Genomic DNA, 144,179 nt, shown 5'->3' with positions numbered 1-144,179 from the left:
GTGGGTGGGCAGCCTGTCCGGGCACCAGCACCAAGCCTTACTGCCGGCCAGGCAGCACCACAGGTGGCCTTCACCATGCATGCACCGCCGCTCGCTAACTCTCCTAGTGCTCCAGCTCCACGTCCCCCGCTCAACCCACCAGGACAAGCCGCACTTCCCCCCTGCCCACCAGCCGCTGCCCCAGTTCCCATACGCCCGAATGACATCCTCAAAACAGCCATGATCCAGAGCTCCATCCCCACGGCCTCCGCTGCTCCTGCTGTTCCCAACCACAGTGGCTCGTCTACCCAGCAGCCTCTGCTCCATCACGCCCCCGTTGCACTGATCCAGCAGGGGCCACCCCCACAGGGACACGTATTTACTGGTCAAGTGCATGGGGTCTGTACATCGGTGGGCCAGCAGCGCCCTCAAGCCCCTTCCCAGGAGGCCATGGTGCTGGCGCAGCCTCAGTATGTGACCACACCATGCACTCCACTGATGGCAGGAGGGCAGGTTGTAACTGTTGCAGGCGTGACAGGCTCTCGTGTTGCATTTCAGAACATTGCCCCCAAACCTACACATCAAGTACAGTCGCCACAACCTCCGCCAACACAACCACAGAGCCTAGTCATCGTCAGCCCAAATCAACAACCCAACACTGCATTTGCCCCTGCCATCCATCAGATCGTTCTCACCAACCCCAATCCACAGCAAACACCGGCTCCCACTTCTCCGAATGCGGCGGTCCCGAACCCAGCGCCGGTGCAGCCGCACACTGTCAGCCAGATGCTGTCAGTAAAGCGTCAGTTCCAGCCCACCCCGCCACCCGCTGCTTCCCCAGTCCAGCCTACCTCCACTGAATCCAGTCTGATCAAACAGCTACTGCTTCCCAAACGCGGTCCTTCCACCCCTGGTGGAAAACTCATCCTCCCTGCTCCACAAGTCCCCGCTCCTGTTAGCACCAGGGCGCCCAGTCCGCAAGTCGTATACCAGGTGACGAACAGCGCTCCAGTGCCACCTCAACCACAGTTAAACGTTCAGCTTATGCAGAGTCCCGGTGCCGTTCCCATCTCCATCCTCCCCGGACAGATCATCTCCACCTCCACCTCTGGCACCATCCTCCAAGCCACCCCCAGCAACCAAGTTACCTTCACAGTAGTGCCAAACTCTGGCTTTCCAGGCCAGGGAGTGCAGACCCCACCCACAATCGGCCTGCAGCTGACTCAGACTCCGCCTCTGCCAGTAGCAGGAGCCACGCCCATCCCGCCTTTCAGAGGCGACAAAATCATCTGCCAAAAGGAAGAGGAAGCCAAGGACGCCACAGGACTGCACGTCCACGAGCGCAAGATCGAGGTCATGGAGAACAACTCCATCGCCGACGCTTCGGCCAAAGCCAGCAACGGGGAAACGGCAGAAGCGGAGGCACCCAAGCTGCTTAACGGGAGGAAATTCGACTCTAGTCTACCTCCATACCACTCAGGGAACAGCCCATCAGAGGCGCCCAATGGTCCTGTAGCGCAGAGCGGATGCGACGGGAAGCAGACACCTGCGGACCCTAAAAAGCTAATGGTGAACGGAGTGTGCGACTTTGAGCGATCGGACGCCGCTTCCCATCCAAGCAAAAACATTCCAAATCACAAGGCTTCCAAACACATGGGGAACGGGGAGGTGCTGTCGCCGAAAGCTCACGGTGCACTGGGCCTTGCGGAGGACACTGCCAGAGCAGAGCCACCTGAACGCCTGGCCAACGGGCCCTGCCACGGCGCAGACCTCTCCAATGGGCCCAGCTCAGAGACTTTAAGCTTGAGGCCACAGCACGCTCCTCATAACCACTCGCCGCCTCCAGCCGCTCCCAACCCGCCGTCAGCTAACGGCACCGCGGAGAGCCGGACGCTGAAGAGACCGCTGGAGGACGCGGACCGAGGTACCTCCGCTATCCCTGCTAAAATGGGTGTACGGATAGTGACCATCAGCGACCCCAACAATGCCGGTAACAGCGCCACCATGGTGGCTGTGCCGGCGGGCGCAGACCCAAGCACAGTAGCAAAAGTAGCAATAGAGAACGCAGCGCAGCAGAGACCAAGTGTGCCCTCGCCGCTGCCTGAAACCAATGCTCAGGTAATCTTTGTCTTATTTAGTTCATCTTTATTTCTATAGCGATTTGACAATGTAAATTGTGTCAGCAGCTTAACAGAGATAAAGTTCTAGTGAATTGGAACTACTTCAGTCGAGTTTTCAGTTTAGTTCAGTGTAATGTAAGTCTTGCTGCTGACACTGCAAAACAAATCCAATGATCATTTGATTTTTCTAATAAAAAATAAATAAATATATATATATATATAAATTAGAAAAATCAAATGATCATTGGATTTGCTTTGCAGTGTTTTAAGCATTTGTATTTAATGTTGTATTGTTTGTACAATAGAATTATTATTTTGCTGTCCACACTAAATGCCAATTACATATTACGATATATTAAATGTATAATAATTTAACAAAATAGGCAATTGGAAGCGTATGCAAAGTAAGCAAACATAAATTATAATTGAAGAAGTGAAATGCTTTCAATATACATAAATGTGTAAGTGTTAAACTGTTTTGCAAAAATAGTAACAGCATGGTACGTGTGCTGGAATTTAATATGGATGATTTGCTTTCAATGCATGTCAGGCAAGGAGAAATAAAACACCTCCAAATACACATTTTAGTATTTATTTTATTCTATTTAATTTTATGACGTCTGGATTTTAATTGATTCATTTCTAAAAGTTTGGGTTTTGTACTTTTTTACACTAAGTCAATCTTCAGCAGCAATTAACAGTTTACTTAATATGCATATAATGTATAATACTGTGTATTGCAGTTTTTCATGGTCGACTCCAAATGTTTACTAAACATAATTTTATGACAAAATATTAAATACAGTACCATAATGCTGCGTTCACACCAGACGCGGATTGCGCGTCAAGCGCGAGTGATTTACATGTTAAGTCAATGCAAACGCGCGAATAGACATCCTGTGGCGCGATACGCTCGAATGACGCAAATTGCACGAATGGCGCGGGGCGAATTGAGCATTTTGCGTGTTTGATGCGCTTAACATTGCGTGTTTGACGCGCTTGCGTTCGTGCTGCGTCCATGTTACCCATTTAGCTATGAAGCTAGAGTCTTTGGGCAGACAGAAGCCCTGCCCATCACGCGAATCCGCGTCTGTTCTAAAGTGAATTTGACGCGCGAATGAAGCGAGTAAACTCAAATGTTCATGCGGCTATTTATGCGCGAATAGCGCAATTTATCCGTGCGTTCCGCATTTGGTGTGAACACAGCATAAGGGTTCTGACAGCTGACAAATGCAACACTTGCAACTATGTTTGACTTGACCAGTGCACCTACAAATTAATTTGTGCAAGGGATAATGTTTTCTTTCTTGTGTACATTTATATTGTGCTTTCCATTTAATATCATTATCATGTAGGACCCATTGATTTTATTTAGATTGAATGAAGTTTTCCCTTAAGCCTTCTTTAAAATTAAATAACTGTTCATGTGTGCAGCAGCCTGTGTCAGTGCAGACTCCGCCTCCTGTGGATCCGGCTGCACAGGGAACCAATCAGAGTTCTCCAGCACCCGCCCTCTCTCCAGAGCAAACACGGAAACCTGGACAGAACTTTAAGTGTCTGTGGCAAGCATGCAAACGGTAAGAAAGCATGCTTTACGGATGTTCTTCGTAATGTGAATAATAGCCATATTATAGTTCTTTTTTTAATGTTAGTTTTAACAAAAAAGTAGTAATTGGCTACAATTAATTAAATTTTTTAAATTGAATAAAATCTTTTGGTTTTAAGTGTTGTTTTGCTGGCATAAACTAAGAAATGAATATTAGCTAAGATAATAAATGTTGGCTTCAGTATAACTGATTTTATTTCTGTGACTGTTTCAGGTGGTTTGACACGCCATCACAGGTGTTTTACCATGCAGCGACCCTTCATGGCAGTAAAGACTCATACCCAGGGCAGTGCCAATGGGAGGGATGTGAACCTTTTCCTCGCCAGAGATTATCCTTCATCACACACCTACAGGCAAGATCCTGACCCACTGTTGTAGTGATAATAATGACATACATTTTTCCATAGTTAAAGGCCCTTGAAATTAAAATAAAGGTAATAACATGTCTTAAGGATGTCTGTAAGCTAGTGTGCTTCAAAACAGTGACGATTTACGTGTAGAATATGTAAAACTGTTATAAACATCCAAAGCTTGCAGTTTTACTTCAGCTTCTGACTCCGCCCCTTACTCAATATTCAGTTTAAGTTGGAAATACATCATCATACTGAAATAAACTCCGCCCCTAATCAATATTCTATTTTATTTGGATATGCATCATTATACTAAAATAAACTCTGCCCCCTATTCAATATTTAATTTCAGTTGGAAACACTTCACCATATTAAAATAAACTCTGCCCCTACTAAATATTCAGTTTTTTGGAAATACTTCATATTAAAATAAACTCCGCCCCCCTACTCAATATTCAGTTTCAGTTGCGAGTACATCATCATACTGAAATAAACTCCGCCTCCTACTCAATATTCAGTTTTAGTTGAAAATGTCATCATACTGAAATAAACTCTGCCCCTACTCAATATTCAGTTTCAGTTGGAAATGCATCCTCTTGCTAAAATGAAGCTCTGCTCTTCCATTACACAGACAAACCTGAATCACAGAAATGTCTAAAAAGAGAAGCAAAACAATATAATCTGAATTATTCCACTGCTTTGAGCATCTGTGTGTGTGTGTTTTGCAGGATAAGCACTGCTCGAGGGAAGCACTCATAGCTGCACTCAAACTGGAGGAGCAAACGCAAGGCAGCAACCCCAACACTTCCAAGTGTGTATAGCATCTTAATATCACAGAGACTGCTGAGTGTGTATGATTGTGGTGATAATCTGACTGTGTTGATGCGCAGGTCTCCTCCAGCGGCGGTCAGCAGTCCTCCTCCTCCTCCCAGACCCCCGAAAGCACTCGTCAACCACCCCAGTGCAGCTCTGATGGCGTTACGCAGGGGCTCCAGGAACCTCGTGTTCAGGGACTTCACAGTGAGTTTACAGACCAGCATTTACCATGGTTATTTTGCTGGATCGCGTTGACTGTTTACATGGACATAGTGTTGTCACGATAGTATTTGCAAATAAGTTTATTCAGTACAATAGAAAACAATTTACAATAAAGGCGGATTTATACTTCTGCCTCAAACGGACGCGGATACTACGGCGTTGACGCATAGCCCTATGCCGTGGCCGTCGGCGTCGCTGACGTGCACCTCTCAAAAAAAAAATGTAACTACACGACGCAACAACGCATAGCGCAAGCTCTGTGATTGGTCGGCTTGGTATCGCTGACAGGTCTGGTCGGGACCGAGAGCCGCGCGAATGGCGCGACCCCGATGGAGCGATTGTTTACAAGTGTGAGTCCTGTGAAGGAGCTCCGGATGGAAAGTTTTGTGTTTACCTCATAGTTAAAGTTGTTGCACGGCCGCCGGTTCCTGCCTCAAAATGAGCAAGTTTGAGCCACTTGTACATTTCAGGAAGCGTTCAGGAAAAGTAAAACAGCAGCGAAGAAACTCGACACAGAGGAACACAGCGTTGCATGCGCCGTGGGTTACGCCAGTCACTTGACGCAGAAGTATAAAACAGGCTTAAAGGCTCATTAGGAAACTTTACTTAGTTAATGCATTTAAATAAACATTTAGAAATAGCAATATTATAAAGTTTACTTAATAAAAAATACAGCTAAATTAAGTAATTAACCCCATTTAATAAAATTATCACTTCATTTTAGTGCTTTATATGCATTAACTGAGAAATTAACATCAGCTTCATGTTTACTTGTGACCGCATGTTTGCCTCATTCATAAAAGGCAGAACACGCAGGATTCAGCACGTAAATGCACCAGTTACTCCCCAAATACTTGCAAGTAAGTGTCTGGTGTACTTAGAGAAGAGTAGATTCAACTTTATAGTTACTTTCACCATGTGTATATGATATGAATAAAACACATCAGCAAATTATATTTGTATGGATTGTTAGACTTTTTTGTGTGTTTGACAAACTCTAAATGTCTTGTTTTACTAGTACTTGTGTGTATTTACATGTCTAAAACATAAATTAAGCATTAGGCGGTTAAAACGCTGCATAATTGTGATATGACGACACGTCTTTCTCAGCGGGTTAAGTTAGGTTAGGTTAAGTCTTTTCCGACGACCCCTTACTAAGAGCTCTGCTTAGAGCTCTCTCTCTCTCTCTGGGTCAGCGCCAGACACTGTGCCAAAGCTCAGTTTGATTTTCTCAGTTGTGGCTCTAAAGGAAAACGATCTAACGCTAACTTTTCAAGCTAGATAACGAATGAAACATCAGCACCAGAGACTTTACGGTCCTCACTTCAAAACGAAACAAAAGTAAGATTCTGTAGTGATTTACTCCTCTGTTGCTCCCTTCCTCCTCATCCCTGTCTATGAGGCCAAACTCTGTATCAGTTCGCGAGAGAGACCGTGTTCACTCCGCTCCGCGCTGAACTTTTTTTTTTTTAATAATCAAATGTCCCTGTGTCTCGCGACACAATGAATCGTTCATGAAATTTGTTGCAAACACTTTTGGTAATTGATTTTAATCTATTTAATCGATATGTTGTTGCAGCCCTAATAATTTTGTAGACATCATTACATTAACTTAAGAAATTAACCTGACTATAGTGATAACAAACAAAAGGCCTCTGAATAGTCCGAGAATTTAATGTCGTAGGCCAGATTAACGTGCAATTTTAATGTTTGGAAATAAATCATCTATTAAGTCTTTAATTATTTGTTGCTGTGAAATACAACAATACTAATATATTTTTTAAAGGGGCTGGTCCGCTACGATATCATATTTTAAACTCTAGTTGATGTGTAATGTAGCTGTGTGAACATAAACAACATTTTAAGCTTTTACAGTGTTAGCTTAGCAAAACCTACAGTGAACGAAGTTTGGGGAGTATAAAAAATACATCTGGGTTAGTGATGTCATAAACCCTTCAGGTTATGCACATACATCACAGCCAAGAGGTGTGGCCAGAGGCGCTGTAATGTTGTAACAAATGCTTCTTGGTGATGTGGAGCCGATCACAGCACATTATGTTAGCTGACCAATCAGAGCCTCTTGAGGGCGGGTCTTCAGAGGATCTAGGAAATATGACAGTTGTTTTCATGTTAGCTGAGTAGCTGTATGTAATCAAAGCAGGATATATGAAAAAAATAACAAAGCATGAGCAAACATTGCTTTACGTCTATATATACACAACCAAGCCTTAAAATAGACTCTGGACCACCTCTTTAAAGCACTATAAGTTTAAATGGAACATAATTATTCAAGGTTTTTTGACGTGCTTGTTGATGATGAGGATGTATTGAGTTATTGAATATCAGCATATGCCTAATAGCTGCTGTTTGTTTGTTTCTTCTGCGCAGGATGATAAAGAGGGACCAGTGACCAAACACATTAGACTAACTGCTGCCTTAACGTTAAAGAACATCGCCAAGTACTCTGATTGTGGACGGAAGTAAGTAAACCTTTTACATATGGTGATAATATTGTAATCACAAATGCCAAAATCAAGTTAGAAAGATGGATACAGAACAAGAATTATTTTAGTATTATTTATTAAATTATCCATTAATTGTATTTTGTTAATCCTAAACCCAGCAATCACAGTGATGTAAAAACAGTAATTGTAGTGAGTATTATTAATGTTACTTTATTAAATTACCTATTATGAAGATGGTCAAGTGAGAACTTGTCTGTGGTAAATTAACAAATTAACTTGTCAATGTATACATACATTACTTCATTCGTATGGAATAACATTGAACACTGGGAGCAGATTAAACAGGAATGGAGAAAAGTGTGATCTTCTATCATCACAGCTGTCAGTCAGCGCCTGCCCTTTTATATGCATCTTATATTTATTTATTTTTTCCCTTGTTATTGCACCTTTATGTGGAGTGTAAAGGCAAATATTGGATGCAAATTACATTTAAAAGAGGATGTAAGCAGGTCATTGAAAAAATCTGAATTGACCATTAAGATCTGCAGCCTTTGTAAGCAGTGGTGGAAAGAGTACTGAAAAATCTTACTCGAGTAAAAGTACCATTACTTGGCCAAAAATGTAGTGCGAGCAAAATAATAATAATAATAATAATAATAATAATTCGTTACATTTATATAGCGCTTTTCTGGGCACTCAAAGCGCTTTACACAATGGGGGGGGGGGAATCTCCTCATCCACCACCAGTGTGCAGCATCCACCTGGATGACGCGACGGCAGCCATTTTGCGCCAGACCGCACACCACACATCAGCTGATTGGTGGAGAGGAGACAGAGTGATGATATGCCAATCATGATATGGGGAGGGTTAGGAGGCCATGATGGACAGAGGCCAGTGGGCAGATTTGGCCAGGATGCCGGGGTTAAACCCCTACTCTTTTTCGAAGGACATCCTGGGATTTTTAACGACCACAGAGAGTCGGGACCTCGGTTTAACGTCTCATCCGAAAGACGGGTATCTGTAGTAAATATTCAAAGTAGAAGCAAAAAGTAGCCCTTTTAAAAGTATTCAAGAGCATTACACTGTGTAAGACGGATGCGTTTACATGTGTGTGAATGTAGTGATTGTTTGATGCTGCATTCACACCAGATGCGGAATGCGCGTCAAGCGCAAGTGATTTACATGTTAAGTCAATGCAAACGTGCAAGTAGACATCCTGCGCCACGATATGCACAAAAGGCATAAATGACATGAATGGCGCGATACGCACAAATGGCGAGGTGCGAATTGAGCGTTTTGCGCGTGTGACACGCTTAACGCGTGTTTCACACAAATTGCTCGAGTTTGAAAATCTGAACTTAAGCGGATATTCGTGCCGCATTAACCAATCAGGAGCTTGCTCTTGTGGGGGGGGCGTGATTGTAACGTATTGCCTGTTGTTGGTGTCCCGGGGGAAATCCTCCAGCTGACATCAACAAAAAGTTCATCAAACTCGGCTTGGCTCAGTCAGAAGCACCACTGAAAGCCTCCATCACCCAGGTTCAGTTTCTGGAGGAGAGAATACTCACAGAGCTGCTGCACCTCTGAAAGGATGGAGTGAACTCAAACACGGCCCTAAACGTATTTCAGCCTATATAAAGCACATAAACGGTTATTTTCTTCATAAAATCCATGTTAGCCATTTAGCAATGAAGCTAGAGTCACCGGGCAGACAGAAGCCCTGCCCATCACGCGAATTTGCGTCTGTTTTTAAGTGAATATGACGCACGAATGAAGCGGATTTAATGGCGAATGAATTAAGTAAACTCAAATATTCATGCAGCTATTTACGCGTGAATATCGTGATTTATCCGTGCGTTCCGCGTCTGGTGTGAACACAACATAAGGCTATTTCAGTCATCATACAGTAAACATCTTCATCTTCTCATCAGTGATGTGAATCTAAACAATCTCAGGGTCATTGCGTGTAAAGATTTTGAGCATCTTCTTTAGAGCTGTGAACCTACACTAGTCTCACGGTTCGGTTACGATTATCATGCCATCGATTCGGTTCAATTCGATATCTCGGTGCATCACGGTGCATTGACGGTGCTTTTCATACACAGTTTTATATTTTCTTCACAGCAGCATTTCTTGTATTAAAATGTATGAATATATTTATATACTATTTGTAATACAATTTTGTCATTTAATACAAACAGTCAGATATATAAACTGTAACTTTAAACAAAACGAGCATTAAGCAAATAATATAAACAAATATAAATATCCAGCTCAATTTCTGATCCTTGTCTAGTTCTCTTACACCCCTTTGATTGGTCACACCCTCAAAAAAACGGTTGCGATTGGCTCTTGCGCGCTGCGCTCTTTAGATGAGTGACACTGATAAGCGGCAGCGGCGATCACAGCTGATGTATGATAGACGTGGTGGAGAAAACTCTGCAGACACGCGCTCGTTTCTGTATGCAAAAGTAACGCTGTAAAACAGCCGAGAAGAGAAGAAAAGCCACGCCAGCAGGTCAAATGGGCCACTGTGTGTGTGTGAGAGAGAGAAAGAGAGAGAGAGAGCAAGAGAGAGAGACATGGAGTAGGCTACTTTCATTCTCTGGATCTCAGTGAAATAGGGGCTATTGTTGTATTTGTCAGTGAAAGACTGATCCAGCAAACACACACAGTGAAATTGTGCACAGTTTATGAGTTTTAAGTAGTTAAATCGCTGTAAATACTCGCGATCGCCTCCCTCGCGACAGAGCGCATATGAGGTAAATGACGTCAGTTATAACCGGTTATGATTATTACTAAACCGATACCGAATTGTCCGCGTCTGCATCGCAGTGCACCGAAGAAACGATTAATTTTGACACCCCTAATGTTCTTGGACACTTCTAATGGTTGCAAATGGTTTGCTGCGTTTATAAAGCGCCCATGACTTCAGCTGGTTCAGTGTGATGCAGGAGTCACAGCACTGGTTGTTCTACTGTAGCCAATCCCCATAGACGAGTACAAATAAAGTAGAGTACAGTATGAAGGAAAATAGTGGAGTTAAAGTACCGAATCAGCACTAAAAAAATGCACTCAAGGGAAGGTAAAAGTACACTTGTGCAAAACTACCTAATTAATTAAAATTTCTGGGGAAAAATTGCAGTAGTTTGAGTGTTTGTAGTTTGTTACCTCACGCCACTAATAAGCCTGTATGTGTATCTGTGTTCAGGATGGTGAAGCGGCATGAGAATCATCTCTCTGTGCTGGCGCTGAGCAGTATGGAGGTCTCCACCACACTCGCTAAATGCCTTTACGAACTCACGCGCTCTCTGCAGGCCTGAGCTCAACCCAAAAAACCCTCGGAAGGAGACGGAAAAACCTCCCATTTCCCCCATTCTGCTGCCACACAGGTCGCCAGCGGTGTTGGTTCCCTCCCTCCCTCCCTCCCCGCTCCTCTATCTCTCTCCATTCCACGACTCCCTCCCTCAAAAAAAACTGCCACGGGTCTTCCACCAGCCACTCAGAAACCAGCGCCCATCTCACTCTCTCCATATTTATACGCCTGGCCCAAACGAGCACATTTTTATAGTCCCAGACGAACGAGCGCCTCTGATTGGGCGGAGGGGGATTCTGTGGGCGGGGCGAAGTGGACGGCGAAGAGGTGCGGCTAGAGTTTTTGTTTCGTTTCTTTCTTTATAACTTGATGATAGCTTGGTTTTTTCTTACTTGAGCCGATTATATTTTCACTTATTTATTATTGAGATAAATACCGCTATGAGTAAATGAGAAAAACAATTGTGTACATATTTGTGAATAGATATAAAGTTACAACAAACAAACAAACAAAAAAAAAAAAGAGAGAAAGAAAAATCACCCTCCTTCATGCCGCTGCTGCCCTCTTGGTATCAGAAGCGTTACGTTTGTTTAATAGTAGGTTGAGACTCACTTTTGGTTTGGTTCTTTTTATATAAATATATATAATTTCAACCCCTGGTTAACTCGTATGAGACGTGATTCTATACTCAGCAGTGGATGAATGTACTTAAAACCCTGTAAATATTCTGCGAAGGTACTGATGCTGTAAAGTTTTTCTTTGGGAGGGCTGAGATTGTTTTTCTTTGTGCAACTGTGATTTGTTTTTTTCTCCCCCTTTTTTTGTACTATTATAACTTGTAGAACTCATTTTGCTGGCTGAAAGAGTATGAAATAATATATCATATGTCATTTTGTAGAAGAGACACACACACAAAAAAAACACACACACACACACAAATATTGAAGGTATTCCCCTCAACCTGTATTCACTGTAAGCGTGGAGTACGAGCCGCTCGCCCGTACCTTCCTTGATTCTTTTTGTATTTGTAAATTGGTTTAAATACATGGAGTTTTATACAGGTTTTCTCATGTGTTCTTTGCTTTCTGTGCAGGTATGATATTTTTCCTCCAGACCCCTTTTTTCTATCTTAATAATAATAATAATAGTGTGGGATTTTATTGTACTTCATTTCTTTTGTTTCCTTTTTGTTCATCCATTCTTACGACCACGCCACATTCCGGCTCCCGGACCCCAGGCTGTCCTCTCTGCTGTGTGTTGTGTAACATTTATTACTGCCTGTTGTGTTAGCATCCCAGCGGGGGCGCTGCCCCTGACCTCCCCCTTTCACCATTTCTGCAGTGTCTGTAGGGTGTGCGATGATACATATATCTAACAGTCTGATATAGATTGGCTTCAGTCTACTTTGGTGACTGTTTATAGTTTTTAAATAAAAGACTGAACATTTTTGACACATTGTTGACATGCTTTATTTTTTTATGGACCCCCGCCTCCACACCCCCCCGGTCATCATCGATCCAGGTGTGTTTTAAAGGGATGGTTCACACACAAATGCATTTACTTGTTTTAAATCTGTTTGTTGAGCACAAAAGAAGATACTTTGAAAAATGTTGGAAAACACTTACTATCTGAATCATCAGCACTTTGACTTATAATATGCGCCATCTAGTGGCTGTTTCACATATCGCACTGGAGTGTTGCCCCTTGGTGATTTTAAGCTCTTTGATTAAAGATTATAGGGGCAAGCTATGCTTTCCCTGCTGAAAAATCCAGCTTAAACCAGCTAGGCTGGTTGGCTAGTTTTAGCTGGTCGGTTTAGAGGGGGTTTGGCCATTTCCAGGCTGGTTTCCAGCCATTTCCAGCCTGGTCTTAGCTGGTCAGGCTGGAAAATGACCAGCAAAATCCAGCTAAAACCAGCTTGGTTTAAGCTGGATATAGCTGGTTTTGGCTGGACTCCCAGCTTGGCTAGGCTGGTCAAGCTGGTTTTAGCTAAGACCAGGCTGGAAATGGCTGGAAACCAGCCTGCAAGTGCCCAAAACCCCTCTAAAACCAGCCTGATTGACCAGCTAAAACCACCCAACCATTCTAGGCTGGTTTGAGCTGGATTTTTCAGCAGGGTTATTTTCTTAATGACATGCACAGATGAATTGTTCACCACAAAGCTAGCAATGTAAGCTAACAAAATCAATAGGGCTAGTTTTGATTTCTTGGGGCCTTTAAAAGAGCATATGGTTTATTATTAAAGTAAAGTAAATAAAGTGTGTTCATTTAATGTATTAAGACATGATTAAGCACTGATTTATTGTTTAAAACTAGCATTGTGAAATATCATTTCATGCTAGACTTCACATTAAAGTAGTTGTTGCCAAATAGATCACAAACAAATAAAGTGCAGCTCTTAATTCGCTGCGCTACACTAAATTAAAATGAGGTTGAAGAATATGCTATATTTATATCCAAATCACAAACCAAAATCACACAATATATTACATTGACAATGGGATGGTCTATAACTGAGATGAACCGAACAGGGAGAGGTTTTCGCACGGTGACGTTGTTGTCATAATGGCGGTGATCAGAGTCAGGTGCGTTTAATTGGAAACAGCCGTGTGAAGGGCACATTTTCAGTTCTTGTGGTAATTCTTCATGTTCTTCATTGCTGCAGGAGGAATGAGGCGCTAATCTGGAGCCAGAACAAGTAAGTGGATAATAACTGGGTTTGTTCTGGATTTAAAGTCCGTTTCTGATCGGACACATCGAGACGCTGATGATGATGATGAGAACGAGCGGCAGCTGCTTTAAATGGGGGTCTGATGATGTAGTTCCTCTGCGTCAGGTGTGCGTGATGACGACATTTCTGTATTCTGTAGCTTTTTTATTGGACAGTGTAATAGCTTAAATTAAAATGTTTTAAACTCATTTCAGCGTCTTCATTTTTCTAATTCAAGTCATTTTATATTTATGATGGGATTATTTTGTTTATGCCCCGTCTCCTTGTGCTCCTGCTAAGAGAAATAAATATATTGTACATAGTAATATTTAAACTAATATTAATATAATTAATACATATAATTATTGTTATATTAACATTTAATTCAATTTGATGTGAGGTTTTTATCTGATCTTACCAAAGTAAGAGTGATGCAATTCATACAAACCAGGACTTTTCGCTCAGGATTTTAAGTTCGTATTTTGTTGATATAAGAATATATTTGTACTAAATTAAAACAAATGTAGGTTGTCAGATCTTTTATCTTTATGCATGACCATCAATAAAGTATTCAAATGTATTTAATCTCCGTAAAATAAATCAATGTAAGAATGTTGAGATTGTCATTCACACAGTTCACCACAGGAGGGCGCTTAACTTAAATTCAAATGACTGTCGTTCACGTTTTTATCGTCATTAAATTATATTTATTTTAATAAATTACGAAGAACCAATTTATAATGCAATTCAAAGTATTTCTGCCATGATACTTTACTGTTGAGATGTTTTTAGCACAACATAATCCATTCATATTTATATTAATGTTTTTATTCCTTAAATAAGGCACACACAAAAAATCAGACATTTGTAAAAACTATTTGGATTAATCCACAGTATTTAATGCAAGGCTCTGAGACTAAATATATTATACATATATGCACATACAGTAGTCTAGTATTGTAAAAAAAAAAAAAAAAAAAAAGACCAAACCAGTAATGTATGCTATTCACCACCAGAGGCCCTCAGTATTTTATACATTAAAGAGAATTTAATATATTTCTGTTAAACCAAAGATTGTATGTCCCAGATGTTTTATCTTTATACACGACAAGGTTACTGTCATTAAAGTAAATGAAATCACTGCATAATAATTTAATCCAAGGTTGAGAAATTGCGCAATTCACACAATTCGCCACAGGAGGGCGCCCAGACACATTTTCACAATGTGTATATTATATTACAGGTGTGTAAGAATATGTTTCTAGGTAACTTGAAAAGATGTAATTACATTTTTTAAATATCTTTTTTTAACATTTTGATGCACATAATTCACTACAAGAGGTTAGGTTCTCATTACAGTTTTTTTTCTCATATTTTTTCCTCATATTCTTATATTTTACAGTATAAACTAATATAAATTATTTTTTTATTTTTAATAATAATAATAATTCAGTTCAGATTTATTTTTGTTGTTGTTTTTTAATAACATTTTCACTGAAATAATGTATTCAAATCAATCAAAACATAAATAAATGCTAGGTTTTTGTCTTAATTAAATTGAAGTGTAATTCACACAATTCGCCACAGGAGGGCGACAGACTTATTATTTCAAATGTATATTACAGGTATAAATAGATTTCTTGGCGACTCAACGAGCGGTAATTTGGCAGATTTTTAATTTATCTTTATCATGGGACATTCTGATGCACAAAATTCACCACAAGAGGGCGTTTATTTAGCTTATGTGACCTACATTTTCATTTATTTATTAAATAGTTTAATTTATTCTTAATAATAATTTGATTGTCTATTAAAATTATGTAGTTCTGTTTACTTATTTGTTGTTTTTTAATAACAGTAACCTTTTCACTAAATCAATCAAATAAAATAAAATCAATCAAATATGCTAGTTTATTGTCTAAATATACTAAAGTGTAATTCACACAATTCACCACAGGAGGGCGACCAAGACACCAAATATACAGATCATAGATAACATTTCTGGACACAAGAGGTATTTGTTGGATGTTTTAAAAGTTGTAAAACTATTTAATAAATAATATTAAGTCAACACACGATAATTGAATGCAGTTAGATTGTTTAGTTACTCATAGTAATTGGAGATTTGTGATTCACATGATTGTCCACAGGAGGGCGCTCGGTTAGGTTTCTGTTTATTATTTCTTTTTTAACAAAGATGGTGATGTTAATAATGCATTCATTCAGTTTTTAATCGGCTAAGTCCCTTTATTAATCAGGGGTCGCCACGGTGGAATGAACCGCCGGTAATGGTAATAACACAAAAGATAATTAATATAATCCATGATAAAAATTCTAAAAGATTTTGTCATATTTCCTTTTTTGACCCAAAAATATTTTTATATTAGGAAACAAATAGGTTTAGCAGAGGTTTTGTTGACAGTGTATAATCAATAATTATAAAATAGTTTAAAATTAACTAATATTAACCACTAATACAAGGAAATTCAAACATTTTAATTCCCACAACTGACCACAGGAGGGCGCAATTCAGTTCTGCGCACTAGCTTGATTTAATTTCAATACATATTTTAAGGCATTTTAAAATAAAAAATAAAGCTGTTAAAACATTTATATAAATTAACCACTAATTAACAACTAATCCAAAAATAAATGCAAGTATTTTTTTTGTTCAGACTTGGGTTAAATAGCCGTAGATCCGTATTTAAATTAAAGATGTATATTACTAAATAAGAGGCCATTTTTTTGTGTCATTTTATTTAAGTCGTAAACAATTTTTATGGTATAAAACAAATGCAAAATCCTTTAATATTTGTCCTCTGGCTTGAGTTTTAACTGTAGAAATAAATCTACATTAATGTTATTCCTACAGTTGACCACAGGAGGGCGCTTGAATATTTATTTGTTTATTACAGATAGAAAAATAGACTTTCTGTACTGCATAGATTTCTGACAGCTAGATGATTGTTTGCATATTTATTAAGTCAGTTTATTAAGTCAGTTAGTTTTTTAAATGAGGTTTTCCTCTGGTTCTGTTACTATTTTTTCTCATTTTACTGGCTCAATTCAGAAATATATTAATTATGGTGAAAAAATAACATTTAATTTTAAATAACAGATTAAAATTTAGCAAATAATAATAATGGTAATAGTAATAATAATATTTATAATAAGTTTTTGCATTAGTTTAACTGGAGGTATTTTGTTTAAGTGTAATTCACTCAGTTCACCACAGGAGGGCGATCAGACTCCAAATCTACATGTATATTATAGTGTCCACCTTATTCTTTGCAGACGCAGCCATCTGAATCTCTTTGGCTCAAGACTTTCGCTCTCATTCACTTCCATTCATTGTTTAGACGTTAAAACAGCTCGTTAATCTTCCTGATGTTGCAAACTGATTGCTGATTTTCTTATTATAGTATTATATTATTCTGCTTTGTCTGTGTAATCATGGACATACTTGATTGTAGAGTTTTCTGCTGTTTATTATTCCTAGTCGTTTCTCCCAGAGGAAAAATTGTAGAATGAGGTCAATATTACAGTTAGTAAATATTTATCTTGCTGAATTAAACAGGTTATTTGACAGGTTTTTTGTGCTTCATCACTTGATAATACACAATTTCCAAGACAATTTCAGGCTGAATCTTCAGGCAGAATCAAAATGAGTGTAATGTATATGTTTCACCACAGGAGGGCGACTCGTGTCAATTTAATTCAACAGATTTTATTGAAATAACTTTGATTAAAAAAATAATTTAAAGCGATTTTAAAACACTTCAATCCAAAAAAAGGGGGAGGGGGCAAACAAAAATTGGGTGAAAAAGGTAAGTTAAAAAATATAAAAATGTTAAATGTTTAAAAGTTTAAAAAAGTTTTTAAAAAATGGATCAAAGTTACAAACACAAGTAAAAAAAAGTAAAAAAAATGTTAAATAAAAAAAGGTAAATAAAAAGTTTTTAAAAATAAGTAAAACAAAATGGGTTAAAAAAAAGTAAAGTAAAAAAAGTTCAAGCAAAAACTTTCAGTACAAAAAAAAAACAGGTAAAAAAAAGGTAAGTAGAAAGAAAAGCATCAGTCCAGTGAAAGCAGTCAAGTCAAGCAGAGGCTGTGCTGTGGTCTGAGCGCTGGCCTCCTGTCTGGAAGGCAGAGGTTTACTCTCTCTCTGATGGACAAGACACTTGACTTCCACTGGCTTACCATCGTGAGTCATTTGATTTGAATCAAAGAGTTGAATTGAACTGAATCATATGAATCACCTGTGGAAGTGAATCTTTCACATGACACTTTTTCTGTCATTTTTTACCAGGCAGCAGGAACGAAGACAAATTAACGAAAAAATCAGGTATGAGTGTGAAAGCTCCAGTGGCTCAGTGGTATGGGCACGTCTCTCTGTAACGGAGAGATCCCGGTTCAAGGCCGGACTGGATGCGGAAGCATGACTGTGGAAACACAGTAACAGAAACACGGTTGCGGGAAGTGAGAAGGTACAGGATACGAGGGAGGTGACATCCAAGACGCCTCCCCCGGGGATCCCACGGGACAAGGACCAGCAGGGGTTATATTGCTGAAAAGTATCACTACTTATAAAATATCCATATTCCTCCTCCACACTAAGTTCTCCCCCTCCTTCTCACCCTACTCCTCCTCCTCACCCTCCTCCACTCACCCTGAGCTCACCCCTCTGGGCTGGGGGAACCCAGGCACACGCCACTGCCGGTCCAGCGGGGATTCGTACCCGCAATCTCTGCATCTCCAATGCAGTGCTCTTAACCTTTGAGCCACAGACCAGCTGAAGATTACCGTGCTGGAACTTATATTTGACCTGCGTCCTGCAGGCCGTGCAGAAACGGGAAAAAAAACGATGTTTGATGGCAAAGTCGTTGAATCGTTTCACGATATTCGCTGATTCGTTCTCTCAATCGTGATTCTGAATCGCTTCCAGCTGAATCCTGAGTCAGTGATTGACTCAAATTTGAATCGCTCGGAGAGGATCAGTGATTCAATCGCAACTCAGTGATTCAAGCTACTAGTGAATCCCTGATCTTTCTCTCTCTGAGGTTCAAGCTTACTACTGAATCACTGATCTCTCTCTGAGGTTCAAGCTTACAGCTGAATCACTGATCCTGCTCAGTGGCTCAAGCTACAGCCGAATCGTTGATCCTGCTCAGTGATTCAGCAGTAACTTGAACCACTCAATCACTGAGAGGGATCAGCGAGTCAACCGTAACTTGAGTCACTGAGAGAGATCAGATCAGTGATTCACTTGTAAGCTTGAACCACTGAGAGAGAGATCAGTGATTCACTTGTAAGCTTGAATCACAGACAGGGAGGTGAAGATTCAAACACTGCAGTCAGTGTTTGAATCTTTACCAAGTTCACCAAGTGGATGAAAAGATCCAGAGTTAACGAGTCTCCTAATTGAGTGTGTTTGTGGTAACGACGCTCAGGTGTTTGTTAGAAGAGAGTGATCGGAGACGGGATTCAGAGAGCTGCTTTATTTCATTGCTTCTGGGAAGATAAACAGACACAGTGATTGAACTGCAGAAAACAGAAGTACAGGACTTTAAACCTGGATATATGACAACAAAATCTCAGCTCACCGACCGACAAAACTACCCGTTGTTCTGTCCACTTAAGATCTCAAACACACATAATCAAACACACACACACACTCGGAATCTGCAGCGATTAATAAAGCTAATGCACATGGATTGCTGGGCTGCCTCTAAAAGGGGGAAATGACAGTCTTTATGTTGAAGATCTGGAGAAAGAGAGAGATACAGACGTACCAATGAATCATTTGATCATCATCTAAACTTAGAAGCAAAATGCAATTAATAGCGACACCATTACAGACTTTTAACCCCCTCTGCACTCACACACACACACACACACGCGCGCAGACATAATCCAATAAAGGGCATTTGCACTATATCAAATCCAAATTAAACAAAATATCATCTCTAGAAAAATCTTCATTGTCGTATGTAAATGTGTTAAGAGCGGCTGTGGAGGAATTGCACTTGTTGCGTCAGCAGCAGCTCCGCCGTCCTCAGCTCTTTTCAGTTTTGCTCTTGCGGATGTGTTTGTATTTGTCCACATACGCCTTCACCAGGGTGGCCACCTTGTCTGCGTTCACCTCGCCACTCTTGCTGTGACACACCTGAGAGGAGGAAAACAACACCGTCAGCAAAAACACACACTTAAACACCATGCTGGAACATCAGAGACGACACTTTAGCTGTTTAATAAACTGCAGCAGTTTAAAAAACAAATCATAAAGATTCTGCAGTTTGGCGCCATCTTGTGGCTGAATAATAGATTGCTCCATCAGCCATTTTAATTCTAAAGTATATTATTCCCAAATAACAACCAGTAACACTAACAACAAAGGCTCATCTGGGAACTTTGAATAATATTGAGCATCAATACATAATATATATTTACTAGTAGTTAAATATTGATTTATTTATTTGACATGGACATCACAATTACACTGGACAACCAAATGCATTTAAGTGTTTTAGCAAACTTGCTAATTCTGAACACCTGTCCACAGGGGGCTTGGAAAAAATGACAGAATGGAAACATAATAAATACATATACACAACAGTATTATATATGTTTGTCTGTTGCTGTTTTTATTTTTGGGAAAAAGTTTGGCGCCATCTTGTGGCTAAATGATAGATTGCTCCATCAGCTCTGTTCAGCCATTTTAATTTTTTCATCACACTGGAAAAATAGATTTCTCAGTAGTTTATTTAACATTTCTCAAACCAAAAAGCATTTTCTAGACAAGAATAAAAGTCAAAATGAAGGGAGTTTATACTAAGCTAAAATTATATATTCATATTTATTACAGTGCTGTCTGAAATACTTGATTCTGATTGGTCACGCATGACATTCCATAATCCCAGATTACAACCAATGAAACAAATAACATCTGGGAACTTAAAGGAATAATCTTGAACGTCAGGGAATACGTTTACATTGTTTTTTTTTTGAGAGTTTGGCACCATCTTGTGGCTGAATAATAGATTGCTCCATCAGTTCTGTTCAGCCATTTTAATTTTTTATCACACTGGAAAAATAGTTTTCTCAGTAGTTTATTATTTATTATTAAAAAGCATTTTAAGACAAGAAAAATATTGCAAAATAAAGCACCTATATACTGGGCTAAAATTAAATAATGATAATTATTACACTGCTGTCTGGAATACTTGATTCTGATTGGTCAGTTGTGACATTTTAAAGTTTATTATTCCCAGATAACAACTAGTGAAAGTAATAACAAAGGCTCATCTGGTAACTTTGTATTCACTGATGATCAAGGTTATTCATTCACATTTATTCTTCATTCACAGGTCTGTGGCTGCTTTTTTTGTGTGCGAGTTTGGCGGCATCTTGTGGCTGAATGATAGATTGCTCCATCAGCTCCATTCATTTTTTTTATCACACTGGAAAAACGTTTTTCAGTAGTTTATTTAACATTTCTCAACTCAAAAAGCATTTTGTAGTCAAAATGAAGTGAGTATAAACTGGGTTAAAAATATATCATGGTATTTATTACACTGCTGTCTGAAATCCTTCCATTTTAAACGTTGAATCTTTGTTTAAAGTGTGTCTGAACTACATTTGTATTAAATTTTGTGGGACCATCACCAAGAGGAAAGTTTTTTTTACTCTGTTCTGGCTATTTATGTTGTGCTAATTTGCATATTTTCTCTCTTATTTTTTCATTATTTTATTATCGTTATTACTTGTAACTATTCCAAACTGCATAAATAGTTTAAAAAATGTTAATGATTTCACTTTAATGATGCACTTTAATTTGAGTAAATCTAATGTAAACTTACCTTCTCCACAGCTTTGCGCACAATCTCTTTATATTCGTCCTTGTTGATTTCGTTCTTCTGATAATATGGCTTAATGGCTGCTTTCACCTCATTGACGGCGCGCTCCTGAATCTGCAGTTTCTGTGTTGAAGAAGAGAAACAGAGTTCAGTGAAGAGCAGCACAGACATCCAGCACACCCTTCAAGAACACATTTGCAGGAGTGTTTAACCCTTGTGTGCTGTTAGAGACGTTTTCACCAACTCTGGGCTGATTCTGAGGCTTAATGTACCCACATCTTCAGGCTGTGTTATTAAATAGACTGATGTATTGCTGACAAATCTAATTATTGACATATTTTTGGGGAAAATGCTTTGGAACTTTTCAAAATCTCAACAATACACTCAGGGCAAATTGACTCCCCTTTCATTATGTTGGGGGCTGTTTTTGCCCCATGGACTTCCGTTATAATCACATTTATTGATTGCAAAGCCATGACAGCATATAAGCATGCATTCTTGATTGTTGCTGGTTTTCTCTGTAAGGAAGATCTACAATTTATCATTTGTAAAGGGTAATCAATTCGAACAATACTCAAGGGTTTATGGCTGCACAATCAACGGTTTCAGCATCGATATCACAATGTGTGCATCCGCAATAGTCAAATCAAAGGATCTGCAATGCTGAATCGGCATTATTATCGACCAGAATTTGAAAAACACTCATAATTTGAGGAGTTTTTGCAACATTCAACCATAATGTTACCAAAACACTCATTATTTATGTGTGTTTTCATCATTTAATTCAGTTTAAAAATATTCAGGCATGAGAATTTGCATTTCTAACTAAAGATTAATTGCATGCATATATATATGATAAAGACTATGGTGTTACTTTGCATTTGATTATTAAATATTACTAGACTTTACAAAAATCATAAAGCACCATATATTTCAGTTGTACAGTATTGTTGATCTACTGTATTTCTCAATGTTAATTATTGATTTATTATGTTTTATATAGATGCATTCTCAAAATCGGACTCAAAATCATGTTCAAAATCAGCCCAATGTATCGAAAATGATGAATTCTTTCTAAATAGACATTAATTTCTGGTTATATATTCAATATAAAACATGAAGTAAGTTTTTTTTCCAGTATCGTGCAGCCCTACAAGGGTTATTATTTTTTTGCTTTATTTATTTAACATTTTAGAGTTAAATTACATACAGCAAGGCCACCCGACACAAAGATCAATTAAAATAAAAACTGTATTGAAACATGTCTGATAGAGTCTCACTCATATTTGACCAGAATTGTACAGTTTTTATTTACTTCAGCTGTGGTACGTTCCAAACTAATAATGTGCAGCAGGTAGAGTCTCCAAATCAGATCAACTTCTGAGCTTAATTTTAATGAAATTATTTACATTATCGACATGGTTAAATTCATTATTTCTTCAAATTAATGTAACCTCACATTATTTAATCATCATTTAGTTTGTTGTTTTTTTCCCCCATGATATTTTAAGCCATGAACCCGTAATATAACTAACACATAACTTCTAAAATAGATGCACAGCTGTTCATGCACAACTATGGGACTACAACAAAATGGAAATATCCTAAAACTAATTTACTAAATTGCTGGTATTTATCTAGGCTTTTGCACAAAAACAAGAATGACTAAAATAACTAAAACATGTAGGCCTACTTGTTTTGATTTTAATTCAGGTTATTTAACTATAATATTGAAAATACGCCTGCTTGTATTTACTATCCCTTAAAGACCTAGAGGTATTTTGTGGGCACCTAATGGGCCTGTATTAATATTTTTTTAAAGCAGTTTTATTTTGATTTTAGCAGCCTCAAGCGTCATATATTATTTTAAACAGGAGAACTTGAATCTTTAATCTGTATCATTTAAAGGTCCAGTCTAAAATATTTTGTGGTCCAAAAACATATGAACAGACAGAAAATATTCCAGAATTTTAAGAAAACCTTTTTAAAAAAAGTGACATTTTCTAGTTAACCTCATGAAGTTTGTTTGTTTTTTTTCTCTTTAGAAATGCACACTATGATGTTTTATACTTCCAAAATACATTTTGTCTACATCCACCATTTCCTGAGCAAGTTATTTCAATGTTTCTCTCGGGGATTTTTTAGTAGGAAAAAAACTAGTGCATTTATTTACTGACAGTGTATTTGCCCAAAAGTTCTGGGAATGAACTAAACAGAAAGATTGTTACAAAATAACAGAACACTGAAACAAGTTTGACTTTTCCAAATAATATATTTTCAGTTACCATAAACAACAGCACTTACAATGAACAAATAAAAAATAAGAAAATAAGTTATAATGCGTCAAAGTCCAAATGAACATGGTGCAAATCCTCAGTAAAAAATTAGATGTAACTATTTTTAGTATAGTAAATATTTATATAACTAAACTAGATACAATATGGACCATCCTTAGGTTTTATGTGCCAGCATGGATATGGTGTTGACCCTGCTGCTTCTCAACTTATGCGTTGCAGACAAACAGCAGCACCGCCATTTGCGTCCTTTAAAAACAGCAAGAGCAGCACTTCGTCTTTGCTGTGTCACTGTTTTGTCATGTTTTTGTGCACGTAAAAAGTACTTAGTATGAGAGTTATTTCATGCAAAACTTTGTCTTTGTGTTTTATTTAGCCGTTATCTCATTCTGGGTTGTTCAAATAGCTGATTGGTGATCCACAAAGCGAAACCTATGCTTATTGGTTGAGAGAGAGCTAATTTGAACCAATCTGGGCATGGAGGAGAGACAATGCATCAATGCATCATGTCTGGTTTGTCAGGAGACACAAGCCACGAGCGTTCCCTTGTCAAATCAGCGTTGTCAAAATGTGATGACGTAACCACACTGATTGCCGAGCCTCTGAAGGTCCGTGAATGTATTGTGTTATAGCGATGAAAAGCTGAGATTCTCTCTCTCTTTGTGCCAATCTTTGAATTGTACGGATCGGATCAGCGGATCAAAAGTTATTAAACATTTAAAAACAATACTTATTTTTAACCACAGGCGGCTGTCTCGGTCTTTAAGGGTTAAGAACTAAGGATAACCTGTGTTCAATGTTTAGACATTGCTGAAACAGCATCAGGCCAAATCCTATTCTAATTGCCTACTTGAAAAATCCACCTTATTATTATCATTATTATTACAATTGGTATTATTATTATTATTATTAGTATTAAAATTATTAATATTATTTAGTTTCATTGTAAACTTTTAGTCTATTTCAAACTGTGGACATTAGCTTTTAGCATGGATCTGCAGTCTCACCTTCTCCTTCTCCTTCTTGGAGCTGTCTGCGTGGGCTTTGGGCTGCGTGCTGGAGCTGCTGGAGCTGCTGGAGGTGGTGGAGGTGGTGGAGGACGGCTGCACCGCACTGACCGGCACAGCAGGAGGAGGAGGAGGCCCACAAACCACTTTGGTCGGCACAGGTTTGAAAGACATTTTGACTGGCGCAGGAAAAATGGGCATCGCCTGCTGAGAAATATATGCGAGTGGTAAAACCAGATCAATGCATACTGCAAAATTCAGAAGTTTTATTTGCAGCTTTAACAGGATATCTGCAGTTAAGACCTTGTTAACACCACACAAAACAAAATTTAAGACCAATTTTAATTTTAAGCAACTAATGAGCATCCCTGACACTGTTAATTACACAAAGTGTGGAAAACCTCAAAACAATATTATTATTATTATCAGGGCTTGACATTAACACTCGACAACCCACCAAATGCAGGTAGATTTTAGCTGTAGCTAGGAATTAAATAATTTTTAAATTGTTTAACTCAACACCACTGTAAGGATGGCCCAATATGCATGCAAGAGACTGAATGATACCCTTTTACATTTATATATAGTTATATAATGTCTGTGGGGCTGACCTGAGATGGGTGGCTTTCGGGCGGCACCACAGTAAATCCGCCCTGCTGCACAGGTGGAGGAGGCGGAGGCGGTGGAGGAAGAGCCTGCACTGCTATAGAGGGCACCTGCATGAGCGGGCCAGCCTGGTGGAGCTGCACTGGTACTGGAGGAGGCAGGCTGAACTGTGGTGGAGCCTGCAGACCTGCGGTGGGAGGCCTCTGGAGCAGTGGAGCGGGGCCCATGGGGAAGCGCATGACCCCCATCACACCCATCTGATGCGGCAGCAGGGGCGGAGGCATGGCTGGCACAGCCTCAGTTGGCAGCGGCGCACTTGGCTCATTCTGTGGGGGATCTGAAATTACACCAATAATGGATATTAGATTATTCAATTAAAATATTAACTCTGAATGTGATTATGCAAACACAAACATACACATGTCTTCTCCTGACTTCAATTCGGTGATGTTTACATCTAACTTGTGGATATTCCTCAGCGATTTAGTCATATTTAGTTAACATTATTAGCGCACAAGTGTCTGCTTTTATATTTGGTGTTGTTTCTTTTGCTATTTGCTGGTAAAGAAAATCTATTCAGTCACTTCTAATATTTATACTTTGACTTTGCATTTCAAGGTTTTACTTAAGTTGCACTTAACCAGTAAATTAGAATAGAAACTGTAAAAAATGTTAATAGGTAACAGATGCTAAACTTTATAAAATAAAAACAATAAAAAAATAAAACACACCTGCTTGTTTTGGGACAGTCGGTGCGCTCTGATCCTCCTCTTGTTTGTTCCAGATGTTGTTTCCACCGCCGCCACCACCTCGATCTCTGCGCGAGTAGTAGTTCTGCACATCAGCGGGAAGAGTTCGCCGCACTGCCCAACTCGACGCCGACGACCACCCGGAGCGATCCAGTGGAGCCTCTGCACCTTCAGACTCTTTCCTCTTCCCTCCAGCTCTGCTATCATTAAAGCGATTGTATGAATCTGCATTATTAGCGGTCCCTGAGAAAGAATTGCGCTGCCTCCAGTTATCTCCTGGCTCCCCCTGCTGGCTGGACGCCCAGTGTGTGCCTCCTCTGCCACGTCCAGCACTCCAGCCGCCCCGAGACCAGGTGTCTCCATCTCCCAAATTCTCCTCTCTTCTCGCCGGCTCTCGCCCACGGTTATCAGCATCCATCCAACTCCTCTCCCTCTCCCTTTCTCTCACCCAATCAGGGTTCTCGTTCCTCCCTCGATCAGGTGAGGATTCATGGAAGTTTCCATTATCGGAAGAAACAGGGTCTCTAGTTGAGAAATGTGCAGGTTTTTCAGTGTTATTCCTCCAGTTGGAATTGCGAAATCCTCGTCCACCACCTCTGCCTCTCCATCCTTCTCCTCCTCCACCCCAGGAGTCTCGTTTTCGGGGAGAGTGTCCTCCGTGGTCTGCACGCTCCTGGGACGGGCTGCGGCGTCCAGGTCTGCTCCTGTTCCTGGACCTAGAGCGACTCCTCCGTCTGCGGCTACGCTCTCTGCTTCGGCTACGACTACGGTTTCTCCGACTGTCCCGTTCTTCCTCTTGGTGGTCACGGTTTCGAGATGTGGAGCGAGTTTTGTGGCTTCGGTCCCGGGATCGAGACCTTGATCTGCGTTCATTCCTAGACTCCCGGTTCGGAGACCAAGTGGTTGAAGATGAGTGGAAGCGGGACCTGCGGGATCGTCCCTCCTTTTTATCCGAGGTTTTCGATTCTTTAGAGCTCTCTATCTTCTCAGCAGGATCTTGATTGGCCATCTGAGGCACAATCGCAGCGGGAACCATCTCCACCTCAGCAGCACTCTCTGATGCAGGAGAATCACACTCCATGGGAATGAGGTCAGTGTTGTCCTGAGAACTCCTCACATTAGTGTCCATTGTTTCGGGAGCAAAAATATCTCCAGGAACTGAAGGTCTAGTTTCGAAAGCAGAACTATCTCCAGGTACCGACGGTCTAGTTTCTGGAGCAGAACTTTCTCCAGGAACTGACGGTCTAGTTTCAGGAACAGAACTATCTGCAGGTACTGAAAGTTTAGTTTCAGAAGCAGAACTATCTCCAGGAACAGGCGGACTAGTTTCGGGAGCAGAACTATCTCCAGGAACAGGGTGACTAGTTTCAGGAGCAGAAATCTCTCCAGGAACTGATGGACTAGTTTCAGGTGCAGAAATCTCTTCAGGAACTAATGGTCTAGTTTCGAGAGTAGAAATCTCTTCAGGAACCATTGGTACAGGGCTCTGGTCCACCTCCTCTGTGGTGTCAGGCTCTGGTATCAAATCCACAATCTCTTGTAGAGCTGGAAGGTTACTGGAGTCTTGTGTGTAAGCCTCCTCTGTGGTGTCAGGCTCTGGTTTCGGATCTGCAATGTCTTGGAGATCTGGAAAGCTACTGGAATCCTGCTTTTCAGGATTGTCTTCTGTGCTGTCAAGCTCTGGTTTCAGATCCAAATCCTGATCTGAAGCATCTGTAGGTGATTCAGCTGTCAGTTGCTCTTTAAAAGATAAAACAGCGTCCTGGGAATCAGACGGAGACTCCTGTGGTTCTAAAGATCTGGAAGGAGACGAGCAGTCTTGGTTCAGTTCTGGTGAAGCATTCATCAGCTCCACCTGATCTTCATCATCAGTCATCACTTCTTGCCTGCTATCTTCTTGTGGAAGTTTCTGATTGTCGTCTTCTTCAACCACATTCTTGGTGACCACTTCTTCTTCTTCTGCAGTTTCCTCATCCTGGTTATCAGCATCATCAGGTTTGTTCTCAGAAGGACTTGTCTCATTCTCCTCCTCCATCTTTTCCTTTGTGTCCACTGGGTCTTGCCCACCATCAATCTGATCCGAGTTTGCTTTCTGGTCAGTTTTTGATTCTTCGGATTCAGCTGCTCCATCTTCCTTGTGATTTTCTGCTTCAGGTTCTTGCTCCTCATCCTCGCGTTTCTCCACTTTCAGCTTCTTTGGCCGTCCTCTTGTCTTCACTCCAGATCTCGGATTATTCCCTTGCTGGCCTCTGCTTGTAGACGCAGTATCATTTAGCGTTTGTGAGGTGTTGTCAGTATCGTTCTGTTGTGAGTGTGCAGAAGAGGAATCCTCCGCTTCTCCTCGGCTGCGTCTGGAGGACCGCCGGGTTGCAGGAGCTTCTGCCGGCTTCACAGAGCTCTTTGATCCAGAACCCCTTGTGCCTTTTCTTTCCTCACCTTTGGGGCAGGTGACGGCACAAACCATGCCATGAGGAACTAAGAAAGGAGATGCAGCAAGTGTTAACAAACCTTTTTTAAATTTTTTTAACCAATACTTTTAGGCAGCCAAAAATGCAGTGCATCCCTAAAGCTGCCTTCGACTGCACACAACATTCGGAAACGATTGCCGGAATGCGCCCCCTTGTGGCAATTGCCCAGAACTTTCAGTTTTGTCATGCACCATGGGAGAGAAGCTGATTCTCGCAGTGTCAAAAATAAAGGAGAGCAAAAGCAAGATCCTTTATTCTCCATGCGTTTACCATGGTTGAATGAATGAATGAATACTAGAAGTTCAGCGCGCAAAATATTTGGGAGGGAAGGTGGAGACAACATTAAAAAAATAATGAATAGAATGAATAGAAATGTTTTTTTATTATAGACTTTTTTGTAATTAAAAAAAATAAAAAACTATTTCTCATCTAGCGCACACGGACCTGCTTGGACAATGCTGAAATGCATCACACCCAGTCGGCCAGTCGCATACTGCCTAGTCGCAGGAGTTCAAATACTTTAATGGATCTACAGCTTAAATCGGATCTAAATTTTCCACATACGGAGATGATCAGAAGTCCACAGCTCCTGGACTACTCTCCACTGAAAATGAATGACTTACGGTCTGTCGTTTACAGTGGAAAGGCAGTTAAAGAATTTAAAGTAAAACTAACAAACAAAAACAAACTAAAAACGGAAATCGACAACAAAACTTACCTGTGTGTTCTGAAAGCAGCAGATTCAGAGAAGCAGAGACAGCTGACAGAAGTAGGTGTGAGCGGACTGACACCCTAAAAATCCACATACATGTTCAGAAACTACAAACACTTGCATGCAGTTGCAAATCACAAGATTAATCTGAATAAAAAGTTAATAATACAACTTTTTGTCAGACCAATTATGCAGACCTGACCTCTTTATTTTTAATGTACAAAATACAACTAAATTTCCGTTTGCCCTTCCGTTTGCATTGTATACTTACAGTTGAAACCAGATGTTTAAAAATGTTTGAAAGTCAGATGTTAATTTGACTAAACTTCTCTTTTAGGTAAGTTAGGATGATCACATGTGTTTCTGTTCTGCTTAATAGCAGAATAATGGGAGAGATATTTTTTGAGAAATTGTAACTTTTCTTGATAGGCAAGTTGACATACAATAAGATTATTCTGCCTCTGAAACAGTTTAGATGATGGTGTCAAGGTTTTGGAAGTTTCTGATTGGCTAATTGACAACAGTTAATTGAAGACACAACTGTAAAATAGTATTGAAGGAAAAGCTCAAACACACTGCTTCCTTGTATGACAACATGGGAAAATCAACAAGCCAGAATCAACAACAAAGCCAGATTACAATTACCTAAATTACACAGGGAAAAAGACTCATGTTTGGAGGCATGTCCTGTGTTCTGATGGAGCTAAGATTGAACTGTTTGGTAATCATGAGCTGTGTTACATTTGGAGGACAAAGGGGAAAGCTTACAAGCCTTGGAACACTATCCCAACTGTGGAGTATGGGGGCGGCAGCATCATGTTGTGGGGCTGTTTTGCTGCAGGAGGGACTGGTCCACTTCACAGCATAGATGGCATCATGAAGAAAGAACATTATGGAGAAATACTGAAGCAACATCTCAACACATCAGCCAGGAAATTACAACTTGGCCACAAATGGCTCTTCCAAACAGACCATGACCCTCAGCATACTGCCAAATCAGTTCAAATGTCCTTTAAGGACAACAGAGTGAATGTTTTGGAGTGGCCATCACAAAGCCCTGACCTCAATCCTATAGAAAATGTGTGGGCAGAGTTGAAAAAGCTTGCGTAACAAGACCTACAAATCGGACTCAGTTACACCCGTTCTGTCAGGAGAAATGGGCCAAAATTCCTGCAAACTATAGTGAGTTGCTTGTGGAAGGATACCCAAAACATGTCCAAGTTATACAGTTTAAAAGTAAAACTAAAAAAATACCAATACCAAGGAAATGTGTGTAAACTTTTGATTGTCTAGAAATTACAAAAAAAAAAAAAAAAAAAAAAAAAAAACCTAAAAAAAAAAAGATAAGGTAATTATGGTAATTTAGGTAATCCTAACGGAGTTAAAATAGTAAACGTTTAGAATGATTTACCATCAGACATTTTTTTTAAATGGTTATGTTCCTTTTTTCAGAGTGTATGTAGACTTCTGGTTTCAACTGTATGTATGTATATATACACACACACACATACACACACACACATACACATACACACACACACACACACACACACACACACACACACACACACACACAAATATGTTAAAAAAAAAACAAAAAACATGCTTCTCACCTGGGAACACGTGTAGAAAAACTAGGAACAGACGCTTGATGCAACCTACGCTTTCTCTCTAATCTCCTCCACTGGACGCCGTCCTCACAAACCTCAACTGATCCGGCCCTACAACACACAAGACAGACAAAAACACTCTTTAATATGATGGAGGAGACACTTTTCAGCCAATTAAATGACTGAAGCTTCTTACATGACTGTGCCGACCATTGCTCCCTGCTGTGATGAGTGGAAATGCTGAGTGGGTAGAAGACTGTGGCATGAGTCTCCACTGGCCTGCACACATAAAACACAGCTTAACACTTTCGCTTTCATTTACACACATTTCATTCACCATACAATCATAATGCAAGACTAACCTTTTTATTTGAATCCACGAATGCATCAGAGTCACCTGCTGGGAATAAAAGAGATTTATGTTGACAAGACTGACAAATAAATCTGTGCAAAGACGCAGACAGTTCACACAAAACATGACAATTAACTCAATATTTACACTCCGTCAAGTGGGTTTATAAGGGTTTATTATTTATGAGTTTCTTCTGTTGAACACAAAAGAAGACATTTTGAAGAATGTTGGAAACCTGTAACCATTGACTTCCATAGAAGTAATAAATACTATGCAAGTCATTGCTTACAGGTTTCCAACATTTTTCAAAATATCTTTTGTGTTCAACGGAGAAAAAAAGAAACTCAAACAGGTTTACAATAAAGCAAAAGGTGAGTACATGATGACAGAATGTACATTTTTGGGGTGAACTATACCTTTAATATGTGTAGTGGTGTGTGATATTGACAAATGTATGATATCCTGGATATATTGTGATTTCAATAGTCAAATTATTTTAATGATTGTGGTTTTCCTTGGCTGATTTAGATCTTGCATAAATAAATATGACCCTAAAACCCTAATACTGCCAGTTTTTATGATTCACTGAATCATTTATTCAAATGATTCATTCCAAATGAATGATTCATTAAGAAAACAAATCAAGTGACTGTTATGAATGGATAAATGAATCAATAATTTGTTCATAAACAGACCGTTTAGGTTTGGAAACACTGCAGTGAGAAGCAAACATTTTCTGCTCTGGCTTTGAAATTATTTTTGCTGGTATTAAAAGAAAGAAAAATAAACTTGTTTACTATGAACAATATGAAGTTTCTCATTTAAGTTGACAGCCATGTATATGCAGTGCTATATATTTAAATATGTGGAGTTATTACTAATTAATCTAATTAAATTACAGCCCTATTATGTATTACAATCAAATTAAAACATCCTAAATTTAAACTAGCATATACATTAATACTTTTTCATCTTACATCAACATATTTCCCATACCAATAGATTAGAAAACGATGAAATAGTTGTTAAAAATACTGAAATAATAACATTTTTACAATCAAACATGAACAAAACAAAGATCACGTACATTTTCTGTGGCATTTCTGTTTGGGATTGGCTCTTTTCTCTTGCGTTCTCTCCACACTTCCTGTCTCTGCCCTGTAAAACACACATAACTAATGAACAATCAGACGAACAGCAGAATGAGCGTGCATAAACACAGGTAAACAGGACGTACGCAGAGTTTCCACACATGCGTTGACCATCCTGACCGCAGCCTGTGCGATTGTCCATCAGTCTGGGCTTGATCTTCACAGGAAGCTGAAACATAGAGAGGAATCATTTAATACAATAAACTGTGTTTCCCTTTTAATTCTACACCATTTCTGCTGGTTTTTTGGTCTTGATTACAAAGTTATTCCTAAGATGGCATGGACCACTGGGGGGGTAGGGGGTGAATTTAGTTTTTGTTCTATTGTAAGTGAAATTTGAAGGATTTTTATGGCCTCTCATGTGTAAAATCAATAAGACAATTTGCAGGAATACGATAGAGAGACATGCAGGACATCAGGAAGGCTGACCTTAATGCACTGCTGCGAGGAGCCCTGAAGGAAGATCACACTGAAGGGTCTGCGGTCCACCGGACAGGACTGAACCATCTGTAGCACAACACACACACACACACACACACATCATAACACTGCAGATGCAAATTATATACAGGTAGTTCAATCTGGCAGGAAAACACACTTAACATTAGATGGATGGATGGATGGATGGATGGATGGGTGGTTGGATGGGTGGATGGATGGGTGGATGGGTGGGTGGATGGATGGGTAGATGGGTGAATGGGTGGTTGGATGGATGGGTGGATGGATGGATGGATGGGTGGGTGGGTGGATGAATGGATAGGTGGATGGATGGGTGGTTGGATAGGTGGATGGATGGGTGGTTGGATGGATGGGTGAATGGGTGGTTGGATGGATGGATGGATGGATGGGTGGGTGGATGGATGGGTGGATGGGTGGTTGGATGGGTGGTTGGATGGATGGGTGAATGGGTGGTTGGATGGATGGGTGGATGGATGGATGGGTGGATGGGTGGTTGAATGGATGGGTGAATGGGTGTTTGGATGGATGGGTGGATGGATGGATGGATGGATGGATGGGTGGGTGGATGGATGGATGGGTGGATGGATGGGTGGATGGTTGGATGGATGGGTGAATGGGTGTTTGGATGGATGGATGGATGGGTGGGTGGGTGGATGGATGGGTGGTTGGATGGATGGGTGAATGGGTGGTTGGATGGATGGATGGGTGGATGGGTGGGTGGGTGGATGGGTGGATGGATAGGTGAATGGGTGGTTGGATGGATGGGTGGATGGATGGGTGGATGGGTGGATGGATAGACGGATAGATAGATAGACAGATAGATGGATGGATGGAGGACAGATAACTGCTTTCAGGCAGATACCTTTTCAAGAAATTTGAGGGGGGGTTTAAAATAATAAAGATAGCAGACTTCAATGACTTCTTTGAATTATTAAGCCTGACATGTTTACTGTTTCAAAATATTTTTTAAAATAAATTATACTGTGTTTAATGGGAAAAAACTTTTTTACCTAGACCCTAAAAATAACCATATTTTCGTGAAGTAATCACAATACTGTGATTTTTTTTTTATTAAAAGGTTATCATATCGACCCATGCCTACATGTACACAACTGCTCGACAATCCCTATAATGCACCATGGGAGTTAATGTGGATGGTCCTTTGCTGCTGGAGATACTGTTGTCTAAATAAAGTCTTTGACACCATAGAAATAACCCCCAAATACTTATGATATTCCACAGGAATGGTGTACCAGAACATTTTACCATTTAAACCATGGCTTTTCCAAACCGTGGTAAACCTTGAAACTGATTATCATCCCATGCTTGGGTTATACAGCGATTAATCTGACCTGTGCCCAGCGAAGGATGCAAGCAGAGCAGTACACATGTCTGCAGCAGTCGGGAACGGCTCGATCGCTCCGTCTGGGGCGGTTCAGACAGATCGGGCAGCGCTGAGACTCTTCTTCCTCCAAACTGTCCTCCGAGTTCTGACCACCTGAAAAATCACAATGTTGAAGTTTTAATAGTGTTGACACGGTCACTGGTATCAGAAAACAACTATTCAAACTGTGTTATCATTGAAATCGTGATTGTCATTGCAAATCAACTGTAAATGTAAATGCATATTTTGATATACAGTAGTCAACATTTAAAGTGGTTCAAATCCTTTCAGAGTTGTCCTAAAACTATAAAAACAGCCATTCTTAGCTTAGGATAATCTTAAAAAACATTTTTGATCCATTTCAAATGTCGACTGCTATAGTCATTTAATAAATACAGTAGTCAACATACAAAAATGTTTTTCAAAATTGTCCTAGGACAAGAACAGATTTTGTCAATAGTTTAAGACAACTTTGATGAAAGGTGATGGACCTCTTTAAATGTTGACTACTGCACACAGTCAAGCCTAAAGGTAATCACAGCCCTGGTAAATTCTGACTTTTTGAGTTTTTTTCCACAATAATGTCTCTTGTAAATTATTGTATTATCTTTTGGGAGAAATCGGGGTAATTTTTGGTAAAAAAAAAAATAGAAAGATTTAATTAAAGTGAATTTAGGTCAGAATATGCAAAGATTATGATTAAATACAGGCTTCACTGTATAATGTGTTTTAGGACTGCACAATATATCATTTCATCATCAATATCTCAAAACTTACATCGCAGGATATGCAATGTTCAGTCTTGACCAGAAGCTATAGAACTGTATTCAATTACTGTATTTATATGAAAAAAGCACTTCAAATTTTGTCTTGTTTTTGTTCAAAACATCTACATCTCTAAGCGAAAACAAGATTATTTTACCTACCCCGTGCACTGGCAGATCATTTAGCTTGTGTTAACTCTTAAATTTGACTTACTACTTCTAAAGTTGAAAACAAAGCAATATTTTTACTTGCTGCAAGAATTTATTGATACTTGGACTAGAAACCAGACAAAGCAAAAGTAAGAAAGCATTTTATTTGGCATCGTGATTATTCAATTTCTATACCTGAATATGTTAGACTGTCAACTACTGTTAAGACTGTCAATAAAAAAAGTCAATTAGTGCTATTAACTATCTTGTGAAACTATACTCATAATTCATTCATTCATTTTCTTGTCGGCTTAGTCCCTTTATTAATCTGAGGTCGCCACAGTGGAATGAACCACCAACTTATCCAGCAAGTTTTTACGCAGCGCATGCCCTTCCAGCCGCAACCCATCTCTGGAAAATATACTTATTATCGCAATATTTAATCGCAAAAAAATAAAATATCGCAATCTCAGACTTTTAATATTGTGCCGCACTAATATATTTACTCTTTTCTTTTCTATTTATTTAATGTATTTATTCTAAATATAATATACTGTATCTATTATTTTAATTTACAGTTTGTTGCACACTATTGTAAATACTAACTATTGTGAAAACTTAAAAAATAAATAATAATAATAAAAAACTCTGTCCAACATGTCTAAACGAGATATTTTCATCAAATCAAACAACCTTTTTTGGCTTTTATAAAGCAGCTTAATGAGGTTTTGTGAAAAACAAGGGAAACATGGATCCCTGTGAGGGAAATTTCCAAGACTTAACAAACAAAACCTTCAATAAAAAAACCAAATGTTTCAATAAAAATATGCACATGAATTAGGGCTGCACAAGCATCGATATCGCAATGTGTGAATCTGCAATAGCCACATCACAAGATATGCAATGTTGAGTCTGAATTATAGTTGACCAGGAGCTAGTTAGTTTCTGTATTTATACAGAATTTATATGATTTATGCAAAAAACAAACCACAACAACAACATTTTTTTCTTACTTAGAATTGTTATCTTGTTTCTAGTCCAAATATCTCCATTTCGAAGCAGAAACAAGATTATTTTACTCAACCGACTGGCAGATAATTTAGCTTCTTTTAAGGAAAAACTCCTAATTTTGCAAAGTAGAAAAAAAACAACAACAATATTTTCACTTAATCGAAGAATTTTTTGATATTTGTAATAGAATTAAGACAAAGCAAAGTAAGAAAGGCATTTACACCACTGGGATTATTCAATTTCTATAACTGAATACTGTTAGACTCCCCAAAAAAACATCAAATAGTTATTAAACTATCTTATGAAACTGAACTCACGTCGCAATATTTATCACAGAAACATTAAATATAGCAATCTCAGATTCTTACCAATACCATGCAGCCCTAATGCATTTCTTCTCAATACAATATACAGTATCTATTCTTTTAATTTACAGTGTGTTGCACACTATTGTGAATTCTAACATGAAGCTTGTCTTCATAAAAATAAATAACAAGTAAATAAACAAAAAAATCTGTCCAACATGTCTAAACGAGATATTTTCATCTAATCAAACAACCCTTTTTAGCAGCTTTATGAAGTTTTGTGAAAAACAAGGGAAACATGGATGTCTGTGAGGGAAATTTCCAAGTGCAAATTTAAAAAATAATATCTTCAATAAGAAAACCAAATGTTCCTATAGAAATATGCAAATGAAATAATAGAAACAGACATAAACAAACCCCAAAATTCACAGATCATCATTTATGTTGTTTATAAAGCTGCCAGTTTAATTTATTATCTTTTCCTTTCAGATACAAAGTTTAACGTATTGTCTTAAATGTGTGTGACATTATTCATGAACACTGTAACAAAACAGTGATGATATTAATAACTGCGATCAATTTGGTCACTATAATCGTGATTACTAAAGAGTTTTTGTCTTGCTTCTAGTCTAAACATCTTCAAATTCTTAAATCAAGAAGCATTTTTTAGACAAGTAAACATTATTGTATTGTTTAAAAATAATAATATGTTAAAATTGACTGAGTTTTTCCTTAAAACAAGCAAAATAATCAGCCAATGGGGTAAACAAAATAACCTCATGCCAAAACGAATAACAACATTTTTCAGTTCACCCTAATTTTGGCTTCTTATTTCTGAAAACAAGATAATATTTAGTGCTTGTCTAAAAAATGCTTCTTGTTTTAATAATTTTCAGATACTTAGACAAGAAACAACACAAAAACTCTGAGTTATAAAAGCATTTCTAGTAGTGTACGTTACATGTTTTAATAACAATACTGTACACAAAGCAACCAAAGGAATAATACCCAAACCCAAGGGACACATTTCAGACGAACTTAACAGCTCAATCAGTGTATTATGTGTGTAAATAAACAAACAGCACGAGCAGATTTCAAAATAAATCAAATAAAAGCCCCACTCACCCTTTCCTGGCCCTTCCTGCATCTTTGGCTCCGGGTCACAGCAGCTCTGAGCCCTCGATTACTTCACCAGCACATTTGCAGAAATAAAAACATATACAATAAGTATAATTGTGCCACATTATGCATATAATAATGATAGCACTGTGTCTTTATTTACTCTGTTTACTCTCTCACTCTCTCTCTCTCGGCACAGCTGAAGTTAGTTGTTCATTAGCCATGTTTAAATGAGACACAGGTCTCATTTAAATACACGAGTGCTCATTTAAGTAAGTCCTCTGCGTGTTATTGGTGCGGATAACACAGAAATACGCACGCAGAGATGTTTACGTGCCGTGTTTATAAGTTCAGACTGTTGTTTATCAGTGTGACGCGGCTAGCTGTGTTAGCATCTGCTGTCATTAGCACACACTCACCTCCGCGCGCGTTCCTCCACAGACTTCAGATCATATAATAACACACTCGTCGCTCCTCAGCGCAGAAATACACACTTTTCTGGCACTTTCATCAATACTTGTGCTCGTAATCTCGATAGATTTAAAGGCGTCCGGCCACATGTGGGTCAGAGGCTGCAGTTCCGCCTCTTCACCGCTGAGTGGCGCTGCTACGGGGCATGACGGGAGACTCCCTGCGTCATCACGTAGGGTTTAAGGTTCACCGACGTAGTCTTTTTTGTTTTTAATTAAAGGGGTGGTCCTATATTTAAATGTTCACATATTTGCTTGAATAATAATAGAAAAGCATTAATAATTTTAAATTGGCACAAAAGACGATTATTTTACATTTATAAACTTAGCATCCACATTAGCAATAATAATACTTCAACCATACAAAATTATATAAATATTTAAATAATATAATAACGATAAAATAGCGAATACAATAATAAAAAATAATCAGAAGGAGAGTTTAAGTTCTCATAATTCACGGAGGTAAAATTCAACGATGACTCTTTTATTTATTTATTTATTGAACACATTGTAATGTAAAACAACTTTAAATTCTCAATTCTTCTTCACATTACAAAAAAATAACAAATGCAATAAAAGGGAATCAATTATACACATAGACAATAACAAAAATTCAACGAGAACTGCAAGCAAGCGGGTTGTTGCTAGAAGGGATACAGCTGCGGCCGGAAGTTAACGATAATTATTTCTACTATTTATTAAATTAACCGTTAAATTGTATTTTATTAACGTCTACCCCTACCCAAAACCTAAACTCAACCCTCAGAGTAATGTAAAAAATATGACTTATTGTTGTACAACGTCATAATCTTTATGCTTTATTGACGTGTGCCCTCAGTTGTATCCTATCTAACGCTATTTAGTCCAGCAGAGGGGGCTCAAAGATTACACAATACCCAAAAGCGCGTAATAAATCAATTATTATCCATGTAACCGATACTTTATTGTTGATTTTAGTCCGTTTTATTGGATTTAGTCAATTCTAGTTTCATCTGCAATTAAAAAAGTTAATTTTACAGGCCATAGAGGGGATTTATAAATGTGACGTCTTATTTTGAAAATAGTATATGTGACCTTGTGTGACCTTCAGGTCTGGACAATAATATTTGAAACAATAATTAATTTTCCTTTGCCTTAGTCCCTTTATTCATTAGGGGTCGCCACAGGGGAATGAACCGCCAACTATTTCAGCATATGTTTTACACAGCTGATGTCCTTGCAGCTGCATCCCAGTACTGGGAAACACCCGTACACTCATATTCACACACATACACTACTGCCAATTTGCTTTATTCAATTCATAGCGCATGCGTTTGGACTGTGGGGGAAACCGGAGCACCCAGAGAAAAGTCACACCAACAAGACGCAGCACGATGGCTCAGACGGCACTGTCACCTCACAGCAAGGTGGTCTCTGGTTCGAGTCCCTGCTGGGTCAGTTGGCACAGTCCAAACACACGCACTATAGGGGAATTAGATAACTAAATTAGCCGTAGTGTATGAGATTGTACAGATGTTTCCCAGCACTGGGTTGCAGCTGGAAGAGCATCCGCTGAGTTAAAAACATATCCTATAATAGTTGGTGGTTCCTTACGCTGTGGTGACCCCTAATAAATAAGACACTAAGCCAAAGAAAAATGAATAAATAAACTGAAGTCAAAGTATTTCCATTAAAGTAACTCAATGACAGATTTATGAAATTAATTTTAAAAGATCACACGTGACCTTGTATGACCTTCAGGCCTGAATGATAATATTTGAAGCACAGTGTTCCCATTAAGTAACTCGCTGACTCATAGCTGGGTTATCTTGAACCTTTAATAGACATTAATTACATGATATACATAGTGTTTCATTGAAACAAGAGCGTATCATTCGCAGGAATGGCCTCTTGTACATGAGGAGCTTCGACCCCTCGCGGGTTTGAGTACAGCATTTTAGTAGTAATGTAAAAGTGTGTGTTCATGTGTGTGTGTGTGTGTGTGTGTAGAGGGTTGATCGAAACCCCGAAACACACACTGAGGGACATGTAAAGCCATATTTTAAACATGTTAAGCAAAATTGAGAAGGAATAAAAAGCCCAAAACAACAGCATATATACACTTCACCATTCTGTGGTCTATACACATATATACAATATATATTCATATATAAATATAGTAAAATAGATTAAATTACACTGATGTTCTTCCATAAATAACGGCTGGAGAGTAACAGGTTGCTGACACGTGAGGTTGAGCTGTTGGAAGCACACAGTGAGGTGTGTGTGTGTGTGTGTGTGTGGTCATTCATCACACTCATAATGGCTGATTAGTGTAGACACACACTCCTCATCTGTCTATCTGTCTGTCTCTCAATAATGGAGTATCTTCAAGCTGCCGATGGCAAACACTGAAATGGTAAATTAATCACTCTTCAACAGCGATGTTTGGCATCTGATTCTGCGCTTAAAACATAAAACCAGCAGAACGAATGACCATTGAACAGAGATGCTTTAAAGTTAACGCAAACCTAAACTCATTTTGCTTCCGTTTCCCCGTTCACCAAGGTAAAGCGGTCATAAAAAGCACAGCAAAAATAAAAACACGGTGTCTAAAAACAAGGGGCAGTTCACACAAAAATCAAATTCTGTCACCATTTGATCACCATTACGAGCTTCTTTCTGCTGCTGAACACAAAAGAAGATATTTTGAAGAATGCTCACTTTCAGTAGTGTTAGTTGTTCCAACTATGCGAGTCAATGGTTTCCAACATTCTTCAAAGTATCTTCTTTTTTGTTCGACAGAAGAAAGAAATTCTGGAAACATTTGAGGGTGAATAAATAGTGCGTTCATTATATCTATGGGTGAACTCTCCCTTTAAATGTTTTATTTTGACCATATTGTCGTAACCTTCGTTATATTAATGTTAAAGATTTGAGGATGCATCTTCTACATCAGTCTTAAACAATGATTAAATCATTTTAACGACTGATAACCGTGATTTAGTTATTTCAGGTCAACGTGAAACAACATTAGCAGCTCATTCGACTTTAATAATGTGATGGATATTAAATTTCCATCCTCATCATTCACTACCGTTATCGCTACCTTCATTGTATTAATGTTAAGCAACATTAAAGGAAGGGAATAATCCCTACAGTAGACTAAAGGGCCGTTCACAGCAAGTATGATCACTATAAATATAACAATAAGGATAAGTCTGAATGTAAACCAGCAGCAGAGTTCAGATCACAGCTATAACCATAAAGATGTGGAGAAATGAATTACTTTCAGACTGATTTTGTCCAGCTAATACATGATTAAACCCTGACAGCCGGTCAGAATCCATTAAATAATAAGGATTTACGCAATTTAAAGCAACAGCAGACATTGTGGAGAAGCTCTGCCTGATGTTTAGCCTTCTTTAAAATGTTATTTAAGATGATGACTATAATGGGTGACACGGTGGCGCAGTAGGTAATGCTGTCGCCTCACAGCGTGAAAGTCGCTGGTTCGATCTCCAGCTGGGTTAGTTGGCATTTCTGTGTGGAGTTTGCATGTTCTCCCCGCGTTCGCGTGGGATTCCTCCGGGTGCTCCGGTTTCCCCCACAAGTCCAAAGACATGTGGTACAGGTGAACTGGGTAAGCTAAATTGTCTGTAGTGTATGAGTGTGAATGGATGTTTCCCAGTGATGGGTTGCTGCTGCAAGTGTAAATACTTGCTGGATAAGTTGGCGGTTCATTCCACTGTGGCGACCCCGGATTAATAAAGGGACTAAGCCGAAAAGAAAATGAATGAATAATGACTATGATATAATTGATTATTCCATGGGGAGTAATGACACATATGTACATTGAAGTCAGGCTAGCAAAAAAAGCTAAAGCATAAAAATGAAAGTACCTCAGGTATTCAGTGCTAGCTTTGGCGTGTTTGTAAATGCTGGAGGCAATAATGAAATACACTTACTAAAATGGCTAAATTCACTGTTTATATTATGTTACATAAATTACACGAGCTGGATTCACTGGTCAGATTCACTAGAAATGCAGCACACTAAGGACATCTGCTGGATAAAAGGGGGTATTGCAAAAGAAAAGACTAAAAATAAATGTTCTTGCTTGCTGGCGATGACATAAATAGTAGTAATATTTGTACAGTTATCATCATTACTATGTGAACAGCCCTTTAAATAACAGTTATTAAAGTATTAATGAACATCATTTTGATGTGTCGTATCGTTTTAGATAACACGTGATGAAGAACCACCTCCAGATTAGATAAGAAAAGTGAGTTTTAATCTCACATCGACTTTAAAGCAGCCATCGCTGTGGTGAAATTCAGCCGTTCCGCCTGTCTGAAATCAACAACTACTGCTGATTATTTGTTCATTAGTAGATCTACACGACAGGTAAAGGTGACTCAAGTAGTAGTACAGTATAAATGGCATCGTAACCAATGCAATTTAAAGCACAGGCAAAATGTGCGAAATGACAGTTCTGTTTTTCACATTTGCTGAATAAAGACTAAGTGCTTATCCACATATAAAAACACCAATATTGTTTTTGGCAAGGGTACAAACGGATCGCTCCGTTCGCTCAGTACGCTTTTGGTTTGTGAGAAAACGAAACGCTAAACCTGAAACCGGTTGAAGGATGCACACGCTCCCGTACCAGCTGTACCAGACGAACAACGTAAAAAAGAAAAGCAAATCAACAACAAAACAAATACGCGTGGATCACCATCTGTGTGGCCTAACGGGATACTGTACAGAGTTCAGGACATTCTCTCAGAATGGGATGTTTGTCTTTGCTCTGCGCTGATAATAGAGCAGCTTCTTCTAGATCTCAGTAGCAGCGCAAGCGGCTTGGCTCCGCCCACCTGCCTGTCAATCACAGTCAGGACACGCCCACTAATGACCACCAGTGTGTTCTTCTGAAGATAACGCATTGTGAATCCAGTCCATGATGATTAAGGCCATGCTGCCGGTCATCACCAGGAAGCCCATAATGAGAAACAATGTGGCCTGATGAGGAGGAGAAGAGTGATGAGAGACTATCAAACCACTTCAGAATCCTTTAAATACATGCAGATGGATTTAAATGTCTTACCCCGATTTTCTGGACTGATTTCATAGACTCTTTCTTCACTAGTTTGATGTAGAAAGCTGAAGGCAGGATGAAAATCAGCATAGCAGCAGCAGACGCACCTGAAGACAGACAGGAAAAAAAATATATATTTACATATGATAAAAATAATAATACAATAAAATAAAAAAGACCTACTTTTATAGGATATATTTTAGGCAACCTGATAATAAAATACATTTAAATATATATATAAAATAAATATAATTTTATAACATATATTTTATATAATATTATGTAAAAAATAATCCAATAAAAACTATAATTATAAGATATTTGATAATTTTATAAGACATATAAATATCCTATAAAATATCTTGTAAAATGATTAATAGTTAATTTATAGAAAATAAAATTCATATAATCCAAAGAAAAAATACAAATATTATAAAATATATATAATTTATATATATTTTATTTACGCAATGTAATAAAAATAATAATAATAAAAATACACATAGTTTTACAAGGTTTAAGTTATTTATAGATAGATAGATAGATGGATAGATGGATAGATGGATAGATGGATAGATAGATAGATAGATAGATAGATAGATAGATAGATGGATAGATGGATAGATAGATAAGATGGATAGATGGATAGATGGATAGGTGATAGATAGATAGATAGATAGATAGATAGATAGATAGATAGATAGATAGATAGATGGATAGATAGATAGATGGATAGATGGATAGATGGATAGATAGATAGATAGATAGATAGATAGATAGATAGATAGATAGATAGATAGATAGATAGATAGATAGATAGATAGATAGATAGATAGATAAGATGGATAGATAGATGGATAGATGGATACGTGGATAGGTGATAGATAGATAGATGGATGGATAGATGGATAGATGGATGGACGGACGGATAGGTGATAGAGAGCTGCACCCACCGATGAAGCCGAAGATGTCTCTGATGGTGGGAACGAAGATGACGAGGATATTGACGCAGACCAGCAGAGCGACGGTAATGCAGATGTGCCGCGGCCAGCTGAACTCCTTACTGGCGCCCAGCAGATGGTTGACAGAGGTGCGGATCTGCAACATTCAGCAAACATCCAGTCAACACTCCCGCAAACCTTTTATGCATGCTCTAATGCAGTGTTTCCTAACCCTGTTCCTGAAAGCTTAGAATTGAATTGAACATTGGAAGGGACTCCACAAGCTGAGGTTAATGGGTCAGATAAGGGAGACGTGCATGTATTTTTTCCAGAATAAACCACTGTTATACAATGACTTGTCTAATTACCCTAACTTTACCATAATTACTCTAGTTAAGCCTTTAAATGTCGCTGAATACTAGTGTCTTGAAGAATGTCTAGTCTAATATTATGTGCTGTCATTATGGCAAAGATAAAAGAAATCAGCTATATTAAAAGAGTTGTTAAAACTATTGTGTTTAGAAATGTGTTGAAAATAATCTTCTAATAATTCAGACTTCTGACAATTGTAAATAAAAAATATTCTCACCGGGAAGAGAACCACAGGCACAGTCAATGTAACGGCGGTCAGGACGGCCAAACGAACGATCAGAAGCACCACATCGAAATTGTAGACCTTTGAGTATGTGTGCAGGAGCTCGGGTTCAACAGCCTCTGTGGAGAAGAATAAGCAATAAACACATCAGTTACTTCATCCACTTCACACTACACACACTAGCCATCACATATCAGCTATTTCATCAATATACTTACTATATCAATCATGCTTATTTTTCAATGTTTTAATAAGAATACATTAGTACTAAAATGTGATATATTTAGTTGATATTTTTAGTTTAGTTTTTAACTATTTTTTATTTACATTTTTTATTATATATTATTAAAATATAATTTAAATATACAGTAAATATATATATATATATATATATATATATATATATATATATATATATATATATATATATATATATATATATATAAACTATCATGTTTATTTACTATTTCTGAACATTATTAAAAATGTAATCATTTTTAAGTTATATTTATTATATATCTCTATATGTTCTAAATTACAAATTAAAAGCTTTTTTATCAATATATTTACTATATCAATTATGTTTATATTTAAATGTTTTAATACATTTTTACTTTATTTAGTTGATATGTTTTATTTGTTTTTTTTGTTATTTATATTTTTTATACTTTTTTTATTTTTGAATCACAATATGTTATAAAATACAAATTCAAATAAAAAATTATAATAAGAAATATTGAATATGTTCTATCTATAATATTGAACATGCTAAAATATATTTTATATTTCTTTAGAGCTATTTTAGCTTTTTTATCAATATATTTACTAAATCAACTGTTTATATTTAATTTTTTTATATAGTTGCACTAAAATGTAATATAGTTAGCTGATATTTTCAGTTTAATTAGATATTTAGCTATTTTTAGTAAACTTTAGTTAGCTATTTGTTCATTTTTTGTTAATTAATAGTTAATGTTCTAATACACTAAAATAAAAAATAATTAAGTATTAAGATGTTTTATATTTTTATTTATTATATCTTGAATAATGAACATGTTGACATATTTTATATTTATTTAATTTTATATTTTATTTAATATTAAGTAACAAGTCAAGTTTTTATTTTAAAATTGGAAACAAAATGATAATGAGTTTAAAGTTTAAATATATTTTTATTGAATATTTTATACTTACATTAAACATTATTTTGAAATATATTTTATATTCACTTGATTTTATATTATACATTATAGTCAATTTTTTAAATTAATATATTTAATTTAATAAAACAAAATGAGAATGAGATATCTATTTTAATATTAAATAATATATATTTATATTGAACATGTTGAATTTTTTTTCATTTTATATTATATAACATAAGTCAAGTTTTTATATCAATATTTTAAAAAAATGAGAAAGAGAAAAGTTGAAATATTTAATATTGAATATTTTATGTTTAAATTGAATATGTTGAAATATATTTAATATTTATTTATTTTATATTTATTTAATATTACATAACATAAGTCAAATTTTTATATTAATATTTAACAACGAGAATTTTTTAGTACATTTAATATTAAACATTATATAGTTATATTAATTGTTGAAATAGATTTTTATATTTGTAATGTAACATTATATTATAAAAAATGTCAAGTTTTAATAATAATATTTAAAACAAACTGACAATAAGTTTAAATAGATTTTATATTTATTTCATTTAATATTCTAAAATATAAAATGTGATTTTGATGTTTTTGATATTTTAAACAAACTGCTATTGAGAAATGTTGAAATATGTTATATAGAATATATTGAAATATATTTTGCATTATATAATATGTCATGTTTTTAAATATTTATATTGAAAGCAGTCTCTCTCTGAAGAAACAATAATGTTTTGTTTAGTTTTATTTTAGTTGCACTGATCCAAACAAATAAACAGAAAAACCTTTTATTACTTTTAATAAAACTATGTCTAACACATCAAACAACAGATCCCACAAGAATGTTTATTTTCCCTGGTCTGAGAAATCCCTCTGTTGCATAACCTTTCCCATCTATCAGGACAGAGTAAAAACATCAAATGTGATGTTCTGTTCCTGCTGCGGCAAACAGCTGAACGCCCCTTATTTATTCCCAAAACTTGCGAAACAGACCAGATTGAAAGCTGGCTTTGGTCCGGCTCAATCCGCAGGCCTTTAACACACACACCTCCATTAAAGCAAACAGTGCGGCTCTGAAACTGGCATCAGACAGAGGTTTCGTAACGCGCTCTGATGTGGACATGTGTCTGCGTTACGCTCACCATTGAAGGTCAGGTATCCAAACAGCGCAGCCAGCAGATACATAATAAACATTCCCAGAAACGACACATTAGCAACGTTCTGCATCTTCCTCCTGGAGCGACTGCAGAGAGAAGAGAAAGATACAGTTACTTTCAGAGGTTGATGCATTTCATCCGGATCAATTTTAAAATTTAACTTTTATATAAAAACAGGATTTTAAATTTTTTTTAAAAAATAAATAAACAAAATAAATACATATAAATGAATACCAATTAAATAAATAACAATTATAAGATTGAATACAAAACAACTAATGCAAATGGGGAACACATTTTTTTTATTATTGTTGTTGTAAAATAAAAAATAAAAAGATTGCACATTTTTTGTAATAATGTTATTTATTTATAATTTTACAACAACAATTGCGGCAATTATAGTAACTTTTACTTTATTTTTGTATTAATAGTTAAGTTGTAATCATTCAAAATGTCACATTTCACTCTAATACATACCTGTGCACCAATTTTATTTTCATATTCATTTTATTGATAAATTATTTGCCCTTCTGAGAAGCTTTTTTTTTTTTTTTTTTTTTTTTACAGTTTTCTCAAATTATATTTAATACAGCATAGATATTTTCCAAGTATTTCCTATGATATTTTTTCCTCTTATAAAGCTTAATAAAAGCAGTTTTTAAACATGTTAAAGTCGATATTGGAAATTATTTATTTTGGTTCAGACCACTATTATCCAATGACTTAGTTAATCTAATGAACCTAGTTAAGCCTTTAAATGTCAATTTAAGCTATTACTAGTGTCTCGCTAAATATCTAGTAAAATATTCTGTGTTGTTATCATGACAACAAAATAAATTAGAAAAGAAAACTTGTTGAACAACACATGGGAAATATTTTGTAACAGTAATAATCTGTCACACTGTACCTTTAACTGTCTCTTCAAACACATTCCAATTACATTTAAATTTCAAAAAAGAATTCTGCATCCTGTTTGGAATCGCAGTTCTAAATTCAAAAATGTAATATCTTGCAAAATGACGATTCAAATATTATGCACTGCCATCATGATGAAGACCAAAAGAAAATAACTTTCATTAAAACTATTATATTTTAAAAATGATCATTTGAAAAAGGATGCAAACTTAAAATAATTTAGTCTTCAACCACATGAAAAGCATCTATTCATCATCTGCGGGTAAAAAAAGCTGTACTCACTCTTTGAGCTCCTCATACATGGGCAGAATGGCCGGATGGCACACAAAGGCAAAAGTCAGGATGGGCACAGCATACACAGTCTACAGAGTCACACAGATCAGCACATTAGTCTCAGTCAAACACAAGCATGGAAACACAGTATGGACCCTTCCACAAGACGTGTTTAACAGTCATCAGCATCTTAAATCATTGAAAGTTTTTAATATGTAGATATTTTTCAAATGCATGAACATTTCTATGTATTTATGTATATTTAAGATCATCTCTGTGTCAAATTACCAAGAATGAATGACCGCTTATGCGAGGTGTTTCTAATGCAGCATCTATGGGGCCAAGACAGTAAATCTGACAATATTTTTTCTTCTAACTGCCATTATCAGTCTCACACTATTGTTTCCTTTTTCTGAAAGTCTTGATAACACCATCATTTTCTTTAATTATTTCAGCAAATATTCGCATTCACATTCACTGTGATCTAAGTATATCAACTATGAGGATCTCTGCTCATGTGAAAAGTCTCCATGATCTCCAGTGCTGTACCTGTGAGTTGAAGATGAAGTATTTGGGTTTGCAGCACTCTTCATCGGTGCTGTTGTTGGTCTGCGGCGGCTGAGAGACGTTCACTGTGATGTTAATGAAGTTTTCAGGCAGCGGACAGGGGATCTGGAACTTCTTGTAGATCACCTGCAGAACAAAAGGAGGAGGAACAGCTCATTAGACTCACAACAGCAGCTCTCGCTTTCATTTGCACATCTTTTACCCTGGTAAACCACCGCATTATTCGGGGAGTATCTCAACACTCACCACAATAAGGAAGAACACCATGCACAACAAGGAGAATCCACTGGTGTAGCCCAGATAACCTGAAGCAGAAGACAAAAACCATGAGGATCAACTCAACACACACACATACACACATACACAAATATATGGATATATACTTATGATTATTATTAGTAGTAGTATATTTATATACATGTTTAAAATTACATAATAAAAAAGCATTATTATATCATTATTAACATAAACTATGCCATATCAAACTGATGATTTATTTATAAATAATGTTATAAAATGCGTGTGTGTGTGTGTGTTACACATATAAACTGTATTAATCGACATTATATACAATTAATACTATAATAAAAGTGATATATAATTAATACAATATTATATTAGACACATTAATTATCTATGCTTTTAATTTATTATTATATACTTTTTCCCTTTTTTATCAATAATTAAGAAATATGGTATTAATAATTTAGTTGTAATTATTTAAACTAACATTTCAACAAGGGCTGGGCTGATAAATGATACTATATTGAATCGCAATAAAATTTATGTCAATAACAATGATAAGCTCTGGATATTTTATATTGATCAAAGAGCCAATCACACAGCAGAAATGTGCAACAATATTGCCCTACTTTAAGGACAGTCTGGGAGGGGCTTTTATTTTAACCTCCTCCTCCCAAAAATATGTTCCACCATGTAATAGACCGTCTAATTTTTTGGCTTCAGCCCTTCTTGGGGTACTCTTTTAAATCTGGAAGCATTAACAACCTAATTAAAAATATATTGTTATCATTCAATATGGAAAATAATTATTGAGATCGCATATTTGCCATATCGCTCAGCCCTACTTTAAACCACGAAAATAATTTTACTACAATTTTATTTTTACAATAATTGTGTGTGTGTGTGTGTATGTGTGTGTATATATATATATATATATGTATATGTATATATATATATATATATATATATATATATATATATATATATATACACACACATGTGTATATATATATATATATATATATATATATATATATATATATATATATATATATATATATATATAAATAAAATATAAATATATTATATATATATATATATATATATATATATATATATATATATATATATATATACACACACACACCAAATTTTAATTATATAACAAAATATTAAAATTATCAATAACAAAAATTTTATTTATATACATATCTCTTACGTCTTAAAATATTAATTTTATAGTAATTTGATCTATTATAAAATCATAATACAAATATATCTATAAAATAAATAAACAAAAAAAATAAAAAAATAAACAAACGAATAAATAAATAAATGCGTTTGACATTTTTATGATGAAGAGAAAAGGATTAACATCCAACATGCAATATGTAATTTTGTATTTTTTCTGGGGTAACATTCAAACACTCACCCAGGTTTTTGAGCAGCGAGAGAGGCAGGATGATGCTCATAGTGACGATCAATACCAGGTAATCTCCGTTAGTGTACCACGCACTGCAAAACACACACAAACACAAATATTAGCACACTTAGGAAATGACACGCAGCTGTTCAGCAACATCCTGTTTCGCAAAATAATCCGTGAGCATGTGAGGTTTATGGGGCCGTGTATCTTGTGGCTTTGTGCGCAGGGGCCTTTGGGCTCCATGTAGGGGTCTGAATGTTTGATGTCAGTGTTTGTTGTATTAGGTCACTGTCACAAAAGCTCTCAGACCCCCCGACCGGACAGCTGTACAATGAACAGCGCTCACACTGTTCGTACACAGAGCTGGAAAACATTCCAGGACAACAACAACTACAACAACACTGGCCTTTCTGTTCAGCCCTCACATCATCCATGAGATAAACACACACATCTGCACTGCAGTAAATCAGCCTGACAGGGACATATGCTGATATTCAATAGCTCAATATATGCTGATAACAATATTGATATCATGGGGAGTCCAAAATATAGGGAATGTTGCTGTATTTGCAGTGTTCATCAGAACTACATGCTTGAAGACTTAGAATTTTGGCCATTTAGTAGATGCTTGTTCAAAGTGACTAATAATTGAATGTTTTCATGTTAATTTGGAATATGAGGTTGAAAAAACATTGAAAATTCTGCCTATTTATTGGGCTATTGTTAGTTAACTGTATAGTGAGTTTCCCTTTGTTAACATCAGTTGATTTAACTTAAGTCAATGTAATGTGTATCGGTGTAATCACAGCGGAAGTTCATTTCTTGGCTAATGACTAATGACGCTTTAAATCTATAGTCCTAATCATTTTATTAAACGGAATTAATAACTAATGAATTCTGAAGTTTTTTTTATTAACTATAACATACATCTGTAATATTGCCATTTGTCACAGTTGATTTTAATGCATTAACTAACATCACGAATGAAACGTTATTGTAAAGTGTTTCCTATAGTACTTCATAACTCTAATTTAATTAGCAATTCGATGTGTTTAAAAGCCTCTAACTACTCTGAACATGTATGTGCAATAAAGCAATACACTTGTTATTTTGGGTTATTACACTTTTATGGGTTATTATGCATCTTAGGTCAATATTATGGTAATGATGTATAAAAGCTTCAGCATTTAATCACAACAGGAACCGATAATACTCTCATAATCTTAGTCTGAGGTCAAATTTGGGCAGCACTGTGGCCTCACAGAAAGAAGGTTGCTGGTTCGAGTCCTGGCTGGCCCTGTTTGTATGTTCTACCCGTGTTGGTGTGGTTTCCACTGGGTCGGTTTCCCCCACAGTCCAAACCATGCACTATAAACTGTCCATGGTGTATAAGTGTGTGTGAATGAGTGTGTATGGGTGTTTCCCAATACTGGGCTGTGGCTGCAAGGGCATCCGCTGCATAACACATATGCAGGAATAGTCGGCGATTCATCCCGCTGTGGCGACTCCTGATAAATAAAGGACTAAGCTGAAGGAAAATGAATAAATGAGGTGAAATCTTACTTGTCATTGGAGTCTAAGAAGGCCCTGATGACGATGGGCAGCTCATACTTCACGATGTAGAGGTAACTCGCCATAGCTGTGATGCAAACAAAACACTTTAGCATCCTATAGCATCTTCTAGCAAAGCAAACACCATGTAAGTGCATGTGCAGAGCGCAGGCCGTACCTCCAAAGTTCTGCATAGTGATAGAGCAGGACGCTGCCAGCTTGCCAGGAATCCCGAACGCTTTGTACCCCAGCTGTTCGTACACCAGAGACCCTGGACGGAAGGGTCAGAGTATTAAAACATGTGCTTATCACTGTTAAAAATAGAAAGAGCCATGCACACAGAAGCTAACCTCCTTCATTGGCCGTTTTGAGCAGCAGATGGACTGAGTACAGCGAGAAAATGGCCACAGCCACCAGCAGGATCCTACACAAAACACACACAAAAATAGATGAATTATTAAAATCGCTCTCAAAGCTCTCTTGAGGGTTGAAATGTTCTGTTTGTGCACATGAAGAAGCATTTTATCTCAAGCATATTGAACACGAATAGAGAATTTGAACTGCAGTATAAAACCCAGCAAACATTTATGTCAGCATGTAAGGTTATGTTACACTGTAAAACCCAATAAGTTAAGTTAACTTAAACTGTTTGAGGAGTTTCTAAACAAAACTGTAAACTATATGACTATGCATAGAGTCATATACATATAGATAATTTGTGTTGATAATTTGTGTCGTGAAACTGTTAGAGTATTAGCAACGTAAACATTTTAGGTTCAGCTATCAAATCGCTGCGAGTTCAAGAATTAAGTCATGAATTAAGTTCAAACAACAATATAGCTACTTAAATGTTTTGGCATTGCTTTTACCATTATAGTAATCACAAAAAAATAATTAAATCATTTATAACTCATTCATTCATATTAATTTATTTGTTTTGAGTTCTGCTTGATATAATCAATTTATGAAATACGAAAACTCTTTTTCGTTGAGTCAAAGTAACCTCGAAGAAATTATAAGCTAAGCTAACTTATTTCATTAAGGGATTTTAACTGCTAGGTTTTACAGTGTACTAAAATAACGTTTCTGTGATATTCTTGTAATAATAATGTAGTCAATGTTAATAAAACAATGCATATGTAATGTTATTAAAACATTTTTAAAAACGTCTTGAGAACATTATAATAACATTAGACTAAAGCACTTTTGAATAATGCAATTATAACAAAAAAGAAACATCAAAACATTGTCTAAAAATAATAAGTTAATGTTTTTAGTACTGGGAAACTGCTCTGGTTGATTGGTTTTCCAGTGTTCTAATCTTCTACAGGCTTTTTTGGCCATTTTTATGGTGAGTAACAAGCTTAAATACCAAAATATAATAATTAAAAACACTATTTCCAATTTAATTTATATAAAAACTATAAAATATTTCAAACGTTGAGTCACTTAAATTGATTCAGAAGTGTTTGTTCGGTCATATTAACGGCTAATCGTTTTTTCCTGTTAAATTAAAATACTATTATTTGCGTATTTTTAATTTGCTATTTCTTTGTAACTCCTTGTAAAATTTACTGATCATTTTCTGCCCCATCTCTTCTATCATAAGGTCATTTAAACCATCAGAGTTTGTTTAATTAGAGAAGCACAGCAGTGTATCTTCAGTTTATATTAGGAGTGTGAAATGAAGAACTACACTGAAAATGTCACTTACACCTACACACTCATTTTGTAGCATATGCATTAATACACTAATGTTGACTTTAATTGCAGACGTAATGACCTCAACTCCAGTATTAAGTCACATCATGAACATAAACACACATGTCCTTATAAAAGAGAAATGTGTGAGTGTGGCTTAGTTTCACACACTCATTCATTCCACTGTCTGGAGGTCGCTTGATCCCGTTATAACCTACGCGACCTTCAGTAGATTTCCATTCCACATGCCTGGAGCTAAACGTCACATCACTGCTCAACCCCTGAGCCTTTTCTCAAGAACCAGAATTTAATCAGCCGTGCCCATTTATTTGATGCATCTTGTGTTTTTATAATCTAATTCTGGCTTTATCAGGATTATATTATTAGATACTGAAAATCTCAAGGTGAGCAACAATTCAGTCTTTGATAGAGTCTTGGAAATTTGGCATCAATACAAACTCAATTTAGAAAGGCAGCATGGATATCTGCAATGTTTTATAATGTGATATAAACACAATTTCATCAGATCAATGTTGCATTGATTTCAATGATTTTATAGGGGAGTGGATCTGAATTAAATATAATAAACACATTGCAAGCATAGATGAATATAATAGAGCAAAGATGCAAGTGAAATAAACAGTGCTTTATGGTGTTCTGGATAGTCTAACAGCATTCAGACGCAGAAATGTAATAAATTAATGTAAAACAACACAGTATAGTCTTCATTGTGTGCATAATAATAATAATTATTCTTTATTAAAGCTATATATTGTATCTGGTTATAATTTCTTGTGTTTGAATGATCTGAACATGCCTTAAAACATATGCAAATGAGAAAATATACACAACTTTTAAATACAGTTGTTACAATTGCAATTATATTACTGTTAAACTCTGCAGTGACTCCACAAATGGCATGTTTTCTGAGCTGTAGAGCTGCTATAATCCATATTCTACCATGTGATTATTGCACATAGCAATTGCCAATGCTGAAATGATATATTGTGCAACTGTAACACACACACACACACACACACACACACAGCTTTGTATGTAAACACTGAAAATCAGCAAATTTCCAAGCCTCTCCTGCATCAGAGGTGAACTGACTGACTCTGACCACCTGCAGCAGATTTACACTAAAATCTGGGACAAAATGCTGGAACAATTAATGCTACTAATTATCCTAATCTGTGCTGTAAATCGGGAACATTTATGCTTTATAGATTAGTACATTCTAAACTCAATGCTCTCTAGAGCCAAACAAGAAAGCAGGTCTTGTATATTGTACATTTTTACCTTAAAGTAGTATAGATTAGGGCTGCAGGATGCTGGGAAAATATGCGATATTGTTGTTGAGTATTGTGATAATGATATTTCTTACTTTATAGAATTCCTATTTTTATTAACTGCTTTGAATAAGTTATTTCTGTAATAGTATTAAAATGAATAGGTACTTTTCCGGTCTAATTAATTGCAAATCAGACCAAAAAAAAAAAACTGGTGCAAACATTTAGTCTGAATAAATACAACCAATGCATTAAAATACACCATAAAGAAGATCTCTTAATGAACAGTTTCCATATATATTGTGATTCACATGGAGTTTTCTGTTTGTTTACACTTGTGAATTGCATTATGGAATGTTGATCTCTGCTCTGTTGACTTCTGATGTTGAAAATTCAACTCTACAGTTTAACAAAGTGACCTTTATTGACATTTTAGTTGTTTGAAATAATAATATAGAGATAAATAAGTCTGTAAAATAACAGTAAATGCACTGGCAGGTTTTTACAAGGTGTTTGAAACAAAATATATGCCTTTAAACTATTGAAATGTTCATAAACGTCACTTTTTCTAACTTTTAAAGGTTTAAGCATTTTTGAAAGAAAGATCAAGGTCTCATAATGCAATTCAAAAGCAGAAATAAATGGGGAAACATAAAAACATAGATCACAAAATATAGAAAACTGCTCATTGACATTGCATATAATATCAATACCAGCAATATATTGTTCAGCTCCTGTATGGATGACATAAAAAAACATCCCAAGCACAGAATCCCATCAGTACTCACACAAACATGGCGATGCCGGTGTTGGCCATAGCATAAGACAGTCCTAGGATTCCACTTCCCATGATGGCGTTGCCCAAATTAAACACTGACATCCCGAATGACGCAGATCCAGGGCTCTATAAAAGCAAGATTTACGTGTCATTTACACACATGACACCACAGAATCTGATTCAGCCTCTCAAACTAATGAAGCACTTACATATTCAGCCTCATATTTCTTCTTCCCCAAGTGATGATCTGACAGGAAGTTCTGACTTTCTGCTTCCACATCACTATACTGAATCCTGTAATCACATCAGTGGATTAGATGAAGGTTGAGATTTGTATAAAGGTCACTTAAGAAGGAAAATAAAGCAGGTTTTACCCATTGAGAGGGACTTTTGAGGCATGGTCCTGGTAGTTTGTGTATTCATTGCTGTTTGTACTGCTGCTGTCCATGTCTGGAGCGATGTTAAAGCGACTCATCTGTGCCGGGGCTTTGTTCATTCTGCAATATAAAAGCACAACGCATGAGGATTTGGGTTCAGCTTGGACACTTGTGGGAACACACCTTCGCATTATTACCCATTATGTAATTACTTTGACTGAGATCACCAGCAGTTTTCTCTTGACTCAGTTATTGGCTCCATAACACTTAAGTCTGATGATTAATTATAGTATTAAATAATATTTCCACACTAGACAAAACATCAGATGAAAATAAATGTGCATTTTACTCACAGGTTTTAATTGTACCTTAAGACTATTTATATATTGCATTTTTAAGCAATGGAAAACCTTTAACATGTGATGTTTTATTTATTCATACTATTTGATTTATTATATCCTGCTTGGATGTAGTGTTTAAACATGTTTACCAATGGAAGAAAGCCTGTCATTTGAAGGTTTCATAAAGAAAGAACAATAATTTATTTGGCGTGTCCCTAGACATTTCTCTCAATGCGCGCCCCCAAAATGCGCGTCCCCGAAACCCTCATCGGAGCCGCGCCTCAGACTGCAGCCGGGCATCAGGTCATGTGACCAGCGCTCAGAACGAGTGGAAAATTACAAACCGGCACCGACAACAGATCCGCACGCGCTGCATCCGCCGCATCGTCATCAACTATTAATACCGGCTTCTCATCAGTCTATATTTATATTTTAGACACAATATACTTAAACACCACCAATAAGGTATTCAGTTATGGTCGGAATATCTATTTAACGGATAACAACCATTATTGATGACACTATTAACTGATGTAACAAGCCTTCCAGCGTTTTACTATTTCCCACTAAACCCATTACATAATTAAGGCTGTATAATAATGATAATATTCACAGAATTAGGAAAACTGACATGCACGCTCGCTCGCTCTTATGTGTGTGTGTGTGTGTGTGTTGAGCAGACGCCCACGCATTTATCAACAATCACAATGCAAATCAATAGACACCATGAGGTGAAATCTATTAAATCATATAATATATGACATTTTTAACACATATTAATTTTTAAGATGATTAAAACCGCGCACAATTAGGGTGTTTAGTGAATGAATGAAGGCTATTAAACGGATGTGTGTGGAAAGATGATGAAACACCATCAGTGAGTCACGCCGAGACGAACACAGGCACACACAAACCAGCCTAACATCCATAAAAACAAATAAACATAGGGCAAAACAAACATGTAGACAGAGATAAAACAATGTGGTCAGGTTTAAAAGGGCCAAGAAGTCAATGCGGCTATGATAGCCTACATCAAGATGTTCTTACCTCAGAAATTAAAGAGAAATCCGTTTCTTCAGCTCCGGTATGAATGGAAAAAAGTGAGCAAATCCGGCAGGTTGTGAAGAATGTTCCAGAAAATCGACAACAAATGGCTTACACTTTAAAAAAAATGTACCGTTATAGATAGCAAATAAATATTCTTAATAATTAATAAAGTAAATAAAACAGAAACACTGTAATACTACAAACGCCTAGTGTAACAATAAAAAGGTTAATATTAATGTCGGAGATTAACAGAGATGCTTTCTGGGCGCGTCCGGTATCACAGTCGTGTTCTGATGCGCTGAATGACGGTTTATATTCGCATTGCATCAGCCGCGCTCGTGTGGGCGGAGCCAGTTTTTTTTTTGGATTGTATACAAACAGTAGAGCAGCCCGCCAGCCTGACCCAGACACAAGACACAGTCTTTATATCGAAATAAAATCAGTCAGATTAAACAATAAATAGCACAATATCTTCTTTAAATCACGAATGAATTAAAACTCATTCTTTCTCGTGAGCTAAACGCACTCAATAATGTCTAACCCATAGATATATATCTATGTGTCTAACCTGTGTCTAACACTTCCGTTTCCTCTTTGAAAACCAAAAGCAGCCAACATCTCAATACAAAGTCAATATTTATTGATCTCAAATTCAACATAAACTGCTCATTGGTTTTTATTTACATGTTGTAAGCGTCCTCAAAAATAAATAGTCAGATTAAATTAAACATTAAACAAAACATTAAATATCACAATAGTTTCTTTAAACCAGCACCGAGTAAAAATAAAGACTGTATCATTAGCTAAAGACACTTTATAGTCTCAGTAATGTCTAACATTTCAGTTTTCTCTTTGAAACCCACAAGTACTAAACAAATCAATATAAAATCAACTTCAAATGATCTCAAATTCAATATTTTTACTGATATAAGGCCTCTTGAAATAAAACGAGTCAGATTAAACCTTAAATATCACGATAGTTTCTTTAAACCAGAACTGAGAGGAAATAAAGACTTCCTCTTGTGCTAAAGACACTTTTAAAATCAGCCAAAATAGCCAACATCTTAATATACAGTCAAGTTATTTACCTCAAATTCAATATAAACTATTTGTTTAATTTATTTATACAAGTTATGAACACTCTCGAAATAAAATCAGTCAGATTAAACCTTAAATATCACAATAGTTTCTTTAAAGTAGGACTGAGGAAATAATAAGACTTTCTCATGTGCTGAAGACACTTTAAATGCAGTCAAAATAGCCAACATCTCAATATAAAGTCAATTAATTTACCTCAAATTCAATTTAAACTGTTTGTTTAATTTATTTATACATGTTATGAACACTCTCGAAATAAAATGAGTCAGATTAAACCTTAAATATCAATTTAATAGTTAACAGAAATAAATAGTTAATAGAAATAAAGACTATCATGACACTTTTACAACATCAATAATGTCTAACACAATTTCCTTTTTATGAAACCCAAAAGTAACCAACATCTTGACAAAGTAAATTGAACTCAAATTCAGGTCATACGTTATGTTAATGTACAATTCATGCTAGTGATAGATTATTAACTATGGCTTTTAGCTTAATAAACTACTAATTAACTGCTTATTAATGATTAAGTCAGGTAGCAGTTAGGGTAGACCTATTAGGATTAGCGATGTAAAATTAAACCATACTTTATAACTGCTAATAACCAGTTAATATCTTATTAATAGACAAATAATGAACCAGTAGTAAATGATTTTAATTGTTAATTCATCTAAAGCAGGGGTGCCCGACCCTGTTCTTGGAGATCTACCTTCCTGCAGATTTCAGTTGCAACCCATTTCAAACAAACCTGTAATTATCAAGTGCTGTTCAGGTCCTAATGAATCGCTTCATGCGTGCTTGATCAGGGTTGGAGCTGAACTGTGCAGGAAGGTAGATCTCCTGGAACAGGGTTGAGCAGCCCTTCTTTAAAGTGTTACACCACAAATTAACAAACTGTTAAAAGTATTCAGATTAAACATTAAATATCACAATAGTTTCTTTAAGATGGAGACATTTCTAAAATATAGAGTTCCTTATTGAGATAAAGGCACTTTTATAGTCTTAATAATTAATTTGTGGATATTAGGAACGAGATAAGAGAATCATAGAGTTAATTTAATGAATATTGTTACATTCATTTTCTTGTTAGCTTAGTTCCTTTATTAATCTGGGGTCGCCACAGCGGATTGAACCGCCAACTTATCCAGCAAGTTTTTACGCAGCGGATGCCCTTCCAGCCGCAACCCATCTCTGGGAAACATCCACACATACACACACACACAACGGACAATTTAGCCTACTTAGTTCACCTGTAAGGCATGTCTTTGGACTGTGGGGGAAACCGGAGTACCCGGAGGAAACCCACGCAAACGCGGGGAGAACATGCAAACTCCACACAGAAACGCCAACTGAGCCGAGGATCGAACCAGCGACCTTCTTGCTGTGAGGCGAACGTGCTACTCACTGCGCCACTGCGTCGCTGAATATTGTTACTATTACTTTAAAGACATGTTTAGGTAGAATTGTTTTGTATTGTGTTGCTTAAATAAAATTATTAGTTTTTATGTTTATTTTTGAAATAAAGTCTAAAAGTCTTCTCCTCTGGTTCCTCAAAGTCTCAAACTGTAGCAAAGACTTTAATATAAAGTCAATTTCCATTCAAATTAATTCATTATAAACCTAAATTCTTGATCTGATCAACAACAAAAATAGATCTGCACTACTGTCTATTTTATTTTTACGGTCATTCTGTAGGACACTAGAGCTATCAAAATCATGCAAGACTAATTAAATAAAGCCAAAAGCTCTTGTTTATGCTTATATAGCTATTTTAGTGGCAAAATAATTATATAAATAGTTTTTTAATCAATTACTTTAGCTAAAAACTGGTTTAACAGTGAAAGAAAAACTCTTAAAATAATAAATTCCAATAAAAAAAGTTTAATTGTGAATAAAGTAAACTCCAATCTATTATAATAAACTTTCATAGTTTTGTTTTGCAAAGAAAACCTTTAAAAAGCAAAGTATCAAAATCTCTAGAAACTTCATTTAGTAGCCGTGCAATATGCTTTCCAATAGTGTGGGTTCATGACAGCTCAATTTCAGACGAACCACAAATATAGACCACAACCCACCGTATGCCCTAAATTCAGAGAGGAAGTGGCATTTCCCAATTCAAAGCACACCGGTTTAGAAACTTCTTACGTAGGCATAACCGATGACGACTAGTAAAAGAAACATTTGTGCAAAGCAAAACACTGAATTTAATCTGATTTTATTCTACAGAGGAGCAGATGCCAAAGACAATGACTGTATATGAGTGAAGAAGATCATGAGATGACATGACTGATGCTGAAGAGATGAACAATAGGAGGAATTTTCCTAAATATATGTAAAAGAGGCAGCCTTATTATTTCGTATTATCACTAAAATCATTATTATTAGTCCTCTTTCCGATCACCCAATTTTCATTATTATTATGCACATCTTTCCTCATTCTCTATCCTCAATTGTTCTTTAAATTAAATAAAATTTAAATACTATTACCACCATCGATTCTGCGTGTTATACTTTATGAGCAATGAGATCCAATGGACAGCCCATCATCGCTTTCACTCCAAAATGCCAGAATCTGGGCCTGTTGCTGGGCGCTGCTGTTGCAATGGAACGTTCTATTGAGTGTCGCCTCTTGGTCATTTTAAGCTCTTTGCCGACACAAACACGGTGCATTTATGAGGTCTGCTTCACACAGGTGAGTGGGTTTGACAAACCACCTGTTGAAACACTTTCTCTCTTAAAAAATAAAATCTTTAAGCACAAACAAGTTACTTTGTACAATTAGCTCTTCTTGAGTGCATTGCCTCTTCTTGTTGAATCGCTGATTGCCTCCTTAATTGTAAGTCCCTTTGGACAAGAGCGTCTCCTAAATAAATGACTAAATGTAATAAATATACAAATTGTAAAAAACAAAAAAAGAGGAGGAATGTTTGGGATGACGTTCGACACAAGTGACAGATTAAGCGAGTCAGGAATGAGTGTGGCCCCACGCTGGGACCCTGCGCTCTGCTTTGGGTCACTGCCGACAGGGCAACGAGTTGAGTTTGTTGTTTCTTTTGCTCCCAGCAGAACTTAAACGAATCACTCGCCTCACCACCTTCACACAGAAGTTATTCGTCAACCCCCGATTGGCCAAATCCCCCAGTGGAAGTGGAGCAGGGGTGTACGGGACTGCGGTGATTTACCCTCGGATTAAAGGCCACTGCAGCCTTTGAGCTGGACGCCACAAAAGAGCAGGGACGCAGGAATGTCTGACCTATTGAAACAGGCCGTGGGGCCCCAGGCGACGCCCCGACTCCATAGGTAAGACTGGATCAACAAAAGCATTTTTCTGTCTCCACACTGTGTGAAAAACCCACGGAAGAAATCCCAGCTCTGGGCTCTGATCGATCAAATTTGCATAGATTCCTTCCTACACTGTAAGAAATGCAGGGTTCCACACAATTCCTTCATGCGGTCCCAACACAAATAGATTAAGTTCACCTAATTGATTTTGAAAATTTAAGTGGATTGAACATAAAAAATTAAGTTGTCCCACTGATAAAATAAAAAAGCAAAAGTCATTTTTCTGAGTGTAAAAGTGAACATACACCAGAATAAATTCTCATTTATTCACTAATGACTATGGTGATTTAAAGGGTTCGATTAAGTCAAAATTTACATTAAATGGTCACACTTTAGTGTCGGTCACAATTCATGCTATGAACTACTGGCTCATTACCTTACTGTTCATTAGTAATTAGTAACTGTTCAGTAGTTCAATAAGCAGGTAGTGTTCGTTAATGGTTTGTTCATACTGTGAATAGGGTATATTTGCGTAAGTATGCTAAGGGACTTTTAATTTGTCAGTAACCTGGGTTAAGCGCTTCCGGTGAACTGTATGCCATTACAAAATCAGCGCGGTTAAGGTCTGTTTTCTTTAAAAATCAGCAATCCCCCCTGGCTGAGTGATATTTGATAAAAAGTGGGTGTCAGATTGTACAAGCACTGCATTAAATCATGTCTTTAAAATATGAGCATTTATTTTACCCCAGAACATTCAATGGTGTTTTTACGCTTGAGCAACTAAATGAATGAGGTTTATCAGTATGAGAAGAAACACTAGCTCGGCATATACCCTATTGTGACCTAAACTAAAGTTTTAGCAGTAAAATATGTTTCCTTAAAGTTTACTTGCAGCTTCTTCAGTCAAGTTTGCTTTTTAGAGATCACATCTTTTGTGTGGGAGGTGGCGTACGCACATTTCTGCCTCTGTTTTGTGCGTACGCCACATTGATAAACAAAACTCCAGGGGTCTGATTTATAAACCTTCCTACAATTGAACATACACCAGAATAAATTCTCATTCATTTTTGACTATGTGACTATTAGTGACTATGGTGATTTAAAGTGATTCAGTAAGTTAAATGGTCACACTTTGGATTAGGTCGAAAGTCATGCTATGAACTACTGGCTTATTACCTGCCTATTATTAAGATATAAACTGTTCATAAGCAGTTATAAAGTTTGATCTTATTCTGCATGCCTAATCCTAAAGCCAACTTCTATCTTACTAACAATTAATAAACAGCTAATTAGTAGTTTAGGCTAGTAGTGTCAGTTAATGGTTTGTTATACTGTGAATTGTAACCTAAAGTGTTAAACACCTTTTACATGGGAAGTGACATGAATACGGACGTTTCCATGCCTGATGTGTGCAAACGACAGGTTTATAAATGAGACTTCAGGGGTCTGCTTTATAAAACTTGTGTAGAATCTGGGTTTTTAAGCATGGGACCCGTCATTTCTTTTTTTTCTGAGCATATAAGTACTTCTAAACACTGTCAATCTAGGGTTTTTCAATTGCAGGGTGAATTTAATTAATTAACATTTTGTAAGTATCTGTCAAGTTTATAATTTCAGTTTGCTAATGTACGTGTTTGCATTGTACATGGGATATTGCTAAATGTAAATGATCCAATATATATTGTATACATAATTGACACTAATATGCTTTTATAAAGTTTATTTTTTTATGCATTTCACAATTCACGTTTTGTTGATGAACAGAAGAAAGAAAAGGTTTACAATTACTTGAGAGAGTGTAAAATGTGAGGAATTGTTCACCAAAAAATGAAAATTTACTTTAACTAAGCCTATTAGCTGAATATACAGCTAATTAGTTGCTTATTAATAGTTTTTAAGCTAATAGTTGTGCTTAGGTATTAGGTACATAAAAATAAGATCATTCATAGCTACTAATCTTAATAATAAGCCAGTAGTAAATAGCGTGAATTTTGACTAAAGTGTTACTCAATTGTTTTTAAATGCCATCGTTAATGATTCAGGAGAACGAAAAACTTGTGCACCCTTTACAACAAATACAGATTATTTGCAATGACTTCAATCCAACATTTACTCACCCTACAGTGTCCACCCCTGGCATTTCTTCATCTGTGCAAATGCAAAAGATTGTTGAAGTCAGGATTATTATTTTTCCAAATATTTCCCAAATGATGTTTAACAGAGCAAGCAATTGTTCACAGTATTTCCAGTAATATTTTTTCCTCTGGAGAAAGTCTTATTTGTTTAATTTCGGCTAGAATAAAAGCACTTATTAATTTTTGAAAAGGCATTTTAAGGTTAATATTATTATAATGAACATTTTAGATAAACCGAACAAACCACTGTTATACAATGACTTGCCTAATTACTTTAACTTTACTCCAATTACCCCTAGTTACGCCTTTAAATGTCACTTTAAGATGAATACAAGTGTCTTGAACAATATCTAGTCAGATATTATGTACTGTCATCTACGTTAAGCAGAAATTGGGACAAAAAATATACAGGAGGGCCAATAACAGTATATTCACTTACTGCATTTGATCAATTAAATGTTCTCTGACATCTCATCTGTCCTAAGATCATCTTTCGTCAGAGCGTCAGATCATCCTGGAAAGTTTTTCTGCAAACCTGAGAAGGGCAGCGATGTTTTTATTCTGCGAATCAGTGGTTTTCTCTGCGATCACCTCCCATGAGCACTGTTCTTGCCAGTGTTTTTCTGGCGTTATCGTGTGTCTGACATCTTAATCAGAGAAGCTCTTTTTAAGTCACTTGTTTGAGATTTTTACACTTTACCCTCACACAGATCTTCGTAGGACGTCCCGTCCCAGGGAGAGGTGTGGAGGTGCTGGATTTCTCCTTTTTGGTAACCTATCTGCCCGACTAAAGGAGGCCCGAGTACAGTAGAAATCCCTTTGCAGAGCTTCTGAACTGGTTCACCTCTTCTCCGAAGTATTCAGATCACAGTGGCTTTCCCTGAAAAAAAAAAGAGCAGGTAACAGAAATGTTTAGTGTGCGAAAGGGCAAACCGAACCCCGTGGCTTTTTCTGAGCTGCAGCTAAATTGAACATGTTGTTCTGTAAATATACTAAAGGGGATTTACTGTTTATGCATGCATTTATAGAGGTTTCTGGTTGATTGCTTTTATTAGACTGGTCTCTGAATGATCCATCTATCCTTTTAAAATTTAAGTTGTGTGCAAAACTGAGATGAGAAGTTGTTTGGATTCGGTCACACTTTATATTTCACACTAATAAAAAATGATTATAGGTCGACACGGTGGCTCAGTTGGTAGTGCTGTGGCCTCACAGCAAGAAGGTCGCTGGTTTGAGTCTCGGCTGGGTCAGTTGGCATTTCTGTGTGGAGTTTGCATGTTCAACCAGTGTTGGCATGGGTTTCCTCCACAGTCCAAACACATGCGCTATAGGAGAATTGATTAACTAAATTGGCCATAGTATATGAGTGTGTGTGTGTGAATTTCAGAGTGTTTCCCAGGAACTAAGCTGAAGAAAAATTAATGAATGAATGAATGAAAAATTATAACTATTATTGTGTGTGTGTGTGTGTGTGTGTGTGTGTGTGTGTGTGTGTGTAATTGTTATTTCAATTTGTTTATGGGGAAGGGTTGGGAATAATATTTGTTTATTTTTCTGTAAAACTATCCTGCTATTTCTGTAAAGGTTTGATAAACAGATTTAATAAGTTTGGAGTATGTAAATGCTATGCAAGGTTATTTTTATTTATAATAATTAACCATTTTTGGTAACACTTTATTTAAAGTCACAACTCATGCTTTTAACAAACCATTAAAGAGATGGTTCACCCAAAACAGAAAATCCTGTCATCATTTACTCTTCCTTTACTTGTTTCAAAGCTTCTTTTATCTATTAAAAACAAAAGAAGATATTTTGAAAAATGCTGGAAACCAGTAACCATTGAGTTCCATAGAAGGAAAAACCATACACTATGAAAGGTTATAGCTATTAAGATTTAATAACCACTTGAGAAAGTAGAGAGTAGATAGTGGTTTAGATAAAATTGTTTGATTTGGTTACACATTATAAATAATCACACCATCAATAAAACATTACGATTTTCAGCTTAATAACTACTATCTAGTTCCTAATATATAGAGTTATTAGGGTTTAGGTATTGCATAGGATTAGATATATGTAGAATAAAACAAAATTTTGCTAATAAACAGCCAATATTTTAATAATAGGCAGGTAATGAGAAGGGCCACATGAAATCTGCAGATTTTCAGCCCATCGAGTCTAATTATTTAGCTGGCATTCGATGATAAATTTATATTTATTCAGTTTTTAAATTAATATCAGTAATATTACTGACTACTATGAAAATGTTAATATGATTTACTTACAATGCAGTTGTAAAGTAATCCTTTCTGTCTTTTAGTAGATATATAGTAGATATATTAAATGAGAGACCAAATAAATTGATCTAATTGGATTTGCATTGTAAACATTAAATAAAATGTAAAATAATTTTTTTTTATTTTATTTGACATATGTTTTACGTTACGATACACTCAAAATCATTCCGTATGAATCCGCAGATTTTTTACAATGTTCTGCGCAGAAATAGCAATAGATTTCCGCAGATTCTGTCTGGCCCTAGTTATGAGCCAGTATTATTAGTGAGAATTGGTAGTTAAACTATAGTCTTTGCCAATTTTTTTCTAAGTATCTTAGTTTGTGCTTCACAAGAGTCATTTTGAGAAACATAATTATCATAGATTATGAATGGTATTAGTGTAGTGAATACTGTGATTTTATGTTGTGCTGTCTTTTGTGAAAACTACTGCATCTTGACAAGTCACTGAAACAAAAGTTCAAAGGAATAAATAGTTGTTTTATAGTGCTTTTAGGTGAACTCTCCCGTATATGTAATTACGATGGTCATTTTTCACTGTACGTTGTTTTGTTTTTTTAACATTGAACATCTGCTGCATTAGTCTGTGTGGCGAATGGCTTGGTATTTCTCCCAGGTAAAAGTTCTGAAAGCTGACTTTGAACAGAAAATTATATATATTATTAAAAACCGTTCCGGAGAATGTCTGGATTTCTGGGTTTTTGGATCACGGGGGGGTCCATGAGAGAGAAAACATCCCGCCGGTCTCCCGCAGAGAAGGCCAGAGGTCGGCTCATCTTCCCCCGGCTCCTGCCTCATTCTTATATAATCATTTTATCCCCTCGTATTAAACAAACAGCCGCCTGCTGACCGCACTCATGGGAACCTGCGGAGACAGTCCGACACGCATCTCACGCTACAAACATCTCTTCAACATCTTAATCAAATCACATTCCTCCTAATACACCCTGCAGAGGCCACCTTGGAAATACAATCAGATATTTTACGAAATCAAATTAAAGCTTTACTATAGACTCTTTATTAGCATCGATGGCTCCAGATTACCAATTTCAGAATCCACCCTATGAATGTTGCAGCAGTAAAGAGCCGGGTTTCCATATTAATGTGAAGCAAATCTTTTCAAAGCTCAAATTTATTCAAAGTTATGAATAAATGTTATTAATTAAAATAAATGAAAATAAAGTGATTCAGGTGGTTTCCATCATGCTGTTACACTGGCAGAAATAAAGGTAAAATCTGCCACTGGGGCCGTACCTTTTTTGCATGTAAAACTAATATATTAATAACTTAATAATCCATATTGGTACCTTTAAAGTAAATATAGTACTTAAAAGAGCTTTAAGGTACATATTAATACCTAAAAAGTACATTTTGAAAGGGTATCAACTCACAGATTCAGTGTGGAGTAGCTGACTGCAGTTTAGCAACCAATGATAAACAATGCAAGCACAATGGAGCCACAATGGTGAAATGTTCAGCACATCAGAGTTTATTCTGCAAATATGTTTCCATTTTTAGTCCAAAACCACACCAAGAGAGCCTAATTTATTTGTTTTACCAAAAGGGATTGAATCACTTGTTTCTCATGCACATTAACACTGATGAAAACAGCGACTGATAGTCCAGGCAATCTTACACGTATGTCCCAGATCTTCTTCAAGGTTTGCATTCGCTGGGTGTTCAGAAATGCTCTTTTGCAGGCCTAAGTTGCAACAAGTGGTGATTTTACCAAGTGCTACTGTTGCTGTTTTACTACCTCGAGCCAATCTCTGACCTCTGACATCAACAGGGCATTTTTTTGCTCACAGAACTGCCAATGAACTTGAAGCAGTTACTGTAGACTGATGAGTACTAGTGCTGATAACACGAGCATACAACACTTTCTTGAATTAAAACTACAAGTTTAAAGAACATGACATTGCCCAGCCTATTCACTTTAATATATTTTCCCTAATCTCTCTCTTAATTATTTATTTTATTAAAATTATTTATTTGACTCAATACACCATGCTGCCTACCTCAACTTGCAGTACTGACCTGTTTATATGCTTAATTTGTAAAATGAATGTTGTTTATGCATATCATATACCGTTTGGTGCACAATATGTGGGTTACAGTGTGGTTTATTTTTATTTTGTAATCAATTTTGTATTGTTATATATATATTTTTTTTTTGTTTGCTTTGTTTTTGTTTTCTATTTGTACGGTTATTTTCTCTTTTACTGCCAACAAATCCAATTTCTTTCTGACATCTGTTTTAAACTTGAGCAGATTGATTACATGCATGCATTACTGCTTTTGAGAAAACCCTACACACCCTATATATATATATATATCTTATTTCAAACTCAGATTTCAGCAATTTTTTAAACAAAACAAGAAAAGACTAAATAAATTGATACTGCGTGATTGGCTCTTAGATCAATATAGAGTAAAAAAGCCCAGAGCTTATCATTGTTAAACTTGATTAAATTCAATATAATATCGTTTATCGGCCCAGCCCTATCTTCCTTTGTGTTCAACAGAAGAAAAACAATCATAAATGTTCAGGTATAAGTGAGTAAATGGTGAAGAAATGTTATTTTTAGGTGAACTACCCCTTTAGTAAAGTGACGTTTGAGTACATTTTATGACAGGCAATAGCTTGATGAAAGCCATGATTAATAAAAACACCAGAGGGAAACTTGATAACATAAAAAGTAGGGCATGGGGACATTATACACACATGTCCTCTCAAGCTCTGTCACTTTGAAGCGGTCAGCGCTTTCATCCCTTTCTGTCTGTGTGTGTTATCATGCTTCCAGCGTGCATAGCTTCAGTGTATGTTCATAGCAGACTTATCAGACCGGAAAACAAACGCTTTTGACACAGACAGGAAGTGAAACGCACATACGCTCATCTGCATGTGAAACCACCCAAATACGCTCTGTGCATTTCTCTGACCCTGATCCTTTTAGATGTGTGTGTTTTGTGGAGCTTTATTAATGTATGAGTGTGTGTTGTGTGTGAGATTTTTGTATAATGACAGAGTTGTGCTTTATTATGGTGGATTACTGGGACATGAGGTTTTCTGAGAAGTATTTAAGTACAGAAAAGAAGAAATTGATCGTAAAATAACACTATAGTCTTCTGTAATTAATACTGAATTAAACTAAAGTACTACTACTACTACTCCTAAAGTAAAATTAATCTTTAATACAATTATAAAATGGTACAATTTCTTGTGCCTGAATGTTTTAAACAGGTCAAATATAATAACGCCTCAATATCGATATTGCAGACATAGCGATATCAATGCTGAAACAATATTTTGTGCACCCTATATTTTGAATTGGCATTGAGTATGAAATGTGGTATATGAATAAACTTGCCTTACTTTACTGGGTCTTTTGACATTCAAAGTATTATTAAAAGCCATATTATGCGTGTTTTTTTACAATAGACAATACATTACACTTACGGAGAGTCCTCATAAACCACCAATACCAATGTGTGTGTGTGTGTACTGGTTTTGGTGGTTTACAAGGACCGAAATTTGTATAATGAAATGAGTATGATCTAATTGTACTCTATTGAGGTGGTTTAGGAGGACATGTCTTGTGTCCTCATAATTCAAAATGTATAAAAATAATAATTAATGGTGTCTTATAACAGGTTGGGTTTAAGAGTAGGGCCATATCAGTGTTTTCTTACAGTAAAAAATACATTACACTTATGGAGAGTCCTCATAAACCACCAATACCAATGTGTGTGTGTGTATACTGGTTTTGGTGGTTTACAAGGAAATACATTTTTATAATGACATGGAGACAATCTAGTTGTACTGTATTAAGACGGTTTAAGAGGACATCTCTTGTGTCCTTGTTATTCAAAATGCTTAAAATGTTAATCAATAGTGTCTTATGACATTTAGAATTTGCCACAGTTTTACTGTGAGGGTTCGATATAAGGGTAGGGGTAAGAAAAAGCCATAGGATATGTGTTTTACTGTATAAAATACATTACACCTATGGAGAGTCCTCATAAACCACCAATACCAACATGTGTGTATACTAGCTTTGGTGGTTTACAAGGACAGGAATTTGTATAATGACATTGGTATTACCTAGATGTACTCTATTAAGGTGGTTTAAGAGGACATATCTTGTGTCCTCGTTATTTGAAACTCTCAAAAATCATACTTAATGAGGATTGTGATGTTCATAATTTGCCACTGGTTTGCTGTACAGGTTGGGTTTAGTGGTTGTGTAAAATACAGAACACCTATGGTCTTTGTAAACCACCAATACCAATGTGTGTGTGTTTCTGAAGGCCAAGTTCTCTACACAGAGTGAGTGCGAGTAAGTTGAGATCTGCACTAAATTTAGGTCAGTGGGTTATAAGAGGTGAGCAGAACTGCAGAGTTTAACATCTGTGACAATCTCCATCTCATCAGCATCTCTGACAGTGTAAATGTCAATGTGTGAAAAGAAACACCAGTGTGAATTTCTGCCACAGTTCAAACTGGTTAATGCTGCTTCAACTAGTCTGACGCATCCCCACATGTTCACAAAATGAGAAACCAACCTCCAAAATACCATACCAGCATATAGATCCTCATATAACACAGCGTTCTTGTAACTAAACTTTATACTGAAGCTACATTAAAGATTAAAGGTTCAGTTTTGGGAGTAATAAGGACTGAACCAACTGCTGGGTTCATTTTTTAAATTAAAATTATAGGACCAAATTTAACCCAATGTTTGGGTTTGTCCATATTTTACCCAATTTAGTTTAAATAACCCTTAGAGTGTAACCACAACCATGACCAAAATGTATCCACAATGAACCATGAGTCCAGAGAATTTTCCAGATGAGAAAAGAGGAAGAGTGTGGGAAGAGAGGAATACCGGGGCATTTTTGATATGAAGCTTTGGGCCGGTAATCCGCTTACAGCTGAAAGAGCTCTGAATTCCTGGACCCGCAGGAGCAGCGCAGGAAAACCACCAAACACCATCAAAACTTTCCACTAATACTGTAAACGACAACCTGAACCTCCAGCACATGAACCCACTGACTCTGTGTGGGGCGATGGAGGATTACGGGGAATCATGGAGAGTAGGAGATCATGCATCAAACTGGCCAAAGTAGACTCATAAACCCGATGCTTTCTGTGCCATCATAATATCCTGCTGGGAGATTATTGTATAACTGGGATCAGGCATTACTCTGCAATATCATGATATATATATATATATATATATATATATATATATATATATATATATATATATATATATATATATATATAAATATAAATAAAGTGCTCAGCATTTATGAGTACACCCCACACAGATCTCAAGCTTTATATTAATATCATTGTGCATATACATTAGATTAGTCAAAACTGAAGCTGAATAACTTATAACGATCCAAAAATTTGCAGCCCAAATTGATATATATTAGGGAAAAATCTTTAATTAAAGATATCTTTGTTAAAACACTATAGTTTCTATTTCTAAAAATGATCTGTGATTAAAATATTATAATAATAAATGCATCTGTTTAATCAATCTGTTTGTTCAAAAGCACCAAAATATATGACCTACACTGTAAAAAATATCCATAAATATCCAAATGCTTGTGAATCGTCAAAGAAACCAGTCTGACATGATTGGTGCTTTATGACATGGCGCGTTGTCCTGCTGGAAGTAGCCATCAGAAGATGGAGATCCGTCCGAATCCATCCGAATGTGTGAGCAGAAATGGAGACTCATCAGAGCAGGCAACGTTTCTCCAATCTTCTATTGTTCAGTTTTGGTGAGTCTGTGTGAATTGTAGCCTCAGTTTCCTGTTCTTAGCTGACAGGAGCGGCACCCGGTGTGCTCTTCTGCTGCTGTAGCCCATCCGCCTCAAGCTTGGACGTGTTGTGTGTTCAGAGATGCTCTTCTGCAGAGCTCGGTTGTAGCGAGTGCTTATTTGAGTTACTGTTGCCTTTCTATCAGCTGGAACGGTCTGGCCATTCTCCTCTGACCTCTGGCCTCATCAACAAGGCATTTGCGCCCACAGAACTGCCGCTCACTGCATATTTTTTATTTGTAAACCCTAGAGATGGTTGTGTGTGAAAATCTTAGTAGATCAGCAGTTTCTGAAATACTTAGAGCAGACCGTCTGACACCATCAACATTCAAAGTCACTTAAATCTCCTTTCGTCCCCATCCTGATGCTCGCTTTGAACTGCAGTTGATCGTCTTGACCATGTCTACATGCCTAAATGTTTTGAGTCGCTGCCATGTGATTGGCTGATTAGAAATTTACATTAACGAACAGTTGGACAGGTGTACCTAATAAAGTGGCCGGTGAGTGTACATCTGAATTTTTTATTTATTACATTTACCAGAAACTGTACAGTATCATGATATAAAGGGTTATCAGGATATGAAATTACTTGTATCATCATACGAGTATTATTGCTAAATCTTCCAGCTTTACAGTTATGATTTCATAATCTGCATGGCAAACATCTAAAGCATATTTCCTTAATGCCCACAGGAAATATATTGGTTATATAACTGCAGATTGACATGTCTGTACACTTCACAAATGCACATAACTGAAATAACAAAGCTCTTACAATTTCCTGTGCAGGGTAAAAAAAAGGAAGTGATGTCCTTCAGACAGGAAGAACAACACATACCAGAGCGCTGTCTCAGCCTGCATTACATCACATATACTGACCAAACATGCTGGTCATTTACAGATATTGCAGTCCCGCTCTGCGCATCGTCAGGCTATGAGATAAAGATGAGTTTATTCTGAGGAACTGGAAATACTCACAGACTGCAGTGCAGCTTAAATAAATGTAATAAATACAAATAAATAACTAAAAAACACAAGAGACATCTCTATAGCTGAAACTAAATTAGTGCATTTTTAATTATTTTTCTAATATTTTCCAAGTGCAGATTTTTTTCCAACACATTTTTCAAACTTAATAGTTTTTATAATTAATTTCTAATAATTTTGTAATTATTAACTATTATTATTAATTAACTATAACTATAATTATTAATTACTAACTATTTTGTAAGATCCTAGAATTCTTGCATTAACACAATTCTGACTTTTAAGTTTTAAGTAAACAATTTAAGCTGCTATTTTTTCCTTTAAAATTGCACAAAAAACTAATTCTGCCAATTCTAATCTTTATTTCTGACAATTATAAATATTTTCTTAGAATTTCAAGACTTACAATTGTAATTGTATTAATCTTTTCGCAACTCTGAAAGGAAAAGTCAGTTATGGAAGAACTGGAAATGCTTTCAGACTACCGTGCAGCTTAAATAAATGCAATAAATATAAAAACCACAAGAGAAACTATTTCTTATTATACCTTTCCAAACATTTTCCAACACATTTCTAAACTTAGTTTTAGTAATTTATTTTAATAATTTTCTAATAAGATTTTACTTGGTATTTTGTAAGACACCAGTATTCAGCTTAAAGGGCTATTTAAATGCTTACCTAGGCTAATTAGGTGAATTAGGCAAGTCATTGGATGACAGGTTTGTTTTATAGTCATTCCAAAACACTTTAAGGGGGCTTATAATATTGACATTAGTAGTTTATTCATTCATTCATTAATATTTTTATAATGTTGTCAGCTAAACATTATTCATTCATTCATTCATTCATTCATTTATTCATTCATTTTCTTGTCGGCTTAGTCCCTTTATTAATTCGGGGTCACCCCAGCGGAATGAACCGCCAACTTATCCAGCACATTTTTACACAGTGGACGCCCTTCCAGCCACAACCCATCTCTGGGAGAAGTGCTTCATAAATAAACTTTAAACAACATTAATAATAAAAACAATTACATTCATTAATTTTCCTTCGGTGCATGTTCTCCCTGTGTTCGCGTGGGTTTCCTCCGGGTGCTCCGGTTTCCCCCACAGTCCAAAGACATGCGGTACAGGTGAATTAGGTAGGCTAAATTGTCCATAGTGTATGAGTGTGTGTGTGTGAATGTGTGTGTGGATGTTTCCCAGAGATGGGTTGCGGCTGGAAGGGCATCCGCTGCGTAGAAAATGTGCTGGATAAGTTGGCGGTTCATTCCGCTGTGGCGATCTCGGATTAATAAAGGGACTAAGCCGACAAGAAAATGAATGAATGAATTTTCCTTCGGCTTAGTCCCTTATAAATCAGGGGTCATCACAGTTAAATGAACCACCAACTACTTTAGTATATGTTTTACACAGCCGATGTCCGGCCAACTGCAACCCAGTAATGGGAAACAAACAAAACAACTATAATAATATTAATTTACAATAATAATAATAATATTTTTAAACCTAATAAATATCTATTTAAAACATCCTTATGTGTAACTGCACAGTAACACAGTGCCAATCACCCACAACACCCTAGCAACTGCATGACATTACCCTAAAAAACAAGTCTTCTCTTCAAAACACAGTCTGTGTCTCCCTAAACCTCAGGAATTTACGAGCATCTGAGAATGCATTGCATACAGTGGGATCTATCGAAACAGAAACAGTATTTTCCAGTCGCTACTTGTAGAGTTTTATCAAAACACCGTGATTTATTTATCTGTGTGCAGGAGATAGACGAGGAAGGTCAACACTAGATGCGCGTCATCAGCTAATAAATGTGACATGCAGGTGCTGAACACACTGATAATAAAAAAGGGCTGTGTTTCATTTCCATCAGAATCACATGACAGCGCAGCTCGTCCCACCCTAAGCCATGCTTTTGGGAAATTTCCACTCACTGCTTTTCTCTTCTCAAGGTTACACTCACAGCAATGCAGACAACATCTTTTGTGCTTTTAATAAAACAGCGAAGGTACCTATAGGGTATCTGGGAGAAGACGTGATCCCGTTACCTACGCCAGTGTAGGAAAAGTACCACACTGGGTCAGACGTAAGCCTATTATACTGGGCTGTGGATTAACTGAGTCTCTCTTCCAGTTAAATGAGGCCAAAGACATGATGAATGCCTTGATCAGATGCTGACTGTGACATTAAGTGACGGCTTGATCAGGATTCATCATCGCCTGAATCTCGTTCTGGGAAATCTGAGCGGTGTGGCTGGAAGGGGAGACTCGTGCTGATTTAAAAAGACAGTGCACCTTAAAATCGGCATTATCATGTTGAAACAACACAAGCAGAACTTTCACAATGCTTGTCTCATAATGTATTAAAATATAAACAAAAGATACTAAAAAAAAATGGGGAGGAGATTTGTGCTGATTTAAAGAGACAGTACACCTCAAAATCAGCATCATCTTCATATACAAACACACACGCAGAACTTCACAATGTAATGCTTCACATATGCTGCAACCCAATTCAAATACTATCCATCTTGAATAGTATTTAAAAATATAATCAGTCTACTTAGTATAATTAGGATGTTGAAAAACTCCAAACGGTCCCGGATAGTTCACTATTTCTGGTAATAATGTAGAAGTGTAGAACCGTCCGTACTCTAACCGCTAATATTGCAATGAAATAATAATTAGTATTGAATTAATATTGGCAATTGAGTGTTGCTTGGATAAACACAAGCAGCATATTTAAAACATTGATTAATATATGATCATCTTGATGTTATCTATATCATTCTTGACTGTGTTTTGTCCAAAACTGTAAATTGCATTTATACTTTAACATCATGGGCTAAATTAAAGAGCAATACACTTAAAATAATTATAAAAATACATCAATTGATTGCCTAATTACAAATAAACATGTAATAAAAAATCAGCTATGTTACTTTTTTATTTCAAATAAAAAAACATACAATTAAATTGTGTTAATGTTTATACACTGCTGTAGGCTTTGCCAGAATTGTACTGTTATTTACTGCAAAAACTTATTTTACAGTAACTTACTGCACATTAGAAATTTGCGGTATTCTACAGTAATCTACGTAATTAAATACAGCTACTGTAGTTAAAGACAGAAATGAGACAGCTAATGAAAAAATTTGCCACTTGCTTGGAATTTATTAAATTAATTACTAAATATTGAATAACGTGTAAAGTGTAATAGGAAATAAATGACCATAAACGTATTGTTGGACTGTAATAATTTAATATGCGTTTAAGGGTATTTTACCATAAAAAGAATTACTATATTATAAATACTTACTATAAATGACTATAGTATATTTTCACGTGGGTGTCTGATGTCTAAAAATAGATCTGGTAGCAGATATTACAGCCTATGTTACTTTTTACCTTTAACATTGATTATTATTTATTTAGGATGTGCAATTTCACAATTCCAATACCTCATTATTAAATAGTTAAAATGACTATAATTAAATTAAATATTCTTAATAATGAAATATGATGTGTTCTGCGGAAGAGTGTACTTGCATTATGATGATATTATATTGTCATTATATAATGAGTGGCATAAAATAAGTTGTTCCTAGATCATATACAGTGGGAAACGGCTGGAAGTTAACAAGAATTATTCATATTATTTAATACATTTCCCGTTTACTGTATTTTATTAAGGTCTAACCCCACCCCAAAGCTATACCCAACCATCACAGTAATGTAAAAACAGTAGTCGCACCGAGTATTATTTATGTTATCTATTAAATTACCCAATATATTGCATTTAACGCCTATACCCCTACCCCAACCCTAAACCCAACTATGCATAACACTTAAATTTAGCTAATTATTACCTGTTTTTAAAGATTTAAATTCTAAATTTGAAGACTTTATTTGTGACACCTTATTAAAAATATGTGGCTAAAAACAGCTATTAACTTTTTTGTTTTTGTTTTTTGGCTGGGCCAGTAGAAAAAATTCTTTGCGTTGAAACCTTAATATATTGTAAACAACAAATCCTGACAGGCCTAGTTGCTTTAAGGCTATTTGACTGTGAAATGAAACTGCGGTAGGGTCCTGCTGCTGTAAAACACATCTACAGGTAAGTGACTGTAAAGGGGAAAATTGCTGGCAACAATGCTGCCAGTAAGTACCACCATAACACAAATAAATGTCTAACCGTTTATGTTAATACCTCATTTCAACTCATCTTTATTTCTATAGAGCTTTACAATCTAGATTGTGTCAAAGCAGCTGAACACAGAAGTTCTAGTACACTAAAATTGTGTCAGTCCAGTTTTAAGATTTCAACTAATGAATGCAAACATAACCAGGATGTATCATTCATAACTGGACCGACTGTAAAACATCTCGAGCAGTTCAGCAGGCCATCAATTCAAGTGTCACCAATTAAAATCACCAATAACTTTCTGTTCTAGAACAATTAATGACCAGAGAAGAACAGTAGATGTTGGTCTCCGCTGCCAGAAACACATACAAAAGTACGCAGTGTTCCTCTACATTAACTGCAAACATATATCACACTCAACACAAGTGTTTGTGACATGTATTAGTCATTTATGTGGCAGCGACTAACATAAAGAGTTTGCGAGCATTTCAGAATCATTTCTGAATATTGCACCTGATTGTTAGATGATTGATGGATGAGTTTCATGCAGGAGTGCCGAATGAGGGTTTGAAGCCTCTAGCTCAGGTGTGAGTTCTTGACACGCTCGTCTACTCAGAGGTTATGTGCACAATCACAGGTCAAACATTACTGCCGCTCCAATGATTACTCAAACTGTTGGGCTTGCTGACAAAACAAGTCAAAATATTAATATTAATCAAATATTTAAGCAGGAATTAAAATTGTTTTATTATTTCCAACACTCCAATGATTACTCAAACTATGTTATTGACAAAATATCCATAAAGAAACAGCAAACCATTACATTAATTAAATATTAAAGCTGAAATTATGATTAATTTATTATTTCCAATGCTCCAATGATTGCTCAAACCATGTTGTTGACAGAATATCCATAAACAAAAGAGCAAATCATTACATTAATTAAAAATTGAAGCTGAAATTACAATAATTTTTATTATTTCCAATGCTCCAATAATTGCTCAAGCCATGTTGTTGACAAAATATTCATTAAAAAACAGCTTATTGTTACACTAATAAAATATTAAAGCTGAAATGACAATTATTTTTATTATTTCCAATGCTCTAATGATTACTCAAACCACGTTGTTGACAAAATATCCATAAAGAAACAGCAAATCATCACATTAATTAAAAATTAAAGCTGAAATTCCTATTATTTTATTATTTTCAATGCTCCAATAATTGCTCAAATCATGGTATTAACAAAAAATCCATAAAGAAACAGCAAAACGCTGCATTAATTAAATGTTAATGCTGAAATTACAATAATTTTTATTTTTCAAATGCTCCAATGATCACTCAAGCCATGTTGTTGACAAAATGTCTGTAAAGAATAAGTTAAAAAAAAAACATTTTGTAAAGTTAAAAGGAAAATTAAAATTTAATTACTTTTTTATTATTATTAAAAATAATTGATTCCCCCTATCCCCAAAGCATCTAAATTCAGATAAACAGTTAAAGATGTTATTATACATGGGCTAAAACATATGCAACATAAAAGGACAGTGGCAACCAAAATGCAAAGTTGATCACTACACAACCAAACAGCAACATTCTGGCAACATCCATCAACACTAGAGGCGTTTCTTAATTTCAGGTACGCAAATATTGAACACAAAGTTCTTGCATTCATTAAACTAGACAAGTTGGACGAGAAAGCACGAACTTTGAGGACTTGAGTCTGGTTTTTCTTCAAATTGGGTTCAGTTGCGCTCTGTATAACATCACACGCCTCACGTGTATAAACAATATAATTAAAAATACATACTGAACATTTTAATTTTGAACATAACAGCCAACTGAAGCTGTGGTTGATGCATCGTATGCATACGTTATACCATCATCATGTTCTGGATACAAATTATGGGATATTTTGTAGAACATGTTGATTAATTGATTCATTCCTGTCCCCTTAGGTAAGAAATTATGCACAAACCAGGACTATATCTCACAAAACATTACAATGAAAAAAATAACCCTTTGACATAATTTTAAGTTAAAAATCTTGAAAATATGGGCCAACTAAAACTGTGTTTAAGGCATCATGCAGATGTGATTTTTGTCTTTATGTATATTTATAATGGTGCTATGCAATATATTGAATTATCACTGTATACATAAATGATCAAATACAAAAAAAATATATATTTTACTTGTATTTTATGTTTCTTTTATTCTTGTTTATGTAAAGCACTTTGAATTACCATGGTGTATGAAACGTGCTGTATAAATAAACTTACCATATAAACAAACTTGTCTTGCCTTTTGTGCCTGTCATTAGCAAAACCACTTCTCAGCACTTCAGGCACATGATAAAACATCTCTGAAACAAAGCAGATAGCAAGTGTATTTTGTTTTGTTTAAATAAAATCTGTAACCATTATAGTATGGACGCTGATATATGACCAAGCATGCAATCAAGCTAAAGTTTAGAAAGCAATAACACAGCAAATAATAAACTTGACTCTCTTAAAGTGTTTTTTGTTTCCAGATTGTACTTGATGGTCACAGGTTGTTAAAACTTTAATAGTGGTAATATGTATTGTTTAGTTTTTCTTTGCTTACATTGCTAAAATGTCCTATTTTTTTGCAATAGTTTATAAAACATCTTAGTTATATATGTTTAGTTTAAATTTAGTATAGTATATCACATTATTTAGCATGCTATCACATTTTGCATTTAATAAAACACTTTGCCTAGATCTCAAGCATTTGCGAGAGTATAATTATGCTTATATTGAGGATAAGCACATCATGCATCATATTCTGAATATAAAACAGAGTTTTGTGAACTTTCCAATTACATGATTTATCGGTTAAAATGTAAAGTGTTGCTTATTTATGCATTTTGCAAAACTACAATCTTGAAAACTACATTCAAAACAACAAATAAATTGTATAAATAAATACCAATAAACAACTATAAATAAGCACTGTAAACACACTCATGAATGAATTGCAGAGTGTTTACAATTGTTTATAATGTTATTGAGTTAAACACAATATTTACACAATAATATCCATTTTATTTTTCGATATAAATGAAAATTATTTAGTTAAAAGTTATGCTCTGTGAATCTGAAAAACTTCAAGAACAGCTAACTGGCTAAACTATTTATGCTACAAATGTTGTGTGTGTAAGCAAAACGTATTATTTGCAGCTAACTTTATGTCGTGTTGTCTGATAACTTAGCTTACATGCTGTAGACTTTGTGTTTTCCAGTCTGATGTGCGTCAGTTTCGCGTGATTTAGACGCTTCGTTTTCTTTTCTGGTATAAAAACAGCTTTCGGTTACAAACAAACACTTGAACTTGAGTCGCGTGAACGCCGCCATTTTGAATTTGCGTCTGTTGTGGTGGTGACGAACAGAAAACTCAAGATTTTTGTGATGTTAAAAAATCTGTCACTCGTTTCTTTTTTTATTGTATACACCTAAGATTATTTTGGATTGATGTTTGACTTCATAAAAAGACATAAAATGAGGCCATAGATGTATTGAGGCAGGCAGTAGCTCCGCAGCAATAAAGAGGGCGCGCGTGAGCTCACGGTTATTCTTGTGGTTGCTCTTCTCTATGCAGTAGTTTTTTTTTTGCCTTTCAAAAACATAACAATTTAGGCTAAACATAATTTTGCATAAACTGACTGAGACATGTCAGATATACAGCAAATCAAATATAAAGCCATACGAACACAAAACAAACAAACAAACAAACAAACAAACAGAAAATGTATAAAATAACAATACAATGCAGACATCAAACAGAAACCCCGTAAGGGCTTAAATAAAACCATATTCTTGAAACAAATCATACAAGTGTTTAGCCTTCTCACGTTAAACAGCTTTAAACTGGACATAGCTGGTTTTGGCTGGGCTCCCAGCCTGGCTTGGCTGGTCAGGCTGGTTTTAGCTGGTCATCTTCCAGCCTGACCAGCTAAGAACAGACTGGAAATGACTAAAAAAAACCTCTAAAACCAGCCTGGTTCACCAGCTAAAACCAGCCAACTAGGCTGGTTTAAGCAGGTTTTTTCAGTAGGGACCCTTCATATGTGCATAGAAAGAATGCTGCTATGATATATACAAACAACACTGGTAGTTGGCAAGTATTGGGTGGATTAATTTGTAAATCTGTCTTTGAAAGCCACAAACCTCAGCGCATGTCAATGATTTACATCACATGAATTTGGAATAAAATATCTGTTTGTTCTTTGTTTCATTGCAAATTCAAAAGTGATTTTTAATCCCAAACATTAGAGAATACAATCGACCGGGTTATGAAAAAAGTCACTGATTAGTGTACATCAATAACAAATACAAATGCTTCTTCACAGCAGTATTTGTAACTCAAAGTCAGACGGATAAAATATTGAAATGCTTCACTGAGAAGTTCCTGAGTCAACATGACGCAGCTTCTGTTTGTCACATGACCTGGGCTGTTACTCCAGGTGAAGTTTTGTTTATTCATACCTGAGATCCTGCGTCAGCCACAACACTGGATCATAGTTACACATGTAAACCAGAGGGTGTGTGTGAGAGCCTGCGAGATTCCCTCATGCGTGGTGTTGCTGCGGGGTCAAAATCACCTTAGTCATTGTGATCAAAGGTTGGTTTTTGGTGTGTATGTGGCGTCGCTTGATTTCATACCTTACAATTTATAATTAATGATTGATTCATTGGTGCAGAAATCATTTTGGACATAAAGTGGTGTCCTGACATGATGCCAAAACTATTTTATTTCAGATAAAACTAAAGAGTAATGCGGGTGTAGTGTTTTAAATGAACAAAAACATTATTTTACTGCCAAAAAAACCTTTTCTTACTTGGAGTTTATGTTTCATTACTAACCCAAATATCGAAACAAATTTAAAATCAGGAATATTTTCCAGACAAAAAGACTAGACTGTTTTGTTTTCAGAAATTAGACAAAATCAAGTTTGTTTTCCCCTTAAAACAAGCAAAATAATCTTGCTTTCTTTTTAAAATATGATTATTTTGTCTTGGGAAAACACTTAATTTTGAATCATTTATTCATTTTCCTTCAGCTTACTCTCTTATTTATCAGGGGTCGCCACAGTGGAATGAACCACCAACTATTCCAGCATATATTTTATGTAGCAGATGCCCTTCCAGGTGCAAAATTGTAGTGTATGAGTGCGTGTGTGAATGAGTGTGTATGGGTGTTTCCCAATACTGTGATCCAATTCACATGTGTTTGGACTTGTAAGGAAACCGGAGCACCTGGAGAAAACCCTAGTAGCAAAGAATTCTGGCCCAGATTTGGCATAAAGCTTGGACATCAGGCATTTATCCGGCACTGGCATACAGCATGTGGGCCAACCATGGCCTGGGTTTGGCAGAGGTGACACCGTCTATAATGTGGCACACAAAATTTGGGCCAGATGTAAAACGTAGTATTTGGCCCAGATTTTAAAAATAGATTGTGGGCCACGTGAGTTTGGCCAGTCTTGACCCACATTTAAAATACATAAAAATAGATTTTGATTAAAAAAATCAATTCTACCAATCAGGTCACTGAGAAAAAACAGGGCCCATAGTGTGCCTATAGCGCAACGCTTCATAGGTTTATTAATTTTATTGCAATCGTGACACACCAACCTTACTGGCCCAGTTCTGGCCCAGTTATGAGTTATTAACTTGGCTGAGACTTGACCCAGATATGGTCTGTGTTTGGCCCTTGTCTGGTCCAGTCATGTACCGTAATTCACTGCGGCATGTGGGCCAAGCAAAACCTGATTGTGTGGGCCAGAGCTGGGCCAGAGAAATTTTGCTATATGGGAACCCAGCCAACCAAGGAAGAACATGCAAACACCACACAGAAATGCCAACAGACCTAGTCGGGACTCGAACCAGTGACCATCTTGCTGTGAGGTGACAGGGCTCAGCACTAAACCACTGTTCCGCCCTCTGGGAACATACCATCACAATTCTGAAACATGAAGCATCTTGAAATTTGACGCTTAAATCTACTGTGATCTGGGTCATACCCATGGAGAGAGAGAAGAAACCCAATCCTGTAATGACCTCAATGGATGTTCAGCAGCACATTTACAGCAGATTCCCTGTGGATTGTGATTTGTGGGGTCGTTTGTGCTGTAAATCGAGCTTTCAGCCTGGCACAGAATCAATGTGTGCCAGTCAGTGACTCATCAAACACCTTTAACATAATTAAAGCACAGCTCACTCACTGCAGGCAGTAAAAACACTGAACACTCTGAAAAATACAGCCGCTTTATTGGCTTCTGAGGTTGTGCAAAGATCCTTTAAGGAGATTGAAGTTTCTTTTGCTTCTTAAAGTGAATCTCAGCAAGATAATCCACTGAAAATATTGTTTGTTTTGGTAATCTTTAATCAAAATCTGCTTATCTGCTTCCGCTTATGAATAACAGTCCTTCTCTTATGATTCTGCAAATGAGAAGAGGGCGGAGCATGTCATAGAGAGCATTTGATTGGTCAGAAGATTTGATGAAGTATGAGGTGGTGTAAAAAAAAAAGTTCATATCTTCTAAATGAGAATTATTTCACTGCTTTGGAGCACACTAGCTTAAAGACATCCTTAAAACTAGCATCATACTAACAGCTAAAAACTTTCTTTGAATTGCACAGAGTTTATAGAGAGGCTCCGGAAATAAAAACATTCACTTTCTCCATAGAGTAATTGATTTTTAACATTTATTTATTCATTTTCCTTCAGCTTAGTCTCTATTTCAGAGGTCGCCACAGTGGAATGAACTACCAACTATTCCATCATATGTTTTACGCAGCGAATGCCCTTACAGCCGCAACCCAATATTGGGAAACACCTATACACACTTATTCACACACACACTCATACACTACGGCCAATTTAGTTCATCACTTCCCCTACACCAACACAGGGAGAACATGCAAACTCCATACAGAAATGCCAACTTACCCAGCCGGAATTCAAACCAGCGACCTTCTTGTTGTGAGGTGACAGTACTAATCACTGGACCATCGTGCCGCCCCTTGATTTAACAATAAGTTATGAATCTATAAGGTGAGCTCTCCCTACATTTATTACATTAAAATAATCATGTTTAATATTGTAATCAGTGTAAAAAAAAACTACATTACCCACAATGCTGTTCAGAAATCGCACCAATCAGAGAGCTGCAGTGTCTTTAAACTGTTTTCCAGCGCAAATATCTAAACATTGTTAAATCAAAGTACTTGTAAAGTAAAATGCTAGATTATTTAAGTGGCTTCATCATCATTTTTAGCAGCATCCCTTTACAAAACCCTGAGCTTTCTGACGATTCCAGCATGAATGTGTGTATTGTGTGAACGTAATACAGGTGGATGTTTTCTTAGGGCTGGAGCTGCTTATAGCATTAATGAAACAAAGCGCTCTAATGGCCACTTCCAGGCATCAGTCTCTCTGCTAAATGTGTGTGTGTGTGTGTTTTGGTTCATGTATTGACATGTCCAGAAAGTTAATGTGTGATATAAAGTCTCATCTTGATTTCTGCTGCAGGTTCAGACAGGTTTCTGCAGGACGTCGCACAGGAATGACCCCGAGAGAGGGCGTTCACAGTCTGGAGAGTGTTTAATTGGGCTAAAATGCATGTGTGTGTGTGGGTGTGTGTTATGAGTCAGCAATATCTCTCAGTTTGGTTCTATGGGCATCTTTATGCTGACTTTATAGTGTTTTGATGCTGCGGCGTTGGAAATACACTGAGCTCTGCTGTTCTGCTCGTGCGCTTGCAGTTCTGGCTTTTTCTCCTAATTATTTCTGTGGTTACAGATGAGCAGATGCGTTCACTAAACGTTATTATAATCTACAGACGATCCCGAGTCAGCAAATGCTCTGAAAAGACCCTGCAGTAAATACAGTAATTAATCAACATCACAGAAACAGCAGGATAAATCATATGCGTTTACACTACTTTCTAGATACACAATGCTGGGTTGTTGTATTCCAGTATTGGGTATGGACAACAACAGTTGGGTTAAAAAATTCTAATTTAAATTTATACAAACTATTTAGCCCAGCTTTTGGGTTTGACCATATCTAACCCATCATTGACCCAGCATTTTTACAGTGAATACTAGAACTTTCTAGCTCACAATCTCTTCCAGCTGGTTAATGTTTAGTTCATTGTTCCTCATGCCAAAACACACCCACACACACACACATATACGCACACACACACACACACACACACACACACACACACTGCTTTATTCCATATATTATTCACAGACTCAAAAAAAAAAAAAAAAACCATTGCTGGGTTATTTTACCCTAATGTTGGGTCAAATATGGACAAACCCCAAATTGGAGTAATCTTTTAAATTTAATTAAATTGCAATGACCAATAAAAATACCAATTAAAATGCAATTTTTCTACCCAACTGTTGTGTTTGTGTATTATTTGACCCAACACTGAGTTAAAATAACCCATCATCATTTAAATTGAGGGTGTTTTAGTCAAGTTTCTTTGTTGAAAAAGCAGACAGTGTTCGTGACAGACTCAATATTGTGCATGTTTTCCTCTCTCTCTCTCACATGTTTGTTTGTTGTGTAATGTGTGTCGGATTAGTATATGCTTTTACACAGCGGATGCCCTTCCAGCTGCAACCCAACACTGGCAAACACCCAGAAATTCACATACACACACACCACATACACACACACATCAGTAAACCAGCCGCCACTGCTTTATTCTTCATATTATTCACAAACTCAAAAAAACATTGCTGGGTTATTATATCCTAATGTTGGGTCAAATATGGACAAATCCTAAGTTGGAGAAATCTTTTAAACTACATTGCAATTAATTACCAATAAAATTACTAATAAATTGCAATTTTTCCACCCAACTGTTGTGTTTGTGTATTATTTGACCCAACACAGAGTTAAAATAACCCATCATCTTTTAAACTGAGGGTGTTTTAGTCAAGTTTCTTTGATGAAAAAGCAGACAGTGTCTCGTGACAGACTCAATATATTCTCCCTCTCTCACATGTTTTTTGTGTAATGTGTGTCGGATTAGTATATGTTTTTACACAGAGGATACTCTTCCAGCTGCAACCCAACACTGGAAAACACCCAGACACACATTCACAGTTAATCATTTCCCCTATAGCGCATGTGTTTGGACTGTGGGGGAAACTGAAGCACCCGGAGGAAACCCATGCCAACACAGGGAGAACATGCAAACTCCACACAGAAATGCCAATTGACCCAGCCGGGCTTGAACCAGCGACCTTCTTGTACAACATTGTACAATTTTGTATGAACTACATTTACATGTGTATGGTTTATAAAACCACAACCATGAACATTTAAATTCAAAATAAATATAAAAAATACAAAATATCCCGCAATATATTATTTATATTATTATATAAATGCTATGAAAAAAAAATACATTTTTATATGAAAATGTAATACTAATAATTGTAACTCTATTAACAGTAAAACACAAATAAACCAAATCTATACAGATAAAGCTGCTGTAAATGAATGAAAAAAAGCTTCTCTTCATTAAAATATGAAATGAATCTCACAATCTTGATCTTTATAACTGTTATTGAGGCGCTGTAAAAAGCACTTTCTGTTCCTCATGAAAGATGCAGAAATGCAGGGCCGAGCTGACCTGAGAACAGGCGGAGCTGGTGCTGTAAGTGTCTGTATGGCCAGATGTGTGTCTGTGTGTGCTATTACATAACCAGCTGTTGACATGACTCATGCTGAGCCGCCTGTGACCTGCACACACACACACACACACACACACACACACACACACACACACACACACACACATATACACATTCTCATTCACACAGACACACATATTTACACACAAATACACAAAATCTCAAACAGTTGAAGTCTCAGAATAATTAGCATCCCTGAATTATTAGCCCCTGTTTATTTTTTCCACAATTTCTCTTTAACGGAGAGAAAATCAGAATAATAGTCTTATCATAATAATATCATAACTTATCATAATAGTTTTAATAACTTTTTTATACTTTATACTTTTTTACTTTTTTATCATTTATATTATCTTTGCCATGGTGACAGTAAATAATATTAGACTAGATATTCTTCAAGACACTTCTATACAGCTTAAAGTGACTTTTAAAGGCTTGACTAGGTTAATTAGGTTAACTAAGCAGGTTAGGGTAATTAGGCAAGTTATTGTATAACAGTGAATTGTTCTGTATATACAGAAATACAGAAATACAGAAACCCTGCATGCAATGGCGCAGAATAATGGCGTTAGAATAAAAGCAGTTTTTATTTTTTTTAAATCTTTATAAATAAGCTATATATTTTTTCAATAGTCTACAGAACAAACCATCGTTATACAATAACTTGCCTAATTACCCTAACCTGCATAGTTACCCTAATTAACCTAGTTAAGTCTTTAAATGTCTCTTAAAGCTGTATAGAAGTGTCTTGAAGAATATCTAGTCTATTTACTGTCATCATGGCAAAGAGAAAATAGATCAGGTATTAGAAATGAGTTATTACAACTATTATGATTAGAAATGTGCTGAAACAGGGGGCTAATAATTCAGGGGGGCTAATAATACTGGCTTCAACTACACAAGTACAGTATATACAAACGGTGTGGCCACACCTACACTCACTCACATACACACAACTTACTTAAATGCATAAACACACTCACACACTAACACACTTAAATGCATAAACAAACTCACACACAAACACACTTAAATGCATAAACACACTCACACACTAACACACTTAAATGCATCAACACACACTCATGCACACATGCACATTAACACACACCCACCAGCTGGAGGGGTTGCGGGAATGTGGGTTATCGTGCACATATATTTTGGGAATGTGCAAAAATACTTGCATTTTGGCAAAGGGTAAAGATCGAGATCATGAAAATTATGCAGTTAGATCTACCTTTTACTCTCCTGTTTTTCTTGCTTGAGGAGATACCCCAGGATATATACAATAAAAACCAGAGATATATACTACATATACTTTTACTAAGTGCAAGAAAGACTATAACAATAAATTGGATGAAGCCACACCCTCCGACAATAGCATAATGCAGTGGTCACCAATCTCAGTCCTGTAGGTTCGGTGTCCCAGCAGGGTTTAGCTCCAACTTGCTTTAACACACCTGCCTGGATGTTTCAAGTATACCTATTAAGAGCTTGATTAGCTTGTTCAGGTGTGTTTGATTAGGGTTGGAGCTAAAATCTGCAGGACACCGGACCTCCAGGGACTAGTTTGGTGACCCCTGCTATAATGGATGGGAACTTGAATCTATGTAAAGAATGGAGTATATGACTGCTCAACTTCCATTGAAACTGTATATTTTAAACAAAGTTACTGTTGCTTTATATCTGAACAGGACATATATTTCCAGCTCCTTTCAAACTGAAAATAATGTATGTTTTTTTTTGTAATTTGTTTTTTCATTTAGATCTAGGGTTATTTTTTTCTGTCGTTTTTTTTTTAAATAATCCCTGCTGTCACTGAACGTTCTGTAAAATGTTTTAATGTTTTTTAATGTAAAAAAATAAAACAACACACACACAGTCATTCTCAGCGCTGCATTAAACATGAGCTCTCAGTGATGCGCTTGAGTGAGTCTGAAGATAACGACACACACACACACACACACACACTCTAGTTTATTGCTCTGCAGTGTAAAAAGGTGTGTGTTTGTGTACACTCAGAGCGGAAATGTGACTCAGCACACACTCATAAAGCCAGTGTGTTCAAACAGTAGCTCATAATCCACATCAGAGAGATTACACACTCTACAAACCCTATTTCATTGCATCATGTGCAATTTGAATTCATTCATTCATTTTCACAGCGCAATGAACCGCCAACTATTCTAGGATATGTTTGACACAGTGGATACCCTTCCGGCTGCAACTCAGTGCTGGGAAACACCCATACACACTCATTCACACACATACACTACAGCCAATTTAGTTAATAAATTCCCCTATAGCGCATGTGTTTGGACTGTGGGGGAAACCAGAGCACCTGAAGGAACACGGGGAGACTCAAACTAGCGACCTATTTGCTGTGAGGTGACAGTGCTAACCACTGAGCCACCAAAAGAGTTACAATATAGAAAGCTTCATCACATTCATTCTCATCTCATTTATTCATCTTCCGGTCACCATGGCAACAGGATCACAGTGACACATCAGTGAACACACAGAGAAGCACATCGTTTCACATTTCTTTATTTTTCATGTTACATAATATGGAAACAGCTTTAGTGATACAAAAATCCCCCAAGTGATGTGGCGGCTTGTGATTGGCCGAGGAGGCTGCAGCTTATTGGCTGTCAGCGTTTTCAGGTTATGCTGGTAGTTTGTGAGCGACTGCTCCTCTATGCTGATAGTAACACTGAGAGTTCATTTCACATTTCCAAAGTACATGTAAACTGTTCGTACATTCAAAACAACGTTGATGGTCACAATTCCTGCAGATTTGCCCTGAAGGATGCGACAGGCACTGAGCTGTAAGACAAGCCGGTGTACTGACGTACATGTTCAGCATGTAAACACACTTGAAATCCACTTGAAAACACATCCACCACCCATTTCAACTTCAGAATATTACAGAACATTCACATGATGATGACAATTATGAACGGATGTTTCTTTGGAATGTTTATTAAGAAACTGGTGGACTTTTCATTGGTTAAAATAAGTAAATAGTTAACACATTTCACTAATGCGTCATTTAAAGGGGCAGTTCCCACCAAAATTCCAATTCAGTCATGTTTCACTTGCTCTGCTTGAGCTTCTTTCTTCAGTTGAACAAAACAGCCATTGACTTCCATTGTATTTTTTACTTCCACAATGGATGTCAGTAGATTTGTTGTCATTCATCTATTTTAGACGATCACATTATAAAATAATTGATGGAAATACCATATTGTGCATGCATTTTATAAATGCACATACAAAACTGAGTAGGATGAACCTTTTATCTGATAATCCTCCAAAAGCCATGGCACATTCATTGCATTTAGACTCCAAACTAGTTTTGTTTTTGATATTTGCCGCCTGTTTCAAGAGTTCACACTTAGCTGATGATTGGTTATAAAGCTTGTTTGGCATGCTGTCCCGGGAGAGAGCCCTGAGCTCATAAGATCCTCGAGGCCGAGGCTCCCTACCGTTTGCAAGGCGAGAGGGGAGTTTGAGCTCAGGTAGATCTGGAGAACTCCCCTGCTGTAGTAGCTAATGAAGATAGTGATCGCTCTTAAGAGATAACTACTGACTAGGAGCATGTCAATGGTGCCGATTTAGATTAGTCAATTAACTTAAGCGTTAGGAAACCAGGGAACCCAGGGGAAACCCACATGAGCACGGGGAGAACGTGTAAACTCCGCACAGAAACGTCGGCTGGCTTGGTAAGAACTAGAACCAGTGATGTTCTTGCTGTGAGGCAACAGTGCTAACCACTAGGCCACTCTGCATAGCATAGCTTTTTTCCAACATTCCTCACAATATCTTCCTTTGTGTTTAACTGAAGAAAGAAACTCGTAACAGCTTACAAACACTTGAGTTTAAGTAAATTGGTGAACTGTCCCTTTAAATAAAAGATGTATTCTTATGAACTAACATAAACAAAAGATGCATCAATGAATGCATATATAAAATACTGAATGAAATGTATTGTTCAGTGTTACATTATGCATTAACACATTCAGGTGTTACCAAGAAGGTAAACAGGGTCAGTTCAGATTTCATGTCGACTTTTGAATACATATAAATGCACTTATGAATATGTCCGACACTTGGTGTGCGGAGGTAAACAGTGGAAGACAAATACTTGTTTTAAAAGTGTTAAAAGTGAGCACATGTTCAGTCTGTGAGTCTCTCTGTACCAGTTGAGCTGCTAACTAATCAAGTAACACACAATAAACCCCACACAACTCCAGCTTTCAGTTCAGCGTAACGGAAGGATAATAGAAATACAATGGCTTTTCTACAAATTTACAAAAGAAAACGAAGGCATGATGGCACAATATCTAAAATATAATACTAAAACTCTACTGGCGAACGCGTAGTCCCTTCCAGCGGCCATCAATGACTCCAAAAAAATAAACCTATTTACAAACCATATACAATGTCCAAAAAGACCATGTTTGTGATTTTAAACATGCAAAAATATCATACCATTTCATTTGAAATATTCATTCGCATTATGAGACACTAGATCACTAAAGGATCTTTAAATATCGTCCACTTTGGCTGGACCGCTGCACACGGAAACCAGTTTCAGGAGACGGAGCTGACCGTCTCACTTCTGTAAACGTCATTGTTTTTCTCCAGCAATGCAGTGAACAGGAATACGTTTGACTAATGTTCCCATTTAGTTGTGAGAACGTCTTTTCTGATTGTCCTCTGAACGTTCATGTCAGGTGTTTCAAAAAGGATAAACATTCCATTTTCGGAACAAGCATTCCAAAAATGAGTAACATTTAAAAAGCATTCCATGAACGTCCAGCAGAATGTCTCAGAAATAGAACATTCCGTAAATGATGTATAAATAATGTAACACTTTGAAAACAAGCTCAAGAAAATCTAGTACTGGAGGTGCGTCTGAAGAACGTTTCCTGTTCGCTGAGTAGTCAGATACAGCACAGAAAGATGGCAAAGGCACAAATATAATAAAGGAAAAAGGCAGATGTGGTTTACAGCAAACGTTCAGGCTTGATGGCTTCACTGTAATTGATCAGAAACAGCACTGCAGTCCATTCAGTGTGGCACAGAACAGTAACTTCTTTTAAAGTCCACCGCGATTGTCAAAATGGAAAAAAAGCACGTGTGGAGATCAAGAGACAAACTGACTTTAAATCCTCTTAATGAAGAGCAGCGGTCAGTCAGCCAGTGTGGTCCTGCAGTACTGTGTGTGTGTGTGTGTGTATGTGTGTCTGTGTCTGAGAGGAAAATCAAAGCTTATGTGGACCTCCAGTACACACAACTTCCTCATTTTGGTACAAAAAATTGATAATTGGACCTTTTCCCACTCTCACAGAGGAAATATTATTAATGATGAAGCAAATAGTTCGCTCAAATAATGAACGTTATCATTTTCGCATGATCAACAGCAGTTTTTTTTGTCAGCTTTGGAAAAGAAAATGATGGAAATGCCATCTTTGAGTGAACTATTCCTTTCAGAATAACAATAGACTAACTACCCACGACTGCTAGAGTCAGCTAATGAAGTCAGACATGATTAGGAAAAGTGTTGTTGGTATCCAGAAGTGCTTTTTGATGAACCCTGCTGCCCAGCTCTCTCTCGCTCTCTTTATATAAATATCTGTCCATCTTCCACATGAACACTATCTGAGGCTCCGTTTGCTGGAAAACACACATTAGAGCAGTGAGAGGGAGAGAGAGATGGATGCTCAGGGTCCAGGAGGAGAGATGATCTCTGGGATGAAGACTGAACAGTTTTTAATGAGCACCTTTAGAGCCTGGAGGATTGTGGATCCAGTCCAAGACGATCAGAGACAAACTGCCGATCATGAAGAAGATCCCCACCACCAGGAAAATCAGTGCCTGTAGATAATGATGGAAATTATTCGTTAATAATAAAAATGATACATGCATTTATATTTAAATGCAATTGAATAATAAAAATATTAATATTTAAAAACACATAAGTAATATAATATAATACAATATAATTAATATTAATAGTATAAAGAATATAATATATTTAATATAATGAATATAATATAATTAATATAAATAATATAGTATAATAAATATAATAATTAATATAATGAATATAATATAATGAATATATTATAATATAATATAAATAATATAATATAATATTAAATATAATAATATAATACATATTTTAGTGTTGTGCAAAAATTTAATCGTGATTAATTGCAACCAAAAAAGGTTTGTTTTGACATTGTGTTTGTGCTGTGTATGTTTTTTTTATGTATATATAAATACACACATGCATGCATTTGTTTGAGAAAATGTTTATTTATGTTTAGATATTAAACATATATATATATATATATATATATATATATATATATATATGATACAAATTAGATATTAATTTAAATACGTGTCTAACAAAAACTGTTTTGTATGTGTGTGAATCACGCATACATAATAAATATATTTATATATCTGGATGCAATTACCCAGCACTAAACAATGCATGTGCAGACAAATAATTAAGTCACATCCAAAAAAGAAGTTTGTATTTACATAATAAATGTGTGCATTGTGTATATTTATCATGTATGTATACGGTAAATACACACTTGTATGTACTGTATATATGAGAAAATGTTCATTTATCTTCATATTTGTATGCATATAGATAAAGAATACCTATATTTATACACACACATACATGTTTTTCTATTGTATATTTATTTTGTATTACTTTATATATGTTCATAAATATGCACACAACTTATTTTGGGTGTAATTAACAGTTTGACCAAAAAATAAAACAAATCAAAAAAACAAAACCTAAAATAAAAGTACTTACAGATATTTTTTGAGGAGACTTCATTGGTAAACTCTTAACCAGCCGCAGGTAAAAAGCCGCTGGCAGGATAAAGATGAGCATTGTGGCTGCAGACGAACCTAAAGAAGGAGAAACAACTATTATTAGAAGTCTTCTTCTCTCTAGAATGAAAACACAAGTGCACAAACAAGCACAAGCTGCTGACCGATGAAGCCGAAGATGTCTCTGATGGTGGGCACGAAGATCACCAGCAGATTATTGAAGGCCAGAATAGCAGCGGCGATGAGGAAGTGTCGAATCCAGCTGAACTCTTTCCCTGCGAAACACAGCGTGATGACCGACGAGCGGATCTGAAAACACACACAGAGACATCACAATTAACATTATAAGTCTGAGAATGCTTGATTCTGATTGGCTTTAAGGCCAATTTACACTAAGCACGATAACCATAAAGATAAGGAGGAATATATTTGTGCCCACACAGACGAACAATTATGATCTGGTTATTTTTAGATGATGATTTTAATTATGCATTATCCCTTTTGACCAGCAGGTGTCAGTCTCAGTGTGCTGCTAGCAGATCTGACCAGTGAATCCAGCTCGTGTAAGCAATCTGATCTAGTCAATTGAGCAATCGTAGTCATTTCTCCAGCATTTTCAACACAAACACACTGGATTCCTGTGCTACTTTTATTTTTAGACTTCCATGTATTTTTTCAGCATTATTTCCCATGGTATAGCCACTTTTTTGCACGATGGTCATTATTTTAAAATAATTTTTAAAGGAGAAAATCAAGCATAGTACTTCTCCACAGTGTCCTCTCTGTCTTTAGATTGCGCAAGCTCTTTCATTTTCAATCGATTCTATTAGTGTGAAAAAATCCTTCTGAAAGTGATATCAATACTATCATTCCTCTGTATCGTTATCGTTGTAGTTATGGGGTGAACTACGTGTGCTATTCTTTAATCCTGTGACAACTATATCTTTATCGTTATCATTATAGCTCATTATACCATCATTCTTGGTGTGAACATGCCTTAAATTGTGCACACGGAAACAGTTGTATGTAAACGCACAGCTAAAGTAGTTCTGGCTGGTTTTATAGCTTCATATCACTACACTGACTGATACGCTGAGTTATTTCACAGCTACAACAGTCAAAAATCACATCCAAATACAACAGAAGGCTTTGAAGGAGATGTGGAAGAAACTAGTGCTACACAAAGGAGCAATTTGAGGACAAAAAAAATGACAAACGTGTTAAAATACAACAATTAGTCCAAGAAAAAGTGCAGTACAAGTGTTGAATCATTAGATAATAGCGCACGCCTCAGCACCAGTCCATTTTTAATTATCCCTTACTTACATTACATTTAAAAAACATTTAAATATACTTAAGTAAATATCACTGTTGTTAAAAATATAGTAAATGCCAAAAACAACCATATCAATATTTAATTGCATGTATAATCTAAAATCTGTATGTGTAATCTAATTTATAAGTTGAGTTGTTTTTTAATAAAGATGTTTCTATGCGCGGATAATGTGCTCATTTTTTTTATGCACCGTGTCGGGGGAGTAACTGTAAACATCTGAACTGTAAACACTTTAGCGGCATGAAATGCTAAAGCTGCGCAGACGCCAAAGCATCTTCCATCAGATTTACAGACGACCGGCGGCTTTACAGATGATACAAAACAAATGAAAAGCAAACAACTTCATTTATGAACACGAATTTCCATTATGATTTAATCAAATTCCACTGGGAACTGATATGACTGTTATAAAGGTAATTCAAACACACACATACACATGCACGCACACACACACACACACAAAGTCTGAATGGAGCCACAGCAGGTGAGTAAATGATCAGGTCACAGGACTACAACTGATCCGCTCAGAGCCTGAGAACCAGCTCACACTGGGCCAAAGTTCATACACACACACACACACACACACACACACACACACACGTGCACACACGCGCACAGTTATCTTTATGGGTTCCTCATATCTGTAATAATGTTTCTTTCTGCTGTACATTTCTTTATCCTCTACCCCTAAACTCAACCCTCACAGCAAACTATCAGCACTTTTACATTTTAAATGACTTCATTCTGTCTAATTTAGGAGCTAAAACTAAACTAAAAAACAAGGTCAAAATGTACTGGTATTGCTATACTTGTGGGGACATTTGGCCATCCTCTTTCTCTCTCACACACACACTGTGGTGGGCGGAGTCAGAGACCGGATTAGTGTGTAAGTGAGTGTTAGAGTTGCATCAGCCGTGGAGCGTCAGACTGATAGAGTTTGACTCAAATCACTGAAGCAGAGTCACATTCACTGATCCTGGACTTTCATCTCAACTTCTCAACATCTTCTGCCTTCAAGACGATGACGGCTTTTAAAGAGCTCCGATACAAACTGCTCTGTTCACCTAATGTACTCCTGAAAACTGAGGATCAACTTTCACAAAGAATAATTTCATATGATAGTAGACTACATTTCAAATGAGTAAATGAATATGCATGACGTGAAAATAACTGAATTACTATAAAACAATATATATCAATGTATTATTAGCATGTAAAATTATTATTATATTTAAAAAACATTTAATTACATAGACATGTATATAAAGAAATTGTTTTATGAAATATGATAGGTAGAGCGATAGATTGAATGATAGAACAATAGATATATAAAACGATGGATGGATGGATGGATGGATAGGTGGATGGATGGTTGGATAGGTGGATGGATGGATGGATGGATGGTTGGATAGGTGGATGGATGGATGGATAGATGGATGGTTGGATAGGTGGATGGATGGTTGGATGGATGGATGGATGGATGGATGGATGGTTGGATAGGTGGATGGATGGATGGATAGATGGATGGTTGGATAGGTGGATGGATGGTTGGATAGGTGGATGGATGGATGGATGAATAGGTGGATGGATGGTTGGATAGGTGGATGGATGGTTGGATAGGTGGATGGATGGATGGTTGGATAGGTGGATGGATGGATGGATAGATGTATGGATGGTTGGATAGGTGGATGGATGGATGGTTGGATAGGTGGATGGATGGATGGATAGATGGATGGATGGATGGTTGGATAGGTGGATGGATGGATGGATGGATGGTGGGTGGATGGATGGTTAGATGGATGGGTGGATGGATGGATGGATAGATGGATGGTTGGATAGGTGGATGGATGGATGGATGGATGGACGGATTGTTGGATAGGTGGATGGATGGTTGGATAGGTGGATGGATGGATGGATGGATGGTGGGTGGATGGATGGATGGTTAGATGGATGGGTGGATGGATGGATGGATAGATGGATGGTTGGATAGGTGGATGGATGGATGGATGGATAGACGGATTGTTGGATAGGTGGATGGATGGTTGGATAGGTGGATGGATGGTTGGATAGGTGGATGGATGGATGGTTGGATAGGTGGATGGATGGATAGATGGATGGTTGGATAGGTGGATGGATGGATGGATAGGTGGATGGATGGTTGGATAGGTGGATGGATGGATAGATAGGTGGATGGATGGTTGGATAGGTGGATGGATGGATGGATAGGTGGATGGATGGATGGATAGATGGATGGTTGGATAGGTGGATGGATGGATGGTTGGATAGGTGGATGGATGGATGGATAGATGGATGGATGGATAGGTGGATGGATGGATAGGTGGATGGATGGTGGGTGGATGGATGGATGGTTAGATGGATGGGTGGATGGATGGATAGATGGATGGTTGGATAGGTGGATGGATGGATGGATGGATAGATGGATGGATGGTTGGATAGGTGGATGGATGGATGGTTGGATAGGTGGATGGATGGATGGATGGCTGGATAGATGGATGGATGGGTGGATGGATGGATGGTTGGATAGGTGGATGGATGGATGGATGGATGGTTGGATAGGTGGATGGATGGGTGGATGGATGGGTGGATGGTTGGATAGGTGAATGGATGGATGGATGGATGAATGGAAGGATGGATAGACAGAAAGACAATAGATAGATAGACGCATAGACGGACAGACAGATGATAGAATGATAGAAAGAAAGAATAATAGACGGATAAATAGAATGACAGACAGACAGATATATGTTACTGTTTTATGCAAAGTATTAATTAAGTCACTTTATTGCATAAAACAGTAACAAATATATCTCTCTCTGTGTATATCTTTCATCAAAGTTGTCCTAAAACTATTCAACTGTTCACTCCTGTATGAATAATATATATAACAACATAAACAAATGTATCCTGATCCTTAAAAAATGATTTTAGTAGCAACAACTAGATGAATGGAGTTCTCAGTCATCCTTTAATAACTTCTGGTTCGTCTGTTAGCGTGTGTAGGGCTCCTAATGTAATTAAGTCAGCAGATGACAGTCTTGCGCAATGCTCTGACAGGCAGTTCAGGACAGAAGAGACGCTGCTCCACGACTCTTACATAAAGCCCAGTTTTCTAGCGTCACCTTGGTGCCACATTTCAGCTCGCTGCCTGTCTGACCGCAAACTATTCGACAGTCCAGCGCCGACTCAATGTGTGAGATTTACTGAGAGAGTCTTCTGTCTGTGGCAGACGCTCAAACTCAAACAGACTTTACTAAAGGAGAAACTCACTAATAATAGCCGTGATACTCACACTTCAGCTCACTGAGAGTTCATTTCGAGTGAAGCACTTTAAATACAACACATCACTCACTGTAAAAAAAATGCAGAGCTCCACACAATCCCTTCATGTCGTCCCAATGCAAATCAATTGAGTTAACTTAATGGTTTTTCCTATTTTAAGTTGATTGAACTAAAGTTGTGCCAAAAAAACCTCAAGAATTGTGTTCTTTCAGCTCATTTTCAATAAGTAATTTGAACAAGCAGATAAAATATTTTTTGGAGCAACCTGTTTAACTTGAATGATCACTTTTATTCAGCAGGGACACATTAAAGGCGCTTTATGCAAGTGTATGTATGCAAAATACTATAATGTGTTTGCAGATATTTAAATAGGACCTATTATGCAAAAATCACTTTTATAAATTCAACTGTGAATATTATTAAAAATGGCTGAATTCAAATCAGTCACCTAATGTTTTGTTTCTTTTTCAGTTTTCATATGTATTTATGAAATGCTATAATGTGAGGAATGTGTGAGAGATTTCTGCATATCGACTGTATGTACACTGGTAAAAATATCCATAAATTAGCAGTTTTCTGCATTTTGTGATTCGTGTTTTTAATTTGCCCCATTTATTTATGCTCAATTATGATTATTTATTATCAATTAAGATAATTTAGTTTAATACTAATTAATTTCAGTATGATACATTGGAAAGTTTTGAACATATGACTTATGACTAGGCCCACACGAAATCTGTGCAGATTTTTAGCCCATCATTAATTCTGTTTATTTACTTGAGTAAATGTGTGTAAATCTAAATTTATTTAGTTTATTTTATTAATTACAGTAATATTATTGACTAATATGAACATGTTCATCTGATTACTGTACAATGCAGTTTGTAAAGTAACATTTTCTGTCTTTTAGTAGAGATATTATATGAGAGACTTGCTTTGTTTACCAAATAAAGTTAATTTAATTAGATTTGCAATTTAAACATTAAATAAAAGTTAAAAAGGTTTTAATTTTTATTTCACTAATTAAGGTTTTAGTTACAATACTCCCAAACTAATTCCGCAGAAATCTGCAGATTTTTACCAAAATTCTCCACAGAAATAACAAAAAAGTCAGCAGATTCCGTCTGGCCCTACTTATGACCATTTTAATAGTTATATTGTGTTGTGCTATATTGTGTTGGTTGGTGCTTTAAAAACCCCATATTAAACTGCCAGCACATTTACAGTTATTTTACAGACTTATTTAGCTTTATATCATAGGTCTCAAACTGAATTCCTGGAGGGCCGCAGCTCTGCACAGATTGACTCCAACCCTAATCTAACACCACTGATCCAACTAATCAAGATGTTCAAGACTACTACACTGTAAAACCCAAAAGCGAAGGTAACTCAAACCATTTGAGGAAACCGATTGCAACAAACCATTTAAGTTCAAAAACGGATCCAAATGAGTTCTGTGAACTTAATCCATTTGAGTAATCGAAGCAATCTGAGCACAGTAAAACTCAATAAGTTAAGGCAACTCAAACCATTTGAGGACACCGAATGCTATATAAAACCATTTGAGTTAAGAAATGTGGTCACACTTTACAATAGTTCATTAGTTAATGTTACTTAATGCATTTACTAACATGAACAAACAATGAACAATACATTTACTACAGTATTTATTCATGTTAGTAAACTTTAGTTAATGAAAATACAGTTGTTCATTGTTAGTTCATGTTAACTCATGGTGCATTAACTAATGTTAACAACCATGGACTTGAATGTTAATAATGCATTAGTAAATGTTCAAATATGATTAATAAATGTTGTACTAGTGTTGTTCATGATTAGTTCATGTTAGTAAATGCATTAACTAATGAAACTTATTGTAAAGTGTTACCAGAAACGTATCTATACGAGTACTGTAAACTTACTCAATTAAATACCTCATTACTTCAATTTAAATGAACTCATTACCTTCAACACAGGGTTCAAAACTCTTTTCAAATGAGTAGAATTAACCTCAGTCAATGAGTTCACTACACTCATTTCATCTGATAAAGTTGTATGTTGTGTTTTACAGTGTAACATTAAGCAGGTGTGAGTTTGAGGTGGTTGGAGCTAAACTATAAAGAGCTGTGGTCCTCCAGGAGTTTGAGACCACTGATCTATAGATTATGTCTTGTTCATTATAGTATCTTAAACTACTAAAAATGTCAACAAAAGACACTTTGTCAGACTGTGGGGTTGAATTTTCAACATCAAAAGTCGACCGAGCAGAGATCAACATCCCATAATGCAACTCACAACCGCAAATAAATGGAAGACAGGAAAAATAGAGAAACGGTTCATTAACAGACATTTTGTACAGTGTATTCTAGAGATAACACCCCGTCAGCCTCACTGTGGTTTAATGAGCTGAAATGAGCAGCTTAGCATGCTAGTTTCACAGAAACCACTCTAGAAATAGATTCTAAGCTCCCAAACACAGACGAAAAAACCACACACACACACACACACACACACACACACACACACACACACACACACACACACACACACACACACACACACACACACACAAAACACCAGTTCTGTTCAGAAACACAGCTCACATCAGCAGCTCTCACTGCTTTTCTCTCATTCACATGTGAATTTATCATCATTCATGGCTGATCATGTGACTGACCCTGACGTGACCTCTGACCCTGGGTTACACTGACCACACATCAATCACAGTGTCGTTTGTCAAGCCAAGCAACTCAGGGTCAAGCCTACAGACCACCATAATCACAGGTCAACGTTAAGATAATGATATTAGATTCATATTTGTAAATCTACAATACTTTTTCAGATATTAGCAATAATATTTTAAATCTTTACTGAAATATTTAAACATATATATATATATATATATATATATATATATATATATATATATATATTTAAAAAATTACAAAATACAATTATTTATTATTTGCCATAGTAATAAAACAACTATAGTAATTGATCTGTAGTTAAGATTCTATAGTTGCCATGGTAATAAAACAACTACAGTGAATGATCTGTTGTGATGGTTCTATAGTTGCCATGGTAATACATATAGTGAATGATCTGTTGGGATAATTCTATTGTTGCCATGGTAATAAAACAACTATAGTAATTGATCTGTTGTGGTGATTCCACAGTTGCTATGGTAATTATACATTAAAGTACATTAAAAAGTAAATCTAATAGGCTGTGTCCAAAACCGCATACTTCCATACTATAGTAGCTGAGTAGTATGTCCGAATTCATAGAATTGGAAAAACAGTATGCGAGAAGTACCCGGCTCTACTATTACCAGCGAAATTCTGAAGTGCGCATCATATGGGCGTTACAATATCCCATGATGGGAGTGAAGTGACGCAACACACGGGGGTATGTCATGTGATCATGACAAAATAGCGGATGTAGTATCATCACCTTCATACCATACTGAATGTACTTTTCTAACGGTCGAGAAGTACGCTTAAATTCAAATGCAGTACCTACCAAGTAGAAAAATAAATAAATTAAACATTTTAAATAAATAAAAATAAACATGCATCTTTTAAATATTTAAAACTAAACATAATTATAGTGTTTTTCATATTTTTTGTAACTTAATATATTGATAGATATTATTTAATTAGTTAAAAACATTATATAAATTAAATTAAACTACACTAAAGTACATTAAATACAAATACACATTTAATAAAATTATATTAATATATTATAGATTTAAAAACAAACATACTAATAGTGTTAATAATATTTTTGTAACCATTATTATTTATATAAATTACATAATTATAGGCCTATAAACTATCAGAAAATATTACATAAAAACCATAAATTAAATTAAACTTAAACAGTAAAGTACATTAAATACAAATACACATTTAGCTTTATACATCATTTATGTATTTAAAACTAAAAATAAATTACTGTTTTAAATATTTATAAATGTCAAATAAAGGTCAAATTTAACTCCAAACATTTTCATTATTTATATATAATATTATAAAATGTTATATTAAACTATTGTCATTATACTGTGAAATTGTACAAAATATTTTATTAGACATGTATTTTTATTAATAATAATATTAATACTTTTTATTTGTAATGTGCTTTCTTTAAACTCAAAGTGCTTAAAATTATTAATATTACTATTATTATACTATGATTATTCATTCATTCATTCATTTTCGGCTTAGTCCCTTTATCACCACAGTGGAATGAACCGACAACTCATCCAGCACATGTTTTATAAGCTAATATAAAGGCAGTGGATACCCTTCTAGCCACAACCCAGTACTGGCAACACCCATACACTCTTGCATTCACACACATACACTAGGGCCAATTATTCAATTACCCTATAGCGCATGTGTTTGGACTGTGGGAGCACCCGGAGGAAACCAACGCCAACACAAGGAGAACATGCAAACTTTACACAGAAACGCCAACTGACTCAGCCGGGACTTGAACCAGTGACCTACTTGCTGTGAGGCGATCGTGCTACCCACTGCGCCACCATGATGCCCTATTATAATTATTATTTTTTACAAATTGATTTGTTTAGAATTTACACAAAAAATCAAATAAATAAATAAAACATTTCACAATACAGACTCAAAGTCCCTTGAAATCCATTATAAACTCCAGATGAGTGAAAGTAGCTGAATGTCCTGTGTGTGCTCTCAGTGAAACAGGATCTGAGCGTCTGCAGGCCTTTATAAGGCCACAGCTGTCTCTGCTCATAAGAAATGTAATAATGATACTAATGTGCTCCTGATTCACAGCACTGGATGCGCTTTTTGGGAACGCTCCGCATCAGGTTGCACTCGCTCTGGATGCTCTGAGTGTCCTGGATCTGGGACAGAGCTTATATCTGAGTCGCCTGGGCAACCAGTCAGAAATCAGCCAATCACATACAGCCTCACCTATCAGTCAGACTGTACATGTGCCGAGGAAGGGTTTTGGGGAAGAAACTTCAATTAGTTTTTACTGCAAACACTTTATTTTCCTCCTTGCATGTATTTATTATGATAACTGTGCATTATTATTCACTGTTAAGTCCCAAATATGTAGAGTAAGCACTGTTTAATGCATTTTGGTTTTAATTGACCTCATTTTAAATGCTTTTTCAGATTATATATTTATATATGTCAATTTGCTTCTCAGAGAAATGTATCCCGGTTTTAAAAACGCTTACACCTTCCACATTAAAATGGATGCAAAATGTCTAGAAATCCATTTCAAGCTGTGTAAATATTCCATTTAATTTAATTACTTATTGTTCATTTTGAAATATATTATTATTATGATCATCATCATCATCATTTATGTTTACTTTTAAATGTAGTGTTTGGATTTATTCTATTCATTTCCATTAAAATGTTTAATTTATTTCCAACTTTAAACAATTGTCTATATTTTGTTTCAGCTTTATTTTAATAATCAATAACAACTGTAATAAATGTTTTTTTGCATGCCGTTTTTCAATATGCACAACAAGTAATTATTCAGTTTAATTGTATTTATTTATTTTTGTTTATTCTAACATTCATTTTTCTGCCATTATTTATTGTATAATTATTATTATTATCTAATAATTATTGTTTATTCCTAAATGCATTATTAATATTAATTTTATAAGTATCCACAAAACGTTGTGGCTGTTTGGCTTAATTGTGTGTAATTTTTTGATAGTGATGAAATAATTATTTAATGAATACAAAAATGAAATAATCACTAAGTGATGTGTTTAATTCAACAGCTCAAACTGGCTTTATTATATTATGATCAAAGAGTGAAGGCATCGTCATCATCAGACTAGAGCTCATATGTGTGTGTGTTGTTTCTGTGAGTCAAACTGAAGGTCCCGGTGGCTCTCAGACAAAACAAAGACGTCTCGCTCACAAAAGGCCGTGACATTTAAGAGCAACACCAAGGCCAAACACTAAAAACAATAATCACAAAAGCTCCATGAAGCCTGATCTGAACCTGAGCATGGTTTTGCGTGTGTTTATAGCGCCACTTTGCTTGGTGGCCACATGCAGTAACTGCATCTTTGGCAAGGTCACTGCACTGCATCAGGTAATATTCCATTCCCTTTGCTCGCCCTGCCCTCACAGAGAAAAGGGGCGGGGCTTGATGATGAGAATATAAGAAGCTCTTGAGCGCCCTCTGTCTGTCTAAAAACGGTTTTATATGTTAATCAAACAAGCTTTTTCAATCTGCCTGCATTGAATATATATTTCTGCAATGGCCCTCAATATGTGTTTTAAAATGAACAATATTTTTGAGCTTATTCTGCAGAAGTGCGCTCGTTTTTGTGATTGTTTTATAACTTCTGATTCTGTTGCCTATGGGAGAAATGACTAGGAATAATCAACAGCAGAAAACAGTCAGCATGCTCGCTCTACAAGCAAGTATGTTCATGATTATACATACAAAAGATTAATATAATAGGAAAACATCAGTTTGCAACATGAAGCAGCGTAACGAGATGTTTTAAATGTCTAAAATGTGACAACCCCGAGATTCTGGATTGGATTATGTGGCAGATCCTGACTGGCAGATCACCACCTGGTTCATATAAATAAGAGTTGTTGTGCTGGCTTCCCCAGTGCCGTGTGGCTATTTGGACGTAATCATGTCAAGACCTGCCATCTCCTTGACTCATTAACCTTATGCTTTTGGTTTGCATTATTTATATAATATAGTTAAAGTTTTGTTTTGATTATATCTTAAGTTTTTTACCTTCATTATTTTCCCTAGACATTTGTTTGTTTTGCCGGATGATTGTTCTATTAGTTTCATTCACAATAAATATTTAGCATTCAGACTATTGTGTTGTTAGATCTCTATTTTATGTTGTGACTCAAATGAGCGGGCCGTAACAAAAAAAAAAATCAATGAAAGTGAATAAGAGCAAAAGTTTTTTTGATCAATACTATAGATAAACTCTATACTACAGTATATGGCAGGGGTTTCCAAACTCAGTCCTGCAGGGCCGGTGTCCTGCTGAGTTTTGCTCCAACTTGCACCAGCACACCTGCCAGGACATTTCTAGTATATCTAATAAGAGCTTAATTAGCTGGTTCAGGTGTGTTTGATTAGGACACTGGAGTTTGGACACCCCTGCTATATGACAGGGGTTTTCAAACTGTGGGGCGCCAGCACCTATAAAGGGGGGCGTGCACTGGTAATTTTGATGATGATTTTTACACGTACACTAGAGGGAATATGATTAACGTCAGCTCCACAGCTGACTATCAGGCCCCTGTAGAGTTAATGCGTTCCAGTAAAATATGCACAAATAAAATGGAGCGGGTGCTGTTTATAATGAATGAATGAATGAAAGTCAAACCGGTGAGCCGTCTGACAAAAAAGTGCCCTTCTGAATCAAATCAGCAGGACGCCCATTTGTATCTTTCACTAGCTATGAAGACTACTGACTATGTTTACATGGACATCAGTTATTTGTCTTAAGACAATAATGTAATTAAGGTGTTACGTGAAGTGCCTTTTGAATGTTGCATCACAACGCTATTCGGGTTTCCTGCAGAGGCTCATGTGATTTTGGGTGTTTCATCGTAGTTTTTCGACTTTACTGCAGTTCGCTTCAAGTTTCACTCATGAACATTTCATTCATGCCCCTGTGACTGGAGTATTAGACGCGAATATAAAGTAAGGACTGGTGGAAGTGTTGTTTTAATGGAAACCCGAATGGAAAGAAAAAAAAAACCTTCGCATTTGAGAGGGGTCTGGCTGCAGAACTGGTGCAGTGCAATCTGAGCTGCATCCAATGCTTTTTAACGCGCTCACCCAACCCCACCCCTAACCCTACCCGTCACAGTGACATCACTTCATTGAGTGCATTGTGTCTGACATTGCATGGTTGAGTGATGCAATCTCAGCTTGCATCATAAAGGCTGCATCCAGATACTATTGTCGCATTTTGCGGTGTGTGTGTGGATTTTGTCACAAAATATGGCTAAAAGTCCTACATGACTGTAATAGTTTGATTGCAGTGTTCACTTCAATAATAATAATATCTGCACACTCCACATGTCTTAATTCCATTTCTGTTTAGTTCAGTTATGACTTTAGTCAGATTAAGGTCATCAAAAATCGCTGTTTACATGGTAGACTCGAATCAGAGCATTGTCTTAATCATATTAAAATCGTATGAAGGTATTGTTGCTTATGTAAACATGCTCAATGTTCGACTCAACCACACCATCAGGGCTCTGTGAACTTGGCTTGGCGAAGCAGAACTTTCTGCATGTACGTACATCAAAAGCATGTAGGCTTTGGCTCACGTTTATTGACAGTGGAAGATGATTTACAGTTAGTCGTGTCCGGAATCCGACCACAGATTAGCAAGTTGTCCTCACAAAAAACAGGCTCAGCCATCACACTGAACCAGGTGAGGTATTTATGTTTCAATGTAATTAATGCTATATGCACTTTAAACGCAGCAAATAATATGTGAGTGATGTTTGCATTATAATTTTGGCTCGAGGGAGGGGTGCGCGAGTGAAATTGGACAAACTTGGGGGGGGCGTGTGTCCTAAAAGTTTGGACACCCCTGCTATATGTTCTCTAAAATCTATTTGTTCTGCACCATCTGCTGGACATTTACAGACACTACAGGAGTGTATTAATGAGTAGAAGAGCAGCAAAATGCCATCGAACACACTTCAGGTGTATGAGCATGAGGGAGGGTGATGTGCATCATGTTTCCTGCAGATGTGTGTGTGTGTGTGTTTAGTCACTCACGGGGAAGAGTACGATAGGTACGGTGAGCGTCACGGCCGTCAGCACCGCCAGTCGCACCATCAGCAGCATCGTGTCGAACTTGTAGACCTTGGTGAAGGTGTGCAGCAGCTCGGCCTCCACATGATCTGAAACAAACACACACACACAAACACACACACACACAAACACACACACACACAAACACACAGTAAGTGTTTCTGCTCCACAGGAGTGTGTGATGGCATGTAAGTCTACAATACATTAAGCAGATGCTTTTGCCCAAGCGACTAACAATTGAGGAGTGATTCAACAAGAGGCAATACACACAAGAAGCGATGAAAGAGTGTGTGTGACATACCATAAAACGTCAGATAACCGAAGAGAGCAGACAGCAGGTACATAACCAGCATAGCCAAGATGGAGAGGTTTGAGACAGACTGCATCCTCCGACGAGAGCGACTGAAACACAACAACACACACACACACACACACGTCACAAACACAACACTAACAGCTCTAACACACATCTGAGATGTTGGGGGTGAAAAGATGTAGTTATATTGTCATGCAGCTGTTGGTTTTAATGCCTAATGCTACAAAATTCCTGATATATACTAAATGGCATCTTTGCTTTTGTATGCTGGATCTGGAGCTGTTTTAAACCAAAAATTATAGATTATATATTCATTCATTCATTTTCTTGTCAGCTCAGTCCCTTTATTAATCTGGGGTCGCCACAGCGGAATGAACCGCCAACTTATCCAGCAAGTTTTTACGCAGCGGATGCCTTTCCAGCCGCAACCTATCTCTGGGAAACATCCACACATACACACTCATACGCTATGGACAATTTAGCCAACCCAATTCACCTGCACCGCATGTCTTTGGACTGTGGGGGAAACCGGAGCACCCGGAGGCAAACGCAGGGAGAACATGCAAACTCCACACAGAAACGCCAAATGAGCCGAGGATCGACCCAGCGACCTTCCTGCAGTGAGGCGAACGTGCTACTCACTGCGCCACCCCATTATAGATTATACATTTTTTAAAGTGTGTTATCTAGACTACAGTCGACAAGCAGAAAAGCTCTTTATCTATTTCTACAGATTATAGCAGGGGTGCCCAAACTCAGTCCTGTTGGGCTGGTGTCCTGCATAGTTTAGCTCCAACTTCCTCCAACACACCAGCCTTCAAGCATACTAAGTAATATTGACCTTATTCTCCGCAGACGAGCGGGCGCTGCCATTTGAATCTTTTTGGCACGAGACTTCCGGTCTCATTCATTTCCATTCATTTTTAGACATTAAAAACTGCTCGTTTCGCTGTTTGATGTTGCAAACTGATATTTCCCTATTATATTATTCTACTTGGTCTGTATAGTCATGCAAACATTTGTTTGTAGAGCAAGTAGTTTGACCGTTTTCTGCCGTTTATTATTCCTTGTCATTTCTCCCATAGGTGACTGAAACGGAAGTTCTAAGACAATCGCGAAAACAGATGCACTTCCGCATTTTAGAATAAGGTCAATAGTAAGAGCTTGATTAGCTTGTCCAGGTATGTTTCATTGGGGTTGGAACTAAACTTTATAGGACACAGGCCCTCCAGGACTAATCCAGCAATAATCCAGCACCCCTGGATTATTGCATTTCATAAATAAATAAACTGATGAAGAAAGAACAAAACTTTGGGTTATAAAAGTTATAAAGGTTTGTTTCTTCTCCAGTCAGTTTCCTCTTTATTTATCTATATATAATAATCAGGGCTTGACATTAACACCCACCAACCAGCCAGATGCGGGTGGATTTTCAATGCGGGAGTCAGGTTAAACAGCCACCCCCACTAGCCACGTTGGCTGGTTGAAAATAATCAGCGCTGGCTCGTCACTAAAGATTTAAGTTCATATAAAGTTTTATGTATAAAACGTATGTTTAGTTTTAGTATACCACTATATTTGGCTTGTTTTGACACATTGTTTACAATTTGTGGCAAGGAAATAATTAGTTTGATGCTGGCCAGAGAAAAAACAGGTAAATCCTTAGTGTTGACTGAAGCCTTGTGTAATAAAACTAATTGCAACATGACACTGAAGCCACCATTTGCTCATGCTTATTGAGCAAGGTCAAACACATCACACAAATAAAAGTTGAATGAATATAACACAACATTTAAATCTAGTCTTTTTAGCATGTCAAAGTCAAATTTGTGCATATAAAGACATTTCCAACAACAAAATTGTGGCAAGTGAAAATGGCGCTGGAAAACTGCTAGTCGCAGTGGCTGGTGATCAGAATAGTTAATGTCAAGGCCTGATAATAATAATTATTTTAAGGATATGTAATAATTATTCATTCATTCATTTTCTTTTTGGCTTAGTCCTGTTATTAATCTGGGGTCGCCACAGCGGAATGAACCGCCAACTTATCCAGCATGTTTTTACGCAGCGGATGCCCTTCCAGCCACAACCCATCTTTGAGAGATATAATAATTATAAACAATATAAACCAAATTTATTACAGGACAATACAACTACTACTACACTACTAATACCTATACTATTAATAATAATAATAATAATAATCTCACTTCTTCAGTTCACTGTAGATAGGCAGAACTTCAGGATGACACACAAATGCGAAGGCGAGGATGGGAACAGTGTAAACGGTCTGAAAAACAAAGAGAACAAACACAATCAGGCTCTTCTCACATTCACACACACACAAACACTTGTACAGCTTTCTTTAGGTGCTCTCCCCATATCTGTAATCAAGCTTCTACTGTACATGCTGTATATTCAGTCTTCAACCCCAAAACTCAACACACACAGCTAACAATCTGCCTTTTTACATTTGCAAAACACTCCATTCGGTCTAGTTTAAGAGCCATTTATATCATTGGAACCAAAAAAATGTCCACACAACATTAAAATGTACTGTATTGCTATACTTCCAGCTTTAAAAATGGCTTTAAAAAATTAAGAACTGTTTTTATTCTAGCCGAAATAAAACAAATCAGACTTACTCCAGAAGAACAAATATTAGAGGAAATACTGTGAAAAATTCCTGAATCTGTTCAACATCTTTTGGGAAACATTGGAAAGAAAATGAAGAAGGGCTGATAATTGTGACTTCAACTAAACAACACACACTCATTATCCTCATCATCTGTGTATTAACCTGTGAGTTGAAGATGAAGTATTTGGGCGTGCACATGTCCTGGTGGTCCTCCGGGTGAGCGCTGAACTGCACCGAGTCGTGGAGCGGTGTGTGTGGATCCACGGCGTTTGCAGCCGTTTCTGACATGTACGCCAGAGCCGAGGCGTTGTGCAGTCCGTACAGAGCTATCGCATCCGATCCATTTATGCTAACGTTTGAGCCGTGCTCGAAGAAGAATGGAAGAGGACACGGCAGGATCGTCTTCTTGTAGATCAGCTGACAAATACAACATGAATTCAGTTAGAAACAACTAAAAGAAACGCAAATGACAGTTAGATTCAGTGATGAAATATGCTGCATTATGACAAATATATGCAATTATAAAAATATATCAAATGCATAACAGCAAGTGCTCACAGGTAAGTTTATTGCAGATAGAATAAAAAGACAAGCTGTTTCATTACTACACTAGTTGGAAAATTATTTTTAAAATTTAAAAAATTATGAATAAAAACTATATTTTAGTTTATTTTATTATCTCACACATCAAATAAAAAATCAGTTCATGATTAAAATAATTTTAAAAATTATGAATACATAAAAGAAAATTTAAAACACGTAGTAGGACATTTAAGAACTAAAAGCGAAGCAAATAAAGTGAATCAGCATCAGTAAACGTACCACTCCCAGGAAGAAGACCATACAGGAGAGAGAGAAGCCGCTGGTGTAGCCCAGATACCCTGCAGGACACAGCAAACATTCAGAAACACATCACAAACACCCTCACAAACTCTCTCTGTTGCTCTAATGCAGGACTCACCCAGGTTTTTCAGCAGAGATAGAGGTAAAATGATGCCGATGGACACCAGCACCACCACATAATTCCCATTCAGATACCATTCACTGCACACACATAGACAAATGATCAGAACATCACACTGTATAATTAGGACTTGATTAATCCCACTAATCATAAACACTCATTACCCAGAACTCTCGCACAGTTCAAGCAATCTCACAATTGCTGAAAAATACTGTAGTAATATTTTATCTATACTATAGTAAAGTACTATTGTGGTGATTCTACAGTTGCTACTGTAACACATTAACTATAGTGATTGATCTGTTGTGGTGATTCAACAGTTGATAGTGTAACACATCGACCATAGTAACTGACCTTTTGCTGATTCTACACTTGCTATGGTAACACATTGACTATTGTACTTGATCTATTGTGGACTTTCTACAATTGCTACGGTAACACATCAACTATAGTAATTGATCTGTTGTGGTAATTCTACAGTTGCTACTGTAACACATTGACTATAGTATTTGGTCTGTTGTGGTGATTCTACAGTTGCTATGGTAACTCCTCAACTATAGTAATTGATCTGTTGTGGACTTTCTACAGTTGCTACGGTAACATATCAACTATAGTGATTGATCTGTTGTGGTGATTCTACAGTTGCTATGGTAACACAACAACTATAGTAATTGATCTGTTGTGGACTTTCTACAGTTCCTACGGTAACACATCAACTATAGTGATTGATCTGTTGTGGTATTTCTATAGTTGCTATGGTAACACATCAACCTTATTAATATAAACAAGTGATGCAATACTCTAGTTTACTACAACTATAGGGTGGATTATACTACAATACACCACAGCTTAATGTAGTAAAACTAAAGTATACTACAGTAATTACACCACCACACAATTCCCATTCAGATACCATTAACTGCACACACAAACACAGACAAAACATTACTCAATTGTATAATTATGACTTGGTAAATCTGAATAATCATAAACACTCATTACCCAGAACTCTCCTCCAGTCCGAGGAAAGCTCGTATCACCTCCGGCAGCTCATATTTGACTATGAAAAGGTAGCTGGACATGGCTGAAGACAAACAAAACAAAGTAAACACAATTATTCACGCAACAATTTTAATAAATAAAATAAAAATTTTAATTTTCCATGATGACAGCACATATTTGACTAGATATTTTGCAAGATAGTAGTATTCAGTGACATTTCAAGAGTTCGCCCTAAGCTGATGATTGATTATAAAGAGCGTTTGGCATGCTGTCCCGGGAGAGAGCCCTGAGCTTGTGAGATCCTCGAGCCCGGGGCTCCCCCCTGTTGCAGGGCGAGAGGGGAGTTTGAGCTCAGGTAGGTCTCGAGAACTCCCCTGCTTGATAATAGTAGATGCAGATTATGAATGCTATAGAGTGTGAATACTGGATTCAACGCTTGTCTATGTTGTCAATTGGAAAACCCACGCGAACATGGGGAGAACATGCAAACTCCACACAGAAATGCTGACTTGGCCAGGTAAGATCTGAGCCAGTGACATTCTTGCTGTGAGGCAATGATGCTAACCATTGGGCCTCCGTGCTGCTCTGACAAGGAAATGGGAGGAGTAGGGGTGGAAGGGGGGAGTCTTCAAGATGAAGATGGCTAAGGTAAGATACTCTGGTTATTTACAGTGATTTAGGAATCGTCTGATTGGTGAATCATGCGTTAGCTAATGAGGATCAGCTGCTATCAATCATAAGGGCGTGCGCGTGCTCCTCTCGAAATGAGTTCATGAATAAACCTCACTTAAAGGCTTAACTATGTTTATTAGGTTAACTAGGCAAGTCACTGGACAACAGAAGTTTGTTCTGGAGACAATTCCCAAACATTAAAGGGAGCTAATAAATAAATAATAAACCTAGAAGAAAAATCTGCTGCTCTATTAAACATCACTCAGGAAATACTTTAAAATAAGGAAAATTCCTCATCACATAACATCACTCATGCTAAAAAAAAGCTAAATTATTTACCTCCTATGTTCTGCAGAGTTATAGACCCGAAAGCTGCCATTTTTCCAGGCCATCCAAACGCTCTTTCTCCAAGCTTCTCGTAGATCAGCGAGCCTGTAGTGAGAGAATATATCGATTATTAATATGTTTGATATTAATATATATACAGCTGAAGTAAGAATTAATAGCCACCCTGAATTATTAGCTCCCTTGTTGATGTTTTCCCCAATTTCTGTTTAATGGAGCAGATTTTTTTTAGCACATTTCTAAACATAAAAGTGTTAATAACTCATTTCTAATAACTGATCTGTTTTATCTTTGTCATGATGACAGTAAATAATATTAGACTAGATATACGTCAAGACACTTCTATATAGCTTAAAGAGACATTTAAAGGCTTAACTGGGTTAATTAGGTTAACTAGGCAGGTTATTGTATAACAGTGGTTGGTTCTGTAGACTATCGAAAAAAATATATAGCTTAAAGGGGCTAATAATATTGACCTTAAAATGGTGTTTAATAAATTAAAAACTGCTTTTATTCTAGCCAAAAATAATACAAATAAGACTTTCTTCAGAATAAAAAATATTATCAGACATACTGTGAAAATTTCCTTGCTCTGTTCAACATCATTTGAGAAATATAAAAAAAAATAATAATAATTCAAAGGGTGGCTAATAATTCTGACTTCAGCTGTGTATATATGTGTGTGTGTGTGTGTGTGTGTGATCTGTGGACAAACTCACCTCCTTCTTTGGCCGTCACTAATAAGAGATGAACAGAGTATAGCGAGAGGATAGCGACTCCCAGCAGGAGGATTCTGGGAAAACAAGAGAGAAACTTTGATAAATGGGTTCACATGCTGATAGTGAACGATTAATGTACTCAAAAATATAAGCATAAAATATTATATATGTATAAAATGTCATGTTATTTATTTATTTCTGAAAGACTTTATTTGTATCGTCTAATAGTCCCTGTTAAGCAACATGGGGTGAGGTTCATTTTTGAAGCAGTTTTTTAAATGCAGAGGCCATTTACAAATATATAGAAGTGTGTGTGTGTGTGTGTGTGTGTGTGTGTACGTGTTTTTGTGACATATCAGGATACAAATCTGTATAATGACGATGGTATGACACAGGTATTACAAAAAGAAGGTGAAATAGTATCTGGATGCAGCCTTTATGATGCAAGCTGAGATTGCATCACTTAGCGATGCAATGTCAGACTCAATGCACTCAATGAAGCGAGTGACATTACTGTGATGGGTAGGGTTAGGGGTGGGGTTAGGTGAGCTCATTAAAAAGCATTGGATGCAGCTCAGATTGCACTGCACCGAGTCTGCAGCCAGACCCCTCTCGAAATATGAGGACATTGGTGACGTCCTCATTTCTCCGAAATCTTATAAATCACACAGGATGAGTTTAATCAGAGAGTAAAGCTGCACACTGTCTTCTGTGATTGTTGTTTTGTACCCACTTTTCACAAAAACAAAAGTGTGTGTGCTTCTGTGTGTGTGTGTGTGTGTGTGTGTGTGTGTGTTAACAATGCTAATGCTTCCAGATGACCAGGTTTTTCACATGAAATATTCATATATTCATTGTCCTTCAGCTTAGTCCCTTTATTCATCAGGGGTCGCCACAGCGGAATGAACCGCCAACTTATCCAACACAGGTTTTTTGCACAGTGGATGTAAACCCTGCCCAATAATGTAGTAATACCAATACTACAGTTTTCTACAACTATAGGGTATATTATACTACAATACAGCATAGTTTACTGTAGCAAAACTGAAATACACTACAGTTTTACAGTTTATGAGTTCACTACAGTTAATACTACAGTAAATGAGTTCATTTATTTACAACGAGTTGTAAATAAGCATATAAACATGAATAAACAAAAATAAATGTAAATAAACTGAAGTAAAATACACTTTACTATAGTACGGTTGTAGTAAAACTCAGTGCTGACAGCCCCCTCTGCTGGTGATAATAGTCAGCACATGTGTTGCTCTGGTGAGCACCAGGTTTTTCAGGTTTCAGCACATTTATGACCCGGTCTGGATCAACAGGGACAAACCAGCTACGGCTCACCCTTACTACCCATAAGCCCCTGCTGCGTCTGAGCGAGTTTCAGCTGTAGAGACGGACTAAATGACAGAATGATGCATGGAGAAAATGGGTTAATGGTGGTTGGGTCATCGGACACCAGCCTCCTGCAGCGCACAGACCAGAAATAACCATCTGACACCCTCACTGGAGAATGAAGGAGACACGCTGGCCTGAACACCCCTCAGGTGACGCTTCGTGCTGTAGGTGTGTGTGTGTGTGTGTGTGTGTGTGTGTCATTCCTCCTGCGATGGCGGACAGCGGAGCTGCAGCCGAACACAGCTGACTGCTGTCAGTCACACACACGCATGCAGAAAAAGACACACACACGGAAATGCATGCACAGACACTGACATTCACACATGAACAGAAACACAGACACACAAATTACACACAGTACATAGAAACAGACAAACTGTACACACACACACAAACACGTCAGACACATATATACACAGTCACAAACACACACATATAAGCACACAGACACTCACATACACACATTTAGACTCACTTTCACACAGAAGCAGACACACACACCACAAAGACACACAAATAAACAGACACAAAGACAGACATGCTGCACACACACACAAACACATACTGTACACACACACACACACACTCCCATTACTTAACTCTCTAAACAGGGACACTGAACAGACTTCTATTGTCTTTATATAGATATAGTTATATATTTCATAACCTACAACTATCACTCTCAACAACCACAAACACACATTTACACATAAGAGTGTCCCCAAAGAGACGTTTTTGAAAATATTAATGTTTTTAGTCCCTTTTGGGTTCATATCTGTCCCCAGAAATGATCAAGTGATAGGTTTCCATTCATTTTATACTGTTTAAACCGTATTTTGTATGGTCCTCACCCCACCCTACCCCTAAACCCTACCATCACAGGAGTCAGTGTGCAGCTTTACTCTCTGATTAAACTCATTCTGTGTGATTTATACGCATTTTGAGAAATGAGGACGTCACCAATGTCCTCATATTTCACCTCCTTTTTGTAATACCTGTGTCATACCCATGTCATTATACAGATTTGTGTCCTGATATGTCACAAAAACACGTACACACACGTACACACACACACACACACATATGTTTTAACCCCTCAGTAAATGGCTGACACAGGGCTAAATATAGGCGTACACAGTTGATTAGTGTTATGTGCAGTTTAGCATGTCCTGCAGTCCCTGACACACCGGCGTCTGCTCTGCATTCCCTGATAACAGTGTCTCAAGGGCTTTCTGGAAGTTCTGCATTCACTGCACACGTCAGTACTCTCTTTTAAAACTATTACAGACACTTACTTATGTAGATTCATCATTTAATGCCATTAACACATTATTTAATGTTAGTTAATGTATGTACTAATGTACAAAAATGAACAATACTGTATTTATTACACATTTTTTTAATGCTAGTTCATGAAAATAAAGTCATTCATTGTTAGTTATTGTTAACTCACAGTGCATAACTTAATGTTAATAATTTGTATTTTAATAATGCATTAGTAAATGTTTTCTATTATTAATATAATTATGAAGAAATGCTCTACATGTATTGTTTATTCTTTGTTGATGTTAGTAAACACATTAAACTAACATTAACTAATGGATCATTATTGCAAAGAGCAACATTTTTGATTTACAATATTTATTAAATATAGTTATATTGAATGGCGGTTCACTCCGCTGTGGCGATGAACAAGGGATTAAGCTGAAGGAAAATGAATGAATAAATTAATTAATGAATTTTTAAATTATTTATTTATATTTACCATTAAATTATAATTATATATTATTATATTAATCTTACTTTAATTATTATTAAAAAAATTGTAGAATATTATAATATTAATGTTATATTAATAAAGTCCATAGGTTAGGATGAGATATAATATTTGATTTAATCTGAGAATACATAAGCAGTAAAAAAATAATATATTAAAATGCTATTATTCTAAATCACACACACGAGATAGACAGACAGACAGACAGACAGACAGACAGACAGACAGAGAGGTAGTTAGACAGACAGACAGACGGACAGACAGGTAGATAGATAGACAGACGGACAGACAGACAGGTAGTTAGACAGACAGTCAAACAGACAGACAGACAGGTAATTAGACAGACAGACAGACAGACGGACAGACAGGTAGATAGATAGACAGACGGACAGACAGACAGACAGACAGGTAGTTAGACAGACAGACAGACAGACGGACAGACAGGTAGATAGATAGACAGACAGACAAACAGACAGACAGACAGACAGACAGGTAGTTAGACAGACAGACAGACGGACAGACAGGTAGATAGATAGACAGACGGACAGACAGACAGGTAGTTAGACAGACAGTCAAACAGACAGACAGACAGGTAATTAGACAGACAGACAGACAGACGGACAGACAGGTAGATAGATAGACAGACGGACAGACAGACAGACAGACAGGTAGTTAGACAGACAGACAGGTAGATAGATAGACAGACAGGTAGTTAGACAGACAGAGAGACAGACAGACAAACAGAAAGACAGACAGACAGACAGGTAGTTAGATAGAAAAGACGGACAGGCAGGTAGTTAGACAGATAGATAGACAGACAGACAGAAAGACAGACAAACAGGTAGTTAGACAGACAAACAGACGGACAGACAGGTAGATAGATAGACAGACGGACAGACAGACAGACAGACAGACAGACAGGTAGATAGATAGAAAAGACGGACAGGCAGGTAGTTAGATAGACAGACAGATAGATAGACAGACGGACAGACAGGTAGTTAGACAGACAGACAGATAGGTAGATAGACAGATCGACAGACAGGTAGTTAGATAGAAAAGACGGACAGGCAGGTAGATAGATAAATAGACAGACAGGTAGTTATAGACAGACAGATAGATAGACAGACGGACAGACAGGTAGATAGACAGACAGACAGACAGACAGGTAGTTTGACAGGCAGACAGGTAGTTAGATAGACAGACAGATGGACAGACAGACAGACTGGTAGTTAGACAGATAATGTATATGTGATTTCTTTTTGTTGCCAGTGTTGCAATTTTACTTAATCACTTTACACCTGTCCTAAAATAATAAAAAAGCACAAAATAACTACGATAAATGTAGATAAATAGAAAGAAGCAGATAGACAGATCAGAAATGACACTCCTAATGCTGTCGTTCTGGTATCTGCATTCCAGGATCTGTGTTATGACTGGCTGAACTCATGCAGAAGAGCTCTAGTAATGTGGGAAATGTTGGCAAACACTCACACAAACAGGATGATGCCGGTGTTGGCCATGGCGAAGGACAGGCCCAGGATCCCACTGCCCATGATGGCGTTACTGAGGTTAAAGACCGACATGCCAAAGGAAGCATGACCCGGGTGCTGCGAGAACAAGAGAGACGCTTCATCAGTGAAGGAACTAGAGCAAAAGCAAGGAATAATGCACATGCAGACAGCTGATCTAGAGGAATAAAGCCTGACAGGTTTATCATGGGCTGTTATGTAGGACTGAAGGGTTTATTCTGTGATAACAACCGACTGGATGTGCATTATACTGATTATTACAAAAAACTATTAGACACAAAACATTAATCTGAGCTGTAATCATTTACTAGCTCTTTAATTAAGTGTAAACCATGCAAAAAGATGGACCTAGTTAAGCCTTTAAAAGTCACTTTCAGCTGAATACTAGTATCTTGCAGAATAGCTAGTAAAATATCATGCACTGTCATCACATTAGAAATTAGTTATTAAATGTATGCTTAAAAATGTGTTTAAAAAAAGATCAGCACCTGAGAAATATATAAACAATAAATAAACTACATTATGATGTCATTATTGAGCAATCAGAATCAGGTATGGTGGAGTGAGGGGTGTCATGAACATAATGAATGTGTTTCAGAAGTAAAGTCTTACATATTCTTCATTATATTCCTCATATTTCTTCTTCTTCATCAAGCCATTGGTGAGAAACTTCTGACTCTCTGCATCATCTTCATCCAGGAACTGGCTGTAAAGCACAACACACACACACACACACACACACACGTTATTTTACACTCACATTAGTTTGCTGTTAAAGATACACTCCTGATTCCTGTGTCACAGTGTTCTGTGTGTGTGTGTGTGTATCAGACAGCTTCAGGGTTAAACACACAGTGCAAAGACTCTGACCTGTTGATTGTGGCCTTTTCAGAGTCCATGTTCTCTCTGTAGCTGTCGTCCACACTGCTCTCATCCTCCATCTCTGCGCTCACTTTCTTCAGCTCCATTCGCTCCATCTTTACAGCTGTTTATTCGGGTTAAGCCTCGGGGAAAACTACTGAAAACGAAACCACAGATTATTAGTTTGGAATCTATAATAAAAGGAGATTCTTCATGTATACATTAAGACTTTTTTGTAAATGTAAATGCATCTACATTGTGGCAGGTTAACTACTTGTGTTTATGAGCAGCGACCTTGATCCTGTTCAGCACAACAAGATTTGGAGCCAAAGGTATTGACTGAACGTCTGAACTTGTGGTGATAAATGAATCAATATAAACTCAAAACACAAAACAAATCTGACCTCTTCCAGTTTTACCATGGTAAACGATATCCTGTTGTTTTATTCCACCAATTTCAAGGTTGAGTTCAAATGTAAAAATAAATATACTATGCTTATACTTTATGCCGGTTTTATTTTAATATCTAACTAATGAAGCACATTTTTAGTGTTTAATTTACTGCAGTATCTTGAAATAAGCATTGCAACATGGTTATTTGACATTTATTATACTTATTTTTTTCCAGCAAAGAAACCCCAAGACAAATATTTTAAGATTCATAACATGTTTTATTTATTAAAACCTAAATAATGAAGCACATTTTAAGTATTTAATTATTGTGAATCTTAAAGTAAGCATTGCCACATGGTTATTTTAATTTTATTATATTTTTCCAGCAAAAAAAATATCAAACAAATATGTTTAGTTTCATGATATAAAGCCCGTTTTACTCAAAATCTAAATAATAAAGCACCTATAAAATATTTAATTCACTGGATTATCATAAACTAGTAAGGTTTATATGGCTATTTAAAAATTTGTAATGGTTATTCACAATTTTTTAGCATATATATATATATATATATATATATATATATATATATATATATATATATATATATATATATATATATATATATATTTAGTGTAATAAAAACATTTAAAACCCACTTTATTTAAAATATAATTAGTGAAACACATTTTTTAAGTATGTAATTTACTGGGTTGTTGTGAAATAATAATTGTCAGGTGGTTCTTTGTTTAGTTTTCAGCAAAAATAATATTAATAATAATAAATTCTGTAAGCGATTCCTTAAATGAACTGATATGATATTATATAACAGTGTTTCTGGGTTCATCTTATTAAGTCATTTGAAGTTTGTCCGGATAAAATCAAACAGAGATAAATGTTTAAAAGATATCATTATTGACGTTTTGTTGGTTCTGTGCCCAAGGACTGCTTTTGATTTCCAACATGCGTTTCAGCAGTGATTAATGAACACAGATCAGCAATGCGGCACCACAGAACTTGTGGAAAACATCCTCCAATTCCAAAGATCCACAAATTAAGCCATGCTTTTAGACATTTTATGAACTAAACGAAAACAAAAAAAGTACATTGAAATGGTGGTTAAAAATGCATCAAGTAACAGTCATATTTATTTACAAGTTTAACCTGTGAACATGTGCACTATATATTAATGCCCATATAAAACATCTATACAGTTTATTTAACTGAGCTATTGCATATCATTTAACCAAAAACATTTATCCTTAATCGTAAAAATATATATATATATATATATATATATATATATATATATATATATATATATATATATATATATATATATATATATATATATATATAAATAAATAAATAAAAAATTATTATTTAAATACATTTCTTGACATATAAATTCTAGTTTAGATGTAATAAATAATTTTTTCTACATGCATTATAAATTCTACATTATATCTACATTCAAAATTCTGGGTTGTTGCAACCCAACATTGGGTTAAGTATAGTCAAACCCAATGTTGGATACAATTCTTTTTCTATTAAATAAGCATTGAAGTTTTTAACCCAACAGTTGGCTTTTACAGTATATCATTCAACAAAAAAAAACATTTCTTAATCATCAGTTTTTTATTATTAATTAAATTTCTTTGCATATAATTTCTATATTAAATGCAATACATCTTTTTTTTCAATACCCACTTTAATAAATGCTGGGTTGTTGCAAACCAACATTGGGTTAAATATGGTCAAACACAATGTTGGATAAAAAAAAAATGTTCTATTAAATGTACATTGCAGTTTTTAACCCAACAGTTGGCTTTGTCCATATTCGACCCGACTTTAAATTACAACAGTAAGATTTTGTTAGTTTAGATTAGTTTTTTTCAGCTAAATATTTTAATATTTTTTATTTCAAATAATAACAATACATAATATAAATAAATAAACAACAACAATGTGTAATACACATTTTCTTTTGATGTTTAAGCACGCTTGTTTTGCTTTAATATAAGACATCTAAAGATTATTATGTTAATAATTAAACTTCATCAGGTAAGAGTAGCCAAAAAAAAGCTGACAAATAATAAGATTAATCCTCATACAGAAAGCCCTTTCTTCAGCAAACGTACAGCACGCTTCACTGCATGTTCTTGGAGCTTTGAGCCTCCAGTCTCAGATCTGTAACCACTAACTCAGTTTAAGTGACTGTCGGATTTTATCATCACAATCACGACACCAACCATTGCCCAATTCACAATTTATTCCAGTGGAGAGCTGCTGGTTTGCTCCAGCTCTCCATAAAGGCTGTTTGTTGAATGTTTGGGTTGAGGACTCATGTATCTGTGCGTCTGATCCACTCCGTGACGCATGAGCGCTGGAATCAGAAGCGTTTAGAGCTGCTCAAACACACACCTGTTATGAGCACACAACACGCACTGGCCTCAGGTCAGCAATTTCCAGCAATAACCATCCCCAAAGAGACAGAGAACATTACATAAGGCTTAGATGAGCCAGTTTATAAGCCAAAACACCGCCAAACCATTCTTACACCCAATTACCCACAATCCACCACTTCACCCACACAAAGCCCTCATTGATAGGATTCATAAACGCGGCCAGAGAGGCCACTGAACTATAGACTCATGGAAAGCTGAAAATCTTCCACAGCGCTCTTTTTGGCCTACAGGACTAAAAGTGCGACACATTTACTGGATTCTCACACCAGACCGCTTTTACACTGGGAACGTTCTAGGAAGGTTATTTATGGTAACATTAATGAAACATTGATTTAAAGTGATTCCATTATACATCATTTTTGGAATGTGTTCCTTTTAGAAAAGACGTTCTTTGATGTTTTTAAAAAATGTTTAGAACATTCAGAGAACATTCCGAAGTGACGTTTTCATGAGGCTGCGAGTCCACAGACAGTATTTTCCTCAAGCTAAACGTTTGTTTTCTGTTGTCGAAGGTGTGAAGGTCGTGATTTTTGAGCGCTCAGCATTTTTTGTCAGCGATTGCAAGTAGGCCTGTTGCGATAAGTAATGTTTGTTGTGCGATATATTGACACAGAAATTGTTGCGATACTCTTGAGATAATATTGCCATTTTGATATTAATTAATTAATTATGAATTACTCCCAGGGCCGTTTATATCGAAGTTGATATTTAGCCGCACCATGTTGGTGTTTTATAACCCCAAACCTGGAGGACCAGGATATATACACATACACTACAGACAATTTAGCTTACCCAATTCACCTATAACTTATGTGTTTGGACTTGTAAGGGAGCACCGGAGAAAGCCCACACGAACACGAGGAGAACATACAAACTCCACACCCAGCCGGGGCCCAAACCAGTGATCTTCTTGCTGTGAGGCGACACAGCAGTTAGACACCGTGCCGCCCACAGATTATATAACAGCATAATAATGCAAACAGATATAAGCACTTTAAAATACTTATTCTTAAGGGTATTTAGACTATATCATTTGATGTTAAGAAGGTAAATGTCTTATTATAAATACTATTGAATGTCGTATAAGGTAAATGCCCAATTATAAACTTTCACACCAGTGAGATAAAACGTAAATTGGAAAAAGCTTAAACCTAATTTCATTCATTCATTTTCCTTTGGCTTAGTCCCTTTATTCATCAGGGGTCTGTGGGGGAAACCGAACCACCCAGAGGAAACCCACGCCAACACACGGAGAACATGCAAACTCCACACAGAAATGCCAACCGACCCAGCTGGGACTCAAACCAGCAATCTTCTTGCTGTGACAGTGCTAACCACTCAACCACCGTGTCACCCATAACCTTATTTGTGAATTTGCAATTATATATCGCAATGGCAAACTGATTGAGGTAATTTGCAAGTTTTGCATAATAAGTCGATATATTGATTATTGTGATATAATATAACAATGCAGCGATCATTCGTAACACTTTTGAGCTAGCCGTCCAATCACAGAGGATAGATACCACGCAACTGTCAACAAATAATATGACTAACAAACAAATAAAAAGACTCTCAGCTTGTAATGGTACAGCGGCGATACTCTCGCAACCGGCTGTGATCTGGTCTTTGTTCTTAAATCAATTAAACATCATTTTTGGAATGTTCTGCTCGTTTAGAACAGACGTTCTTTGATGTTTGTTTAGAAACATATAGAGAACATTCTGAAGTGATGTGTGAGTCCACAGAAGAGTTTATTCTAGAGCTGTGCATTTGTTTTCTGTTGTTGTCAATGGTAGAGCCACACTTTTTAAGCACCTGCAGCGTGGCAATGACTCTGACTTTTAAGGTCAGCGCTGATCCCTCAGCATTTTTTTAGCATTGCAAGTTGAAATATGCAGCGTCAATCAATGTCACTTTTGAACTAGCTGTCCAATCACAGTGGAGGAGGGGGGGGACAATACCACCCAGCTGTCAACACACAATCTGATAAACACTTTCAACTTGTAACGGAAAATAGATATTTACATTAGATGTCGCCTTCGCTGTTGTTGCCTATTGGAAGTAATGTGTCAAGGGATCGATTTGTTTGTGAATGAATCTCTGTTATGAACGACTCATGTGAACCATCGATATCCCTATGTCTCACATCCATTTTTCTGATCTGAATGGTATATAACATTAGTAATATTCAATAATTTAGGATGGACAGTATGCACATTGAGGCGCAGGTACTGTTATGTTATCAGACACTCTTATAAGTTACTTCAAAATCTAGCCGTTACTTCACTTAGCCAACAATAGTACGTTTCTACCACCGCAGCATCTTGTTGTCATATTTAATTTACATTGTTTGCTGATTTTATTCAACAAAACTAGCATAAGCCTAGAATATAGTGCAAGTTGGTGCTACCTTGCTTTATGGTCAGTGCAGTAGTGACTGTATTATCATCAATAATACGGAGCACAAGAGTTCATAACATACAAAAATCACAAAAAAACTACATTTTCTCTATGAAATGTTCTGCCTTTATACTTTGTTTGCTCATTACTACACCCGTTTTCAGAACAGCGCTCGCGATTCTGTGGACACACACGCTTTAAGTGATCTGGTCTGTGTTCTTGAATCCATTATACATCATGTTTAGAATGTTTAACTCTGAAGTATTCTAAAAGAATGTTCTTTGATGTTTTTTCAACGTTACTATTTGTTTAGAACATTGAGAGAACATTACGCAGTAATGTTCCCATAAAAACACCATTTCCACAACCTAATGTGAACATTAGAGAAAGTTTTCTAGAACTTTCTTCTTGGACCATAAGAGTTTCAGTTCAAACAATGGCGACAGCAATATAAAACACTAAAACAAGGGATACTGAAGATAAATGAAAAATTCAGTGGCTAAAATCAAAACTGAAAACACTTTGTAATGATTGTTATGTATTATTTGATTGAACAATACAATGTAATTTTGCAAGACTTTTGAAATGTAATGCAATAAATTAAATTACACTACTTAAAATAACACCAACCAATAAAATAACCACATTTTATTGGCAGTAAAATTTTATTGACCATTCACAAGGCGAAACTCATTTTACCAGCATTGCCATGACAGCACTATTGTTAACAACAGAAACAAGTATACTACAAAGAATGTCCTGTCTGCACATTATTTGTACACATGAACATAAGTAGAATTTTTAACGGTAAAAATGACGTATGCACAATCATCGGTGCACTGTTCTTGTGCTTCAGCACCATTAAAGTAAATGAGCTTCATAGCACAGCGATTTCTGTGTCCAGTGTGAAAGCCCCTTCAGCCCGCACTGTCATTCATTCATTTTCATTTCGGCTTACTCCCTTTATTAATCAGGGGTCGCCACAGCGGAATGAACCGCCCACTTATGCATATGTTTTACGCAGTGCATGCCGTTCCAGCTGCAACCCATTAGTGGGAAACATCTATACACACTCACTCACACACATACACTAGAGATAATTTAGCTAACTCAATTCAGAGCGCACAATGATAACCTTTTTTTCGGGTTCATATTTTTTTTGTCTGGTTTTATCCAAAAAGCAAAAATGCCATTTTCCGTGGCCGAAAATTAAGTGCATCCCTAAAACATCAATGTTTAAATGACAATTATTAACAATACTAATCAAAAAGCACTTCTGCCAATAAATATATATATATATATTTAAAAATCTTAACTATAGCTGCTTACAACATGCAGCTCATGCAATCACAAATTAGAGTTAGTCAGTTCTATAATCATAGTTCGACTGTTTGGAGTAAGTCAATGTGAAGCTTTTTCATTTCTGATATGAATAATCTGATGCTTCGTGTTCGTCAAGCTGAAATAAAAACAATGGAATTAATGAAGGACCTTTTACAGGGTTATCAAAAACAGCCATTGCTACATGAATATGTGGACTGTAATAATGCTGGGTTCCACACAATTCCTTCATGTTGTCTCAACACAAATCGATTTGTTAACTTAATTGTTTTTATAAATTTAAGTGAATTAATCATTAAACAATTAAGCTATCCCAAGTAAACTCTAGAATTGAGTTGTTTCAGCTCATTTTAAATAAGTATTTGAACAATTTTTTGAGTGAATATCCATTGATATATAACGTATTCCTCATTTTTTCCATCGGCTAACTGACAAAAACTCGTCGCTAGCATGAATGAACTTTCTGCACTGTTGCTGTGGCTTCTAGGAACATAACGTTTCAGAACAAACTCCCACCCCGTAAAACCAGACTAACCTGAGATAAGCAGCCTCAAACAAACCCAAACACGACCAAAACACACCTTTAACACCAGCACAGTTGGGGTTTATTTGAGGCTCTCTCTCTGACTTTTACTACAGTACGCATGACTGGAAAAATACAATACAAATAAAGACATTAAATGGAGAACTATTCGGATAATAATCAAGCGTCTCCTCTGGATCTTCACAAGCTTTTAGATTGCAGTCGGAAACAGTTAAACGAACACATTATTAAATGACTTTTTTAACCAATCTAAGTTACACTGAGAACTAATCAGATAATAATGATTAAGCATTTCTTCTAGATCTTCACAAGCCTTTAGCAATCCTTAAAAAAATTAAACAATTAAACAAAAAGTGCAACTAAAATCTTTCTGATCTCTTTTTTTTTAACCAATTCAAGTTACACAGTGTGTAATTTCACTATTTCTGCTTCAAAGTCGCCTGTTTAGTGCAGTGTTTAGCCGTTTCTTTAAGCAATTGTGAAATTAACAAGCAATTTCAAAGCTAAAATAGCCTCTACAGCAATTTTTTTTTTGCTGTTGACAAGTCTCTGTGGTGAAAATCTCCAAGCAGCTGGAGTGTTTTACGACGAGAAACACTCGCTCTTCAAAGAGAATGTCTGTGTTTGTGCTTCAACCAGCATTCTTCAACAAGCTGGCTTGGACTAACACAGACCACACACACACACACACATACAGTACACATATATGCTTACACCATAAACCCCTCGCACCAGTCTAGCTGTGAACTCCATTATAATATAATAATGTGTTTTTTACTCACTATGAGAGCTTAAAATATAGACCACTAGCGCCAAACAACCAAATCTACACACTTTATAAATCTTCTCAGCTGTAAACCCATTATAATATAATAATAATGTGATTTTTTACTCACTATGAGCGTCTAGACTATAAAGCACTATCACCAAACAACCAAATGCACACACTCTTAGACATTTTCTCAGCTGTTACCCTATTATAATATAATAATAATGTGTTTTTTACTCACTATGAGAGCGTACACCATAATCCACTATCACCAAACAACCAAATGCACACACTCTTAAACATTTACTCTAGCTGTTACCCCATTAAAATGTAATAATAACATGTTTTTACTCACTATGAGAGCCGGACTGACGCTGAACACTAGTTGCTGAACTCTGATGAGTTTCTTTTTAGCCCTGGAGGTGACTGGCAGATTTAAAGAGCATTGGGAGGGCCGACATCAGCCAATCAGAATGCTTGAATTATCCGGCACCAGTGCTAAACCCCACCCCCTCTCCCCCCCCCCTCCCACCTGCGTCACTGATGGGCACACGGGCTTCCAGAAATGAGTTGGAGATAAGGAGACGGGTTGCATCAACTTGTGTTTGCACTAGGGCAAAAATCTGGGGTCGCTGGACGCAGATATTAAAAAAACGGCTCCCGGACACCAACTAGCAGCCGCGGATCTGAATATGCTACAGAAAACACTCATACAGACATGCATGATGGGGTCACTGATCACTATGAAAGCCTGTTTCCGACAAACAATTAAATATTAAAGCTGAAACGATATTTGAGGTTTTAGATTTTCTTAAAACTTTTCTCAAAAATAAGTTTGTAGCTCGTAAATGCAGGATATAAACGTAGTTTCTTAGTTATCTTAACGTAGAATTTTTTTAACAGAATTCTGTGTTTATAGACAAAACAATTTAAAGATAATTACAAAAACTATTTCAGTTTATGATGTTTTTATTTTGTTAAATTTGCAAGTTCATTTCTCACAATTCAATCTGTTTTCTTTAATCTGGACTTTTGTTTGTCGCAACTGTAACATATAAATTCATTTCATTTATTAAAGTAAAACTTGCTTAACAGGATTCTGAATTTACAAACAAAACATTTAAAGATAATTATGACTTTTTAATTCACAATTCTACCAAAAGATTACTCTTTAGGTTTCTGATATCTTTATTACACCAACCAGCAGCCGCGGATCTGAGTATGCTACAGCAAACACTCATACAGACACGCATGATGGGGTCACTGATCAATATGAAAGCTGGTTTCCAACACACAATGAAATATTAAAGCTGAAAGGATATTTGAGACTTTATATTTTCTCAAAAATAAGTTTGTAGCTCGTAAATGCAGGATATAAACTTGTTTACAGACCAACATCTTAAAGATATTGACGATGACTATTTCAGTTTCTGATGTTTTTAATTTCTCACAACTGCAAGATTATTTCTCACAATTCAAGCTGTTTTCTTTAATCTGGACATTTGTTTGTCGCAACTGCAACATATAAATTCATTTTATTAAAGTAAAATTTCATTAACAGAATTCTGACTTTACAAGCAAAACATTTAAAGATTTTTATACTTATTTATTTTTATTCTACCAACCAGCAGCCGCGGATCTGAATATGCTACAGCAAACACTCATACAGACACGCATGATGGGGTCACTGATCAATATGAAAGCTGGTATCCGACTCACAATTAAATATTAAAGCTGAAACGATATGAGACTTTTTTTCCTCAAAACTTTTCTCAAAAATAAGTTTGTAGCTTGTAAATCCAGGATATAAACTTAGTTTTATCTTAAAGTAAGAATTGACTATTTCAGTTTCTGATGTTTTTATTTTATGTTTTTATCGTAATTGAAAGTTCATTTCTCACTATTCAAACTTTTATTTTTAAATTTGGACATGTATCACAACTGCAACATATAAGTTCATCAGAGTTTGTTAAAGTTAAATTTGTTTAACAGAATTCTGACTTTACAAACAAAAAAAGATTAAGATAATTATGACTTTTTAATTCGCAATTCTTCATAAAACTACTCTTTCAGTTTCTGATGTTTTTATTTTCTCACAATTGCAAGTTCACACAACTCGAGCTTTTTTCTAAAATTTGTAAGTGTGTATGTCATAACTGCATGATTTTTTTTCATAAATAATAGTATAGACATTTTTCCTCTAAATTTTACCATAGAATAAAAAGTAAAATGCAATTTTAACATAATTTTTTAATGTAACTTGTAGTTGTAATTTTATATTTTAAGAAATGATTAAAATGTTTATATTTTATATATCAATTGTTCAATTATTGCTTTCAAATAAGACTTAAATATTATTACTATAGGGGATTAAGCTGAAAAGAAAATGAATGAATAAATTGATGAATATCATTACTATCCAACAGTGCCAGTTGAAATTCTATTCCCCAGTAAACTACTTTGTAAGATTAATACACAACTCATTTGTTTCCAAATTGGAAACAAACAACAATTATCATGTTTTACAAGAAGCTACTATTTCAGATATTTTGCATCTTTTGTGAAGATCTCTGACTGCCAGCTTTGAGCTTTAACCAATCCACCACATCACACAACACAAACAATCCCAGACAAACCAATCCAACCACCCAAACAGATGCATTAGCCATCCAAAGAACTATGACAAACTCTATTCCTATATCATCTGATGCAACTAAGAGTGCAATAACCAATCAACTCCTACATCAAGACTGCGCCTGAAAGCAATCACCCATTATTGACTATCTCAGTAAAAAGCCATTGCTTACTGTCTTGATGCAGGTGCTCCAATCTCAAGAAGAAGAGTCTTCCTGTGGCGACTCCTTTCCTTATACGGAGACACTTTCCTAACACTTTCAACACCAACAGCCAATCAGAAGCTCCGGCTCAAGGGTCAAACTGACAACATTGCACAGAAACACAACACCTCTACCTCACACACACACACACACACACACACACACACACACACTGAGCATTACACATTCAGGATTTTTTTTTTTTTTAATTTGCAGCTTGTTCAAACTACTTAATTAAAATGAGCTGAAACAACACAATTCTTGAGATTTCTTTGGGACAACTTAATTCTTTTATGTACAATCCGAATGAATTTGTTATGTTAACTTAATCGATTTGTGTTGGGACATGTTTTTTACAGTGTACATTCAGGAAAATTAAAGAATAAAATAACTTGGTACAAAATATGCCTAAATATAATAACTTTACAAGAAAGAAAGCAAAAAATAAATGTGAATGTCTCACTCTAAATTCAACAAACACACTAAGAAGAGTCTGAATCTGTATCAGTTAAACAATAGTTGTTCCATTACACTGTTCGCTTAAACCAACCTTTAGGGCCCTATCATACACCCGCCGCAATAAGGTGCAAGACATGTTTGGGGCGATTTGTTGCTATTTTCAGACCAGCGCAACCCTAATTTTCCCACTTTGCACCACGTTGTTGTTTAATGCCTTCTACACCTCGGGGGGGCTTTTTAAGTTTGTAAATGACAATCTGATTTGTTTAATGTTACTATTATTATTAGCAGTATTATTTATTATATGCGTATTTACATTTATATTTGTTTTAAAACACCTGTGGGGTTTTGGAGATGTCTGCATCCCATATGTGAATAAGAATAAGTGTGTTTGGATAAAACTCAGTTTTCTGACCACACTTCATTATTATTAATCATTTATTCCTTTGCTGGAGATTAAAACTAAATTCATAAATAGTTTTGAAGCAAATCTTTGTGCTCAACAAAATAAATTAAATATGTAGACTAATGGATGTGTTCAGTGGAGTGAGTACAACATTGTTTCCTTACTCTAAAAAGTAAAGAGTAAAAGTTAAGTAAAGAGGCTGAATGGAGGAGGCTCGTTCTTTATCTTCACGCTGCAAATGCTCTGTTTAACTGTTTTCTTGCTAGTGAAGCGTTCAGCGTTTATCCACTTACAAAGTCATTATGTAAATAGTAAAAGCGCTATGGTGTGAGGCAACTGACTCTTAAAGGGAATGTGAGATGGGACTCTGATTGGTTTAATGCACGTTATGCTCAAAACACACCCAGAACTCATTAAGAGAATAAGCTCAACCCTGTTAGACCATGCGCGGCAGAGTGGATTTTTCCATCCTTAAAATAAGCACTTTGCGCTTTAGACTTTGTGCTCAGATCATTAAAATAGAGCCCTAAATGTTTTAGTTGAATCAAATTACCTTTTTCTAGTTATCTCAACTTACATCAATCAAACTGATTAAAATATTAGGTGAAACTTGGTATAAGTTACACAATTTAATTGAAACCAGATTAACTTACTAAAATAAGGTGAAGTAACAAAGATATTTGTTGTCTTGACTTTTCATCATTGCATATTTTATAGTGTAGTAATTTTATGTTACACTTTTATACATTTCTGTAGACTTAAAATACTATTTGTGCATTACTTTGGTTAACATTGCAACTTATTAAAAATCACAATTGTATTATTCTATCAATCTCCTACTTCCTCTATTTTTGGGGGGAGGTGGGGGGAGGGTATTACTATATACAAACAACTTTTCTAATTTGGCCTGTTAAAAAATGCCCAAATTTCTAAGCGCAGTTTTGGCGTGTGATTTACTCTGGGTGTTTCGGTTTTCCCCACAGTCTGAAGTGTATTGGTGTCTACCAGTACAGGGTTGCAGCTGGTAGGGCATCCGCTGTGTAAAACATATGCTGGAAGTCGGCACAATAGCTTAGTGGTTAGTGCGCGGACATATTGTGCAGTAGCACTTCAGGGCATCCTGAGTTCAAATACTGGCTCAAGGACAAGGACTGTCCCAAACAACCTGTGCTTTTCCTCATAAACCTGCAGAGTCACAGTGCTGTTATTTCTCTGAACGCTCAACCCAGGACTCAAGTTCTCCTTCAGCTCTAAGATTATCCAGCCAGACCCTCCGTGTGGCTCTAGATTACATTACACAAATATATCAATAGAGACAGACCACAGGAACCTCCGCCATCCCACAAAATACTTCACCTTTACTCCATTAAATATGAAACCAGGCGTTATATATATATATATATATATTGCATAACTTTAACTCAATAAATAAAAACTGTAAAAATGGGAAACGAACCACCCAGAGGAAACCCACGCCAACATGGGGAGAACATGCAAACTCCACACACTTATGCCAACTGGCCCAGCCGGGACTCAACCAACGACTTTCTTGTTGTAAGGAGCAAGCCATGAGCTACCCTGCCACCGCTGTTAAACATAAAGTGGCAAAAAGTGGCAAAGAAGTTGAAGTCCTTTACATGACAAACAGTGAGCGTCCAACTGAAATAAAACATCTGAAGTGTTTAACCTTTTATTCACAACAACGGCAATTTAAATGCCTCTATAGCCAAACTTTTGGCAAAAAACCGAGACAATCTTTACTAATTTTAGTCTACTGCTATCATGTAAAGTTACTTCAAGTTTTAACGCAATATATTGCAAAATAAAATGCAATTGTTGATGAAGTGTTTTTTAAACAAAGCCAAACTACAAATATACAAAAATGTTTTTCAATTTGCATAGGTGGCGCTGTTGTCAAACTGCTGCAATACGTAAAAAAATTGGTAAATAAGATAACAAATTCATGGTAAAAAAAACTACAAAAAATCTTTTTAAAATCTTTTATTTACAACCATTGCAACTTGAGGGCATCAAAACCCATATTTTATGAAAAATGTTTTAAAACCATAAAGCCATACTTTTCCAGTTGTAGTCCACACAGTTACTTTAAGTTTCAAGAGAATATATTGTAAACAAAAATACATCTGTTCATGAACAGTGTTTCTTTTAAACAAAGCCAAACTACACAATTTCTTCCACTAAAACATACATGATATAAAGATGTAGTAACTTTTTTCGATTTGCCTAGGTGGCGCTGTTGACAAACCTCTGCAATAAGCAAACGCCAAAGACAATAATAAAGTGGGCGTTTACGTAAAAAAAATAATTTAAGTGCTTTAACCTTTTATTTACACAATAATGGCAATTTGAGAGCCTCAAAACCCAAACTTCGTGTCAAGTGTTTTTAAAACATAAAGCCAAACTCTTCCGGTTGTAGTCTTCTGCTGTCATTTACAGTTACTTAAAGTTTCAACACAGTATATTGTAATTATACATTTGTTGATGAGTAGTGTTTCTTTTAAACAAAGCCAAACTACACATACAAAAAATTGTTCCATTAAAACGTACATGATATAAAAGAGATGTAGTAACTTTTTCCATTTGCCTAGGTGGCGCTGTTGTCAAACTGCAATTGGCATAAGTGGTATAGACAATAACAAATTGATTGTTTACATAAAAAACAACAAAAGAAAAACTAATTTAAAGTGTTTTAACCTTTTATTTACACAATAAAGGCAATTTGACGGCCTTAAAACCCACATTTTATGTAAAATGCAAAACAAATCTTTATCGATTTAAGTCCACTACTATTATATACAGTTGCTTTAAGTTTCCACACAATGCACTGTAAAAAAAATACATTTGTTTATAAAAAGTGTGTAAATGGATCAAACACACCAAAGCACATTTGTAGTAGTACCTTTTCAGCTAGGCTGAATCTATTTTTTGTCATATGATATATTATATCAAGATCTATTGTGATAAATGATATTAATGTCATCTTAAGACAAGCACATCTCTGCAGAGCTCTCCCCCAAAGAAGTGCATGCCTATAAAGACTGACTACTAGGCTATTTCAAACAGATGGTGTGACTTATTGGCTGTATCACCAATACTGAGCATTTCACTTTTCCCCATTCACAGTAATTAGAGTATTTGTATGTCCATAGTCTTTGATACTGTATTGTTGTTTTACCGTACTGACACTGACACTCCCAATGGAGATCGGGTGAAATCTCGCAATCAGCCAATGTTGCTAATATTGGTTTTCTATGGGCGATATATATATTGCATCCCCAAAAATGATTGAGGTCATGTGCATGTGTTGTGTGATAAGTTGATTTATTGACTATTGTGACAGGCCTGTTTTCAACAAACTTGACAAAGATTTTGGTGGCTTTAAAGTTAAACCAGAATGGGAAGATTTTGAAGACACTAGATCTAGACCATTTCAGTTAAAGCTCCCAAATTTGGCCTATTAGCAGATGAGATGGTCCTCTACTAGTGTGCAAACTTTCACAACCTTTTATTTTAAACATCAGACATTTTTTAAACATTAGTGTAGATCTTTCCTGCTAATATAAAAACCTGACTAACAGTTTCAAAAGTCTATTCTCTGGATGTCATGTCCTTGGTTTCATCTCTCTGTCCAACATCTTATCAGTTTATTGATTTGCTCATTGTGACATCCGTGACGTAGCAGAACACACGACGCACGGACACGAGCTCAAAATAGTGAAAGACCAGAATGAATGACGACATCCAGACGATAATTTACAGGAGCCGAAAAGAAGTATCGCCTGTTGATTAATGAACATGTCACTGCGGTTATTGACTCGTAGCTTTAATCTAGAGAGCAGAGTATTGTATGGATGTATTTGCAGTAAATCATCCAAAACACCTTAGTGACGTGCTAAAAACCACTATATAATTATCTGTTCGGGTGACACCCAGAAAACGTTGGCACTGTGGTGGTGACAGCTCATGACAGCCGCACGTTTTAATAAGTAACGCCACCAAACAATTTTAGGTTATAAAAATTTTCCCATTAAGTTATATAATGTTATTTTTTAAGAACTTAGAACCTTCAAAACATCCGGTTTTTATATTTATTTGTCATTTTGGACGCAATAACATTTTTTTATGTTTTAATTTCACAAAAATGTTCTTTTATTATGTTATTTTTATTTATATTTGATATTTTTTGGTTATATTAACATCATTTAAATATGTTTGATAAAGTTTCAGTCTCGTTTTATATTTATGTTATTACAAAATTACATTTTAATTACATTAATGTTATAACAACGTTTTCTTAATGTTCTCATTAGGTTATAAAAACATTGTAGATTTCTCTAGACGGTGTACTAAAATAATTGTTTGGTTATAATAACGTTATTGAAAATCTTTCATAAAGTCTTAATCTCATGTTAAATTATGTTCTCAGTCAGTATTTAAACGTTATTAGAATGTTCCATTCTGATCACATTAATGTTGTAACAATGTTTTCCTAATGTTCTCAGTAAGTTATAAAAATGGTATTGTAGATTGTGACGACCCCAAGACTCCAGATTGGAGTTTGTGGCAGATCCTGATTGGATGCCTGCTTTAATCACCAATTTGTTTTAACACATATGTACAATATGAGTGGTCGTGCTAGATTCTGGAGGACAGTGTGGTTATTTGGATGCTAAGACCTGCCATCTCTTTGACTTGATAACCTTATGCTTTGCTTGCATTATTTATATCATGTAGTTAAAGTTTTGTTCTGGTTATATCTAAGCTTTTTATCTTCGTTATTTATCCCTAGACATTCATTTGGTTTGCTGGATTGTTGTTCCAGTGGAATCATTTACAATAAATAATTTGCATTCAGATTAATTTTGTTGCTTGAACTCCCTTTTATGTTGCTACTTAAGTGAGCAGATCACCGTATAGCACCGTATATACGGTATTATAAAATTCTAACATTGCTATATTTGTATATTATGCGATATATATGGCGATATGAATACAATTTCACCAGACTTCATATCTCTATTTGGAAAGAATTTATAATGTTAGATCAATTGGGATGATTCTGCAGTGAGAGTGCATCTCTATCAAATCCAATAAACAATCTATTTTCTTTGTGCTATTTGCAGTGTGTTTCTCTATTTGCATGTGTTTTAAGTATTTTCATGCATAACAGTCTATAAATACAGCGAAGAAACAGATACGATTGAAATCAAGTGTTTATCGTTTCCCGAGTCTAGCAGAATTTAAGAACAGTAACTGAATGATCAAAATAAAAGTCATTCAGTAGAATTAATCATAGTTGAGGTCACAATTTCTGATACCTGAATGTTTTTAAAAGCATTGTACATCAAAAACACATGCAAATGATGAATAATAACACAAATTCAACATTGCATATCCTGCGATGTGACTATTGTGAATGATCACATTGAGATATCGATTCTGAAATGATATAGTGTGCAGCTCTAGCTACAACAATACTCCAAAAACTATTTGAAATGCATTAGGTGCTAACATTTGCACAACTTTTAAAGAAGAATTCACGCCCACTGTTGACTTGGTAATTTATCATCAGAATACTCATAACTATCCTCTTCAGTGTTTAACCTGTTGTTGAAAGCCAGTTTGGCGATATGGAGAAGATGAAATTCTGGGTGTCTGATCTGGCTGGGTATGATAGGAACATTGTGTTTGTTCTTTGAGGTTATTTTGGTCTTTGAGTTTGCGCCAAACTCACAGCTGAGTTCAAGAACCGATCCATTATTGAAAAAAAAACCCTAAACCAAATAATTGTCCTGACATTAACCCATGGATTTTTACATTTGCAGCTAAAATACTGCAAAATTATATAAAACAATATCATTTTATTTATAATATTTAACAAAATAAGTTTTTTTTATAATCTTCAGTTTTGCTTTGATTGGTCTGCTTTGTGTTTATTATAAATAATGCCAATAATTTATGTTTACTTCATACCTGCATGTACTTTTTTTTTCAAACCTCTTACATTTAACAGATTTGTTGTGGAGAAAAGACAACTAAAATACATGTTTATAATGCTTATTATTTCTAAATGATTGGCTAACCTTCATGTAATAATGTTAAAATTATGCAAAGTACTGTTTAAAATGTACATATATATATTTTATCTCAACAATATAGATTTCAGCAGACATTATTGATCATGCTTCAGATATAAAGACAGCTTTAAATTAATTGCAATCAAGGTGCAATCTTAATACTGTGTTGACTTAACCCTTTATAAGGCATGCATTGAAATACTCTTCGGAAAAAATCCTGTAGTGTTATTTTCTTAATAATATTTTACTTTCATGATTTAAAAATATACATATATTAAAATAAAAGTCAATAAAGTTCCCATTTTTGTTTCTTCTCCCAATTAACTTAGACATCAATAAAAGTAAGTGAAGTAAACTGAACATCAAAACACATTATGTTGACGGCTGTCAATCATCTCTGCCTCAAACCTGGAAGAGTTACTAGAGTTCAGAGAATGGTGATATTGCACAGTCAATGTTTAGATTGTATGAGTGAACAGAACGTCCACTTGTGCAAATTTTACTCTGCCGAGACTCAAACAAACTGGAGAACGGCCAAAAAACCAGAGGAACACTTCTGGATAATGAGATGGCCATAAATGAGTCGCTGTCTAAATGCTCTTAAAAACACAACAAACACACACACACACACACCCATGTTAATCATAGCTGGTTCGTGATGTTCTGTTCTGTTTTGCATCACACAATTATAAAAATATACTTAATTAAGGACAAAAATCATTCAAACAATCAAACACTCATACATGAAAACCAAAATACTATAGTAATAATTATTAGTACATATGGTGTTTTTGAACAATATTAGAGTGAAGTGTATTTTGTATTTGTATTTTATATATCTTACAGCACTTAAAACATTTTACTACGGCATGCTCTAGTGTTTACACTGTTACAAATACTGCAGCATACTTTAGCTTTTACTACAGTAATCTGTGGTGTATTGCAGTATATCTAAATTAAAGATATTTATTGCAATCAAGAAAAAAATACAATGACACAAAGTAAAAATACTGTTTAATATCAATAGTAGGGCTGCTAAATATATCTTTTCAGCATCAACATCATCGCAGGGTATGCAGTGTTGAATGATAAGCCACACCATTCAGCTGTTGTGTGTGGTGTGCGGTCTGGTGAATGTGGCTGCCGTCGCATCATCCAGGTGGATGCTGCACACTGGTGGTGGATGAGTACTATCTAAAGCACTTTGATTGTCTAGATAAGCACAATATAAATTTAAGGAATTATTATTATTATGATTATAGATGACTAGGAGCTACAATAAAGTTCAGAAAATATGAGGATTTAGTTATGCAGAGTGTAGCTGTTGCAGAGTTTAACCATAACGGAGTGACAGTTTATCATTTGCACATGTTTTTAAGGCCTTCGAAGTATTTAGGCACAAGAAAGTTTTACCATTTGTAACTTTAATAAAGAATAATTTCACTGAATTATTTATACAGTAAAGGCTTTTGCAGGGTTATTTTACGTCAGATTCTTTAAAACCCTGTCTCTGAAAACTATTTGACTGCCCTGAAATCCATAAAACATAATCCATCACACTTTTATCATTGCTTTTTGTGTGTGTGTGTGTGCGTGTGTGTATATATATGATTGTAATTTGTTTATTACAATTTATCCAAAATTAACTTCCCTACAAAATTATCCCAATTAATCTAATTCAATAAATTATTTCCAAAAAGTTATTTTAAAGTTTTGAAAAAAAAAATATTGCAGTATTTATCTCAGAAAAACTAAATATTGCAATGCCAGATTTTTCCAATATTGTGCAGCCCTAATCTATATAGGGATCTATATATATATAGGGATGTCCAGATCCGATTATCGGAAATCGGGCCCGATCACACGGTTTCAATCTGGATTTTAAATGGACGCTACCTCCCATTCAAGATTCGAATATGTATGTATGTATTTTCTCATTATTTCAACACATCTATAGTTTTGCGGTGGCACAGAGTTAGACCTCTTTCTTGACTTAACACAGAAACTGCAACGGATGCAGCATGACATCACATTGTTGCAGAGACGCTATTGGTTAAATGCTGGCAAAGTAGAAAATGGAAGCAGCTTGAAGCGGAAAGCGCGAGTATGTCTGCGGTCTGGAGGTATTATAAAGTTGATGACGACAACACATTGCCCTAGTAAACTGTGAGATATGTGAACTTGGGATTGCCTGCTGGGTATTTTAAGTTGAGGTGCTGTTTGTTTTTATGTTAGATTTGTTTCATATTTACTGCTGCACTAAAGTTTTAAAGTGAAGAATTGATGTTATTTATTAGTCGATTGTTCAAGACACACAGAAATGCTCTGTTTGTTAACAGAGTTGTTGAATGCTAAAATAAGGTGAATTAACTTTAAAAAAAAAAGGAACATCCTGGATCTATTTCTTTGTTCTTCTTTATTTTATTTATAAAGAATATTTTTTATTTTTAATAATTATTATTCTTTTTTATTCTGTGTATTATAGAAGCATCAGATCAGGTAATGGCTGATACTCAAAATCAAATGGCTCGGACTCAAAGGCAAAAAACCCTGATTGGGACATCCCTATATATATATATATATATATATATATATATATATATATATATATATATATATATATATATATATGTATATATATATATATATATATATATATATATATATATATATATATATATATATATATATATATATACATTTTTTTTACTTTAGTACAAAGTAGAAAACTATCTTTTTTAACCTTACTTTGGTTCGACTAAATTGTACTTTTGAGCTAAACTATAATAAATACATATAACATCTGTCTATGCTAGTGCTAGTTATTTTATGTTTAGTAATGAGATAAACTACTGCTGCTGCTGCTTTCATTATGGATATAAATATCAGGGAGGAACTGTGATCAAACTCACATTAGAAACACATAAAAACTGTTGTGACCATAAAAAAAAAGCTTTATGTGGAGAAATGACACAAATCGCTTCTTCATGAGGATGTGTGACTGAGGAATATTATAGCACAGATTCTCATTGTGTAAACTGCAATAGCAATTGATTCCATCATGCAGTAGCATAATGTGTGTGTGTGTGAATGAGTTCAGCATGGGTGGGCGGATCACATACATCACATCACAGAATGTTCTGGATTGGCATAAACCTCAACAACTGAGGCACATGGAGTCAGACTGGTTAAAAATGCTCAATATAGACAGCAATATAAAAACAATAGGTGAAATATGGACGAAATGTTCCCCCTCACACACATAATAATCTCATAATCTGCATTTGTTGTGAATTTACATTACTTATTGAACAAGGAAATGAATCACAAAAACAAAGCTTTCTTTCTGCCACTAAAGTCAGATACTGTAAAACAGCTGAGGTAAAAGTAACAGCAATTTGTGTGTGATTCTTTAAAGGTGCAAGCGTGATATTGAGGTGATTTGGGTTTATATTTACACATTTAGTCCATAATAATATTATTTCAATAAAGTATTATTTGCTAATCCTAATTAGGGATCTTATATCAGCACCCAATGCCAATCAAACCACACTGTTCACAGCGACTTAAACAGAGCTGATGTTGTTTTGAAGTCATACGTGTGTGCTAATTCTGACTGTATATTCAAAACAGCGTGGTAAACAATGTAGAGACCGTGTCGCAAGATTTACAAGACAAGATCTAACGAAGGAATGTGAGAATATAAAACTATTTACCTTAATATTTTGGATTGACTGATGCACGAGTTCTCTGCGCGCGCGCGTGTTTGTGTGTGTGTCGCGCGCGCCAAACCGCTTTGTGTGAAACCAACAACACAACCGCACTAACAAAATACTATCAAAATACAGGTTTTCCTTAACACTAGTGTGGTTTAAATGTGCATTAATGTTTCTAACACGTTTTGCACGCGAATGCATTGCGCTTTAACAACTTCAATAGGTTATTTGGGTAAAATATGACACATCATGTTACTTTTGTGGTTTATAAGCATTGAAGCAGTTGTTTTGAAACAATATGAATGCAAACAACTATTATAACACCTAAAATGCTCGTGTCGTGTAACATCAACAATGCAGATGCACATGCAGTGATGCTTCCTCCTGATCTGAATCTCAGGTTTGTTCCTCATGCAAACACTTTTAGCAGTGATGCTCCAAAGGCTCGACATGCTCGTTTGACTTGAATTCAGGAGATAAATGTGTGCATGCGTGTGTGTGTGTGTGTGTGCATCAACTCACCTGGATCCTGAAGAAACAGTAAACCTTGGAAGATGTGGAGAAGAAATGCTGCTGCTCTGTGTTTCTATAAGGAGTGCGTGGAAATTTCCACCATGTGAGCAAACCCTTCGGGATCAAGTAACACACACACACACACACATACACATACACACCCGCTGAATGGACGGGGGTCTTTTCCAGAAAAGGTCATCGTGGGCTCCGTCACCAGGGTTGCCAGATTGACCAGCCCAACAATATCACAACGCAAAATAGGACACCGCCCATTCAAAATATATATAGTTTAGACTTTTTTCTGACTAGACTTTAGACTTTTTTTCCCGAACATTTCATGAAATACTACAATAAAAAAAGAATAAACGAAGCAAAATAATGTAATGCAAATCGATTTTAACTTATATGTCTGAAAAGGAGCACGATGAAGAAGCTGGAGGCACTAAATAAAATTTTTCATTGGATTCACTAATTTTTTTTAAGGTAAATGGTTGCAAATAAATAATATGAGCTAAATAAAAAAAAACTAATTAAGTTGAACATTACTAAAAAAGGGTGGAAATCTAATTAAACTTTTTATTTTCAGTGTATACCTATTTAATCCTACCCCTTCTTTACTCTAGATATAATATAAGATATAAATATAAAAGTAACAGTTCATAATAATATATAATAATTAATAGCAGTACATTAATCATTAAATTACCGCCCTCTTCTTGTACAGTAACTAAATAAACTGGAGTCAGATTTATAACGTCATGCATTATACACATTTTTTACTTGCTAATGCTCATGAAGTAAGTTCAAATGTAGTATTTACTTGAGTAACGTTGCAATATAATACTCGATTTCAGACACATTTCAGTACCGTATAGAGGGGTCTGGATGCAGATCTGGTGCAGATGCAATATGAGCTGCACGCAGTGCTTTGTAATGGGCTCACCGGACCCTGCCCCTCACAGTGATGTCAGCTCCATTGAGTGCATTGTCTGACATTGCATGGCTGAGAGATAAAGGCTGCATCCAGATACAGCACCCCTGCACTTCTCAAAAAAATATGCTTAACATTACACTGTTTAGCACAGTTTTACTTATCAGTGGAATATAAATTTGGTAGAGTATAATATTTCAACTTAACTACATAAATATAATTCAATTCATCTTTATTTCTGGAGAGCTTTTACAATGTAGATTGTGTTAAAGCAGCTTCACATAGAAGATCACAGTGAACTAAAACCGTCAGTTCAGCTTTCAGTGTTTAAGTTCAGTTCAGTTTAGTTTAATTGGGAGTCCAAACACTGAAGATCCATCCATCCATCAATGTGCAGCTCAACAGGTCCCGAACTATCCAAGTGACGACAGCAGCAAGGAAAAAACTTCACCAATTGGCAAAAGTGAAGGATAAAAACCTTGAGAAAAAAAACATGCAGGCTCAGTTGGGCACGATATATAATGAATGCAATAGGTCAAACCTTCTGACTAACAACCTCGATTGTTAGCAACCTCGAAAGATATTTGCTGCTTGTTCAAATTACTTGTTTAAAATGAACACAGATTCGATTTTTAGTAAGGACTTAATTGCTTTATGCCGAATCCACTTAATTGTTAATAGTTAAATTAATCAATTTGTGTTGGGACTACTCGAATGGATTGTGTGGAACCCTGCATTTTTTACACTGTGCTTAAAGGTAGTCAAACTTTGCGTGAAAACTGAGGACTTGGCAACCCTGCCCTTGAGGCTCCACTAGGCTCCTCCTGTTTTTGTTCCATCACAAATGTTGCTAAACCACAGAATTATTTTGTACAACTTTTTTTATTTGAACTCAAATTGTTTTTAATCTTTGTTTCCAATTTACATTAATCACATTTAACTGTACAGTGTATTATTTTGCTTCTCATATGTGATGTATCCTAATGTCATTTATAGTAGATACTGCACTGTTTTTTAATCATACTATAGTAAAGTACTTCATTCATTCATTTTCCTTCGGCTTAGTCCTTTTATTCATGAGCAGAAAGTGGAAAGGACTGCCAATCTGCCCATCCAGATGCAACTAACCAGATAGCAAATAATTCTGGCCCAGATTAGGCATAAAGCTGGCACAGCAGGCATTCGTCCGGCACTGGCATACAGCACGTGGGCCAAACATGGCCCAGGTTTGGCTGTGGTGGCACCGTGTTACAGGTGGCACTCAAGACTTGGGCCAGACATCAAATGTAGTCTTTGGCCCAGATGTTTAAATGTATATGTGGGCCACGTAAGTTTGGTCTATCTTGACCCACTTTTAAAATACATTTAAATGATTTTTGAGTAAAGAAGAAATTCTGTTAATCAGGTAAACATTGCAGTCACGACACAACATATCTGGCCCAGCTCAGGCCCAGTTATGGGTTGTTAACTTGGCCCAGATATGGTCCATGTTTGCCTCTTGTATGGAAGCCAGACTTGGTCCAGTCATGTACTGTAATTCACTACGGCATGTGGGCCAAGCAAATGCTGATGCTGTGGGCCAGATCTGGACCAGAGAAATTTGGGTGTAAATTTTAATCTTTTAAATTTTATGTAACTGCTATGGGCAGCACTGTGGCGCAGTGGGTAGC

The 144,179-nt window shown here is 36.2% G+C and overlaps 5 protein-coding genes and 4 long non-coding RNA genes across 33 annotated transcripts in view; 2 read left to right on the top strand and 7 right to left on the bottom strand.

Moving 5' to 3' along the window:
* The window catches only part of arid2 (AT-rich interaction domain 2), a 40,219-nt gene extending 27,891 nt beyond the window's left edge, over window positions 1-12,328 (top strand). Inside the window, exons 15-21 of one of the 2 annotated variants that reach the window (XM_087247242.2) lie at window positions 1-2,097; window positions 3,534-3,676; window positions 3,920-4,058; window positions 4,784-4,866; window positions 4,946-5,075; window positions 7,482-7,573; window positions 10,771-12,328. The exon at window positions 1-2,097 is cut by the window's left edge and continues 14 nt beyond it. In XM_087247242.2, coding sequence (XP_087103368.2) covers window positions 1-2,097; window positions 3,534-3,676; window positions 3,920-4,058; window positions 4,784-4,866; window positions 4,946-5,075; window positions 7,482-7,573; window positions 10,771-10,882 — 2,796 coding nt within the window. In that variant the 3' untranslated portion in view covers window positions 10,883-12,328. 2 annotated transcript variants of the gene reach the window in all.
* Window positions 2,396-5,861, bottom strand: LOC147844586 (uncharacterized). Its single transcript, XR_015942156.1, has 4 exons — window positions 5,695-5,861; window positions 4,449-5,599; window positions 3,304-4,386; window positions 2,396-2,914 (listed from the first exon to the last, which is right to left on the bottom strand). It is a non-coding gene; the product is annotated as an uncharacterized LOC147844586 (long non-coding RNA).
* Window positions 12,329-19,068: 6,740 nt separating the features above from the next.
* On the bottom strand, window positions 19,069-38,175 carry scaf11 (SR-related CTD-associated factor 11). 12 transcript variants are annotated; one of them, XM_087247731.2, is made up of 15 exons: window positions 37,746-38,175; window positions 37,589-37,649; window positions 34,202-34,347; window positions 32,820-32,897; window positions 32,477-32,559; window positions 32,327-32,397; window positions 31,250-31,287; window positions 31,084-31,166; window positions 30,891-30,998; window positions 29,284-29,357; window positions 26,080-28,572; window positions 25,354-25,685; window positions 24,743-24,946; window positions 21,445-21,564; window positions 19,069-19,751 (listed from the first exon to the last, which is right to left on the bottom strand). In XM_087247731.2, exons 2-15 carry the CDS (start codon window positions 37,608-37,610, stop codon window positions 19,641-19,643), a joined length of 3,963 nt encoding a protein of 1,320 aa, XP_087103857.2. In that variant the 5' UTR covers window positions 37,611-37,649; window positions 37,746-38,175; the 3' UTR covers window positions 19,069-19,640. The 12 variants fall into 12 exon arrangements, with proteins under 12 accessions (XP_087103857.2, XP_087103855.2, XP_087103859.2 ...); XM_087247729.2 differs by having other exon boundaries at window positions 24,743-24,949; window positions 37,996-38,175; XM_087247733.2 differs by having other exon boundaries at window positions 37,996-38,175.
* A 1,679-nt stretch (window positions 38,176-39,854) lies between these two features.
* slc38a2 (solute carrier family 38 member 2) lies at window positions 39,855-57,537 on the bottom strand. The gene is given in 16 exon segments (NM_001045104.1): window positions 39,855-43,059; window positions 43,145-43,242; window positions 44,089-44,233; window positions 44,666-44,790; window positions 46,986-47,086; window positions 48,198-48,277; window positions 48,738-48,881; window positions 49,002-49,060; window positions 50,431-50,513; window positions 51,988-52,063; window positions 52,154-52,246; window positions 52,326-52,399; window positions 55,757-55,872; window positions 55,956-56,040; window positions 56,121-56,243; window positions 57,512-57,537. Coding segments are annotated over 15 exon segments (1,515 nt in total). The 5' UTR covers window position 56,243; window positions 57,512-57,537; the 3' UTR covers window positions 39,855-42,945.
* Window positions 57,538-63,392: 5,855 nt separating this feature from the next.
* LOC110439353 (uncharacterized) lies at window positions 63,393-80,657 on the bottom strand. 2 transcript variants are annotated; one of them, XR_015482355.2, is made up of 5 exons: window positions 80,548-80,657; window positions 79,590-79,672; window positions 64,730-64,909; window positions 64,469-64,564; window positions 63,393-64,042 (listed from the first exon to the last, which is right to left on the bottom strand). It is a non-coding gene; the product is annotated as an uncharacterized LOC110439353 (long non-coding RNA). The 2 variants fall into 2 exon arrangements; XR_015482356.2 differs by lacking the exons at window positions 63,393-64,042; window positions 64,469-64,564; window positions 64,730-64,909 and adding an exon at window positions 76,095-77,991.
* Window positions 80,658-89,584: 8,927 nt separating this feature from the next.
* slc38a4 (solute carrier family 38 member 4) lies at window positions 89,585-141,706 on the bottom strand. 11 transcript variants are annotated; one of them, XM_087246560.2, is made up of 17 exons: window positions 141,588-141,706; window positions 130,357-130,516; window positions 119,640-119,787; window positions 119,382-119,475; window positions 118,732-118,847; window positions 114,060-114,133; window positions 113,335-113,427; window positions 112,324-112,405; window positions 111,319-111,401; window positions 111,180-111,238; window positions 110,520-110,774; window positions 109,930-110,009; window positions 107,705-107,805; window positions 107,368-107,492; window positions 94,088-94,232; window positions 93,904-94,001; window positions 89,585-92,936 (listed from the first exon to the last, which is right to left on the bottom strand). In XM_087246560.2, the coding sequence occupies exons 3-17, from the start codon at window positions 119,744-119,746 to the stop codon at window positions 92,832-92,834; spliced, it is 1,617 nt and encodes a 538-aa protein (XP_087102686.1). In that variant the 5' UTR covers window positions 119,747-119,787; window positions 130,357-130,516; window positions 141,588-141,706; the 3' UTR covers window positions 89,585-92,831.
* LOC148679891 (uncharacterized) lies at window positions 96,955-98,022 on the bottom strand (the record flags this gene model as incomplete). The annotated part of the gene is made up of 1 exon (XM_088649875.1): window positions 96,955-98,022. A coding segment is annotated over one exon (972 nt), but the record flags the coding sequence as incomplete, so codon positions are not given.
* On the top strand, window positions 122,014-126,081 carry LOC148679890 (uncharacterized). Its single transcript, XR_015942157.1, has 3 exons — window positions 122,014-123,609; window positions 123,693-124,769; window positions 124,922-126,081. It is a non-coding gene; the product is annotated as an uncharacterized LOC148679890 (long non-coding RNA).
* A 1,018-nt stretch (window positions 141,707-142,724) lies between the features above and the next one.
* LOC147844585 (uncharacterized) overlaps window positions 142,725-144,179 on the bottom strand; it is a 7,365-nt gene continuing 5,910 nt past the window's right edge. The window contains exon 3 of one of the 2 annotated variants that reach the window (XR_015482377.2): window positions 142,725-142,987. This is a non-coding gene — a long non-coding RNA (uncharacterized LOC147844585). The other variant, XR_015482376.2, reaches the window with a different exon arrangement.

Source organism: Danio rerio, chromosome 4 (assembly GCF_052040795.2).
Source record: "Danio rerio strain M-AB ecotype USA chromosome 4, GRCz13ab, whole genome shotgun sequence".
In the NCBI taxonomy this organism is placed as follows: Eukaryota; Metazoa; Chordata; class Actinopteri; order Cypriniformes; family Danionidae; genus Danio; species Danio rerio.
The sequence above is the reverse complement of the archived record's forward strand: the minus strand, read 5'-3'. Positions and strand labels throughout refer to the sequence as shown.

Coding starts and splice junctions, on each gene's coding strand:
- slc38a4 (XM_087246560.2), bottom strand. CDS start 119,746: ATGGAGCGAATGGAGCTGAAGAAAGTGAGCGCAGAGATGGAGGATGAG. Junction 113,428..114,059: donor AGTGACGGCCAAAGAAGGAG/GTGAGTTTGTCC, acceptor CTCTCACTACAG/GCTCGCTGATCTACGAGAAG. Junction 110,010..110,519: donor ACTTCATCTTCAACTCACAG/GTTAATACACAG, acceptor TTTGTTTTTCAG/ACCGTTTACACTGTTCCCAT.
- scaf11 (XM_087247729.2), bottom strand. CDS start 37,610: ATGCAGGAAGGGCCAGGAAAGG. Junction 28,573..29,283: donor GCTGCTTTCAGAACACACAG/GTAAGTTTTGTT, acceptor CTCCTTTCTTAG/TTCCTCATGGCATGGTTTGT. Junction 25,686..26,079: donor GACTGTCCCAAAACAAGCAG/GTGTGTTTTATT, acceptor GTGTAATTTCAG/ATCCCCCACAGAATGAGCCA.